At 44.4% G+C, this 144179-nt stretch overlaps 2 protein-coding genes across 2 annotated transcripts; one reads left to right on the top strand and one right to left on the bottom strand.

Annotated features, from left to right (window-relative positions):
* Positions 1 to 25798: 25798 nt before the first annotated feature.
* LOC141058258 (sulfotransferase 1 family member D1-like) lies at positions 25799 to 80220 on the bottom strand. Its single transcript, XM_073554440.1, has 8 exons — positions 80101 to 80220; positions 50769 to 50908; positions 50347 to 50472; positions 30756 to 30853; positions 29972 to 30098; positions 29788 to 29882; positions 28391 to 28571; positions 25799 to 27153 (listed from the first exon to the last, which is right to left on the bottom strand). The coding sequence occupies exons 1-8, from the start codon at positions 80118 to 80120 to the stop codon at positions 27041 to 27043; spliced, it is 900 nt and encodes a 299-aa protein (XP_073410541.1). The 5' UTR covers positions 80121 to 80220; the 3' UTR covers positions 25799 to 27040.
* On the top strand, positions 71713 to 117874 carry SLC25A45 (solute carrier family 25 member 45). The gene is made up of 7 exons (XM_073554441.1): positions 71713 to 80795; positions 84123 to 84191; positions 95050 to 95093; positions 95944 to 96015; positions 96678 to 96860; positions 101768 to 102032; positions 117579 to 117874. The coding sequence occupies exons 2-7, from the start codon at positions 84155 to 84157 to the stop codon at positions 117845 to 117847; spliced, it is 870 nt and encodes a 289-aa protein (XP_073410542.1). The 5' UTR covers positions 71713 to 80795; positions 84123 to 84154; the 3' UTR covers positions 117848 to 117874.
* The last annotated feature ends 26305 nt before the right edge of the window (positions 117875 to 144179 follow it).

The raw sequence follows: 144179 nt of genomic DNA, 5'->3' as shown, positions 1-144179 counted from the left end.
CACCAACCCTTGACGAATGAGCCCAAGAGAGGACCTCCGGTCGCAGATGGACAGGAACCAAAGTCTTGCCCGGAGGTACAGACTCGAGAGCAACCGGAGCCACGGTCCTCAGGCTCTCTGATTGGACTATCAGCCGAGGCTCCTTCTCCGATGACACCACGGAGCGAGAAAGAGCATCGGCCCGGACGTTCTTCTCCCTGGAGAGAAAATGCAGTGTGAAATGAAATCGGGAGAACAAGGACCATCTGGCCTGGCGAGAGTTCAGCCGCTGGGCTGTCTGTAAATAGACCAAATTTTTGTGGTTGGTGAACACCTGGAATGGGTGGCGAGCCCCCTCCAGGAGGTGTCTCCACTCTGAGAAGGCCAGCTTCATTGCTAGCAACTCCCTGTCCCCGATGGAATAATTCCTCTCCACCGGTGTGAAAGTCTTAGAGAAGAAGAAGCATGGGTGCTTCCGACCATGCGAGTCCTTCTGAAAAAGGACCGCTCCAGCACCTCCAGGATGAAGGGCTTATCTACATCAGGACGATGTAGAATGGTAGCGCTTGCGAAGTGGGACTTAATGGAGGCGAAGGCCTTGGACCACAGTTTGGGATTTGAACCCTTCTTGGTGAGGGCTACCAAGGGCGCTACCAAAGTTGAGAAATGGGGAATGAATTGGCGATAGTAATTTATGAACCCCATAAAGTGTTGCACCGCTTTGAGAGAATGGGGTTCCTGCCAATCCATCACTGCCTGTAGCTTAAGGGATCCATGGCCAAACCCTGGGCTGAGATGATGTAGCCCAGGAAAGGCAAGGACTCCTGCTCAAACACACATTTCTCCAATTTGGCATAAAGAGAGTTGGCCCGCAGGAGATCGAACACTTTGCGAACATCTCTCCGGTGGGAGTCAATGTCTGGAGAGTAAATGAGAATATCGTCCAGATAGACTACTACCGAGGTGGTAAGCATATTCCGGAAGATGTCGTTCACAAAGTCTTGGAAGACAGCTGGAGCGTTACATAGCCCGAAGGACATCACCAGGTATTCATAGTGCCCGTCTCTGGTGTTAAAAGCCGTCTTCCATTCGTCCCCCTCACGGATGCGAATCAGGTTATAGGCTCCCCGCAGATCGAGCTTAGTAAACACTCTCGCTCCCCGTAGCCTATCAAACAGTTCCGATATCAGGGGCAGAGGATACTTGTGCTTAACGGTTATAGCGTTAAGGCCCCTGTAATCGATGCATGGACGTAATTCTCCATTCTTCTTTTGGACAAAGAAGAATCCCGCTCCCGCCGGAGACACCGACTTCCTAATGAATCCTCTTGCCAGATTCTCCCTGATATACTGAGACATGGCCTCTGTCTCTGGGAGAGATAGGGGATATACTCGACCCTGGGGAGGCTCAGCACCGGGCAAGAGGTCAATAGGACAGTCATAAGAGCGGTGCGGCGGAAGGGTCTCTGCCGCCTTCTTGGAGAACATGTCTGCATACTGCTGATATGGCTTGGGAAGCGAGGAGAGATCTGCAGGAACCTCAGAAGTAGCGACCTGTACGCAGTCCCTCAGACACCTACCTTCGCAGGACTTGCTCCAACTGAGGATTTTTCCCGAAGACCACTCTATGTGGGGAGAATGAGATTGTAGCCAGGGAACCCCTAGGAGGACCTGGTCGATCCCTTCAGGCATAACAAGGAGAGACAGCATCTCCTGGTAAGGAGACAAAGCGAGTCTCACTGGAGCCGTCTGGTGGGTGATTTGGGACGGGAGTGTCGCTTCATTTACCACTCTGATGGTGACTGGTTGAGGTAATAAGACCAGGGGGATTGCGTGTTGTTGAGCGAAGGCAGATGACATGAAATTGCCCTCTGCCCCAGAGTCCACGCAAACCTCCACAATCAGAGTGGAAGAATTAAACTCTAATGCCCCTTTTATCAGGAGCTTGGAGGAGAAAGTCGCGGTGTCTAGTAGGCTCCCTCCAATAACCACTAGACGGGGGTGTTTCCTGAGCGCTGTGGGCACTGGTTAGCAAGGTGCCCAGTCTGCTGACAGCGGACGCAGACTGGGGGTACTCGCGCGGACCGGGTCCTGGACGCCGTGCGGGACACCTCCATGGCCTCTGGAGGCTCGGGGGGCTGACCGGGAGGTTCCAGTGGTCTAGCAAAATTTGGAGCCAACTTATATCGTTGGCGGGACTTGGAGCGCTCCAGCCCTCGCTCAGTGAAGCGAATGTCAATTCGGGTAGAGACCGTAATGAGCTCCTCTAAAGTGGTGGGCACCTCACCTGGTGGCCAGGGCGTCTTTGACATGATCAGCCAGGCCTCTCTAGAATACAGGTATGAGAACCTTATCGGGCCACTCCAGCTCCAAGGCAAGAGTTCTGAAGAGGATGGCATCATGGCTGACTAGAGACGCACCCTGGGTAAGAGCCAGCAACTGAAGTGCGGTATCGTGCGTGACCCTAGGACCCAGGAACACCTGCTTCAGAGTGACCAGGAAATGGGTGGCACTCTGTACCAGGGGATCCCACCCTCCCACAGCGGGGTGGCCCACTCCAGGGCCCTGCCCGACAGGAGGGAGATGATAAACCCCTCCTTGGCCCGCTCGGAGGGAAATCTGTTGTGAGTTCATTTTCCCCTTCACCGTCGATGTCTGATGAACTCCCTCTTCTGGTGAAGGAAGGTAGTGAGGCTGATTACCAAACACCTGATCTGGTAGATGATGACTGGGTAACAGGAAATTCTGACTGGATATAAGGCAGCTGACGCCCTTCTGAGTCACTGGTGATTTCTCTGCTGGATTCTTGGAGACCAGTCTGATTCCTGCTTCCCAAAGATAAGTTTTTGCTCTGCTATTGAACTTATTAGTTTTGTTTTGTTTACCTTGTTTTTTGGAGTTCAGCCATCCCCGGTCGGGGGTGTGCTGAGTTCCATTTTTGTCTCTGATCAGTTTGTCTCTTTGCTCTGTCTTCAGAATTTACCTGAGTGCTGATATAGTTTTTTTTTAAGTCCTAGCGACTTCAGGGCCTGTTTTTCCTATCAGTCGGTTGGGACATTTTTTGGTAGGGTTTTTTACGGATTGCAGACAGCAGCTTTTCTATCCTGTCCTTTTTAGTTAGCTTGGGCCCCATCGTTTGCTCAACCTATCTTTCTATCTGTGTTAGTGTTTTCATCTTGCTTCACCGTCATTATATGTTGGGGGCTGCCTATTGCTTTGGGGTCTGCTCTGGGGCAGTTTAGATTTCCCCTTTCTTTCTTTAGGCCTATTTAGTTCTCCGGCTGTGATCGAGGGGTCTAGGGCATCGTAGGAACCCCCCACGGCTACTGTTAGTTGTTGTGGATAGGATCAGGGGTCTGCAATCCGATAGCTACCAACCTCTCCGGTTTTCTTTACTTAGCTTGTATTTTTGTTTTTTCCTCCTTCGGTGACTCATTCATAACAGAAATCGTGTGTCCAGCAACTCCAGGTGAATGGAGCACTGACTCAGGAAACCCCTGCAAAAAGCACTATCACCCGAGAACTTCTCGGGCAGCGGGAGGCGGGACAAGGTCGGGGCAGGATTGGCTGTGGAGACACGGGCGACAGCCTCTGTAGCTGCTTGGACGGCGACCGAGGTAACATCCGCAGCTGAGGTGGAATGCTCTAGCGCTGCCAACCTACCCTCCAGCTGCTGGATGCACCTATGCAGTCGCTGTTCGTCCGCCATTACTAGCTAGACCCTGGTGCTAGGATAATGTTAGGGCTGGTGGAACGCACTAAATTATAAAGTAATAGTAGGTGCGTTCGCAGCCCGGGGTCCACAGTGCAGAGGTGGTACACTGCTGCTAGACAATGGCGGAAGAATAGAGCTGCGTGAAAACAGTCAGACATGAGTTACATCACCCAGTGTGAACAGGAGCGGACTCTGTTAATTCACAGAGCCGCACAACCGCTGAACGTGGATGCCGGAGCCTGTTTAGCTCACAGAACTCGGCCAAAGAGCGCACAGCAAACGGCCACAGAACTCTACCCCAAGGACATGGGGTTAGAGTCCCTCTAGGCCCACTGAACGCGCGGCGTCGCTGCCACGAATGCCGCTATAGACGCTGGCTATTGAGTGTGGAGCACTTGCACTGAGGCGTGCCGAGTCACTAATGAAGACTATGCCTGACTCAGACTCTGACCTACCTACGCCTAAGCCTGGGCGCTAGCAGGCTAGGCTGCACAACACATGCGTACCAAGGGTAGGGGTTTCATAATGAGTCAGTCACCAGAGACATTCATACGTGCATACATCACTCACTCCTTATAGTCTGAAAATAGTCTATCCTAGCGCATGGCCGAGCAGCCATGCGACCCTTTTATAGCCGCGAGCGTCCGGGACCTTCCTGGCTTCTCTGATGGGCCAATCCGAACAGGAGCAGGACCCGAGCATGTGACCTTTGATCTCCAATGGGAGATCACTCCACAGGCATGCTCAGTGGCCTGACATGGGGACTTAGCCCCTGGAGAATCTCGCTGCTGCAGCAGCATGTATTGCCATAGCTGAGCCAGCGGTGGCAGCAGCAAGCAAACCCATGGAGCTGTTCTGGGCAGAGCTCTGGGACCAACGAGTTTGCTGAGCAACCTCCTCTGTGGCTGGAGAAGAATGGGAGACCGCCGGAAGTAAGGCTCGGGATTCCTGCTGTGCAGCGACAGGAACCCGATGCCTAACAGTAGCAGAGTATGACAGTGAAGTAGCAGAGGCCAGTGATGTAGCAGAGTAGAGTATGACATTGTAGCAGAGTAAAGTATGTCATATGACATTGTTGAAGTAGCAGAGCCCAGCGATGTAGCAGAGAGATGGCTACATTAATTATTTTCCTGTGCTATAACTGTGTCCAGCAATGTAGCAGAGTAGAGTATGTCATATGACATTATTGAAGTTGCAGAGAGTTGATTATGTAAATTAACTCCCTGTGCTGTAACCGTGCCCAGCAGCAGAGCAGAGTATGTCATATGATGTTGAAGTAGCCGAGTTGATTATGTCAGTTAACTTCCTTTAATGTAACTTTGTCAAGCAACATAGCAGAGTATGTTATATGACATTGTTGAAGTAGCAGAGTTGATTACGTCAATTAGCAGACAGTTGGCTATGTTAATTATCTCCCTGTGCTGTAACTGTGTCCAGCAATGTAGCAGAGTATGTCATATGACTTTGAAGTAGCAGAGCCCAGCAATGTAGCAGAGTATGTCATATGATGTTGAAGTAGCAGAGCCCAGCGACCTGGCAGAGTTGGCCACATCAATTAACTATCTGTGATGTAACTTTGCCCAGCAAGGTATCAGAGTAGAGTATGTCATATGATGTTGAAGTGGCAGAGCCCAGCGATGTAGCAGAGTTGATTACATCAATTAACTCCCTGTGATGTAACTTTGTCCAGGAATGTAGCACAGTAGATATGCCATATGACATTGTAGAAGTAGCAGAGCCCAGCGATGTAGCAGAGAGTTGACTACGTTAATCAACTCCCTGTGCTCCTACTGTGTCCAGCAACGTACAGAGTAGAGAATGTCATATGACGATGTTGAAGTAGCAGAGCCCAGCAATGTTGCAATGTTGATTACGTCAATTAACTTCCTTTTGATGGAAGTTTGTCAACCAATGTAGCAGAGTAGAGTATGCCATATGAAGTTGAAGCAGCAGCAGAGCACAGCGATGTAGCAGAGTTGATTACGTTAATTAACTCCCAGTGATGTAACTTTGTCCAGCAATGTAGCAGAGTAGAGTATGTCATATGACATTGTTGAAGTAGCAGAGCTCAGCGATGTAGCAATGTTGCAGAGAGTTGACTACGTTAATTAACTCCCTGTGCTGTAGTTGTGTCCAGCAACGTAGCAGAGTAGAGTATGTCATATGACGATGTTGAAGTAGCAGAGCCCAGCAATGTAGCAGAGTTGATTACGTTAATTAACTTCCTTTGATGTAATTTTATCCACCGATGTAGCAGAGTAGAGTATGCCATGATGTTGAAGCAGCAGAGCCCAGCGATGTAGCAGAGTTGATTAAGTCAATGAACTCTGTGATGTAACTTTGTCTAGCAATGTAGCAGAGTAGAGTATGTCATATGACGTCACAGTAGCAGTGTTGAGTATGTCAAGAGACACCTTACAACAACAGAGTGTATGGTGCAAAATAGTGTGAGAGAGAATAATGCACAAAATTTCCCAAAATACAAACTGGAGTTTTCTCTTTAATAGAATTTTCAACTAAAAATGAGAAAAATCCTGAACAGATGTTTTGTTTTCCGAGTGTAAATCAATAAAGGGATTACACCTTTTTTTTTCTGCTGTGAGTAAAATCGGTAAATAAAACGAATGTTTAACGTGAATCAAACTGACGTTCTGCAGAGTTCAGAAACGCACCGCGGGTCAGGTTGTGCAGCCTGAAAAAATCAGCATTGTGGCCGTGAGATTAAAGGGGGTTTTACACATAGCGATGTCGCTAGCAATATCGCTAAAGCATCACCGATTTGGTGATGCAGCAGTGATATCGCTAGCGATATCGCTATGTGTGATACCTCCAACCGGCTCCCCCGCTGTCTGTCGTTAATCGTGCGAGATCGTGCGCTTCCTGCTGGGCTTCCTGCTGGTGCCGACGAGCGACGCGTGGACGCGGACGGGAGGACGTCAGGATCGCCGCGTCTGAAAGGTAAGTAACGACCGCTGTACCGCTGCTGCATCGCTGTGAGATCTGCCTGTGTGGCAGCTCACTAGCGACCATTTAGCGATGCACCAGCGATCCTGACAGGGTCGTATCGTTGTCGGGATCGCTGATGCATTGCTAAATGTAAAGGGGCCTTTACATAGATCTCATCCACCTTGCTGGAACTGTAGTGAGTGTGAACATAGCCATGCAGGTTAAAAAAAGCGACAAATACTCCTCGTCCCATGGATAGGTCATGAAATTAAAAGTTGTGTATAATGCCTTTAGGATCTCAAACTCTTAGGCTGTGTGCACACGCTGTGGATTCCGCTGCGTTTCCGCAGCGGTTTTGGCCGCTGCGGACACGCAGCAGTTTTAGCTGCGGTGTACAGTACCATTCATTTGAATGGAAAAAAAAAAACGCTGTGCCGACGCTGCGGAAAAAAACGCGCGGATTTGCTGCGGTTTTGAATCCGCAGAAAGAAATGCATGTCAATTCTTTCTGCGGAAACCGCTGCGGGTTCCTATCTCCACCATTGTGGAGATAGTGAATCCGCAGGACCAAACCGCAGGCAAAACCGCAGATAATCCGCAGGTCTTTGGACCTGCGGATTATCTGCGGTTTTTGCAAAATCCGTGCGGATTAATCCGCAGCGGATTCCGCAGCGTGTGCACACAGCCTTAGTGTTTCAGTTGTAGATAAATTCTCTGTTATCTCATATGTAATTTGGGCTCATTGGAGCATCTTTGCCGTGGCCAAAAGCTCAGTGCTCTGTTGTGCCCTCTAATTTGCAAATCTAGCACTTTCTTTTATCTTGATTGACAGAACTCGCTTGCCAAAAGCAAAGCAAAGCGCTGCCTTAACTCGAATCCCTATTCCTGAGCGGGCTCACTGACACTGGAGGAGCCCTGCAGTTTCCTCACAGCACATTGTGGGTGCGGAGGGCTCTAGTTCCAGGGAGAAAAAGCCGTATTCTCCTTGCAGAGCCGCTGATTGGTGCAGTGCAGAGGGGCAGATACATTTAAGACATAGTGAATCCTTCCCTACACTTTGATTGACAGCCGACTCTGCTGTGTATGTGTTTACAACAGAGACACGGTTGAGTTCAGAAAACGCCCAATAAATAAGAACTACATTGTTCAATATGAAATACACACAGAATAATATCTTGTGCAAAAAGTATAAATATTTTATTAAGCTATTAAATCTCTTAAAATATCAGTAATTACAAAATACGAGTCGGTACTGTTTGGCGTCGGATTCCTGGCACTGCACAGCGGGAATCCAGAGCCAGACATCCTGCGGTCTCCCATTCTTCCTCGACCACTCCGGGTGTTGCTCAGCAAACACAGCAAGGCAGGCTTGCTGCTCAGACTCGCTCTGATAGCCTGGATGTTGCTGCCACCTCTGGTGCAGCAATGGCAGCGCAACCTACTTTGCAGGGAACCGCTCCTGAGGCTAAGTCCTCATGCCGTGCTACTGGGCATGCCCGCAACTTGACCTCTCACTAGAGAGCAGGGGTCACACGCTCAGGTCCTGCGTCGGATCTGATTGGTCCTTCCCAAGCTAATGGAAGGTTCCGGAAGCGCATCGCTATAAAAAGCCCGCAGGGCGGCTCGGCGATGCGCTAGTGTAGACTTATCTTGCTATATGTGTGTATGGTGACGGATGCAGGGACTGGTGGCTGACTCATTATGAAACCCCTTCCCTCGGATAATACGATTGGTGACAGAGTGTTTTCTTAGGTCAGCACCAGGTAGTGGCAAGCTTCGCCACAGTGCTCCCTCGCCTACCCTAGCGTCCGTCAGTGCCCGGTTCTCGGCGCCGACGCTTGCGGCTATAGTTGCCGTTGCGCTGCATTAACAGCAGCTGTTGGTGTTCGCGGCTCCGACGCCACACGCCGGCTCCTGTGACGTTAACAAGGCCAGCGCCTTTGCATATATTTCTGGCAAGCGACTCTGTGTCTGAACAGAGCCGCTCCTAGCTTTCGGGTGACGTTAACCCGTGCGCACTACGTCACCTTCTGGTGCATCTGCATTACCCAGCAGCGGTCTTACCAACTACCGCACGGTGGACCCCGGGCGGCGAACGCACCTCTTATTATTTTATATCTGGTGCGTTCCGCCGACCATAACAAGTACATGGTGAAGGACAACATGGCCGGAACACCCAGTAAGATTATTATAATCAGGTGAATATGGGCTAACAGGAAAGGATTATAGGAAGAATGGGTATCCCCAGGTTCCTAATTAGGCACATAGTTGGCGGGACCCCTGGTATTACCACTATGGGTAAGAAACAAATTTCTACATGATTTATATTGATGTCTGAATATTAGGAGCTCAGGATTACTTTGTGGGATATATAGGTTGGCCACTGAGCCGTGTGATGGCACATAGAGGTATTTTCCCCAGTTAGGGCATTACATATATCCATATAGATATATAGCTTTTGACTATGTGCCTAATTAGGAACCTGGGGATACCCATTCTTCCTATAATCCTTTCCTGTTAGCCCATATTCACCTGATTATAATAATCTTACTGGGTGTTCCGGCCATGTTGTCTTTCACCATGTACTGACTCATATTTTGTAATTACTGATATTTTAAGAGATTTAATAGCTTAATAAAATATTTATACTTTTTGCACAAGATATTATTCTGTGTGTATTTCATATTGATCAATGTAGTTCTTATTTATTGGGCGTTTTCTGAACTCAACTGTGTCTCTGTTGTGTGCTTTAGTACTGAGTTGCCCACCCCTTTCTTTGGACTTAAGTCCATTTTTGATCAAACATAGGCATGATATTCTATATTAAATTCTGTGTATGTGTTTAGCATGTGTTTGCCGAGCAAACTGTCAATCAACATGCAAGGGATTAATCACGGCCACGACCACTGCACTGACTGGAAGCAATCAGCATTGCTGAGAATAAAACTTTACTTTCTGCTTGTAGCCGCTGCTCCTTTTAGCCGGTTCCAAAAATTTAAATGCTATTTTCCTGCAGATTACCCCAGTAAATAGCGATTCTAGAGGTAACAGTTTCCCTTTAAACAAGATATATTTTGCAATTCCTTGTAAAGTTCTAAGAATGTACGGAATTCACTGCACTGAGCAGACCGTACATCTGTGGACTGTCTACAAATAAATTACTTGGCATGTATCAACAAACCAGATAATAAAGTGCGTTTTCTAAGCTGTGAGAAGTTTGAGATATTTCCACATATCTGTCATCTATACTTTTTGGGGGTTGTATTTGGTAATGGAGCATGACTACCAATATGGAATATTTTAAGAAAGTTGTAAATAATGATAGTTATGAAATAGTTGTTACTTCTCATGCCTTAAAGGGGTTGTCCACTACTAGGATAATAACCCCGTCTCAATCTGAATGTTTGCTCCCGTGAAAATAAAATCACTTATAATCACCTCCTGTGCCTGCACCGTTCCAGCAAATTCGGCACTCGTGTTCCCGGGGCTCACGTACGTTTGTTATGACGTGGCCCTGTGCAGACTCAGAGCTGTCTCCTCCTTTGAACGTATTTGTAATCAAGAGGTAATGAGAGCTGCAGCTGGCCTCTCAGTTCTTCTTGGTTACTAATACTTCCGAAGATGGGGACAGTGACGCCAGCGCATTAAGAATGAATGGAAACGGCATTGCGCATGATCAAGCACTGCTCCATTTACATAGGCGCTCCGATTCTCGGTATCGGTGGGGGTCCCAGTCCCCAGAACCCATCTGTTGGGAAGTTATCTCCTATCCTGTGTGTGTAGGATCACTTTCAAACTTGAGAATACTTTTAAACTTGGCTCATATGGGTCGCCCTCTGTCCCAGGGCTGTGGGGTACTCGGTACCGGGTCGGTATCAGGGGGAAAGTATCACGGCAGCTGTGACCCGGTCCGTGACCCTGGGCGCCCAATGTCAATGGTGGTGTATGGTTAAGTTAATTGAATAGTTCGTGACGCCACCTGTGGTGTTTGGCAAGCAAGATGTTAAGCCAACGCTGCGTGCAGATCCTCTGGGGCTGATGGTGTGTTGCAGCATAGATGGTATAGCTCCCAACAGGTGAAGCTGTAGCCCCAGGGCAGTGTGTAGGTGCAGGTAGTGTAAAGGATGATACCCAGATGTAGCGGTGCTGACGGGTTGGCGCATAATGACTGGAAGACACCAGGGCTTGTAGTTCCAAAGCTTTACTCACAGTTCTTGGTAACCACTGGTGCCCGCTTCCATGCCGTGTCCTCCGGTGCAGAGACTCAACCAACCTCCCGGGCAAGTCAGGTTTCTCCTCTCCAACACTCGCCAACATGTACCTGTCCTGAACGACTCCGCTATTGCGCCTATTAGTGTGAAGAGCTCCAGTACCGTGGTTACTCTGAAGTTCCTCCTGTCAGATGTTCCTAACAACTCTACTTGTATGACAGACAGCTGTAGCCTGATCAGGGACCTCCTGGATCCCGGCTCTCTATCCGTGTTGCTGTTGTGTCCCAAGTCTTGGATGGGAGTAATGCATTTACAGCCAACTACTCCACCGGTGTCTGCTGCAGAACCATAAGTGTCCATACAACCTTAGGGACCGGACCCCGGCCTTGCGCTGAGAACCTATAGGCAGGGTTCCTCTTCCAAACCACAACTCCTCTCTGTTCTCCTACTCCTTCGTTCCGCGCTGTTCCTTCTCTCTCTTATGGAAGCTTAGGTTGCAGTTCTACGTCTTTCTCCTTCTGTTCCTTTCCCGTGCCAGCTGGCTCAGGTCACTGAGGCAGCTGCAGCACTCCTTCCTCCATCCCTCTTGCAGGGATCCCCACTCAGACTGATCTCCAATTCTAAACTTTCCCACTCTTTTATATCTAACTCCACCCACCTCCCAGCACATCTCGTGTTACGAAGCAAGGACCCACGAAATGTGCTCTGCTATCCTCAAAGCATGAAGCAGCAATCTGGTCCATTGCTGAACTATCCTGTGTGTGGGTGCAGGTGTTGGAGTGTGGAAAGGAGTTCCCAACATACCTAGGCGGTGGGGCACCACACCTTAGGAGAAGGTGCAGTACTTCTGTGGCGACTGAGCCTCAGGGGCGCCACACATACAGTATATAGGAGGCTATGTGGGGGCTCAGAATCTATATAGGAGGCTATAGAGAAGCTCATACTATATATAGGAGGCTATGTCTGTGGGGGTTCATACTCTATATAGGATGCTATATGGGAGCTTATACTATATATAGGAGGCTATGTGGGGGCTCACACACTATATAGGAGGATATGTGCGGGCTCAGACTCTATATAGAAGGCTATGTTGGAGCTCATACCATATATAGGAGGCTATGTGAGGCTCATATTTAGAGATGAGTGAATTTGTTCGTCTCTCTCCTTATTCAGCAAGCTATAGCGCTAACCAAATAAGCTGCAGAGGGAACCCGGCTATATGGATTGCTCCTGCTGTTCAGCTGTCCAGCGCCACAGCTGCATGTATCGCAGCTGTTTCACTGTCACCACACATGCATGGAGAGCCTGTTGGGCTATCCATGTATGTGTTGTGACAGTGAAACAGCCGCGACACATGAAGCCTCGGCGCCGGACAGCTGATCAGCAGGAGCGATCCTGGTAGTCGGGTTCCCTCTGCAGCTTATTCGGTAAGCGCTATAGGTTGCAGGATATGTAGGGGCATATACTTTATATAAAACTGAATATAAATGGCTATGTGGGGTGCATACTGTATATAGGAGGCTTTGCGAGAGCTCATACTCTACTCTATATAGGAAGCTATGTGGGGACTCATACTCAGTATAGGAGGATATGTGTGGGCTCATACTCTATTTAGGAGGCTATGTTGGAGCTCAGGCTATATATAGGAGACTATGTGAGGGTTCACATTCTATATATCAGGATATGTGTGGACTCATACTCTATATAAAACTGAATATTAGTGGCTATGTGGGGCTTATACTGTATGTATGGAGGCTATGTGGGGCTCATATTGTATATAGGAGGCTATGTGGGGGCTCATACTGTGTATATGAGGCAATGTGAAGGCTCATTCTGTATATAGTGGTATTGTTAATGTCTGTTGTGTTTGTGCTCTTTTTAGAGATGCGAGTAGCTAAACTTAGAGTAAACATAAATGTAACAAACATATTGAAAGAAATAACTCAAAATAGAAAACATATTGGTGCAATGAAGCACTAATTCTGAACAGAAACAAAACATAATAAATGTAACAAAAGAGTTCTAAGAGAATGACTACTGTAGACTATGGGCGGACCGGACATATTGTACCAAACTTTGACCACAGATCAGACATTCAGCAGATTGAGTTCGTAGCAACCAATATTAACATGCTGCTGAATGAGGAGGTGGTTACAGATGACTGTGTGAACAGCTGCTGGAATAACACACACTAAAAATGACTTAGTCCTGACGTCAGCACGACTATTTATGCTTACGATAACTAAAGAAGCGAGGTTGGAAAATAACCTGTAAATTCTAACAATGTAAGAACTTTCCTCTGTTACGTTCAACATGTTTCACTGTTGATTAAGGTTGCTTAACTTAAAGTGTAACGTACATAGTTACCATTTAAAAGGAAGATATAATTACTGTTTAAACAATGATTTTATGTAAATATTTTTGTTTTTAAATAGTTAGTCATTTTTTTTTCCATATCATGATTTTGTATTAAATAAAAAAAAAAAATCACGTAATTTTCTCATTAGGGCTATTTTAGACTCCTACTTGTTCTTTCAGTAAATGCACATGTACAATAGCAGCAATAGACTTACTATCTTTTGTATTGAAACATTTGATGAACGTGTTCAAAGGTCACTGTGTTTGGAGGGGAAGCAGGTTAGATGTGACGTTACCCAACAGGTGAACGCTGTGTTGTCAACTTTGTGTAGAGATGTTACCTATCATGGTAATTCTGCCTGTGATAATAATGAGATTTATGTAACTAACAGAAAGTTGTAGTCTGAAGTAGCACTGGTCTCCTTTGAGAAAAGCAAGATTTGTAATTTTTTTTTTAATACAGATTCTGATGTGAAAAAAAAAAAAACATTGACCACCCCCCCCACATGTAACACAAAATTTGATATAAATAATAGGTAATTTTTTATTATACATTTTAAGGTAGTGCCTCACTACAAAGGTAAATGTGTGAGAAAGGCTTGTTCTGACTCATGGATATGTAGAACGTATGGTACCTGGATAGACCTCTCTTTCTGGGCCCCTTCCTTATCGACCTGTACTCACGTTCATACCGATTAATCAGACAGCTTAACTCAGCCACGATCTCATGTAAGAAGACTCCAGGAAAAGAGGGATGCTTTAACTGAAATTCTTGTATTATGATGAAAGCAGCAGGTAAAAAGGAATATTCTTCAGAGGACATGTAACAGGAAGCATACAGAAGGAGGGACGATCACAAAATGGAGAATAAAGGAGGGAACAAACATACATCACAGGACTACAGGGAGAGAGTTGGAACAAAATACAAGGAAAGGCAAACGTCTGCCTAGCAACAGAGATGCCACACAAACAATGCAAATATTAAATGATTTCCCAAGTCGTGGGACATGACAAGGCTGTTTAAACCAAAATGTCAGTCAACCAAAATTAAGGTGCATTTAGATTGGTCGATCTCGGCCTGTTAACGGTTTTTTATATAGAAACCAATAGTCGCTCGTTTACTGGTCTATTTACATGGGCCAAAAAATACTGATGGGAAAATAAAGTTATTGATATTATCGTTCTGTCCCCATTCAGCACCATGTTATTGGTTGTACATCCCCTGTTGACATGTGGTCACGTGCTGCCAATTAAAATTCTTTTTTATGCAGACGTAAATAATCGGTGGTCGGACCAATTATTGGAAACGTCCTTTGTAAATGCACCTCAAATTCCATAAAATTATAATAATACAAATCATTGGGATGTTAGTGCTGCCTTTTACTTGCTTTGGATCTATATTATATAGAGGGTCAATAAGGCCTCATTCTGATGTCTGTTTTTCAAGTACATGACCTTTCCATATTTTTCACGAATGTAACACATACTCATTATAGTCCATGGGGCTATTCACATATTTTTGTTGATTAACCCTTCACCTTCTGTAAGCATAACAAACTGTTCTCTCCACTTGTTTAAACTTCAAATGTGCCTTCATCAGAGGTTATCTTTTCTGTAACCAAGTTTCATCTCTGCTGACAGAAGCTATGCCTTTGTTTGCTAATTAACCCTTCATCTGCTCTAAGCATAATAAACTTTCCTGTGGTCTTTACATTAGAGATGAGCGACTTTGCCTTTTTTAGGGTCGAGTCTGGTTTCATGAAACCCGACTTTCTCAGAAGTCGAGTCGAACGAAATCGGCCGACTATCGTTAAAAGTCGAAGGTCCGACTGAAACACAAAACCCAATGCAAGTCAATGGGGAAGCAAAGTCGGCAGGGAGTGGAGGACAGGAAACACACCTACATGCCGGACCGCTTTTTTAAAGTGCGTGAAAACTCTCTCTCGACGCTGCACGTGTCATCTTGTTGAACACAGTGACCGTCCTTGCTCAGTTGCTGAAAAAAGTCACGTGCAAGCATTCTGGGAAATCCGACTTTGGCGCTCGTTTTGCCGACCGCATGGCCGACTTCACGCTGTGGTCGGGTTTCGGTCGGCAAAACCCGACATTGCCATAAGTCAGCGACTTATGAATCTGGCCGACCTGTTTCTCTCAACTCTACTTCACATTACAAATACTGCTCCAATTCCTGGACATCTTCAGCTTCTGTGTTTGTCTACTCCCCTGGCTCTGTGTCTTCTGTTGTGTCCTGCTTCTTTTGTCTGCCTGTTCAAGGTGCCATCTGGCAAGTCCTGCCTACTGAGCCATCATCTTTGGTCCGAGTGTTCACCCTGAACTGCTAAGTGAATCCAAACACTAAAGACGCTGTGCCAATTTTTATTGCAAAAGAGAATATCACTGATGAAATACTGATGTTAAAAACCGAAACACTGACCAAACACTCATGAAAAGTGGACCTTTTTTGGTTTGTTTTTTACATCTGAATGATGACTAAGACCGAGCTCTTTCTCAAGACTTGATGCTATCTATTTCCTTATTTCTACCACATAGGAAGAAATTTTGATTTGATGTAAGTAAAGTATTAGCAAACTGTACATCTGCACGCAGGAGATAACTGGTTAATTAGATGGAGATAGACAATCAACAGCCTTAATGTTGAATGTCCTTTTATGAAGTCAATATCTTAAATTACAATATTGAGTAATAATTGCAAGTTTTACACAGTACATTATAGAATTCCCCTGCTGGTCAGGAATTGATAGTATATTCTAGTACACACCACTTCTTCTATGGTCACACACCATATTTTTGATCCAAGTGCTGTCTGTTGAAAAATGGACAGCACTCAGACCAATGCTAACCAGTGGGGCAGTGCAGATGAACAATTTTTTTGACTGACCAAATCTGTGTGTAAAAAAAATTGCAGCATGCACAAGTTTCTTCCGTAAGTCATTTGGGTGCGTAAAAAAAAAATCTGATGCCATACGGAGCCACAGTGCAGCATCCAATTTTTACGGATACATAGCAATTCTGTAAAATATGAAATTGTATATAGTCTTGTAAATGATTAATAGCTGCTGCTGTAACAAATGGTTTGCATTCGGATTAGAAGTGAGAAAAAAAATCCCACTCTTCTGGATAAGACACTGAATGATTTTTTTATACGCTCGTGTGAACCAACATTAATAATGGGAAAACCCCTTGAAGATAGATTTCTGTCCATCTATCAAATCAGAATGTTATTAGGGTGCTTGAATCAAAGTATCTTATTTAAATAATAAAATATGATACAGGAAAAAAATATCTGTGTACCATGTTAGCTTGTAGATAGAAAAATAAAAGGTTGATACCTTGTAATGTCTAAGTGAAAGGTGATGACAAATAGTTAGCTTTCAAGACTTCTTAGGTCTCTTTATCAGGCATTATATAACAATATTACAATATCTGAAAAGTCACATAAATATACACAAAGGACATAGGAGTAGTGCAATAAATAAGAATAGGAATTTGAAGTAAATAGGAATTTGAGCTTAGTGGGGCCACTTCATAAAGTGAGCATGACATTAAACCATTTGCAGGCATCATAGCCATGGACCAGACCTCAATCAGTGGGTATAGAACATTTACAGTGGGTACGGAAAGTATTCAGCCCCCTTTACATTTTTCACTCTTTGTTCCATTGCATCCATTTGGTAAATTCAGAAAAGTTTATTTTTTTTCTCATTAATGTACACTCTGCACCCCATCTTGACTGAAAATAAAGAGAAATGTAGAAATTTTTGCAAATTTATTAAAAAAGAAAAACTGAAATATCACATGGTCATAAGTATTAAGACCCTGTGCTCAGTATTGAGTAGAGGCACTTTTTGAGCTAGTACAGCCATGAGTCTCCTTGGGAATGATGCAACAAGTTTTTCACACCTGGATTTGAGGATCCTCTGCCATTCTTCCTTGCAGATCCTCTCCAGTTTCGTCAAGTTGGAAGGTGAACGTAGGTGGACAGCCATTTTCAGGTCTCTCCAGAGAAGCTGAATTGGGTTTAGGTCAGGGCTCTGGCTGGGCCAGTCAAGAATGGTCACAGAGTTGTTCTGAAGCCACTCCTTTGTTATTTTAGCCTTGTGCTTAGGGTCATTGTCTTGTTGGAAGGTGAACCTTCAGCCAAATCTGAGGTCCAGAGCACTCTGGAAAAGGTTTTCATCCTGGATATATCTGTACTTGGCCGCATTCATGTTTCCTTCAATTGCAACCAGTCGTCATGTCCCTACAGCTGAAAAACACCCCTATAGCATGATGCTGCCACCACCACGTTTCACTGTTGGGATTGTATTGGGCAGGTGATGAGCAGTGCCTGGTTTTCTCCACACATAGCACTTAGAATTATCACCAAAATGTTCTATCTTCGTCTCATCAGACCTGAGACTCTTATTTCTCATAATCTGGGAGTCCTTCATGTGTTTTTTAGCAAACTCTATGCGGATTTTCATATGTCTGGCACTGAGAGGCTTCCGTTGGGTCATTCTGCCATAAAGGCCCAACTGGTGGAGGGCTGCAGTGATAGTTGACTTTGTGGAACTTTCTCCCATCTCCATACTGCATCTGTGGAGCTCAGCCACAGTGATCTTGGGGTTCTTCTTTACCTCTCTTAACAAGGCTCTTCTCCCACGATTGCTTAGTTTGGCTGGATGGCCAGGTCTAGGAAGACTTCTGGTGGTCCCAAACTTCTTCCATTTAAGGATTATGGAGGCCACTGTGCTCTTAGGAACCTTGAGTACTGCAGAAATTCTTTTAACCTTGGCCAGATGTGTGCCTTGCCACAATTCTGTCTCTGAGCTCCTTGGCCAGTTCCTTTGACCTCATGATTCTCATTTGGTCTGACATGCACTGTGTGCTGTGAGGTCTTATATAGATTTCACGTGGACCCGTCCTGTGTGACGTGACCAGCAGGCCGGTAACAGGACGCGGCACGTGATATTGTCCTTTGTGACACAGCTCGCAGGCTGGTAACTAAAACAGAAAGACAAGGGGTAGGGAAACAGTTACAACAGTGGGCCCTGCGATAGGGACAGGGGACGTGGAGACCTCCTGCACTCCCCTGAGTCAGTGTCCCTAACGCTCCTAACGTTCCCTATGCCAGTTCCGCACCGGGCGCCGATCATGAACCTTGCTAGGGAGCTGTGTGGCGCAGGCACTGGCCCCACCGCTACACTAATACACACGAAGGAAAAACACAAACAGGGAAACACCACTTATCTTTAATCTGTTGCACTTGCTCCTGGCAACAGAGTCCACCACCAGCAGGCAGCCCTCCTCCTGAATCGCTGCAACCAAGCTTTGTCAGAGCTAAGGAAATCCTTTATGACTCCTTTCACACCAGGCTCTGTCAGAGCTGCTCTCCAGCTCCTTCCTCCACCAAGGATGGTTGAAATGAACACTATCACCAACGCTGATTGCAAAACCTGAGACTCTTTTATAGCAGAGCCAGCAATCACACCTGTATTCTAATCATGTGCACTAAACTAAAGAAATAGAGTGCAATGATGCTCACCACCACCGGGGGGGCAAATTTAGAACAAAACACACCACAGTGCAATAATCCTAATGGCCACCGGGGGCAAAAACCAAACCTAAGCAGAGAAAAAAAAGGTTACCTGTGCTTTATCTCTGTCATATCCAACCTGGATCATGACAATAGACAGGTGTGTGCCTTTACATATCAAGTCCTATCAGTTTAATTAAACACAGCTGGACTGCAATGAAGGAGTAGAACCATCTCAAGGAGGATCACAAGGAAATGGACAGCATGTGACTTAAATATGAGTGTCTGAGCAAAGGGTCTGAATACTTATGATGATGTGATATTTCAGTTTTTCTTTTTTTATAAATTTGCAAAAGTTTCAACATTTCTTGTTTTTTTAGTCAATATGGGGTGCAGAGTGTACATTAATGAGAAAAAATAAACTTTTTTGAACTTACCAAATGGCTGCAATGAAACAAAGAGTGAAAAATTTTAAGGGGTCTGAATACTTCCGTACCCACTGTAAACCTTGTGGAGGCATCACAGCCATAGACCAAACCTCAATCACTGGCCAATAAATCTTTCCACCTCCTTATTTATGAACTGCTCCAATATTTAGTGTTACAACTGTTAAATTTACTCCTCATATTTATAGTTCACATAACTTATGCATTATCTTCTGCACTGTTCCCTTGTCTTATTGAGTATAAATATTTTACTTTTCAGATATAATGGTAAGCTATGCCTGAAGAAGAAACCTTAGTAGTCATTAAACTTTATCAACCACTGATGACTCTCAGTTCTTAATACATTAGGTTACAGAAAAAATATTATGTATATTTGAAATGGAAAATAATTGCAGAAGTCCATAAATTTGATTAATATCAACTTCCAAATGTACTGTTTTAATTGAAAATGAGAGCAATGTAAAAAATGTCAGAACCAGTTTAGGGAAAACTTAACTAATCTTTCTGGAGGGCCTGTCCTTAAATCCCTTGTTTTTCAGTTTCCTTTTTTTCATCTTGCCGTAGGTCAGTCTGAAAGTAGACATATTTTTAAGTACAAGAATGAAAAAAAATTAATAACAACCAGTGGCGCTGCATAGGGGTATAACAGCCGCAAATTAGCAGACAATACCACCTTTTTGTCTGAATGTTAAAACAATTAAAAAATAAAAAAGGAAATTGCGCTAATGATACCCACATAAATGAATGTTCTCACCTCTTAAAACAGACAAATGTAAATGGTCGCTCTCCCTAAGGAAAGCAAAGTGATTGCCAAAGAATTAAATATACATCCGTATAAAACAATAGTATTAACACCCCTAAGTGTCTGTGAGGGTGTGTTAAAATTATATATACCTCACTCCAAAAAGTGAGTAACCATCTAAAAGGTACAATACTTTTAGGAGAGAGATTGGTTGTACCTTTTAGATGGTTACTCACTTTTTGGAGTGATGTATATATAATTTTAACACACCCTCACAGACACTTAGGGGTGTTAATACTATTGTTTTATACGGATGTATATTTAATTCTTTGGCAATCACTTTGCTTTCCTTAGGGAGAGCGACCATTTACATTTGTCTGTTTTAAGAGGTGAGAACATTCATTTATGTGGGTATCATTAGCATAATTTCCTTTTTTATATTTTTAAGTACCAATCAAGAGCAGAAAGAGAATGAAAACTTCAGTGAGAACCTTGAGGTGCAAGCACTACTCCTACATAAACATATAACTTAACTTTTGATTACAGAAACTTCAACAGAACAAACACTGAAATGTAACAGTTATAAATGCAATAAAACAAACTGCCATACCTTTTCCCTTTTCTAGTTTAGTATATTGAAAAATGTGGTCTACCAGCCTGATAGCAAAACATTTCTGTGCATGTAGAATGAACAAATAAGCATAAACTATCATCCTATCTGGTACAGAAACTAAGAAAATAATTGTTTAAAGTGCAAAGTTTATTGTCACGGGAGGGGGAGCAGGGGCTTCAGCTGTGACATTATCTGTTGTGATTGGAGGATCCTGTCATTGCAATCCTGCCTCTAATGATAGTGAGACTGCTGGAAACTCTTCCTGATAGGATAGGAAATATGAGTCTAAAAAGATCCCCAGTTGCCAGTGTGAAGATTGCAAGATTACTAATTTTGTTTTGTAATCAAGATTGTGATATGTAAAAGAAAAACACTGCTAATATTCCCTCTAAAGGGATTGGATACATTTTTAATTGTTAGCACAGCCTTCCTCACAGAGTGCAGAGAGCTGCTGTTCTCTGAATGGCAGCTGGTGGAAGAGCTTGAGGCCAACCATCCCATATGCTTTCTCATGTGTTTTTCAATTGGAGGAGGCTGGTGGATGCGCTTGATATGTGGGCAGCTATGGAAGAACAGGGATGCAGGAAGTGCCACTGGCGGACACAGACAAAAAAGAGCCCCTGTGTAAGAACAATATATGGGCCCTTAACAGTCCAATAACTCATCATAATGCACAATTCCACTTACTTTGCTTACTTTGGAGATGGCAGTGGACCCTGATTACCTAATAGACTCCTGTGTGGCTGTACAGGTTGCACCAATGATAAGTCCGCCACTGGTAAGTACTACCAAATCATGCCACCAACACATATTTTTTTAAAACAAAGATAAAATGACCAATTCCTTTAATGTGAATGTGTATCATATCATCACTTTTACATCACAAACAATATATAAGCCAATTCAGACTTACATTTCTAGTTATGTTGCTGATAGAGGAGATCCATACATGAGTTAAAAGGTAAAAAATTGTTTATTAGTGAGCTAAAAAAAATACATGTAAAAAAAACAACATATAAATAAATACTGTATACAGTGCCCAGTAGGGGGAACCCAAATCCAATCCAGAACTAATATACTATCATAAAGTTCCAATAAATGGCCTTAAATATAACAAAATTAAAAATATAAGTTTAATGTATAACAATATAATATAATGTATATATTGTTGTATTGTTGTGTGGACCATTAGGTTTTGTTCATTGAATTTGTTCCACATGTCTTATATTTAGGTCACTGTACCATATTATTATAATAAACCTATTCTTTACTTAAGGCCATTTATTGGCACTTTACGATAGTATATTAGTTCTCGATTGGTTTTGGGTTCCCCCTACTGAGCACCGTATCTTTATCTGTTGTTTTTTTTACTTTTTTTTAGCTCATTAATAATAAAATTTTAATCTTTTATCTCATGTATGGATCTCTTTCATTGGCAAAATAACTAGAAATGTAAGTCCTAATTGGGTTATATGTTATTTGAAGTGCCTATGTACTTAATAGCTCTGGACACCATTGGATAAAATGAATCACAAACAATATGGCAAATTTTTATGACATTTTTTGAAACAGCAATGAACAGCAATGGAGGAATCATAACGCTGGAACAATTAAAATGTATCCTAATACATGTAAAGTTATTTAATAACACTTTTAGATTTTTCATATGAGGAATAACAACATTTCAATTTAAACAAAATGCATGTTGGAGCTGAACATAGATTACTTGTGCATGAATTTAAGAAATAGAATTAAAACATTCTGTAGGTTATTATACTGATTGGTGATGTATTGATAGAAGGTAAAACCATTAGCAAAATCTCAGTGCAAGTTCAGTGCAAAATGCACTTTATTACGGGCAGATCTCAGTTAATCATTATAATGCATGATATTAGGAGCTTGTGAAGAGTCAACGTTTTCCAAAGAAATTGCATCTCAATAAAACAGCCTCCAGTAGATGACTTAAAAGGGTTTTTTAGTTCTTTAAAATATCATGGCCTATGTTTAGGATAGACCATAAATTTTAGATTGGAGAGGGTCTGACTGTCAGTAAGGGTCCCGTTTCACATAGCGATGCACCAGTGATCCCAACGAAGATACGACATGGTAGGGATCGCTGGTGCGTTGTCACAGAGCAGCTATTCTTAACGATTCCAGCCTGCGTCTCGGAGTTCTGCGTCGCCAACAAGGTCGCTCGTCGGAGTCAAACACAGCGATGCATGCTGGCCAGCGGGATGCCAGCGATGAAAAAATGGCCCAGGACATTCAAGCACGATCAGCGATGTCCAGCGGGGGGTGGGGCGGTCGCCGCTATGTGTCACATGTAGTGAGATCGCTGGCGAGATTGCTGTTGCGTCACAAAATCGGTAATTACTCCCACTGATTAGCTGCTGGAAGAGGCTGCAGTGCTCCAGTGGGCATCACATCCACTTCATTATCTATTGTGTCATTGCTCCGTATGTTTAGTAGTGGCTGTGCTTGCTTTTGCAGCTTAGTTCAAGCTGTACTACAAATCTGTAGTACAAGTTGCAGCCAAAACTTAAAGTACATATCTGTGCCTGGAAAACAGTTAAAGAAGATGTCCAGTCCAAATCGATAAGTCAGCAGTCACGCTGTGTGACTGCTGACTTATGAATCCCCCCAGTGTGTGCACTCGGTGCTGCGGGGATTCGCCGTTTTCTGACCCGGAGGGTACGTATGCTTTATACATACTCCTGGCCAGGGTCCATCTAGTGGGCATGGTTTTGCTCTATAAATTTGTTTTGAGTGAGGTCGCCCCCATCTAGTGATGTGGACAAGCAGTGGGCATAGCATCGCTCCATACAAATGTATGGAAGCAAGTCCCGGTCCCACTGATTGGGAGTATATAAAACTCATACATACCCTCCGGTCCCGACTCAGAAAGTGGTGAGTGCAGGGGGGGATTCATAAGTCTGCAGTCACACAGATTGACTGAAAATGTATCGATTTGGACTGGACAACCCCTTTAATACGATGTCCCCTCTAAAACCGTATTAAATGGGATTGGGTGCCAACAGTTGAACTCTCACAGATCTAATATTAATGACCTCTCCTAAGGAGCTGGAACAAAACTCTTTTAATACCATTCTTTCCCAGCCTGACTCTACTGTAACTGCAATTTTGACACTGTTGCGGGATGTGCACAAGAAGTGTGTTTCATTCAGATTCTGAGCGATAAGTGTATTGATTCTAAACTAACCAAATCTTACGATTTACGTTATTGATGTACTAGATTTCTACCTACCTGCACCCGCAACTGATGTCCTTGACAAGGAATGCTACCGGTTGAAACGTTGGACCGTATCTGTTTTTGACTCCTTGCTAGATCAAAATAAATTTACACTGCAGCAAGACCTACAGTTTTGTTTTCTTTTGTGGTGCTGAGGTTCCTACCTCAATGATGTCATGTCATAACGCGCATCGAGGCTAGTCGGTGCCAGAAGCACTGATGCAGTGGAGACTAGATCCGGAGCTGGTGCTTTAGGGAGAGGAGCTGTCATTTTTTTTATGGCAGTCAGGGCACATTTGATTTATTTTGAATCATTTTGATGCATATTGATTTTTTGGGCTGAAATCTAGTGAATCTGATTAACTTATATTTTGGTAGATTCACTTCTCCTTAGCATTAGTTAGCAGTCAAGCGAGCAGTCCTAATCGATGATTGACAGCCATCCATGTGTAAATGTGCATACAGACATAGCAGTCAGTCACGGACTCGGATCGCCCTACAACTGCTAAAGCCAGAATCAGCAAAGGAATTCAAAGAATAACATTTAAGGTATACTAAATCTTTCCCCACAAACTATATATTACATTTATTAAACTGTTCATCTTCCCCTATTCTGTAACATTATGCCCGTAGACTGCACAGTATTTCCAAGCTGTCAGGTTCTCTTTAAAAGTGGGTGCCTATTTCAATGTTATTTAGATTTCAGATCATTTACAACATTAAGGCCGGTGTCACACACAACGTATAAAAATACGGACCGTATTGTACGGCCATAATACGCATAAATGGTCCCTAAATAGTGATCCATATGTCATCCGTTATCAGGGTATGGCCACGTATTTTTCCCATGTAAGCATCCGTATGCCGAGATTTTCTCGCAGGTTCGCAAAATGGACATATAATGGAGCCCTAGGACAAGTTAAAACCAAAACGAAAGAATAGATATATACACATAGAATACATACAGTTAGGTCCATATATATTTGGACAGAGACAGGTGAATATTTGCAGGTGAAACAAGCCATCCTTAAGCTGCAAAAACAGAAAAAACCCATCAGAGAAATTGCTACAACATTAGGAGTGGCAAAATCTACAGTTTGGTACATCCTGAGAAAGAAAAAAGCACTGGTGAACTCATCAATGCAAAAAGACCTGGGCGCCCACGGATGACAACCGTGGTGGATGATCGCAGAATAGTCTCCATGGTGAAGAGAAACCCCTTCACAACAGCCAACCAAGAGAACAACACTCTCCAGGAGGTAGGCGTATCAATATCCAAAGCTACCATAAAGAGAAGACTGCATGAAAGTAAATACAGAGGGTTCACTGCATGGTGCAAGACACTCCTAAGAATCAAGAATAAAAAGGCTAGACTGGACTTTGCTAAAAAAAAACTAAAAAAGCCAGCACAGTTCTGGAACAACATTCTTTGGACAGATGAAATCAAGATCAACCTCTACCAGAATGATGGAAAGAGAAAAGTATGGCGAAGGCGTGGTACAGCTCATGATCCAAAGCATACCACATCATCTGTAAAACACGGCGGTGGCAGTGTGATGGCTTGGGCATGCATGGCTGCCAGTGGCACTGGGTCACTAGTGTTTATTGATGATGTGACACAAGACAGAAGCAGCCGAATGAATTCTGAGGTATTCAGAGCCATACTGTGTGCTTAGATCTTCAAAAAAACATAAAAAATCAACAATATCCTTACCTCTCTGCCGTTCAGTCATGTCCCACACTGTAATCCTTCACAAAGGGTTAAATAGTTTACAATAAGGACCGGTGCAAATACGACCAGCCGCACTATAAACTACTTCAAAATGAATTAGTTCAGCTCTGCGCAGCTTCACTGGCTGCCTGGAGATGAACTAATAAGCGTGGGAAAGTTTCTGCATTTTTTCCCACACTCATTAGTTCACCTCAGGTCAGCCAGGGCACTCTCCACAGACTTAGTGACGTCAGAGGGAGTCCCCGGCTGACCTGAGGTGAACTGATGAGCGTGGGAAAAAATGCAGAAACTTTCCCATGCTAATTAGTTCATCTCCAGTCAGCGAGGGAGGCTGCGCAAAGCATGGTTTAATTTTGGAATAGCAGAGTAATAAAAATTTGTCAAAAACTTGGTGTCTTTATTTCATTAAAAGACTTTTTAATTAATATCTGTGTGTGGTTTTTAACCCTTTCATAGTCTAAGGTTAATAATGGATCGGTGTCTTATTGACTCCTCGCCATTATTAATTAGCTTAGTGTCACCTTACAATCGAATGGTGACATTAACCCTTTGTTATTAACCCATTCGCCACCGCTACAGGGGAATGGGAATTAGGATAAGTGCCAGAAAAGGGGCATCGTATAGATGTGCCTTTTCTGGGGTGTCTGGGGACAGATTTTTGTACCCGGGGGGAGGGGGTGCAAAAACAATGGTCCCTCTCAAGGCTATTAAAATTTGCCCTCACTCACCTGCTTTATCTCTCTGGCTGACAAATTACCACGGGAGCCCACGCAATTTTTGACAACGAATTAGCTCCTTAAATTAACACCTACACCTCCCAAATTTTACACACAAACCCTCATCTAATTACTAGTGAAAGACATAAAAAAAAACATGAAATTAAATGGTTTACTGTATGTAAACCATGTGTCATTTCATGTCGGGTTGGGGGAATGACTTTACAGAAACCAGCAATTGAATTAGCGGCTATTCTGCTATGAAGAACTCTATGAAATATAAATATATATATATATATGTGTCTCAATGACATGTGTATATATATATATATATATATATATACACGTATATATCTATTCTTTTGTTTCTTTACCTGTCAGTGTGATTTTACAGTATAGCGCACTAAATTGCCGGCTTTTCTAAAGGACACTGGGTGCGTATTTCTCGCAAGTCACACGTGTGGTCTGTGTGTAATACGTATTTTTTGCGCACCCATAGACTTGCATTGGTGTACTATGGGCGTAGTACGCTGACAATCGCAGCACGCTGCGATTGGCACGGACCGTAAAATACGCAAGTAAAATACGGCTAATGGGAGTTGCCCCATAGAGAATCATTGGTCCGTGTGCAATGCGTGTTTTTAACGACTCTCACTCGTCCGTGTTTCTCTCTAGTGTGACGCCGACCTTATACCTATTATACCTATTATTAGTAATTATTGTAAGTTATAACTGTTATTTGTATGTATAGATATATTTTTTTTTCAAACCATGAAAAAGGAGCTGTAAACTAGTCTTTAAATCTCATCTCTGAAGTGAAGTCCCGTGCCTGTCATCTTCCTCTTGTAGTCTTCATCAAATATTTCATTCTGAGCAACAGTGAAATGGTTCTTCCAGTCCCCGGCAATTCCTTATTTAGAGAAAAATATATTTCATCATTTTATTTTCCTTATTTTAAGGAGAAACAGTCCATAGATTCATACAATCCTAACCAAAGCAGATTCAAATAGAGGCAGCCCCCCTTACTATAACAGTGAACTATGTTTTACTCTTTATCTCTTTGTCCTTCTATATGTTCTGGCGGGCTCTGCGCAAATTCATCAAAATAGATATACAGTGTTTGAGGGTAAGATATGTCACTTTAATTTTTTTGTGCATTTTTAAAGGTAAAAGTCATATGCTGTCAATCAGGGTACAAGAGTACAATTGCACAAAAAGTTTGTGACATTTTGAAAAGTTGTAAAAAAATTATGAATTGGCCAAAAAACTCTTCCCTAAAAGCAATGTTTTTAAAGGAGCATACATAAATAATCTGATGGGGATGCAATCGGTTCACACTAGATGTAAAATAAAGAAAGATTCTACTAAAATGTACTCATAGCCAAAAAATTACCCTAAAAACCTGTTTGTTTCGCCTGAGTTAAATGGAATTTGTCAACCAGTTTTTGCTACCCTATCTTAAAGCGGTATGATGCAGTAGAAGAGACGACCCTGATTCTAGTGATATGTCATTTACTTTGATGGTTGCTTGAGTTTTGATTAAAAACTATTTTCTCTGCTGTAGATCTAGCAGGTCTCTGAATGCTAAGCTTTGTATAGCCCCGCCCACAACACTGAATGGCAGCCTTCTTTGTACACTTTGCATAGACAGGAAGCTGCCAATCAGTAGCGGGGGCGGGGTTGGACTAGCTCGCAGAAGGCCATGTAGTCCTATAGTCATAATCTCCTGCTGATAAAACACTGATTTTCTGAAAACTACACTAAGCAGCCCTGTAAATGACACATCGCTGGTATCAGGTATCTGTTTCTATATTATGGTGCTCTCAGATTACGTAACAAATACGTGGGCACAGATTCAATCCCTGACTTGGTCATCAATGTCTGATTGGTTGGGGTGTGAGACACACATGCCCAGGAAACCCCTATTCTGCTGATACATGGCATCCTAGAAATGACCACACACTTAGTACCCATCCTTACTCACCTCACATGCCACTCCTCTTCTCTCTGACATGGCTAATAAGGCCACGCAAAATGACATTGTGGGACCCAACTGGTAGTACAACCTTGCCTTGCCAGCCAGGCACAAAAACTTCTTTATAGTTATAATTACTGTGTTGTGTCATATATTTGATGTCAATTTTTACCTTTTCTCATGAAGGGAGTCGTAGACTGGTCTAGAAGATCATTAGGTATGGTTTTGTAATTGGCCATGTCATTGGTTTTCATGATGTCAAAGGATGTGTGGTAAACAATCTTCTCCAGAGTTTCATCGCTCATCTCTTTTTCCAAGAAATGCAGCATCTTCTTAATTTCTCTCTTTGGATCCTATAAAATACATCACATTCAACTGACATATTGTGTCCATCATTAAAATTTTGATTAATCGGTAAGTAGTCATCAGTTGGGTTTCCCAAAAATATTTAACACTTAGCATGCTTCCAAAATGATTCTTTTTAGCATATCGACATCCTAGCTCTCCATTTGAATGTCACCATGTAATGCCGGCTAGCGATAACAGCCAATTGTTAGTAAAGCCTGACATCAGGCACTACACTGCTTGTCAGGCAGGTTTCTGTCTAAAATGAGATTGAAACAGCCCTTATAACTTGTTCCTGACATCGGCGGTGCATTTACAGCGAATGTCGGGTGAAGGTGTATGGAGCAGGCTGAGGAGCTGAGCCTGCTCCACACTCTGCGGGTGGCTGCTGCGACCTGAAGTAGCTCCAATTGTTGCTGTTTAACCCCTTAAATGCTTCTGAGAAACTAAAAGGGAATCTGTAACCAGATTTTTACTTCCCCATCTAAGAGCAGCATTTTCTAAAGGCAGAGACCCTGATTCCAGTGATGTATTACTTACTTTGTCGGGTGCTGAGGCTTTAATAAATTTCCTGTTTCATCTTCTGAGTTCTCTGAATGCTGAGTTCTGCACCCACACCACTGATTGACAGCTTTCTGTGTACACCGTGTATAGACAGGAAGCTGCCAATCAGTGGCGGGGGCATGGTTGGACTGCCTGGCAGCAGGTTTACTAGTCTTGCAGCAATAATCTCCTGCTGATAAAACTGTGATTTTATAAGAACTGCAGCAAGCAGACCAGTAAGTGACAAATTACTGGAATCAGGGTCTCTAGCCCTACATTATGTGAATTCAGATTAGGTAGCAAAAACCTAGGGTCAGATTCCTGTTAATATGTTTTACAATTGGCCATTATACCATGCTGCCCTGTCTAAGGGTTGTGCATTAAAATGACAGGTCCAACAAGTTACTACTGCAAAAAAATAAAAAATTAAATATTACATGGTTCGGTTAACAACTCTGGACAAAGAGCATACTACAGCCCCAGTATGTTCGCCCCTATCTGACCTCATGAGGGGCTGCAGATGGGCTCATACAGCAGGTGCAATCATTCAGATATTAGAAATGCTGGGAAAGGCAGGAGTATTTTACTCACCTCATTAATACTTAAACTGTAATTTATAACAATTGCATCTAGAATGATAACAATCCAATTGCATGTATTATTTTATGCTTTTTCAGTTACCTCTTTCATGTCTTCATAGAATAAATAAAGGATATTGTAATCGTGCCTCTTTTCCCACCAGCCTTTAACATGGTCGTGCCATGAACTGTAGCCCACTAAGGAAAAGTAACAGCTGTCAGACTGGATAAACTAATGCATTTTATGAAGTCAATTTGCTGTTTTTCAATCAGTCTCTTTATCTTACCATTTCCTTTCATGTAGTTATCTAAGAATGTACTCCAGGGTCCTGGATCAGGCAACGCTTTAACTATTTTATGGAAGAAAAAGTATGATACTGCCACATCTTTTGCATTTCTTGCAACGTAAATGATCTGTTTGGAACAAAAATAAAAAAAAATAGATTTAGATCGATCATCTAGTATGAAATCTCTTTCTGAATACTGACACTCTGCTTTAAAGGTTTTTATTTTTTTTTTAAGATTATCCATATGAAAAGATTTTGAGAAATTCCAATTTTCACATTATTTAAGGAGTTAGTGCCGCATTCTCGTATTTGGTAGGTCAGATGGATGAGCATGTGCATGCAATGAGAAAAATTTGTGAAGCTAAATTTGTGAAAAAGGAAATGGTCCTTTAGGTCTTGCACCATATTTATTTATTTTTCTGCACCTTAAACAAGGGGTGTACCTTCACAGAAAGCGGTTGTGGTTTAAAGGGCGTAGACTATCTAACATGCGAAACTGTGCACCCCAAAAAATGCGCCAACATTTTGCTGAAAATTTCAACCACATAGTAAGCCAATAGTTAGTTGGTGTAACTTACGGTTTATTAGAGAATGTAGAGACATCCCAAGCTTCAAAGAGCATGATCCGCCATACTTAATTAAACCACCTATGACTTCCTTGAAAGCATATTTTTGGAATTATTCTTACATCCATACACAGTGTAGTCCTAAATTATTAGTTACAGTATCAATTGATCATCATCAGTCTTACAACACTATGAGTCATCTTAAAAAATGTATCTACCTTTGATTTTTTTTTCCAAAAAGAATCTGGCATCAGCTGAATGGGAAGATGTGTTTTCACTAGTCTTGGGGATGGTGCACCATCAAGTTGTTCTACACCTATTAAAGTAAAAAAAAAAATTACAATACAGATTTATGCATTCTGATGTACAGTAGCCTAATGATACAGGCAGTTGAATATATAATTTTAAGCCTAGCACAAAATTGTAGGACCGTTAGGTGTATTTTCCTGTGTTAAAAAACTGTTCACATTAGCGCTTTTAGGAATGTATCATAGGTTTAAGTATTTTTGATGGCAAACAAAGCATTACTAAGTGTCGCCATTCTTCTCCATTAAAATTGCTGATGTCCAACACCAATAAATATGTCATAGGTGTCATGGGCATGTCAAGAATAGAAGCCATGACAGTCTTGAGAACTGAGCCTTCTTGGTTACTTTTCTTTGTACCAGTGGAAATCTCTGCAAACTTTTTTTTTTAAATAAATAAATCTGTCCGTTATATTTACTTTGAGCACCAAGAATCATGTGTCTTGCTGTTAATAAAACAGTATATACAGTTGAGGCCAAAAGTATTGACACCCCTGCAATTCTGTCAGATAATACTCAGTTTCTTCCTGAAAATGATTGCAAACACAAATTCTTTGGTATTAGTATCTTCATTTAATTCGTCTTAAATGAACAAACACAAAAAGAATTGTCCTAAAGCCAAATTGGATATAATTCCACACCAAACATAAAAAAGAGGGTGGACAAAAGTATTGGCACTGTTCGAAAAATCATGTGATGCTTCTCTAATTTGTGTAATTAACAGCACCTGTAACTTACCTGTGGCACCTAACAGGTGTTGGCAATAACTAAATCACACTTGCAGCCAGTTGACATGGAATAAAGTTGGCTCAACCTCTGTCCTGTGTCCTTGTGTGTACCACATTGAGCATGGAGAAAAGAAAGAAGACCAAAGAACTGTCTGAGGACTTGAGAAACCAAATTGTGAGGAAGCATGAGCAATCTCAAGGCTACAAGTCCATCTCCAAAGACCTGAATGTTCCTGTGTCTACCGTGCGCAGTGTCATCAAGAAGTTTAAAGCCCATGGCACTGTGGCTAACCTCCCAAGATGTTGACGGAAAATAAAAATTGACAAGAGATTTCAACGCAAGATTGTGCGGATGTTGGATAAAGAACCTCGACTAACATCCAAACAAGTTCAAGCTGCCCTGCAGTCCGAGGGTACAACAGTGTCAACCCGTACTATCCGTCGGCATCTGAATGAAAAGGGACTGTATGGTAGGAGACCCAGGAAGACCCCACTTCTTACCCCGAGACATAAAAAAGCCAGGCTGGAGTTTGCCAAAACGTACCTGAAAAAGCCTAAAACGTTTTGGAAGAATGTTCTCTGGTCAGATGAGACAAAAGTAGAGTTTTTTGGGCAAAGGCATCAACATAGAGTTTACAGTAGAAAAAAAGAGGCATTCAAAGAAAAGAACACGGTCCCTACAGTCAAACATGGCGGAGGTTCCCTGATGTTTTGGGGTTGCTTTGCTGCCTCTGGCACTGGACTGCTTGACCGTGTGCATGGCATTATGAAGTCTGAAGACTACCAACAAATTTTGCAGCATAATGTAGGGCCCAGTCTGAGAAAGCTGGGTCTCCCTCAGAGGTCATGGGTCTTCCAGCAGGACAATGACCCAAAACACACTTCAAAAGGCACTAGAAAATGGTTTGAGAGAAAGCACTGGAGACTTCTAAGGTGGCCAGCAATGAGTCCAGACCTGAATCCCATAGAACACCTGTGGAGAGATCTAAAAATGGCAGTTTGGAGAAGGCACCTTTCAAATTTCAGGGACCTGGAGCAGTTTGCCAAAGAAGAATGGTCTAAAATTCCAGCAGAGCATTGTAAGAAACTCATTGATGCTTACCAGAAGCGGTTGGTCACAGTTATTTTGGCTAAAGGATGTGCAACCAAGTATTAGGCTGAGGGTGCCAATACTTTTGTCTGGCCCATTTTTGGAGTTTTGTGTGAAATGATCAATGTTTTGCTTTTTGCTTCATTCTCTTTTGTGTTTTTTCATTTAAGACAAATTAAATGAAGATAATAATACCAAAGAATTTGTGTTTGCAATCATTTTCAGGAAGAAACTGAGTATTATCTGACAGAATTGCAGGGGTGTCAATACTTTTGGCCACAACTGTACATATACAGTACTGTGCAAAATTTTTAGGCAGGTGCGGAAAAAATGCTGCAACGTTAGTGTAACGCTGGTGGGTGTGGATACTCTGCACCATGGGCCAGGCTTACCCTGGAGGGGCATGACTAAGTGTCTACCGCGTCTTCACTAGGGCCTCTGATGATGAGGATAGGCAGGGCTGCCAGTAGACACCAGGCACCACTCCAGGGCAGTCCCTGGGACTTCAGCAGTTATCGTGAGTGTCAGAGAAGCGAATACAAGGTACAGGATGGAAAAACTGAGGCAGTAGTCAGACGGTAGGGGCAGGCAGCACGGGTTCACTATTCAATGCTGACGTCTGAAATTCTGATATCAAAAAAGGCGAGTAAACAGGCCGGGTCGATAACGTGAGACAGAATACATAGGTACGCATTAACTAGGTACTAGCAAGTTAAGAATCAACGTACGGGTAAGGAATGGAGGGTGGAGTCATCTGATATATCACCTGTTAGCAGATGATACGCTTGGGAAGTAAATCTCTGGATGACAAAATGGATACAAATTCCTGCAGAGTTCGGCCCCCTTATGACTCACAGCCAGCACAAGACAACTTAGAGCGATAGTCAGGTACTGGGTGGAGCAGAGCGAAACACACGGTGAGGCCGGCGTAACAGTAAGAAAGCTTTAAAAAATAGAAGTGTTAATAGTTTATTTTTATCAAACAACAAACTTCAAAATGAATGATCAAAAAAGGAGGGTTGTTCCAAACATCTTGGAGAACTAACCACAGATCTTCAGTGGATTTTGCTTGCACAAATCCTTCTGTCTCTTCATGCAATCAGACGACAGGATTGATTATATTGAGATCAGGGCTCTGTGGCAGCCATATTATTACTTCTATGACTCCTTGTTCTTCTTTATACTGAAGACAATTTATAATGACATTGGCTGTATTTTGGGGGTCGTCCTGCAGTACGATAGGTTTAAAGCCAATTAGATGCCTCTCTGATGGTATTACGTGATGTGTAAGTATTTGCCTGTATGTATTATCATTAAAGGGAATCTGTCGGTAGGATCAACCCTCCTGATCTGTCTATATGGGCATGTAGGTCATGGAAAGTTTCATAAAATGATATCTTGATATCTGCGATCCAATGTCATATTTAAGAGAAATCCACATTTTTCTTAATAGATAAATGAGCTGTTAACAACTATGGGCCGGGCATAGATCTCCCCAAGAATCTGCCTCCTGACTCTATTTTAAATATTAAGAAAAACGTGGATTTTTCTGGCATAAAACAGTGGATTGCAGCTATCAATATATAATTTTATTCAACTTCCTATGACCTGCGTGCCCATATAGATGGCTTAAAAGGGTTGACACTACTGACAGATTTCCTTTAACCCCTTCACGACCTTTGACGCCACGTAGGCGTCATGAAAAGTCGAGCCAGAACGACCCATGACGCCCATGTGGCGTCATGACTTTAAAGCCCCCCTGCGGGTCGGGTGACCTAGGTCACTGAAAGGTCACCCGACCCGCAGATTCAGGGGACTTTGTTCCTCACCACAGGGGCGTGGCTTCGCCCCCACGTGGCTACGATCGCTCTGATTGGCTGTTAAAAGTGAAACAGCCAATCAGAGCGATAGTAATATTTCATCAATAAAAATTGATGAAATATTACAATCCAGCCATGGCCGATGCTGCAGTAGCATCGGACATGGCTGGAGACCGTGATCCGACCCCCCCCACCGGCTCATGGGGCCGATCGGCCCCCGATACCGACTGACGGCGGCAATGTGCCGCCGCCGTCATCATCGGCTCCCCTCCCCCTCCTCTGTGCTCCCCCCACCTTCCGACCCCCCTGGTACCTCCGATGTCCCCGTCCGCCTCCCGGTGTCCCGCGGTCCCGGACCATGGGCGCCGCCATCTTGAAAATGGCGGACGCATGCGCAGTCCGCCCGCCGGCTGCAATTTCCCTTCATTCTATTATGATCACTGTGATAAACTCTCACAGTGATCAAAATAGAATGAAAAGTAAATAAACCCCCCGTTTATCACCCCCATAGGCAGGATCAACTAATAAAGAAATTATTTTTATTTTTCCATTAGGGTTAGGGTTAGGGTTGGAAAGAGGGTTAGGGTTGGAAAGAGGGTTAGGGTTGGAAAGAGGGTTAGGGTTGGAAATAGGGTTATGGTTGGAAATAGGGTTAGGGTTGGAAATAGGGTTAGGGTTGGAATTAGGGTTGGGGATGGAATTAGGGTTAGGGTTGGAATTAGGGTTAGGGTTAGAACTAGGGTTAGGGTTGGAATTAGGGTTAGGGTTGGAATTAGGGTTACGGATAGGGTTAGGGGTGTGTTGGGGTTAGGGTTATGGTTAGGGTTACGGATAGGGTTAGGGGTGTGTTGGGGTTAGGGTTATGGTTAGGGTTGGATTAGGGTTAGGGCTGTGGTTAGGGGTGTGTTGGGGTTAGGGTTGAAGTTAGAATTATGGGGTTTCCACTGTTTAGGCACATCAGGGGGTCTCTAAACGCGACATGGTGCAACCATTGATACCAGCCAATTTTGCGTTCAAAAAGTCAAACGGTGCTCCCTCCTTTCCAAGCCCCGACATGTGCCCAAACAGTGGTTTACCCCAACATATGGGGTATCGGTGTACTCATAACACATTTCACAACAACTTTGGTAGTCTAATTTCTCCTGTTACCCTTGGGAAAATAAAAAATTGGGGGCTAAAAAATTATTTTTTTGGAAAAGAAATGATTTTTTTTATTTTCACGTCTCTGCGTTATAAACGTCTGTGAAGCACTTGGGGGTTCCAAGTGCTCACCAGACATCTAGATAAGTTCCTTGGAAGGTCTAGTTTCCAAAATGGGGTCACTTGTGGGGGTTTCTACTGTTTAGGCACATCAGGGGCTCTGCAAACGTAACGACGACCGCAGACCTTTCCATCAAAGTCTGCATTTCAAAATGTGACTACTTCCATTCTCAGCCCTTACGTGCGCCCAAACAATGGTTCCTCCCCACATATGGGTTATCAGCGTACTCAGGACAAACTGGACAACAACTTTTGGGGTCCAATTTCTCCTGTTACCCTTGGGAAAATAAAAATTTGCGAGCTAAAAAAATCATTTTTTGAGGAAAAAGAATGATTTTTTATTTTCACAGCTTTGCGTTATAAACTTCTGTGAAGCACTTGGGGGTTCAAAGTGCTCACCACACATGTAGATAAGTTCCTTGGGGGGTCTAGTTTCCAAAATGGGGTCACTTGTGGGGGGTTTCCACAGTTTAGGCACACCAGGGGCTCTGCAAATGTAATATGACGCCCGCAGACCATTCCATCAAAGTCAGCATTTCATAATGCCACTACTTCCCTTCCGAGCCACGACGTGTGCCCAAACAGTGGTCCCCACCCACATATGGGGTATCAGCGTACTCAGGACAAACTGGACAACAACTTTTGGGGTCCAATTTATCCTGTTACCCTTGTGGAAAAAAATTGCTGGCTAAAAATCATTTTTCTTAGCAAAAAAAAAATGATTTTTTGTTTTCACGGCTCTGTGTTATAAACTTCTGTGAAGCACTTGGGGGTTCAAAGTGCTCACCACACATCTAGATAAGATCCTTGGGGAGTCTAGTTTCCAAAATGGGGTCATTTGTGGGGAGTTTCCACAGTTTAGGTACATCAGGGGCTCTGCAAATGTAACATGATGCCTGCAGACCATTCCATCAAAGTCTGCATTCCAAAACGTCACTACTTCCCTTCCGAGCCCGACGTGTGCCCAAACAGTGGCCGCCACCCACATATGGGGTACCAGCATACTCGGGACAAACTGGACAACAACTTTTGGGGTCCAGTTTCTCCTGGTACCCTTGTGAAAATAAAAAATTGTGCACTAAAAAATAATTTTTTGAGTTACAAAAAATATTTTTTATTTTCACGGCACTGCGTTATAAACTTTTGTGAAGCACTTGGGGGTTCTAAGTGCTCACTATGCATCTAGAAAAGTTCCTTAGGGGGTCTAGTTTCCAAAATGGGGTCACTTGTGGGGGGTTTCCACAGTTTAGGCACACCAGGGGCTCTGCAAATGTAATATGACGCCCGAAGACCATTCCATCAAAGTCAGCATTTCATAATGCCACTACTTCCCTTCCGAGCCACGACGTGCGCCCAAACAGTGGTCCCTACCCACATATGGGGTATCAGCGTACTCAGGACAAACTGGACAACAACTTTTGGTGTCCAATTTATCCTGTTACCCTTGTGGAAAAAAAATTGCTGGCTAAAAATCATTTTTTTTAGCAAAAAAATGATTTTTTGTTTTCACGGCTCTGCGTTATAAACTTCTGTGAAGCACTTGGGGGTTCAAAGTGCTCACCACACATCTAGATAAGTTCCTTGGGGGGTCTAGTTTCCAAAATGGGGTCATTTGTGGGGAGTTTCCACAGTTTAGGTACATCAGGGGCTCTGCAAATGTAACATGATGCCTGCAGACCATTCCATCAAAGTCTGCATTCCAAAACGTCACTACTTCCCTTCCGAGCCCGACGTGTGCCCAAACAGTGGCCCCCACCCACATATGGGGTACCAGCGTACTCAGGACAAACTGGACAACAACTTTTGGGGTCCAGTTTCTCCTGGTACCCTTGTGAAAATAAAAAATTGTGCACTAAAATATAATTTTATGAGTTAAAAAAATATTTTTTATTTTCACGGCACTGCGTTATAAACTTTTGTGAAGCACTTGGGGGTTCTAAGTGCTCACTATGCATCTAGAAAAGTTCCTTAGGGGGTCTAGTTTCCAAAATAGGGTTATTTGTGGGGGAGCTCCAATGTTTAGGCACACAGGGGCTCTCCAAACACGACATGGTGTCCGCTAACGATTAGAGGTAATTTTAATTTCAAAAAGTCAAATGGCGCTCCTTCCCTTCTGAGCCCTGCCATGTGCCCAAACAGTGGTTTCCCCCCACATATGGGGTATCGGTGTACTCATAACACATTGCACAACAATTTTTGTGGTCCAATTTCTCCGGTTACCCTTGCGAAAATAAAAAATAGCGTGCTAAAAAATCATTTTTGAGGAAAAAAAATGATTTTTTATTTTCACTGCTCTGCGTTATAAACTTCTGTGAAGCACCTGGAAGTTCAAAGTGCTCACTACACATCTAGGTAAGATCCATAAGGGGTCTAGTTTCCAAAATGGGGTCACTTGTGGGGGTTTTCACTGTTTAGGCACACAGGGGCTCTCCAAACGCGACATGGTGTCCGATAACGATTGGAGCTAATTTTCCATTCAAAAAGTCAAATAGCGCTTCTTCACTTACGGACCCTGTCGTGCGCTCAAACAGTGGTTTATGATGACATATGAGGTATCGATGTATTCAGGAGAAATTGCCCAACAAATTTTAGGATCCTTTTTATCCTGTTGCCCATGTGAAAATAAAAAACTGAGGCTAAAAGAAAATTTTTGGGAAAAAAAAGTACTTTTTTTTTTACCGATCAATTTGTGAAGCACCTGGGGGTTCAAAGTGATCACTATGCATGTAGATAAGTTCCTTGGGGTATTCTAGTTTCCAAAATGGGGTCACTTGTGGGGGAGCTCCAATGTTTAGGCACACAGGGGCTCTCCAAATGCGACATGGTGTCCGCTAATTATTCCAGCATGTTTTCCATTCAAAAGTCAAATGGCGCTCCTTCCCTTCTGAGCCCTGCCGTGTGCCCAAACAGTGGTTTATGACCACATATGAGGTATCGGTGTACTCAGGAGAAATTGCCCAACAAATTTTAGGATCCATTTTATCCTGTTGCCCATGTGAAAATGAAAAAATTGATGCCAAAAGAAAATTTTTGTTGTAAAAATTAAAATGTCCATTTTTTCTTTCCATGTTGCTTTAGTTCCTGCGAAACACCTGAAGGGTTAATAATCTTCTTCAATGTAGTTTTGAGTAGCTTGAGGGGTGCAGTTTTTAGAATGGTGTCACTTTTGGGTATTTTGAGTACGCTGATACCCCATATGTGGGGAGGAACCATTGTTTGGGCGCACGTAAGGGCTGAGAATGGAAGTAGTCACATTTTGAAATGCAGACTTTGATGGAAAGGTCTGCGGTCGTCGTTATGTTTGCAGAGCCCCTGATGTGCCTAAACAGTAGAAACCCCCACAAGTGACCCCATTTTGGAAACTAGACCTTCCAAGGAACTTATCTAGATGTCTGGTGAGCACTTGGAACCCCCAAGTGCTTCACAGACGTTTATAACGCAGAGACGTGAAAATAAAAAAAATCATTTCTTTTCCAAAAAAATAATTTTTTAGCCCCCAATTTTTTATTTTCCCAAGGGTAAGAGGAGAAATTAGACTACCAAAGTTGTTGTGCAATGTGTTATGAGTACACCGATACCCCATATGTTGGGGTAAACCACTGTTTGGGCACATGTCGGGGCTTGGAAAGGAGGGAGCACCGTTTGACTTTTTGAACGCAAAATTGGCTGGTATCAATGGTTGCACCATGTTGCGTTTAGAGACCCCCTGATGTGCCTAAACAGTGGAAACCCCATAATTCTAACTCCAACCCTAACCCCAACACACCCCTAACCACAGCCCTAACCCTAATCCAACCCTAACCATAACCCTAACCCCAACACACCCCTAACCCTATCCGTAACCCTAACCATAACCCTAACCCCAACACACCCCTAACCCTATCCGTAACCCTAATTCCAACCCTAACCCTAATTCCAACCCTAACCCTAGTTCTAACCCTAACCCTAATTCCAACCCTAACCCTAATTCCATCCCCAACCCTAATTCCAACCCTAACCCTAATTCCAACCCTAACCCTAATTCCAACCCTGACCCTATTTCCAACCCTAACCCTCTTTCCAACCCTAACCCTCTTTCCAACCCTAACCCTCTTTCCAACCCTAACCCTAACCCTAATGGAAAAATAAAAATAATTTCTTTATTAGTTGATCCTGCCTATGGCGGTGATAAACGGGGGGTTTATTTACTTTTCATTCTATTTTGATCACTGTGAGAGTTTATCACAGTGATCATAATAGAATGAAGGGAAATTGCAGCCGGCGGGCGGACTGCGCATGCGTCCTCCATTTTCAAGATGGCGGCGCCCATGGTCCGGGACCGCGGGACACCGGGAGGCGGATTATTTGTGAAAAAATCAGAAATTTGGTAAAAATTTAAAAAATTTCGCAATTTTCACATTTTGAATTTTTATTCTGTTAAACCAGAGAGTTATGTGACACAAAGTGGTTACTAAATAACATTTCCCATATGTCTACTTTACATCAGCACAATTTTGGAAACAATTTTTTTTTTGTTAGGAAGTTATAAGGGTTAAAAGTTGACCAGCGATTTCTCATTTTTACAACAAAATTTACAAAACCATTTTTTTTTAGGGACCACCTCACATTTGAAGTCACTTTGAGGGGTCTATATGGCAGAAAATACCCAAAAGTGACAAATTTCTGATTTTTTCACAAATAAACGCAAAAATTATCAACCTAAATTTACCACTAACATGAAGCCCAATATGTCACGAAAAAACAATCTCAGAATCGCTAGGATCCGTTGAAGTGTTCCTGAGTTATTACCTCATAAAGGGACACTGGTCAGAATTGCAAAAAATGGCCAGGTCATTAAGGTCAAAATAGGCTGGGTCATGAAGGGGTTAACCCCTTAACAAACACAGGTATTTTTGGTTTTGCATTTTCATTTTTTGCTCCCCTTCTTCCCAGAGCCATGATTTTTTTATTTTTTGGTCAAAATGGCCATGTAAGGGCTTGTTTTTTGTGGAACGAGTTGTACTTTTGAACGACACCATTGGTTTACCATGTCGTGTACTCGAAAATGGGAAAAAAATTCCAAGTGCAGTGAAATTGCAAAAAAAGTGCAATCCGACACTTGTTTTTTGGGTTTTTTTTTCACCATGTTCACTAAATGCTAAAGCTGATCTGCCATTATGATTCTACAGGTCATTACAAGTTCATAGACATCAAACATGTCTAGGTTCTTTTTTTTTATCTAAGTGGTGAAAAAAAATTCCAAAGTTTGTTAAAAAAAATGCGCTATTTTCACCATTTTTCATGATCTCAGGTTGGGTGAGGGCTTATTTTTTGTGTGCCAAGCAGATGTTTTTAATGATACCATTTAGGGGCAGAAACGTTCTTTTGATCATGGAATCATAGAATCATAGAATCGTAGAGTTGGAAGGGACCTCCTGGGCCATCTACTCCAACCCCCTGCTCAAAGCAGGATTCGCTAAATCTTCCCAGACAGATGTCTGTCCAGCCTCTGTTTGAAGACTTCTATTGAAGGAGAACTCACCACCTCTTGTGGCAGCCTGTTCCACTCATTGATTACTCTAACTGTCAAAAAGTTTTTTCTAATATCTAATCTGTGTCTCCTCCAATTCAGTTTCATTCCATTGCTTCTAGTCTTTCCTTGTGCAAATGAGAATAAAGATGATCCTTCTACAATGTGACAGCCCTTGAGATATTTGTAGACAGCTACAGTATTAAGTCTCCTCTCAGTCTTCTCTTCTGCAAGCTAAACATTCCCAAATCCTGCAACCTTTCCTCATAAGACAGGGTTTGCAGACCAGTCACCATTCTGGTCGCTCTTTTCTGAACTTGCTCCAGTTTGTTGATGTCTTTTTTAAAATGTGGCACCCAAAACTGGACAAAGTATTCTAGATGAGGTCTGACCAAAGAGGAGTAGAGGGCAATAATGACTTCACGTGATCTAGACTGTATGCTTCTGCTAATACATCCTAGAATTGCATTTGCCTTTTTTGCTGCTGCATCACACTGTTGACTCATATTCAGTCTGTGATATATTAGTATGCCCAAGTCTTTTTCACATGAGCTGTTGCTTAGCCTTATTCCTCCCATTCTGTATATGCTTTTTTCATTTTTATTGCCCAGCTGTAGTACTTTGCATTTTTCCCTGTTAAAAACCATTCTGTTAGTTGCTGCCCACTGCTCCAATTTATTTATATATTTTTGAATCCTCTCTCTCTCTTCTCTAGTAATAGCTATCCCTCCTAGCTTTGTGTCATTAGCAAATTTAATCAGTTTACCCTCAATGCCTTCATCTAAATCGTTGATAAAGATGTTGAACAATACAGGGCCAAGGACAGAGCCCTGTGGTACCCCACTTGAGACATTCTTCCAACTGGATGTGCAGCCGTTTACGACCACTCTTTGGGTCCGATTACTAAGCCAGTTATGAATCCACCTAACAGTTGTCTTGTCCATTCCATACTTAGTCATTTTTTCAATAAGGATTGTGTGAGATACTTTGTCAAATGCTTTGCTGAAGTCAAGATATACTATATCTACAGCATTTCCCTGATCCACCCAATCAGTGATTCTGTCATAGAAGGACATTAAGTTAGTCTGACATGACTTATTAGTTACAAACCCATGCTGACTCTGTTTAATCACTTCATTCTTATCCAGGTACTTACATACATGTTGTTTAATAATTTGTTCAAAGATCTTTCCTGGTATAGAAGTCAGACTCACTGGCCTATAGTTGCCTGGGTCCACCTTCTTCCCCTTTTTGAAGCTAGGAACAACATTTGCTCTTCTCCAATATTCTGGGACTTCTCCTGTTATCCAAGAATTTTCAAAGATTATGGAGAGGGGTTCAAAAATTTCTTCTGCTATCTCCTTCAGTACTCTGGGGTGTAATTCATCTGGACATGGAGACTTGAATTCATTTAGTTTAGCTAAGTGTTTCCTCACTATCTTTCTGTCTATAGATATCCTGGATTCTTCTATTCCCTTAATAGGACAGTAAAGAACAGTTGATGTTACATTTCCTTTCTGAGAGAAAACAGATGCAAAATAGGAATTTAAAAGTTCGGCCTTCTCAACATCCTGTCTTAACATTTCATCATTTTCATCCTGTAAAAATCCTGTAGCATCTTTGACTTTTCTTTTACTTTTGACATATCCCCAAAATCCTTTATTATTGCTTTTGACGTCTCTTGCAAGCCTCAATTCATTGTCGGCTTTAGATAATCTGATTTGTGCCCTGCAGGTTCTGCAGACAGCATTATATTCTTCTTTAGATATGCCTCCCTCTTTCCAGTATATAAACATTTCTTTCTTCCTTTTTAGCATGTGCTTAAGTTCTGTGTTCATCCATCCTGGTTTCCTTAAATGGTTCCTATTCTTCCCTCTTTTCGGAATTGTTAACAATTGTGCTTTGAGAATTTCATTTTTCAAGATTTCCCATCCTTCCTGGACATTTTTGTCCTTAAGGATATCCAGCCATTGTATCCCTCCAATTCTCTTTCTGAGTCCCTTAAAATCTGCCTTTCTGAAATCTAACCTTGATGTCTGAGTCTTCACAGGTCTTCCTCCTCTAGTTATCCAAAATTCTAAAATAGCATGGTCGCTACCTCCTAGGGTCCCAGCCACTTTTACCTCCTCAACCATTTCCTCCCTGTTTATGAGGATTAGATCCAAGGTTGCAGATCCTCTTGTTTTTTCCCCTACCTTTTGGAAGATAAAGTTGTCAGCAAGAGAGGATAAGAATTTCCTTGACCTGATAGTTTTGCCTGAAATAATCCTTTTTTTATTGATAGAGTGGGCGATTCTGAACGCAGCTATACCAAACATGTGTATAGGTTTTTTTTTTATTGTTTTATTTTGAATGAGGCGAAAGGGAGGTGATTTGAACTTTTATTTTTTCAATTTTTTTAAATTTTTAAAAACTTTCTGTTTTAACTTTTGGCTTGTTTCAATAGTCTCCATGGGAGGATAGAAGCTGCCATAATCCGATCGGCTCTGCTACATACAGGCGATGATCAGATCACCTGTATGTAGCAGATTTGCTTGCTTGCAATGAGTAACCGGGTGGCGCTCATAGAAATCAGGCAGTGACAACCATAGAGGTCTCCAGGAGACCTCTGGTTGTGGTGCCAACCTATCGTTGACCCGCGATCACGTGACGAGGTCGCCGATAGGTGGATTTCTGGCCTGATGGCCGGAAGCGTGTGTCAAATACCACTGTGACAGTTTGGCAGAGGCATTTAACTAGTTAATAGCCATGGGTGGATCGCGATTCGATCCGCAGCTGTTCCGGGCGCATGTCAGTTGTTCAAAACAGCTGACATGTGTAGGGAAAGATGTGGGCTCACTGCCGAAGCCCACATCAAAGGGAAGGAGTCCGACATCAGCGTAAATGTACGCCCGATGTCGGAAAAGGGGTTAAGGACACCAAAGAAAGATCAACCGCGTCATTGAGGACTGTAGACGAAGTGGTCAGCTAACAAAACTTAGTGCAGCAGATGGAGGATAGATATTGCTTACTTCCATTTGAAAACAAAATATGTACAGCAGTGTCATCAGCTCAGAACTGCCAGCAACCAGTGAGACCCAGATGCACCCATCTACTGTTCAGAAATCTAGATCTTTCCCAGTGTTTTTCCTTTTCTTAAGTTCCACACCAGGGCACACCTCGGAAGCACAGCAGCTGACCTCCAAATGACAGGTGGCTGGAATGGCCCGGAAAGAGAGTACAGTTGGTAGCGACAGGTACAACTGGTACGTAGAAGGGCACATACAGGTGCAGGTACAGCTGGTATACAGGTAAGCACAGGCAGTTGCAGACTGATTCAGCTGATATACAGATAGGCACTAGAAGGTGCAGGCTGGTACGGCTGGTATACAGATAGGTACAGGCAGTTGCAGACTGATACGGGTTTTATACAGATAGGCACAGGCAGGTGCAGGCTGATACAGCTGGTATACAGAAGAGCAAAGTATGATATGGCTGGTATGGCTAGTATACAGATAGGCACAGGAAAGTGCAGGCTGGTACGTCTGGTATACAGATAAGTGACCGCAATACTGACAAAAAGCAAGTATAGACTGACATGTACGGAATAGGTAACTTACTGGCAGGTACTGAAGACTTGACAAGTGACTAACTAACCACATTGCTCAGGCACTTCCATGCAGGAGGAGGTGCCTTAAATAGTAAGTGTCCCCCAGCTATTGGCTGGGGACACTTTAACACGATATGTGCACGCTCCCTCCTTTAAGAAGGAGGGAGTGTGCACTAAGCTCAGATCTGCGTGCCCTGTTCGTACCCCGTGCAGCCGCCAACAAGGAAGGATTAGAAAGTGCGGGACGGAGACCGCGGCACTGAGGAGTCGACATCCCTACCAGGGAAGAGAAGCAGCATGCAGGGGATGCCGGCGCTATTAACACTTCAGTTTTTTAAAGTATTCTTATTTTGCAGGATTTTTTACTTAACTGCCTGAAATTTTTGCACAGTACTGTAGGTCACAAGGATGAAGCGGGCACATGTACTGTGTCCGTGAAATCTGCATCAGGAACTGGCTGTAATAATCAGCTGAGCTCCCACTGATTCTGCTGGGACCAGAGTGACCTTCAGCTGCAGCAGTTTCATCCTATAAATGCCATGGTCAATACGGCAATAGCAGGATGCATGGTCTATGAGATTGCCTCTCAGTATAACATAGGTAGTGTAGCGTATTAGGTAAGTGTAATGTCATTGCCGGTGTCCCATAGTGTCCCCTTCCCCCTTCATGCAAGGCCACCAGCATACTCACTGCCCCGGTCTGTAGGTATATTACTAGTGAGTTGTGGGGCCCCCTGGTCCCAGTGCGGTCAGTGTCCTAAACCTGTACCCCTTATCCCGGTGTGGCCATTCCTGTATCTGAAGTCCCCAGGTTCTGGTGTGGCCAGTCCCGGATCCAAAGTGTCCTGGTCTCGGTGTGGCCAGTCCTGAATCCGATGTCACTTGGTCCCAGAGTGACCAGTCCTGCTCCCGGAGTCCCTTGGTCCAGGAGCGGCAAGTGCCTGCACCTCTTCCCATGGTCCGCGAGCAGCCAGTGTCTCAACATTGTCCTCAGGTCCATGTGTGGCCAAATCCTGACCCAGAATCCATGTCTGAACCAAGCCCGAACATGTCAGTAACTATTTTGTAGAGGTTCGAGAACTTACTAGTCTGAACGGATACCTAGCCCTAATCACTGTCAGCGTACCTGACTCCTGGGATAAGGAGGTGTGGTATGCCCAGGAGAGGTACCTGGTGGCTATCTGCAGCCCAGTCTGTCTCCACTGTCAAGAGCTCCAGTGAACATCAGGTAGCCGCTTAGCTATGCCCCTTCCTGGGCAGGCCCAGCCCTGTGGCACAGTGGGTCCACAAATCTACTTACGCCACCTGTGAGCTTAACAGTAAGCAACTCACTAAAAAATAACACCAAATTCACAACACATCACTTTAACCCCTTTCTGACATCAGATATACTATTCCGTCCATGGGACCCGGGCCCATATGCCCATGGACGGGATAGTACGTCTAGCGCGATCAGCGGCGCCCACGTGGTGAGCGACACATCGCGGCCGGGTGTCAGCTGATTATCACAGCTGACACCCAGCACTATGTGTCAGGGGCGGTCACGGACCGCCCCCGACACGTTAACCCCTTGCACACCGCGATCAAACACGATCGCGGTGTACCGGGGGTTAAAGGGAAGCATCGGCAGGGAGGGGGCTCCCTCCGTGCTTCCCTGAGCCCCCCACGGCAGCGCAATGTGCAGCGCTGCTGCAGGGGTCTCCTTTCCTGCAGGCCCCCGAATCCAAGATGGCGACGGGGGCCTTCAGGGGCCTGTAGGGAGCTGGCTTCCTCAGTGCCTGCAAAGCGCAGGCAAGGAGGAAACCTGCACACTGCCTGTGACAGATCGCTGATCTGTCACAGTGATCTGTGATGTGACAGATCAGCGATCTGTCACAGGACAATGATGTCCCCCCTGGGACAATCTAATAAAGTTAAAAAAAAGGGTAAAAATAATTTTAAAAAAATCGCTAAATAAATTAAAAAAAAATATTCCCTAATAAATTCATTTTTTGGAAATAAAAAAAAAACGCAATAAAAGTACACATATTTGGTATCGCTGCATCCGTAACAACCTGCCCTATAAAACTGTCCCATTAGTTAACCCCTTTAGCGAACCCCTTAAAAAATAAAAATGAAAAACGAAGCAAAAAATAATTTATTATCATACCGCAGAACAAAAAGTGCAATAACGCGCGATCAAAAAGACGCATATAAATATCCATGGTACCGCTGAAAACGTCATCTTGTCCCGCAAAAAACAAGCTGCCATACAGCATCATCAGAGAAAAAATAAAAAGTTATAGCTCGCAGAATAAAGCGATGCAAAAATAATTATTTTTTATATAAAATTGTTTTTATTGCATAAAAGCGCCAAAACATAAAAAAATGACATAAAAGAGGTATCGCTGTAACCGTACTGACCCGAAGAATAAAACCGCTTTATCAATTTTACTGCACGCGGAATGGTGTAAACGCACCCCCCAAAAGAAATTCATGAAACGCTGGTTTTTGTTCATTCTGCGTCCCAAAAATCGGAATAAAAAGCGATCAGAAAAGTCACGTGCCCGAACATGATATCAATAAAAACGTCAACTCTCCCCGCAAAAAATAAGATCTCACATGACTCAGTGGGTCAAAATACAGAAAAATTATAGCTCTCAATATGTGGTGATGCAAAAACTATTTTTACAATAAAAAGCGTCTTTTAGCATGTGACAGCTGCCAAAAATAAAACCCGCCATAAATAGTAAATCAAACCCCCTGTTATTACCCCCTTAGTTAGGGAAAAATAATGAAATTAAAAAAATGTATTTATTTCCATTTTCCCATTAGGGTTAGGGCTAGGGTTAGGGCTAGGGTTGAGATTAGGGTTAGGGGTGTGTTGGGGTTAGGGTTGGAGTTATAATTGGGGGGTTTCCACTGTTTGGGCACATCAGGTGCTCTCCAAGCGCAACATGGCATCTGATCTCAATTACAGCCAATTCTGCGTTCTGCTCTGCCATGCGCCCAAACAGTGTCTTACCCCCACATATCGGGTATCAGCCTACTCAGGACAAATTGCAAAACAACTTTTGGGGTCCAATTTCTCCTGTTGCCCTTAGGAAAATAAAAAATTGGGGGCAAAAATATCATTTTTGTGGGAAAAAAATATGATTTTTTTATTTTCATGCCCGGGCGTTATAATCTTCTGTGAAGCCCTTGGGGGTTCAAAGTTCTCACCACATATCTAGATAAGGTCCTTGGGGGGTCTAGTTTCCAAAATGGTGTCACTTGTGGGGGTTTCCACTGTTTAGGTACATCAGGGGCTCTCCAAACGTGACATGGCGTCCGATCAGAATTCCAGCCAATTTTGCATTGAAAAAGTCAAACGGCACTCCTTCCCTTCTGAGCTCTGCCATGCGCCGAAACAGTGGTTCCCCCCACATGTCAGGTATCAGTGTACTCAGGAGAAATTGCACAATATCTTTTCCAGTCCAATTTCTCCTTTTACCCTTGGTAAAATAAAAAAAATTGAACCTGAATTATTTATTTTGTGTAAAAAAGTTAAATGTTCATTTTTTTTAATTATTCAAAAAATTCCTGTGAAGCACCTGAAGAGTTAATGTGGTTTTGAGCACCTTAAGGGGTGCAGTTTTTAGAATGGTGTCACTTTTGGGTATTTTCTATCATATAGACCCCTCAAAGTGGCTTTAAATGTGATGTGATGTGGTCCATAAAAATAAAATGGTGTTGTAAAAATGAGAAATCGCTGGTCAACTTTTAACCCTTATAACTTACTAACAAAAAGAAATTTTGGTTCCAAAATTGTGCTGATGTAAAGTAAACATGTGGGAAATGTTAGTTATCAAGTTTTTTGTGTGCCGTATCTCTGTGATTTAAGGGCATAAAAATTCAAAGTTGGAAAATTGCAAAATTTTCAAAATTTTCGCCAAATTTCTGTTTTTTTCACAAATAAACGTAAGTTATATGAGTGAAATTTTACCACTAACATGAAGTACAATATGAGAAAATGATGGGAGTAACACAAGTGTAAAATGTTGATGAACATCCACTCACACATCTATCATGATGATTAGTGATCTAAATGCACAGGGAAAAGGCTTCTATAAGCTTTCAGCAGAATTGTCAGCACTGTGAGAAAATTACCGTAAGTGTTTTACTTGGGGCATACAGCAACTATTATCTACATCATCACAAAGTGGAGGATTACAGTAGAACAGTGCCATCTGCTATATTGCTAATATAAGCAATCACAGGATAGCATGGTCAAGTCTTCGTGAAACTAAGGGTGTGTGCACACGCTGCGGATTCTGCTGCAGATCCGCAGCGGATTTGGCCCTGCGGATCCGCAGCAGAATTAGCTGCGGTGTACAGTAACATTATTCCCTATGGGAATTAAAAACCGCTGTGCAGACGCTGCGGAATTTTCCGCGCAGATTTTACTGCGGTTTCAAATCCGCAGAAACAATTGCATCATGTCAATTCTTTCTGCTGATTCCGCAGCAGTTTACCTTCTCCTCCATTGTGGAGATGATAAACCGCAGGGCAAAACCGCAGGCTAATCCGCAGATAAACCGCAGGTCTTTTGACCTGCGGATTTATCTGCGGATTTTGCAAAATCCACGCAGATGAATCCGCAGCAGATTACGCAGCGTGTGCACACACCCTAAGGCTATGTGCACACGGTGCGGATTCTGCTGCGGATCCGCAGTGTTTCTGGCCCTGCGGGTCCGCAGCAGTTTCTGCTGTGTTGTACAGTACCATTGTTTGCAATGGTAAAACCAAAAACGCTGTGCACATGCTGCGGATTTTTCTGCGCGGATTTGCTGCAGGTTACAATCCGCAGTATGTCAATTCTTTGTGCGTAATCCGCAGCGGTTTCACACCTTAACCATTGTGAGGTGCTAAACCGCAGGTAAACTGCAGGTCTTTTGACCTGAGAATTTTCCTGTGGATTTTTACAAATCCGCTCGGAAAAATCTGCAGGACAAAAATCTACGTGTGCACATAGCCTAACAAACACTGCAAAAATATAAAAGTAAAAAATGTTTCAAAGTGTTAAATAATCAAATGAAAAGGAAAAAAAGATAATTGTTTTACAATCAAAATTCTTAATTAAAGTAAAACCAATAAATGTTGTGCCTGAATTGCTGTTTTGTTCATCCACTCCCTCAATTTTTTTCATAGTGATCAACTTTCTATTAATCTCTGTATAATTAATTTATAATTATGTAATTAGTGATATTATTGCCTGCCTAATGAGTATCCCTTGCTTATACGCTCTAAAATTTGTACCTCTTTTTTTCCTTTAAATATTGTTATTACCTGTTTTTTTTATCTTTTGTCATGCTTTAATAAAATGTCTTATATGGCTATGTCAACTGGAAAAAAAAAAGTTACGACTCTTGGTAAACCAAGAGAATAAAAAAGAAAAAAAATAAATATGGTACTTAATTCTAAAGACCCAAAATATGTCAGTAGTTCTATAGGGGCTGTGCTCCATATAGATTAAGATAGACTTTGTTACCTGAAGGCATATTTGGAATTCGAAATTCTAGATAAGGTACACGATTATATATAGCATCCCGACGACATTTTTCATGGTCTCCGTCAGCATAAATCATGTCAACAATTTCACTTGCCCATGTAGTTCCTAGAAAAAAAAAAGACCTACATCGTAATCTATGTAAATAAATTCTAGATAACTTCCACAAAAAAAATAATGATATTCCTAAATCAGGAATTTGCAAATATTCTATACTAGAAAGTAGAGCAGAAATATAAAAAAATAGAGTGGTACAGGAAAATGTGACCAAAGGGCATGGCACTTACTTCTGCACAGTTTGCATGTATGTTATGTGTATTGGTTAAAAAACAGTGAAAGCAGTGGTTTATTTGAACATGTGCCTTAATAAATAACGTCAGTTATGGTTTGGTCAATTATATTACCAGCTTTTGGATAAGTTGCAATAAGCAAATCATCAGATCGAGCTTCAAATTGTTCAACACGTTCCCAGTTTTCAGCAAGATCTCTACCCATTAGAACTCCATGTATAGGAACCAGTGCAGAGAAGTCCACTGTTTTCATTCTAAGGAAACAAAAATGGATTTTTTGCATTCAGCAGTCAAGACAAATATGCTTTAGGAGAATCATAGAATATTGGAATCATAGAATCGTAGAGTTGGAAGGGACCTCCTGGGCCATCTGGTCCAACCCCCTGCTCAAAGCAGGATTCGCTAAATCATCCCAGCAGATATCTGTCCAGCCTCTGTTTGAAGACTTCTATTGAAGGAGAGCTCACCACCTCTCGTGGCAGCCTGTTCCACTCATTGATCACTCTAACTGTCAAAAAGTTTTTTCTAATATCTAATCTGTGTCTCCTCCCATTCAGTTTCATCCCATTGCTTCTAGTCTTTCCTTGAGCAAATGAGAATAAAGATGATCCTTCTGCAATGTGACAGCCCTTGAGATATTTGTAGACAGTTATTAAGTCTCCTCTCAGTCTTCTCTTTTGCAGGCTAAACATTCCCAAATCCTGCAACCTTTCCTCATAAGACAGGGTTTGCAGACCTGTCACCATTCTGGTCGCTCTTTTCTGAATTTGCTCCAGTTTGTTGATGTCTTTTTTAAAATGTGGTGCCCAAAACTGGACACAATATTCCAGATGAGGTCTGACCAAAGAGTAGTAGAGGGCAATAATGACTTCACGTGATCTAGACTGTATGCTTCTGCTAATACATCCTAGAATTGCATTTGCCTTTTTTGCTGCTGCATCACACTGTTGACTCATATTCAGTCTGTGATCTATTAGTATACCCAAGTCTTTTTCACATGAGCTGTTGCTTAGCCCTGATCCTCCCATTCTGTATACGCTTTTTCATTTTAATTGCCCAGAGGTAGTACTTTGCATTTTTCCCTGTTAAAAACCATTCTGTTAGTTGCTGCCCACTGCTCAAGTTTATTTATATCTTTTTGAATCCTCTCTCTCTCTTCTCTACTATTAGCTATCCCTCCTAGCTTTGTGTCATTAGCAAATTTAATCAGTTTACCCTCAATTCCTTCATCTAAATTGTTGATAAAGATGTTGAACAATACAGGACCCAGGAGACAGCCCTGTGGTACCCCACTTGAGACATTCTTCCAACTGGATGTGCAGCCATTTACGACCACTCTTTGAGTCCGATCACTAAGCCAGTTATGAATCCACCTAACAGTTGCCTTGTCCATTCCATACTTAGTCATTTTTTCAATAAGGATTGTATGAGAGACTTTGTCAAATGCTTTGCTGAAGTCAAAATATTCTATATCTACAGCATTTCCCTGATCCACCAAATCAGTGATTCTGTCATAGAAGGAAATTAAGTTAGTCTGACATGACTTATTAGTTACAAACCCATGCTGACTCTGTTTAATCACTTCATTCTTATCCAGGTACTTACATACATGTTGTTTAATAATTTGTTCAAAGATCTTTCCTGGTATAGAAGTCAGACTCACCGGCCTATAGTTGCCTGGGTCCACCTTCTTCCCCTTTTTGAAGATAGGAACAACAGAGCCAGGTAAGAGTCGGTTAAAAGTCTCCATCAACCCCATCTTTACCACCCACTGGCTAGATACACCATATCTTATTACTTCAAGCCATATTAGTAAAAGCAAAAAAAAAAACCTTTAGTAGACATAGCAAAATATTGTCAGCGGCACAAATCAATTCAACAATCGGATCAGTTCACGCTTAATTTACAAAGCAACCAGGAAAATCTGCATATCATCAAGGTTCTTTTATGCAGACTTGAAAATTTACTGTAAGGGTACCGTTACACTAAGCGACGCACCAGCGATCCGGACAACGATACGACCTGGTAAGGATCGCTGGTGTGCCGCTAAATGGTCGCTAGTAAGCTGCCAAACAGACAGATCTACTCACCGATGCAGCAGTGATCCAGCGATCCATATAACGACCTTGGCGGTCATTGGTATCTTGTCACACAGCAGCTATTCTGACGACTCATGCCTGCGTCCTTGAGTTCTGCGTCGCAAATGAGGTCGCTCGTTGGCGTCAAACACTGCGATGCATGCTGGCCAGCGGGACACCAACAATGAAAAATTTGCCCAGGCCATTCGAGCACAATCAGCGAGATCACAGCGGGGGCCCGGTTGCTGCTGCGTGTCACATGTAGCGAGATCGCTAGCGAGATCGCTGTTGTGTCACAAAATCGGTGACGCTTCAGCAATCTCGCTAGCGATCTTACTATGTGAGACGTGGCCTTAAGGCACCACTGAAGACTTTTTCAAGATGCTTTTTTTGCACCCTCCTTCCTCCAAACCATTTAATTGCAAATACCCATTGTAGGAATAGGTAAAACACACTCTCTTGTTGGGAGAAACTACAGCATCTCATTCTAGTGAAGGAACTGTTCCTTCTCTTTCTGGAATATGGAACACTTACAGGTGCATCTCACAAAATTAGAATATCATCAAAAAGTTCATTTATTTCAGTTCTTCAATGCAAAAAGTGAAACTCGTATATTATATAGAGTCATTACAAACAGAGTGATGTGATCTGTTGTGAATTCCCTTGCTCGGACTTCTGAGCTGGAGCTCCCTCTGGTGGTTACTGGGAGTAGTGGAGCTGGCCAGGTTGATGGAAGTTTGCCACCTGACGACGATAATTGGGAATCTGGGATTACTGGCTGAGAGCATATAAGTGAGCAGGCTTCCCTTAGTGGTTGCTGGTGATTTCCTCCTTATGCATTTGGACTTCTTTTGGCTCCTGCCTGATCTGCATGGTTCAGTTAAGTGATTCTTTTGCTAATCCTTTGCATCTAATCTAGTTGTGCCTTTTTTTTGCTTTCTGCTTTGTTGCGAGGGTTCGGCATACTCCCTGCTGGGGGCAGCGCTGGGCCCCTCTCCATATGTTACAGCTTGTGTCAGTTTGTTCAGTCCCCTGTTATGTTAGTATCTTTTGCCTTGCTTCCAGCTCACACCATAGTGCTGATCTAGCGGGGGTGAGGTCGTGTGGCCTCAGGTTTTTTGTATATCAGATGTGTTGGATTTTTTAGGGTTTTTGCGTGATTGCAGACAGTATCTTTTCTGTCCTGTCCTATCTAGACAGCTTGGGCCCCAACATTTGCTCAGTCTATTTTCTGCCTATGTTTGTGTTTCATCTGGTCTCACCGACAATATATGTTTGGGGGCTGTCTATTCCTTTGGGGATCTGCTCCGGGGCAGTTTAGATTTCACCTTTCTGGCTTTAGGCTTAGTTAGTTCTCCGGCTGTGCTGAGGCATCTAGGGCATCGTAGGAATGCTCCACGGCTACTGCTAGTTGTGTTGATAGAATCATGGGTCTGCAATCCGCTTAGTTACCAACCTCTCTGGTTTCCTGGTGGCTTAGCCTGGTCCTGCCATCCTCCTTGGTGACCCATTCATAACAGTGATCTATGTCACATGTTTATTTCTGTTAATGACGATAATTATGGCTTACAACCAATGAAAACCCAAAAGTTTTTAACTCAGTAAATTAGAATACTTTATAACACCAGCTTGAAAAATGATTTTAAAATCTGAATTGTTGGCCTACTGAAATGTATGTTCAGTAAATGCACTCAATACTTGGTCGGGGCTCCTTTTGCATCAATTACTGCATCAATGTGGCGTGGAAACTTCACACTAGACCTTGGAAATCAAGGTCCCAGAGTCTGGAGGAAGAGTGGAGGGGCAACAATCCAAGCTACTTAAGGTCTAGTGTGAAGTTTCCACAATCAGTGATGGTTTGGGGAGCCATGTCATCTGCTGGTGTAGGTTCACTGTGTTTTATCAAGACCAAAATCAGTGCAGCCATCTACCAGGAAATTTTAGAGCACTTCATGCTTCCCACTGCTAACAAGCTTTTTGGAGATGGAAATGTCATTCTCCATCAGGACTTGGCACCTGTCCACACTGCCAAAAGTACCAATACCTGGTTTACAAACAACAGTATCACTCTGTGTGATTAACCGGCAAACTCGCCTGACCTTAACCCCATAGAGAATCTATGGGGTATTGTCAAGAGGAAGATGAGAGACACAGACCCAACAATGCAGACCAGCTGAAGGCTGCTATCAAAGCAACCTGGTCATCCATAACACCTCAGCAGTGCCACAGGCTCCATAATGACCAAGGAAAAAGAAAAAAGGTCCAGCTTTGCAAATTCAAGTCCAATTTATTGTTAAAAACAAATCCAAAACAGAGCAAAAAATAGTGTGTTCACATGAGTAACAAGTAGTAGATTACGCATTTCGAACAATAGCTTGTTCTTTCTCAAAAGAAAGAACAAGCTATTGTTCGAAACACGTAATCTACTACTTGTTACTCATGTGAACACACTATTTTTTGCTCTGTTTTGGACTTGTTTTTAACAATAAATTGGACTTGAATTTGCAAAGCTGGACCTTTTTTCTTTTTCCTTGGTTACTGCGTGAAGACTGCACGTGGTCTGGGCTATCTACTACACATGCCTTCAGGTGAGCTGGCTTCTTTTTCTCTTTTCCATAATGACCAGTTGGGTGTGGGTGCAGAGTCTCTCTATAGTAGGTCTTCCAACTACATAACACATGCACCAAAAATAAATTGTGGTAGCAGGCCACAGTATGGGTTCGGTGTGTAAACTTGTCAAATTGGGGTAACGTCTCATATGCCTGTAATGCCAATGTGAGGAGTCTTATACACCATACAATGCTACTCTAGGAAATTAAATATGAAAATGAGCGAGGTTTAAAAGGAAGGGGCACGGCCTCCCGCAGACCAACAAATATATTATAATCTATGCTAGCTGATAGCTGACGGAAATTTCTATTTCTGATGCATGAACAGCATGCTGAGCATATTGAATTTGGCTCCGTGACCACTAGCAGGATTTGGATGAAATTGTCAGTCTTGATACATTCACTCCATTGTATGTAACAATAAAGCACAATCTGGCGCAAAAGAAATAGCAAAAATCACTTAAATAGCTTAAAAAAAATTATTGCCGTATAACCGACATGTGACTAAAATTTCTAAAAATCATCTGGTCAAACCTTCTCAAAATACGCACAGTATTTGATATGTTTCATGGGTCAAAAATTTGCAGTCCGAGTACAGACTGCAAAATCTGGATTGGCCCCCCGAATTCAGCCGTCTCATAAATGCCTATGAGGCTGTTGAGTTCAGGTCAGGAGACCCACGGCTGCTGCGGACATTGTGGTGCGTGCTCCGATTGTGAATGTTGAAGATTCAGCTTTCAGATAGTGTACAAGTTTAATAATTGGGAAAGTGGAATTTAGATGTCAATTGGATATTGCGGCTAATGTAATTTTAACTTTAACATCTAGAGTCATTTTTTATGCGAATGTTACTAAAATATCACCCATACATTATGTTTTAAAAACTCGCCATTATAAAGGTTTGCTGCAGGTTGTAAAAAAATGCAGAATGTTCTAATGGTCTACATTATCTTTATGCACTTCAATGAAAGGAAAAATCACATCGAATGACTTTGTTTTGATATTTGGCACCATCGTTGCAGTTTTATGTAGAAGACATTCTGACAAAGTGTTGCTAGTTCATGAAAAGCAAGTTATTTTATCCATTTGCATTTCTGATTTTCCTTAATGTGAGTTTGTACAAATTCTAATAGTTTTTGTACATGTAAATGTTTTTTTTTTAGATTTAATATTTATTTAGTGTGTTGTACCTTTAACCTCATGATAACTGTACAGTGACAGAAGTAATGACACCCTCCCTGTACAAACACTGACCAGCATGGAATGTGTGCAGAGTTTATCTTTGAAGCAAAGCTTGCAGAATGTACTGTAGCTGTGATTATAGTACATGTTGTAATTCAGAATAAATACAAGTAATGTAATGTTTTTGTAAAGACCCATTTTTGGATATGGATTTATTACAAGCATTCACTTTAAAGGGGACCTGTCCAAAAAAATGAATGTTCTCTTGCCAAAATCCCTATGTTCCTCTTATTCTGCCACTGCTCTCTGTTTCTCATTTGTCCCCCAGTTACGGAGATAAACCCTTTTTCTTTTTTGGCGCCAAGTAAACTTGTGGTCCAAGAGAGTGTTTCATAAAATTTTTCACTTGGGGCGTGTACTACTTCCCCTCTATGATGCTGCCCAATCACTAATCAACAGCTGCCTGGTTGAACAGAGTGATCTTACAAGTTTAAGCTGTTCAACCAGATTCAGAAACTGCTGAGCAGTGATTGGGCATAGGGGGGAAGAACTACAGCGTGAGTTCATGCTTTTAATACTGCTGCGTGATGATTGGTCAGCATCATAGAGGGGGATGACTACGCACCCTGAGAAGAAACTTTTGTGAAGTGTCCGCTTGGGCCAAAAGCATACTTGGCACCAAAAAAGGAAAAAGGGCATATCTCCACAAATGGAAAATAGCAGGAGGTTTAGGGGAACACAGGGATTCTAGTAAGGTAACAAACTCATTTTTTTGGCCCCTTGGCAGGACCTCTTTAAGGTTGGGCTGAGACGTTGCTGCCAAAGTTTAATGTTTTGCCGAAACCATGGAATTTTTTTTTTACTATTTAGCAATTTCAAAAACTGAAGCACAACATTGCCATTTTGCTACAATTGCGTCATGAACACGCTGCACGGCCACAACATGGAAATGCTGCCAAAAGTAGTGGTCAGAGTTCAGAACAAAAATTATGTATTGTTTTTGAGTTGTAAAATCAAGGAAGTCACTAATATACTTTATTTTTCAAGAGTGTGTTGATCATTCTATTTCAGACCCAAAAAGTTTCTGACCCTTCTATGTGTCTCGGTGACATGTTTGAAGGGTGTTTTCTGGTTCAGTATCAATTGCCTCAGATCTTTTGGGACCACAAAATGGACAATGACCTAATACGATTATTAGCGAGCCTGACGCTAATTTATTTATTGGCAAATCTAAACAAGAAATCTATGTGGAATACATTAATGTCATAAGAGGGAACACTCACCGACATGAAGCGTTCACTTCTTCGCTTCTTCGTCTGATCTGGATGTAAGGAAAAAATGTGCTTGCCTTCGTTATTTACACGGATTAAATGTAATCTTAAGCTTTGTTTGTTGTATTTTTTATTGAAGTTTTTATTTTATTGTAGGCAGTTGCGTGCTTCAGATTTGTAACCGAAGGAAAACTGGTTCTTCTGTATAGAAATATGTAGGTACTAGCTGAAGAGCCCGGCGCTGCCCGGGCATAGTAACTAACTGTGGTTAGTTATAGAAAATTATAATTATCCTCCATCCCATAATCCCGTGCCCATATACCCATCATACATATCCACGATCCCATAGGCCTGTGCCCATATACCCATCATACATATCCTCCATCCCATAGTCGCGTTCCCATATACCCATCGCACATCCTCCATCCCATAGTCCCATGCCCATATACCCATCACACATCCTCCATTCCATAGTCCCATGCCCATATACCCATCACACATCCTGCATCCCATAGTCCCGTGCCCATATACATATCCGCCATCCCATAGTCCTGTGCCCATATACCCGTCAAACATATGCTCCATCCCATAGTCCAGTGCCCATATACCCATCACACATCCTCCATCCCATAGTCCTGTGCCCATATACATATCCGCCATCCCATAGTCCCGTGCCCATATACCCGTCATACATATCCTCTATCCCATAGTCCAGTGCCCATATACCCATCACACATCCTCCATCCTATAGTCCCGTGCCCATATACATATCCGCCATCCCATAGTCCCGTGCCCATATACCCATCATACATATCCTCCATCCCATAGTCCCGTGACCATATACATATCCTCCATCCCATAGTCCCGTGCCCATATACCCATCACACATCCTCCATCCCATAGTCCCATGCCCATATACCCATCATACATATCCTCCATCCCATAGTCAAGTGCCCATATACCCATCACACATCCTCCATCCCATAGGCCAGTGCCCATATACCCATCACACATCCTCCATCCCATAGGCCAGTGCCCATATACCCATCATACATATCCTCCATCCCATAGTCAAGTGCCCATATACCCATCACACATTCTCCATCCCATAGTCCCATGCCCATATACCCATCACACATCCTCCATCCCATAGTCCCATGCCCATATACCCATCATACATATCCGCCATTCCATAGTCGAGTGCCCATATACCCATCATACATATCGGCCATCCCATAGTCCTGTGCCCATATACCCATCATTCATATCCGCCATTCCATAGTCCCATGCCCATATACCCATCATACATATCCGCCATCCCATAGTCCTGTGCCCATATACCCGTCATACACATCCTCCATCCCATAGACCAGTGCCCATATACCCAACACACATCCTCCATCCCATAGTCCCGTGCCCATATACCCGTCATACATATCGTCCATCCCATAGTCCCGTGCACATATACCTGTCATACATATCCTCCATCCCATAGTCCCGTGCCCATATACTCATCACACATCCTCCATCCCATAGTCAACCATTATGACATCATAATGAGCGGCGGCGGGGCTTACAACCTATGATGACATCAGTGTCGCCATGGCAACCATTGTGACATCATAATGAGGGGCGGGGCTTGAAGCGCACACACTGCTTCCCCAGTATGCAAATAGGGGCATTGTGACATCACAATGAGGGGCGGGGCTTGACGCACACACACTTTTTCCCCAGTATGTAGATAGGGGCAAAATTGTTTGGTGAATTGGAACTCGCGCGGTTAAAATTTTGCCTCACAACATAGCTTAGGACGCTCTCGGGGTCCAGACGTGCGACTGTGCCAAATTTTGTGGCTGTAGCTGCGACGGTGCGGATGCCTATCCCGGACATACACACACACACACACACACACACACACACACACACACACACACACACACACACACACACACACATACATACATACAGACATACATACACACTTTGAGCTTTATATATTAGATATTATGAGCAGGGAAACCAAATATGAGTTTCATGCAAACAAACAAAAAGTGTTCGGTACATGTAAAGTAGGGTTGTGGGAGATTAGCGCTTACCTTTTTACACCCATTATGGATTGGCAGATTCCTAGTTTATTCTGGTGTTTCAGACCCAAACTAGGATGCAGTGTAGCTACATTACAGTACATGACTGAGCTAACAAATATGCCCATTTAAAGGGAATCTGTCACCTACTTTTGGCGGGCTATTTAAATGAGGTCTATCCGGTCCGATGAGCGGTGTTTCTGATCTTCGCTGCCTCCCCATGCTTGGCCGCCGTCCGCAGTTTTTTCATGAATAGGAGCAGGTGTCCACCATCTTTCACGCGTGCGCTAAGCATTTGTTATGAACGGCGGAACGCACTAAATAAAAATAAATAATAAAGTGCGTTCGCCGCTCAGGGTCCACCATGCAGTAGATGTTACACAGCTGCTAGGTAATGACAGACAGGCAATATGGCGGTATAATGCGCACGGGTTCAACTTCACCCGAAGTGCGCAGAGCGGGCTCTGTTCACACACAGAGGCACCGCAACATAAACATAAGAAAACGCTGAGCCTGTTAGTGTCACAGACCACAGGGAAATGCACACATGGTATCTGGTCGCAGGAGCAGGACCCAAGGCAGAGGAGCTGTGTCTGTCTAGACCTACCGTGTGTGTGGCGTCGCAACTGTGGACGCCAAGGAGGGCTGCAAATGCAGCGCGGCATAGGGCACAGCCGCTAGTCGACAAAGCTAGGAAGCAGGCGCAATGTCGGACGCTAGAGTTGAGGTGCGGTGTGCACAGTGGCCTAAGGCTTGCCACTGACTGGCGCTGACTGCTGCACTAATTCCCTATCCACATGCATAATATCAGAGGGAAGGGGTTTCAAATGAGTCAGTCACCAGATTCATACATACGTCACCATACACACATAGCTTGAAAAGTCTACACTAGCGCATGGTCGAACAGTCATGCGCGCTTTTTATAGCCGTGCGGGACCTTCCAGATCTCCGAGATGGACCAATGAGATCTGGAGCAGGACCTGGGCACATGACTCCCGATCTCCAATGGGAGATCGCCTCGTGAGCATGCCCAGTAGGAGCACAGAGGAACTTAGTCTCTGGAGCGGTCTGCTGCAAAGTAATCTTCTCTGCAGTAGATAGACAGCAGGAGACCGCAGAATACGAGGATCTGGATTCCTGCAGAGCAGAAGCAGAGCCCAGACGCCTAATAGCATTCTTGGCTCACGCACGCGCAGTATGCTTTGCCCAACTGCGGGCAAAGCCGAAAAGCCTGACTGCGCATGCGCCAGTTAACTAGGCCCCGGAACACAGCAAAATACTTCCGGGGCTTAGTTAACCGGCGCATGCGCAGTCAGGCTTTTCGGCACCTACTCCTATTCATGAAAACCTGCGGACGGCGGCAAAGGATGGGGAGGCAGCAAAGATTGGAAACACCGCCCATCGGACCAGACAGACCTCATTTAAATAGCCCACCAAAAGTTGGTGACAGATTCCCTTTAAAGAAGCAGTAATGTATGGCAATTGTCATACTATATAGCACTGTGTACTTACAATTGCTCATTTTACCTTTCTACCCAGTTAATTCTTCCTTTTTATCTGCTTTAAGTAGAAACAGGAAGTCTCTTTTTCATGCATGAATCATTCCCCTCTTCAATTCCTGACCTAGCTGCTCCCCCTTCCCCCCAGTCAGGGTCTTTTGTAATGACTCTTGACTCATGCAGGGAAAATTGAAATCCTGTTTCTACATAGAGCTTAGAAGGATTCAGCTAGTCAGTCGCTAATCATGTGATGTCATAAACCTAATGGAAAAGAGAAGAATTAACTGGGTAGAAAGGCAAAATGAGCAATTGTAAGGGGCTCATTCTTCATAGAATCTTAGAATGGTAGAGTTGGAAGGGACCTCCAGGGTTATCGTGCCCAACCCCTTGCTCAATTCAGGATTCCCTAAACCATCTCAGACAGATGTCTGTCCAACCTCTGTTTGAAGACTTCCATTGAAGGAGATTAGAGTCTACTATGTGAGGCTCTATTCACACTTTTCAAAATGAGCAATTGGAAGGGGCTCAGTCTTAGTATGTAAGGCTCTATTCACACTTTTCTTCACATGAAATTAACTTTGGGTACCAACAATACAATACTTTGATTCAAGAGGATACCGATTAAAGGGAATCTGGCAGTAAGGTCAACCCCCCTAAGCTGTCTATAGGGGTATGTAGGTGATAGGAGCTGAATAAAATTTTACCTTGATATCTGCGATCAGATGTCTTATTCCAGAGAAATCCATGTTTTTCTTATATGTAAATGAGCTGTTAAGATCTATGGGCCGGACATAGATGTCCCGAGAATCCGCGTTCAAATCCTTTTTTAAATAAAAGGGAATGTTACCAGTATAAGACATGCAATGACTGACAGTCTGCTCTCTTGATCTCAGTGCAGAGCTGTGTGTGATTATATCTGACACATCTGCAGGTCTTCTCTCAGCTCCAGTTTCCATCTCACAGGCAGCCAGTGTTGCAATACAGCAAAGCTATGAGTGGTGCAGCAAATGTGTTTGCAAGAAGGCAAAGTTCAGTTCTCCTGTTCTTTGTTACTTACATGTCCCACACTGGTAACTTCCCCATTCATTTAAATTAAGCTCTGGAGGCAGATTCTCAGGGAGATCTATGTCCGGTCCATAGATCTTAACATCTCATGTACATGTAAGAAAAAAGTGTATTTCTCTGGAATAAGACATCAGATCGCAGATATCAAGTTAACATTTTATTCTGCATCCTATGACCTACATGCCCATATAGATGGCTTAGGAGGGTAGATCCTACTGACAGATTCCCTTTAGGCGTGGGAATGACTAGAGTATTAAAATAGTTAAAAAACAAATCTGAACTGAGAAAAGTAAGTTAATGTGTATGCACAATGTAAGTGCATATTAACACATGACCATTAACCAGAGAAAACAAAAAGCAAAAAACACAAATATCCTGAACTAAAAAGTAAAAAATATACTGCAAATAATGCATAAAGGTAATAATAATAATAATAATAATAATAATAATAATAATAATAATAAGGGTATTTAGTAAACATAATTTTGATCAAAATAATGTACAAGCCATCCCGCCACATCACGGCAACCCTTGTGGGACAGTACCTACTCTAGTATTTAAAACCTTTTCACTTGCCAAGTGGCGTGAATGTGAATAAGGGTCGAGCGGCTGAACCACTAGTAACAGCTTAGGCCAGACTGGATGGCTTTCCCAGCTCAGAAAGAGGGCGGTCACACCCATATATGCACTGAATGCACAATGAAATGAATAAAAAACAAATCTGAACTGAGAAAAGTAAGTTAATGTGTCCCACAAGGGTTGCTGTGACGTGGCGGGATGGCTTGCACATTATTTTGATCAAAATTATGTTTACTAAATACCCTTATTATTATTATTACCTTTATGCATTATTTGCAGTATATTTTTTACTTTTTAGTTCAGGATATTTGTGTTTTTTGCTTTTTGTTTTCTCTGGTTAATGGTCATGTGTTAATATGCACTTACATTGTGCATACACATTAACTTACTTTTCTCAGTTCAGATTTGTTTTTTATTCATTTCATTGTGCATTCAGTGCATATAGGGGTGTGACCGCCCTCTTTCTGAGCTGGGAAAGCCATCCAGTCTGGCCTAAGCTGTTACTAGTGGTTCAGCCGCTCGACCCTTATAACCTGTGTACTTTTAAAGGGGTAGTCTGAAACACAAATTAATTTTCATTCTAAATGCCTACCTATTTAATGTCATAATCTAATCTATTTTCTAATATATTTTAATTATAAAGTCCCTATCCTAACTACACTAACTTTCGTTTCTTTTTACCACAGGGGGACACAGGCTGCGGCAGTGATCTCCCATTTCCGGGGTTGGGCTAGTTGGTTGTCAATTCTGATGGATGCTCAGTAGATTCTTGTCATATGCATAATGACAGTGCGCTCTCTCACCGGCTCTGATCATAAGCAACGAGCCAGCCACAGAGCACACTGCCAGTGCTCATTGCAAGATGAATACCTGGCTTGCAAATTCCAGCAACACCACTGCAGATTAGCTTATGGCATTACATAGATTTCAGAATGATATTTAATTTGCATTTCGGAACATCCCTTCAATAATTTTCCATATTCTTTTGTCTAGCCATGTTTTTATCAACATTATGAGTGTGAAATAAAACTATATTGCTTGTGTCCAAAGTTCATTTAATGTGCTGAATGTGAAGGAAAGTGTTAATAGAGCCTTATATTGTAAGAGCTCATTCAGATATCATTTTTTTTTTAACATACAAAAAAAACGATCCAAGTTTCATTTTTGTATTTGATCAGAGTTTTTTCAGTGTGTCATCAGAGTTTGGACAGAGTTTCATCAGTTTTTCTCTGATGGGAAAACAAAAGTTTCTCTAGCTTCTCCTATCAAACATTCCCTGAAAGAACCCATAAACTTTCAGTGGTGAGTTTGATCAGTGCCTCTGATCAATATCAGACAGGTCTTTGTGCGGATTATTCAGTCTGATGAAAAAAGTGGACATGTGAATAGCCCCATAAACTATGAAATATAAGAATATAACATGAATAGCAATGGTATGAAAAAAAACTGAAGTCTAAATGAGACCTAAGACTGAAAAATAACATACATCCATGTAGTAAAACTTGTCAAAAAGTGAAATGCAAAACTAGTGTCAAGAGGTAGTTGGCAACTGTCCTCAGTTTAGGTGGAAAAATTATTTTGTGATGTTAGCTATACATGAATCCTATTCAGCTGTCTCCGTCTATTTCATAGACAATGAATGGAATGACAAGGTGCGTGTGCAATGCCACTCCTTCCAAAGAGACGAAGTGACCCCGGATTTATTGATGAGCTCCTCTTAGCTAATTTATGACCGCAAAGTTCAATTCAACTTTCATGTGGTGATTTATCAGCATGGAGAATTCAGAAAAAGGCAGTCGAAACTTACCGATCAATTTTCAGTAACGTGTTATGCAGCCATGTCCAATTGATAGAAAAAAAGGTCGCACTCATCGTTCCTTAAAAAAAACCCCTTTATTGTGTAACATTGTCAAACATGGATGCGGGAGAAGGATATGTACACCTGTTAGACAAAGGTTGTTTTGCGCTTCCTGCGCTTCAACGGGTCCTTAGGAGCGCAGGAGGTGCGAAACAGCAGTCATTCACCAGGAGTACACAACATTCTCCCACATCCATGTTTTAAAATTTACACAATAAAGATCTTTTTTAGGCGACGATGAGTGGCACCTTTTTTCTATTCCTTGGACATATTTGTTCAGAATTTTTCATTGGTGAGCACCCGAGATCCCAAGGATTTGGTGAGGAAAATCCTCCTATGGATCATTATTGTCCTAGTGAAGTTTGGATGTTGGTAGAGATGAGCGACTTTGCCTTTTTTTGGGTCGAGTCGGGTTTCGTGAAACCCGACTTTCGCAAAAGTCGGGTCGAACGAAATCGGCCGACTATAGGGAAAAGTCGGGGGTCCGACTGAAACACGAAACCCGATGTAAGTCAATGGGGAATAAAAGTCGGCTGTGAGTGGAGGACAGGAAACACACCTACAGTGCCCATTTTAATGCCAAAAGCATCAATTCTTATTACTTAAGCTTGGCAACCTTAATTTACTTCCTAATAATAGTTAGGTATTGAAAACTGGGGGTTATTTGGCTAAAGTTGTGGGGGGGGGTAGGGCTGGCTCCAGATTTTCGTGGGCCCTGGGCCAAAGAGTGTCAATGGGCTCCTTCAACACATGCCACAATTCATGATCCTCTGATACGGCATAAAATTAGCGGTATAGTACAATGAAAAATGCTTCACTTCTTACATCTCATGACTGATATCCATTTTATATTCTCAAATAGCTCCAAAAACAGACAGTATATTCCTCCATACAGTATTATGGGCACCGCATAGTGCGCCATACAGAGTAATGAGGCCCATATATTTCTGCATACAGATTCATTGGTCTCATATAATGTGCAATACAGTATATGATGAGCTTCACATAATGCTACAGTATAAGATGGTCCCCATGGATGAAGCTCCACTGTCTTATGGGCCTAAATAATGCTCCATATATAATGGGCCCCATATCTAATGCTCCAATGTATAATGGGCCCTGTAAATGCTGCTCCAGTGACTGATGTCCACCTTTGGAATGCTCCAGTGTATGTTGGGCCCCAGATATCATTCTCCAGAGTATCATGCTCCCCAAAAATTGCTCCCAACCTTTAAAACAATAAAATAAGTCTCCTCACTAGGGAATCCCTGTACTAGTCTGGACTCCTCGTCGTCCCCATCTGCACTTGGACTGTTTAGGCAGAGGGCGTACAGACGTGATGTCATCACGCTCTTTGACCAGAATGTCACTGTCAGGAAACGCGCAAGACGTCACAGTGGAGGAGCAAGGAGAGGTAAGTATTTCAACTTTGTAAGTCCTGTGATGCTTACCAAGCAGGGGGGCCCACTCATTGGCGACGGCACTGGCACAGGGCCCCTCATAGTACGGTGGTGTGTTTGATGGCGGGTGGGCCGAACCTGCACTTTCATCTGCACCTTCCTCTTTGTCACCGTGTAAGGTGGTATAGTATGTGGGAAGGGTAACCTGAGTTTCATCAGGGTCAGATTCTGGCGAGGGGAATGTAGTGGTCTGGGTCAATGTTCCAGCAGAATCATCTAGCATTGGCTGGGCATCTGTGCACTTGTGGCGCCCCAAGGAGTACGTTCGCCACAGTGGCATTAGCTTCCTCCTAGGGAGTGTGATGTCATGCTTGTGAGCAACGAAGGATCTCTCTAGCAGGTAAACCGATTGGACTGCGTTATTCCCACGAGTCACGACCCTCGAAACAGCATCCATGAAGGCAAAGTGGTTGTTTTCCGGGGGGCAGTATGGTTGCAAAGCTGAACTTTAAAGGAATGTCCAGAAGGGCACCACCAGGAGTGGAGCCTACGGCTTAATTTGACTCAACACGGGCAACTTCAACCATCCAGCCACAGAAAAGATGCCCACATTGCAAGCTTAATTCCGTTAACGAACGAGACTCCGTCATGCCCCCGCGGTCCGCGTCCAGCTTACTAGAGGGACACGCGAGACTCTGGCACGCGAGATCGGCCAATAACAGGTCTGTCATGCCCTTACCTGTCCGTGGCTGCATGTGCGCTACACTGAAAGGACCAGCGTGTGTCACTTACAGGTGCAGATAACCCGCTGAACACCGTTAGTGATGGGGATCTGTGATTACAATTCTTCTCCACGAATGAGGATTTCCCAGTAAGTGCAGGTCAACCGGAATTCCAGAAAAAAGGAAAAAATTAAGTGTCCAAACCAGAGGTGCTGTAGCTTGCTTAACAGCTGGGCTCTTCTGCTGAGTAGCACACAGTTCTTACCTAAACAGACAGCATAGCTTTGTGGCCAACTCTGCTGAGTAGCATACACAGTTACTAGGCCCAAAGTATTAAGTGGTGTAAATGCAGTAAAAAACTGGTTCTTTTATAAACAGGCGGTATATCACGGTTCACAGGTGGGCTCCTCTGCTGAGTAGCAGACACAGTTACTAGGCCAAAAAGGATTTTCATCACAATATGCACTATAAAATTATTAGGAGCACACACGGTGTAGCTCCTTCACAGGTCTACTACACCGCTAGCTACCAGACACCGCTACTATGGCCTGAAACTGTCTATTATCTTTGAAAACCATTATTAATGTGAAAATATAGTTAGGCGTTTGTTTGATGAAACTTTCTGGAAAGGAAACTCAAACAGCCGAATTGTAATCAAAGTTTTGTTGTTCGACGAACGGATCTAACACCGCCCAAAACAGCTAGAATTTGAACTTGGCTAACAGTTCCACTCAAACACCACTCAGCTGTAATCAAGAGGCAGACTCAGATGGTCTCAGGCACAGTATGGATCCGACAAGATTGCAGAAAGTAGAGAAAGGGTACATTATCACTGGATAACATATATATGTAGCATAGTTTAAACATTTAAAATCTCCGTGTTCTCAGTATGGATTAGACAACAATCTAAAAAGTAGGAGAAAGGAAATGTATTTGAAGCGTACACCAGTATACACTTTTAGTGGTATTTTTAAATCTTCAGAAATATTTCTGTCTCAGTAAGACAGTCCAGACTCTCCGCAATAGGAAAATGAGATGCATATAAGTACTGACATAAAGTCTAGTGATTGCAGAAATGTAGGAATTACTAATCACTGGAAAAACTTCCGGGAGAATTCTCAGAGGCGATGCTGACCCTCAATTACTTTTTGTGTGTGGAGACAGCGAAAACAGTTCTTTGTGAAGAAAGGGTTGCTGTATCGCAGTACCGTTGATCCCATCACTGTTACTCATCTCCATCAAATTTTGATCACAGGGAGAGATGTAGACATGGTGCTCACTGCCTATCATGATCTGTCACGTAACTTTGGAGTGCAAAAGACAGAAGCCACAGGCCGTAGGCGACTCTAATGGATTGGCATGAGAGGGCACATTTAAAAATGTGCGCAGGAATGTCACACGTCTGTGAGTAGGAAAACTGTGAAAGCTGATGATAAACCACCACTGCATCTCCTTGTGAGTCGACGTCCATAAGAAATGGAAGACATTGATCATCTGAAGCTAGAGCCCGGCCAGCAGGACAGGGCATAGCTACATCTTAACCATCATCTATCAGTTCACCAAATTTGTAGTGGCAGTTCCAGTGAAGGATTTGACAGGCCAGACTACACAGCGGAGGAGCAGGGAGAGGTAAACATTGCAAATGCTGGGACCCTGCCCAAGCAAGGGGGGCCCACTCGTGGGCGTCAGTACTGGCACTGGGCCCCTCATAGTACGGCGGTGTGTCTGACGGCTGGTGTGCACCCCCACCGTCAGAGACACTTGATTGCACTATGAGGGACCCTGTGCCAGTGCCCGCCCAAGAGTCGGCCCACCCACCTGTCCAGGGCGACAGCACTCGCACGGTTGGGTGCGCTAGGTGGTGACCCCGGCCATGGGGGGAGGCAGCCCTGTTAGGGAAGTTTACAAAACTGGCATATGTTGATGTTGGACATGCAGCTGCTGCAAAAGGCGAAATTGGGAAAGTCCGAGGAAGAGGAGGACCAAAGCAAGCCGTTTTTCTGGCAACCTATGTGTCATCAGGGGAAGGTGGAACAAAATCCTTGGAAAACCATGCATGGTTCATTTTAATGAAGGTTAGATCATCCACATTTTGGGGCGACAGACGGGTCCTTTTTTCTGTCAGGATCGATCCAGCAGCACTAAAGACTCTTTCCGATAGCACACTAGCAGCTGGGCAAGCAAGCTCCTGTAAGGCATATTGTGCCAATTCAGGCCAGGTGTCCAGTTTAGCGGCCCAATAGTCAAATGGGAATGACATGTGAGGGAGAACATTGATATGGGACGAGAAGTAGTTTGTAGCATAGTTGACAACGGCTGTCTCCTGTCACTTTCAATCGATGCAGTATTACCAGTCGTGTGAGCGGGACTTGAAAAATCAGTCCACAACATGATCATGAAACCCCTGTCTCCAACGCCACTTCTAATGTGTGCACCACGAACACCTCTTCCAAGTTGCCCCCGGCCCCTACGGCTCGTGTGAGAACCATCACCGCTGCTGTGTGCTGGGAGTGCGTCAACCAACCGGTTCACCAGAGTTGCTTGTTTGTTAGCCAATATTAGATCAAGGTTCTCCTGTGGCATGATGTTTTGGAATTTGCCTTTATAGCGTGGATCCAGGATGCTGGCCAACCAGTAGTCGTCATCGTTCATCATTTTGGCAATGCGGGGGTCCCTTTTTAGGATCTGCAAGGCATAATCTGACATGTGGGCCAATGTTCCCATTGTCAATGATGCACTGCGAGTGCTGGGTGGAGGAGCACTTTCTGGCAAATCCACATCCTTCCAGTCACGCACAGACCCTGTACCAGACCTTGCCACGCCAACATTTTCTCTTTCCCCACGAGAAGCATCCTCCTCCCCAAAATAATCATCCCCATCATCATCCTCCTCCTCTTCCTCTTCTTCCTCCACCTCATCCAGGAGAGTTCCTGGAGCAGACAATGGCTGACTGTCATCAAGGCTTCAATCCTCCTCTTCCTCATCATCCTTGGATGCAGACACCTGCTCCTTAATGTGCATCAAAGTTTGCATGAGCAGATGCATAAGTGGGATGCTCCTGCTTAGGATGGCGTCGTCTGCGCATACCAGCCGTGTGCATTCCTCAAAACACTGAATGACTTTACAGAGGTCTTTCAGCTTCGACCACTGCACACCTGACAACTCCATGTCTGCTGTTATGATGAGTCACCGAAGGAGGAAAAAACAAAATACTAGCTAAGTCCAGAAAAACCAGAGAGGTTGGCAGCTATCGGATTGCAGACCCCTGAACCTATCCACAACAACTAGCAGTAGCCGTGGGGGGTTCCTACGGTGCCCTAGACCCCTCGACCACAGCCGGAGAACTACATAGCCTAAAGACAGAAAGGGGAAAAACTAAACTGCCCCAGAGCAGACCCCAAAGCAATAGGCAGCCCCCAACATATAATGATGGTGAAGCAAGATGAAAACACTAACACAGATAGAAAGATAGGTTGAGCAAATGATGGGGCCCAAGCTAACTAAATAGGACAGGATAAGAAAGCTGCTGTCTGCCATCCGCAAAAACCCTATCCAAAATGAGCCAACCGACTGATAGGAAAAACAGGCCCTGAAGTCGCTAGGCTTCAAAAGACTATATCAGCACTCAGGTATATTCTGAAGACAGAGCAAAAGATCAACAGATCAGAGACAAAAATGGAATTCAGCTCACCCCCGGCCGGGGATGGCAGAACTCCCAAAAAACAAGGCAAAACAAAAACAAAACTGAAGAGTACAAAGCAGAGCAGAAAAACTTAGCTTTGAGACGCAGGAATCAGACTGGTCTCCAAGAATCCAGCAGGATCACAAGCAAGGCAGAAAGGTGTCGGTTGCCTTATATCCAGTCCTCAATTCCAGCCACCCAGTCATCATCTAGCTGCCCAGGTGTTTGGTAATCAGCCTCACTACCTTCCTTCACCAGAGGAGGGAGTTCATCAGACCTCAATGGTGAAGGGAAAAATGAACTCACAACAGTCTGCCATCAAAGTGGCTGCCCGTGTATCCTCCCACAAATGCATTACAACCTGCCTCTGTTCGCACAGCCGCTCAACCATGTGCAGGGTGGAGTTCCACCTTGTTGCAACATCGATAAATAGGCGGTGCTTGGGAAGGTGGAGCAATCGCTGCAGCTTCTGCATACGACTGGAGTGTACAGGCGACCAGCGGATGTGCGAGCACAGTCTTTGAATCTTATGGAGCAGGCCTGTTAACTCTGGATAATTATTGAGGAAGCACTGCACCACCAGGTTCAAGGTGTGAGCCAAGCAAGGTATGTGTCTGAGTTTTGAAAGGGCTATGGCAGCCACAAAATTCTTGCCGTTATCACTAACTACCTTGCCTGCCTCAAGATGTAGACTGCCCAGCCATGACTCAGTTTGCCGCTGAAAGTTGGCCAGTACCTCCGCGGTGTGTCTGTCGCCCAAACACATCATCTTCAACACAGCCTGCTGACGCTTTGCACTAGCTGATCGATAGTGGGACACCTCGTGTGCAACACTGGCAGCTGCGGATGGAGTGCTCGTGCGACAGCGCTCTGTGGACGAGCTTTCGCTTCTGGAGGAGGAGGAGGAGGGTCGAACGCCTACAGCCAACTGTTTCCTATACCGTGGGCTAGGCAGCACTGTCCCACCACCGCTGTCCCCTGTGGACCCTGCATCCACCACATTAACCCAGTGCGCAGTGATGGACACGTAACGGCCCTGGCCATGCCTACTGGACCATGCATCTGTGGTGAGGTGCACCTTTCCACTCACTGATTGCTTGAGTGCATGGACAATGCGGTCTTTCACATGAAGGTGGAAGGCTGGGATGGCTTTGCGAGAAAATAAGTGCCGACTGGGTAGGTCATAGCATGGTACTGCATAGGCCATGAGTTCGCGGAAAGCTGCGCTTTCAGCCAACCGGTAGGGCATCATCTCTAACGAGATTAGTTTGGCAATGTGGGCATTCAAACCCAGTGTACGCGGATGAGAGGATGAGTACTTTCTTGTCCTACTCATAGTCTCTGGTAGGGTGAGCTGGACTTGAGAGCTGCATATGGTGGAACTAGCGGTGGACATGGCGGACTGAGAGAGGGTTGATGATGGTGATGGAGTTGGTGTTCTTTCTGATGGCCTAGATTCAGTCTTTCGTAGCAATAACATTGTGATACCCTGACTGCTTTGGCCTTGCGACGACACCTCAACATTTGCTGCTGGTGGTGTGCTAACTGGTGGGCTTACAGTGGGGGAAACAATGTAGCGTTGCTGACTACCTTCATTGGGAGCAGTTGCACATGTGGTACGTGAGGTTTGGTAGTCCATCCACGCTTGCAAGTGCATGGTGGTTAAATGTCTAAGCATGCAACTGGTATTCAAATTTCTCAGATTTTTCCCTCGGCTAAAGGTTTTTGCGCACTTCTTACAGATAACCTTTGCCTGATCATTAGGATTTTGTTCAAAAAAGTGCCACACTGCACTCTTCCTACTAGGGAAGACATTTTGAGGCCTTGCACGCTGTGCTAATTTGACTGTCTGGCCAAGCTGTCCTGCAACTCTCTTGGTTTTTGTAATCCGTTTTTGGACTGCTCCGGGCCTGCCAGATAACAGCTGTTGCGATGTCGATGCCTGCTGCGGATGCTCCTCCTCCTCTTCTGAGCTATTGGCAGCGGCAGCCACTTCCCCCAATGGATGCCAATCTGGGTCAACAACTGGGTCATCCATCACCTCCTCTTCAATGTCATGTGCACTTTCCTCTGTGTCACCGTGTATGGTGGTATAGTATGCGGGAAGGGGCACCTGAGTTTCTTTTGAGTCAGATTCTGGCTCAGTACACTGCGAGGACAATGTAGTGCTCTGAGTGAATGTACCAGGAGAATCATCTAGCAGTGGCTGTGCATCAGTGCACTCCATGTCAGATTCATCTTGGCCTGGGTAATTCACGATTTGACTTGATAACCCAGGCATGGTATGTGAAAACAGCTCCATGGAGTAATCTGTAGTGTGGCCTGCCGCATCCTTCAATTTTAGTACGGGTGATGGACACAAGGAAAGGTGTGGTTCATGACCATGAGCCTCCAATGATGACTCAGTGCTTTTATTTTTTAAAACTTCAGAAGAGGAGGCGATAGAGCTGGAGGCTGAGTCAGCAATGTAAGCCAAAACTTGTTCCTGAAGCTCCGGCTTTAAAAGCGGTTTACCTACTTCCAGTAAAGGGAGCCTTCGAGGCCTTGTGGAGCCAGATGATGACGCAGGCTCAACACCTCCTGCATTAGGTGTTATTTTGCTTTTGCCATTACCAGCAGATCGACCACCACCAACACCATCATTACCAGCTGGCAACCTCCGCCCTCTTCCACTGCCTCTTCCACCACACTTCCTCATTTTTGGGGAAAATGTACCCAAAATTCCACCAACTATATGGTACTGTAAAACAAGGTACAAGGTGTATATAGTAGTGGGAAGAATTTGAATCTCCTTACACACTTCTGGATACTGAAGTATTCTCTCAGGCCCTGTGTATGTTACACCTCAATGTAAAAGGCTGATTTTGGATAGTGTAAAAAATGTGTATAGCGGACTGGGGAGAATTTGAATCTCTCTACAGACTTGAGGACACTGAAGGATTCTCTCAGGCCCAGTGTATATTACACCGCAATATAACAGGCTGATTTTGGATGGTGTAAAAAATGTGTATAGAGGACTGGGGAGAATTGGACTCTCTCTAGAGACTTGAGGACACTGAAGGATTCTCTCAGGCCCAGTGTATATTACACCACAATGTAACAGGCTGATTTTGGACGGTGTAAAAAATGTGTATAGAGGACTGGGGAGAATTTGAATCTCCTTACACACTTCTGGATGCTCAAGTATTCTCTCAGGCCCTGTGTATGTTACATCTCAATGTAACAGGCTGATTTTGGATGGTGTAAAAAATGTGTATAGAGGACTGGGGAGAATTTGAATCTCCTTACACACTTCTGGACACAGTTGGATTCTGTCAGGCCCTGTGTATATTACACCTCAAAGTAACAGGCTGATTCTGGATGGTGTAAAAGAGGTGTATAGAGGACTGGGGAGAAATGGAATCTCTCTACACACTTCTGGATACTGAAGTATTCTCTCAGGCCCTGTGTATGTTACACCTCAATGTAACAGGCTGATTTTGGATGGTGTAAAAAATGTGTATAGAGGACTGGGGAGAATTTGAATCTCCTTACACACTTCTGGACACAGTTGGATTCTGTCAGGCCCTGGGTATATTACACCTCAAAGTAACAGGCTGATTCTGGATGGTGTAAAAGAGGTGTATAGAGAACTGGGGAGAAATGGAATCTCTCTACAGACTTCAGGACACAGTTGGATTCTGTCAGGCCCTGTGTATATTACACCGCAATGTAACAGGCAGAAATTGCCTAGTGTATGACAAACTACAAGGTGTATATAGAATTAGGCAGAATTGGAATCTCCCTAGAGTGTAGGTCTGTAAGAACGGACAAACTCCTCGGCTTTTTCTTACAGAGTCACACCCAGATAGCTTCAATTTGGCCGTGATACCAGCCGGTACACGGTACTGTGTGAGGAGCGTACACGTACACCGCTGTACGGTGTCTGTATGTAAATTTGTCAAGCTCCGTGTTTTTGTATACGGACTGACACACGCTCTCTCTAGTTTTGAACGTAATCAAAGAGCAGATATACGAAAGTGTTTGAAAATCGGACAAAACTCTAAGGTGTAGGTCTGTAAGAACGGACAAACTCCTTGGCTTTTCCTTACAGAGTCACACACAGATTGTCAAGCTCTGTGTTTTTGTATACGGACTGACACGCTGTCTCTCTCTAGTTTTGAATGTAATCAAACAGCAGATATACGAAACTGTTTGAAAAACGGACAAAACTCTAAGGTGTAGGTCTGTAAGAACGGACAAACTCCTCGGCTTTTCCTTACAGAGTCACACACAGATAGCTTCAATTTGGCCGTGATAACAGCCGGTACACGGTACTGTGTGAGGAGCGTACACGTACACCGCTGTACGGTGTGTGTATGTAAAATTGTCAAGCTCCGTGTTTTTGTATACAGATTGACACACGCTCTCTCTAGTTTTGAATGTAATCAACCAGCAAATATATGAAACTGTTTGAAAAACGGACAAAACTCTAAGGTGTAGGTCTGTAAGAACGAACAAACTCCTCGGCTTTTCCTTACAGACTCACACACAGATAGCTTCAATTTGGCCATGATAACAGCCGGTACACGGTACTGTGTGAGGAGCATACACCGTTGTACGGTGTGTGAAAAAATGAACACTCAGTACCTCACCAGGACAAAACAATAACATTTGGATTGCTTTTAAAAAAGCAGTATGAACACCAGTGTGCACACAGCAATGCAGGTAGCCTTAAAAGGCAGCCTAATCACCACCAGCGCTGCTGCACAAAAGCAAAAATCTTCACCTTTCACTGCACACTAACTACAGTGAAAAGCGCTATCAGCAGAAGCATTTTTATTTTTCTTTTGGCCTTCCTAACGCTCTCCCTACAGAATGAGCAGGCAGCAGCTCTCCCTATTGTGAGATCAGCATAAGTAACATGGCGGTCGGCGTGCATGCCCTTTTATACCCCCTTTGACACCACACAAAGCAAGCCAATCACTTGCATGCCCTTCTCAAAGATGGTGGTGACCCCTGCCTATGTCATCACGTTGCCCACAGTGTCCGTTCTTCCTGATTGGCTGAAAAAGGGCGCTAAAGCTTCTTTTGAAGCGCGACTTTGGCGCGATGGTCGCCGACCTCGTGGCCGACCTCACGCTAAGGTCGGGTTTCATTTCATGAAACCCAACTTTGGCGAAAGTCGGCGACTTTTGAATTTTTTCGACCTGTTTCGCTCAACTCTAGATGTTGGTGCTGCTTTTTTCTTCTTTTCCTGACAAATGCGTATAATGCAGCCAGCAACAGACTGTGCAATATAAAGGCTATAGAAAGCAAACAGTGCAAAATTTTTGATGAGACCCAACTGAAAAAAAAAAAATTTTTAGAAATAAAGTCCTGTATATAAGTAAAGAAAATTTGCTGTGAAGAAATCCAAATACCTTAAGAGATACAACATTTAATTACCACTTATTATCAGTCACTGGCTTCCGAAATCTTTATGGGTGTTACATGGGAACTTTAGAGTTTACAATTACGGTACATGCTAGAACAAATTTAAAATGCAAATTAGATGGTACTGCAGTTCAGTAGGAAAAGTACAGCCAACTAGGTCTTATCTGTTTTGTACATGAAAAAATAGACTTTGTGTCTCCACGTTCCTGGTGTTCTGATAGAATTAAGATTCCATATTGCCCCTCCCTGCTCTTTGTATGGCGGACAAGCATGTGAGCAGATTTTCAGTAGAGGTTTTAAGACTTCTTTTCCTCTTCAACCTTATCCTTTGGCTTTCTTTCAACTTTATTTGTATGTGAAGAGTTCCTCTCTTTCTATTTTGTATTGTTTATTTTCTTGTATCTGGTTGGTATTCAGGGACACTATATATCCCCCGTCACACATAGCGATGCACCAGCGATCCCGACAACGATATCACCTTGTCAGGATCGCAGGTGTGTCGCTAAATGATTACTGTTGGGCTGCCAAACAGGCAGATCTCAGCAGCGATCAGGACAGCGACGACGCGGGTAACAATCGCGCACGTCGCTTAGTTACCCGCTGTGTACCTTAGATACCAGCGTGCTTGGGCAGGGAGCTGGTAACCAAGGTAAACAACGGGTTTCTAAGCGCCGCGTGACGCTTAGAAACCCGACGTTTACCTTGGTTACCAGTTCCAGCTCGCTGATCACTGGTCTCCCGCCTGTCACACGCAGCGATGCGTGCTGGCCAGCGGGAGACCAACGATCAAAAAATGTCCAGGGCTTTCCAGAACGATCAGCGATACCTGGCAGGGGGTGCGGTCGCTGATACCTGTCACACACAGCGAGATCGCTGGTGAGATCGTTGTTGCTAGCTTCTTGATCTTGCTAGCGATCTCGCTGTGTGTGACGGGGGCTTATGGCACGCAGAGGCAGCAGTTACATCTATTAATTGATGCCTGGGTGTGCATAATGCCTCCTTGTGACATTAGAAGATACCAGTGTTTTATTTGGCACATGGTAGGTGGGTTCCCCTGTAACTGAATTTGCACAGTGAAGTCTGCTGTACTATTAGTCAAACTGGCACAAAAAATATTGTGCCATTTGACTAGTAACACCTAAAAAAAATACAATGATCACACGTATGAATCCATTGCATTAATGAGGGGAGCGCTAACCTTGTCTGTCTCTGTTCCACCATTGACTAATGGCTTCTGTGAATCTACCTCTATGAATGGTGACCATTAGTCAATGGCTAGGAGTTTGTTGCTGAGCTCCTTCTATGAATACAATGTATTTAATATCTATAACATCGGTGCTGATTTGTATCACCTTTATTTTCGCTTTGACCACTGGGCAACAGTGCGCCTTTGTTGCGTGTAATGCGTGACAGCGACAGTCCTGTTTTTTGCCTGGGACTTTTGTTGCTACTATATAAGGGAGCTATGGGGATAGTGTTGGTGTAGGTTTTGATCACTCCTTCCTGAGACTTGGCGGGTCAGTCTGCTATTTAAACCCCTGAAGCGCTGACTCCACTGCCAGTCAATAACATTGCTGTCCTGTTGCATACTGCTGTGGTCCTATTTGTTGTTCTGATTATTACTAATTTTTGACCTCGGCTTGACTTTTCACTACCTGCTTGCTTTACGATTTTGTCCCTGGCATGACCTCTTGGCTTTGACTCTGCTTGGCAACCATTCCTGCCTCTGGTTCGCTCCTCTGGAAAGCAGCCCTTCTGTGGAATCAATTCACTGTACACGTTGTAAGACCAGATCCCTGAACAGGGGTTAAAGGGTGGTGGGGATTCCTCTGGAATCTGCCAAACACAGTGGCTTCTGCCAAGTCTATTCGAGATAGCCTTTTTGTACCCTAGCCTGAGAGAGTAGTGAAAATATCTATGAATCCATTGTATTCTTTGATCGGTGTTATTATACAAGGGGCACAATATTATTTGGGGGGCTTCTTGAGAAGACAGTACACTGTATCTGTCTTTATAGTATGCCGCACCTGAATAAGGCAGCATATTATGATTATCCTGCATTAAAAAGACTGGCAGCACAGAGAATTTTATGTGTGGTTGAGACTTAAGCTTTCTGTTTTAAAAGGGCTGTCCATGATTGAACAACTGATGACTTATCCCTCAGATGGGTCATCAATTTGAGATTTGAGAGGAGAGGAATTCCAGGGTCAGAATCTTCAATAAAGCCAGACGTTTATTCAAAGTGTTAGGGTGTGTGCACACGCTGCGGATTCTGCCACGGATCCGCAGCGGATTTGACTGCTGCGGATCCGCAGCAGTTTTTGCTGCGGTGTACAGTAGCATTCTAACCTATGGAAAAAAAACCGCTGTGCAGACGCTGTGGAATTTTCCACACGGATTTGCAGCGGTTTCAAAACCGCAGAAAGAATTGACATGTCAATTCTTTCTGTGGATTCCGCTGCGGTTTGCCATCTCCTCCATTGTGGAGATGAAAAACCGCAGGCCAATCCGCAGGTAAAACTGCAGGTCTTTTGACCTGCAGATTTACCTGCGGATTTTACAAAATCTGCGCTGCCAAATCTGCAGAGGATTCCGCAGCGTGTGCACATAGCCTTAAAAAGTCACAAAACCAAAACATGAGGATAATCAGCAAACGGGTTTCAGTCAAATGTCTTTAGTACGTTTGTCTGAAACTCGTTTGCAGATTATACTGATAGTTTGGTATTGCGACTTTTTAACATTTTGAATTCCTCTCCTTTCATGTTTCTCCCTTGTGGCACTACAAGTTTCAGATGAGATGACTTCCTTTTACTATTATTTCTTTTCTATGAATTTGAGACTCGGCAACAATCAGTTGAAATCTTCCCCTGCAGAGGCAGAACACAGCAGCCCCATAGATTGCTGAGTGGTACGCTTTATTTCCCATTGAACTTAATAGGATATAAAGTGCGGTACCACTAAGCAATGTATCAGTTGCTGTGTTATACTTCATACGTTACCAGATTTCAGCTGATTTGTTGGTGTGCATGTGTTGGACACACACGAATTTCCTACTCAAGTGAATGGGAGATAAACATCAATACCTGGCAGCGGCCACTAAGCAATGTAGGAGACGGTGTGTTCTGCCCGTATACTGCTTATATCTACCTGCTGGCAGATTAGATTTCAGTCGATCAGTAGGGGTTTTAGGTGTCGGACCCCTCCATCAACCCTAGACAACACCTTTAATAATGTAACTTTCCTATTGTGTTTTTAATATATTTCTCCTCTATTTACTTTAATGAATAGAACAGCCTAAAACAAGATCAAAAGCCATTGCAAATGACTGCAGTCTAATTTCCTCAAGAGCCAGCTCTGGAAATGTTTCTTTAAATTGTCTCTTTTCCACAAAAACATTTTTGCAATTTTTATTAACCGATGGTTTGCTATATTGTTTGTTTTTTGCTCTGCATTTGTGACGTGCAAATAAAAAAAGTTTAAAATTCAATGATATATTTATGCCTTTTGCTGCTCTAGCATTTATTTTACTGATTGATTTAGTTTCTTTAATTTCAGCTTACAAGTTACAAGGAAACACAATGATGTATGTACAGATAAAGAAGAAAATATGTGCAAAATGAGTTGGAAACAATTATTTTCTTATGAAAAGTCCAAGAGTTCTCTGGAGAATAAATTATCTGCATGCTAAAGGAGAGCATTGTTTTTACATTTGTACAACATACTTAGTTATACGGAAAACTTAAATCAAGTATCTATCATTCTTTTTTTTTTTACAGGTTGACTTTTTCAAAAAGCAAAGAAACAAACAAAAAAAAAGCAAACACTTGTAATTGTTTTGCCAGCGTAACGCTAATCATTACATAAATGCGCCTTATTATAGGGAATATGAAACTTGTTTTCAAACTTGTAAATCCATGTTATTCATACTATGCAGTCATCAGTATATTAGTTAATAATTAGTTGTTTTAGTTCAGAACCACAATGAATGTTGAGCTTACTTACTTATCGTCTTCAAAATTCATCTTGTTATGTGTTTCTGTTTCTTTAAATGATCTTTGTACGAGATTTTTGCAAAGTTTAGGAGTAAAATATTCCACCGTTGTCGCTTACTGTGGACGCTAGAAATTATACTTTGTTATTCATTACACAATTTAGGTACATATTAACTATTAAAACATAGGAGTGTCTATAAAGTTCATGCTAGGTGATCAAGCTCAGCTACAGTATGACATTGGTAATATGAGCCAAATATAGGCCAAAAGTACTAAAAGTAGGGAGTTAGAAACTAGGCAAGTGAGTGATCATCAGCTGCATTCCCCTATACCTCCATGTACAATTCTTATGCAGGACCGAAACGCGCGTCGGGGAGGACGTGCAATCTCTGGAGACACCTGCATAAGAATTGTGTCCAGGTACTTTGTAATAATTGTGCACCTGCTTAATGTGCACTACTGTGTCGGTGCATACTGATCATCTTTATCTATAGATATACCTTGGCCTGTGATATTGTGATTTTATATTACAATTATTCCATGTCATGGTTATTTCATATATAGTCATTGCTATCATTGTTTCTATGTCTGGTATTATGTGATATATATACATTTTATGGTATATTGCAGGTGTCCCTATGTTGTGCTCCCCTTTTTGTCACAGCTTCCCGCTACATGTGTATCATGTCCCTTTCCCCTTGCCCTGTAAGTGTAATTTTATTAATATAATAAAATGTATTATCTGTTTAATTTGATCTGGACTATTAATCGATTTGTTCCACTGTGCATGTTTTATACTCTGTAGATGTAATCATAACATAAAATATTTGAATACAATTTTAACAGGTAGAAAAATATATTATTATTATGCATTTATATAGCGCCATTTATTCCACGGCGCTTTACATGTGAAAAGGGGAAATATAGACAGGTACAATAAACATGCGTAAGACAAGGGACACACAAGTACAGAAGGAGAGGGGACCCTGCCCGCGAGGGCTCACAGTCTACATATATTGATATGTTTTTTTACACTCTTTTTGACCTTTGATCTGTTGTTAGTTTCAAGAGTTATAAACAACAAAAATTTACTTTAATCTAGAGTACATTGAAGGCTGGTTATTGATTTTCAGTAGCTTATCAAATGTACATTCTGTTAGGATTAAAGATGCTGTTTCAGCAGGACAGCTTGTGAGAAGGGAGGAACAGAGTAAGAGAGTGGTGGACAGACAGAGGGTCCTGCTGCTTTCTTGTAAGAGTTGTGTCTCACCCCAGTGCTGGATTCACATCTACAATGCTCAGTAATGTTGTATAATTCCCTCCATACTTTTGCTACTGAGCATGTGCTACGTAGAAACAGAAGAGCCAGAAACCCTAGCAGCTGATGAGATGAGGCAGAGCTTCTGTCTGTCTTTGGCATCTGAGCTGTCGCTCCAAAAACCTTCCAAGGCTATGTTCACATGTTGCATTTTTTGCAGCTTTTTCTAATGCAAATTAAAAGCTACTTTTTACAGTATCAGCAAAAGCTATGACATTTCATAAATCTCATGCACACAATTGTTTTTTTTTTCCCTGACTGAATTGGAAAACTAGTGTGCTTTTGAAAACTGCAGTATGTCAATTCGTTTTTTCAGCAATTTTTCACCATAGAAAGCAAACAGACAGTGTAAAAATGCTGCAACCCAAAAATAAAAAAAAGCAGCAAAAATACATAAAAAAGCAGCAAAACCTGCTTTTTGTAAGCAGCTTCTCTACTGCCAAGGTTTTACCTGCAGAAAAAAAGTGCAGAAAAAATGCAACATGTGAACATAGCGTAAAACTGCATTCAATAAGTGATAGGAATATAAAAAAGGACAGGAAATGGGCCCAACTAAGGACTAAATCTAATAGTAAATCGGGTTGATATCCAGAATACTGTAGCAGTCCTGACTGGTGAATATGGCCAAGCACAAATCAACATATTGTAATAATCAAGAACATTCATACCCCCCAATTATTGATCAATATCTTATCACCACTTTTACAACACAAAAGAGATCTCAACTCATCCTTTGAAAAATTCTCACCTCCTCCATATAGGCTTGCAAGACCACGTAGTGCTGTCCATATCCATCACTGGAGGTGGTTTTGTGATTTGGAGTATACAGTACATAAATAAACCTGACCCTACATCTTCTTGCCTTTTTTTCTACAACTTTGTCAAAAAGGCACAGATTAGGAATACTCTTCTACAATTTCCAGTTCAGTATATCGCAATGTGTCATGTATTTTTGTGAATTTTATCCATTTTATTTTCTGGGAAAAATATATATCCTTAAACTTGAAGAACTTGTTATTAAAAAAAATCAGTTTTTATCATATTATGGCACTTTTTCAGCTACTTTTCAAATAAATCCTTCAATATAATGCTAAACAAGCTAGTAGAGAATCAAATTATTTAAAAATTTTAACTAAATTACAAGTAAAAAAAAACAGCTGGCATTTAAAAAAAAACAAAACAAAAACAAACAAACAACATGCATTTTATCCTTGACAGTACCTTAACTCTGAAAAGAAATGTCTCATCTTTTTTGGCTGGTCTTCAAAGCAGTTGCTGAGCCTGTTACTGTGGAAGTCCCATTGATGTACCCAACATTAATAGCTGTTTTGAATGTATATAACATTTACCGTATGTTAAAATGCAACCCTAACTAGTATTTAGATTTTTGCTGTTTTTCTAATTTTTTTTTTCTTTTTACTACTTCCAGGAGGGCTGGTTTTCTTTTCTCAAGTTTACAGTTTTCTTTCCATTTAATGTAATTAATAGTTATTCATGTTTATAGGGGTTGTACACTACTTGGACAACCCCTTCTCAATCAGCATGTTTGCCCTCAGTAAAATAATAAACAATTATACTCACTTCCGGTGCTGGCGCTGTTCCAGCAGTGTCAGCACGCGCTCTCCCCGGGATCGCACCACATTGTTATGTCACACGAATTAGACTGGCCGCTCACATCCCCTTGATGTTTGATTCATCCGAAACAGAGGAGAGTGAAGCCAGTGCTAATTGGGTGCAGGGATTGCATGACATAGTAATGTCATGCGATCCCTGGGAGAGCCAGACACCACTGGAACAGCGCTGGCACCGGAGGTAAGTATAAGTGTTGTTATTTTACTGGGGGCAAAAATGCTGATTGATAAGGGGTTTTCAATAAAATCTGAGCCACTCTGTGACAAAAAGGTTGGTCTCCGTCATTGTCTCTCTGCTCTGCTTACCTTGACGGGCAGGTCTCTCTCCCTACACACACACATATAGAGAGAGACCTGTCAGTCTAGAGTAATGAGGTAGGGAATAGTCTTCGAGGACATGCCTCTTGGAATAGTTGCATGGCTCCTTTGTTAAAGGGAATCTGTCACCTCATTTTCGTGCTGTATGTAAATTAGTTGGGTAGGGTCTGATGGGCAGTGTTTTTGCTCCTTCCCTCCACCCCTCCTTGGCCACTGTACACAATATTTCAGGTAATTTCCGTAGTTCTCATCCAAAGCCGAAAAGCATTCGTGCGCATGCGCCGGTGAACTACAGTATGTCCCGGAACACAGAAATGGCAGCAAAATACTTCTGGGACATAGTACTTCCGGCGCATGCAAACTACTTTTTTACTGGCTTTGCCTGCAGTTGAGCAAAGCATACTGCATACGCGTGAGTGGAGATTGCACTGCGCACTCTCAAAATATGGACGAGAACTACCGAAGTTGCCAGAAATATTGCAAACAGCGGCCAAGGAGGGGTGGAGGGAAGGAGCAAAAACACCGCCCATCAGACCGGACCCAACTAATTTACATACAGCGTGAAAATGAGGTAACAGATTCCCTTTAAGTATGTTTACTCTGAAACACCTCAGGTTTCAGAATGAGACAGATGGCTGAAATTACAGAGCAGGACTCGCATTCATGTTGACAGTTTCCCTTTAAGTGGCCACCTACTAGTTAAGCTTTACATATATTGCTGACAACTCAAAGTTCGAGCCAGTCCATTTTTTATCTGTCTTCTAGGGTGAAATCCACGTGTGTCTTGCGAGTCTGCAATGCCTTCTGCTGAATTTATTGCGGGGTGGATTTCAGGTAATGTAGAAATACATAACAGCATACTGTAATTGTGCATAGTATATGTGCTATAAGCTTCATTTGGAGTATATAAATCCCAGCAGTGTGCACATTACTAAAAAAAATAACCTTTGTACCTGTTTTAGAGGCTATTCTGTGTATTAAGATAAGATATTTCCTGCAATGTTACATGAAATCTATGTTTGGAGATATGGAAACTATGTATAAAAGTGATAGTAGTCAGAGAGTGTGGTGGTAAGGGACAGTGACATGCTGCGAAAGGGGAACATTATGTATATACACTCACTGGCCACTTTATTAGGTACACCTGTCCAACTGTGTGTTAAGACTTAATTTCTAATCAGCCAATCACATGGCGGCAACTCAGTGCATTTAGGCATGTAGACATGGTCAAGACAATCTCCTGCAGTTCAAACCGAGCATCAGTATGGGGAAGAAAGGTGATTTGAGTGCCTTTGAACGTGGCATGATTGTTGGTGCCAGAAGGGCTGGTCTGAGAATTTCAGAAACTGCTGATCTACTGGGATTTTCACGCACAACCATCTCTAGGGTTTACAGAGAATGGTCCGAAAAAGAAAAAAAATCCAGTGAGCGGCAGTTCTGTGGCCGGAAATGCCATGTTGATGCCAGAGGTCAGAGGAGAATGGGCAGACTGGTTCGAGCTGATAGAAAGGCAACAGTGACTCAAATTGCCACCCGTTACAACCAAGGTAGGCAGAAGAGCATCTCTGAACGCACAGTGCGTCGAACTTTGAGGCAGATGGGCTACAGCAGCAGAAGACCACACTGGGTACCACTCCTCTCAGCTAAGAACAGGAAACTGAGGCTACAATTTGCACAAGCTCATCGAAATTGGACAGTAGAAGATTGGAAAAACGTTGCCTGGTCTGATGAGTCTCGATTTCTGCTGCGACATTCGGATGGTAGGGTCAGAATTTGGCGTAAACAACATGAAAGCATGGATCCATCCTGCCTTGTATCAACGGTTCAGGCTGGTGGTGGTGGTGTCATGGTGTGGGGAATTTTTTCTGGGCATTCTTTGGGCCCCTTGGTACCAATTGAGCATCGTTGCAACGCCACAGCCTACCTGAGTATTGTTGCTGACCATGTCCATCCCTTTATGACCACAATGTACCCAACATCTGATGGCTACTTTCAGCAGGATAATGCGCCATGTCATAAAGCTCGAATCATCTCAGATTGGTTTCTTGAACATGACAATGAGTTTACTGTACTCAAATGGCCTCCTCAGTCACCAGATCTCAATCCAATAGAGCATCTTTGGGATGTGGTGGAACGGGAGATTCGCATCAGGGATGTGCAGCCGACAAATCTGCGCCAACTGTGTGATGCCATCATGTCAATATGGTCCAAAATCTCTGAGGAATGCTTCCAGCACCTTGTTGAATCTCTGCCACGAAGAATTGAGGCAGTTCTGAAGGCAAAAGGGGGTCCAACCCCTTACTAGCATGGTGTACCTAATAAAGTGGCCAGTGAGTGTATATTGCAATGGGGATTACTGACATGTTTAAAAATCAAAACTTAAAAATGTAAAGGCCTATTTTCATCAAAGACATTTATGGCACATCCATGGGATATTTATCCTCATTTAAACATTTAAATGTCTGTGACTGATAGGAAAAGTGGGCACCAGCATTCTCAGCTGCTTCCATGACTCCCGTAGAAGTGAATGGAGATTGTGTAGACATGTACAGAAACTTCTCCATTCAAACTTCTGGATATGTAAGACTTTTAAGTTCATAATACAGGTCTGTACACGCAGGACAGAATGGTTAGGCAGGGTGGGTGCATTTAAATATGGAGTATGGATCTGGTCTAATGGCTTAATATTTCCATACACATTGGACAGCTATCTTCCCTGACTCCCCTTGTCATGGTTCCTTCCCCGATACCACACAATCAACAGAGCGCGGGAAGTGTGAACAATCCCAAAAACTTTTTTTTTAGGCAAAACTAAAAGGTCCATAAACAATCCACCACACTGAGGATACAATAGTCCAGAACACAAATGCAGTTCAGTAACAGGATCGATGTCCAAGGAGATGAGTCCAATAATCCAGCAGACAGAGCATAAAATGGGTCCATATGCTTCCCCTTCTCTCTGACGTGCCGTCTTCACACGATCATCACCACACAGCGTCTGACTTGACCAGCTACTGTCCTCCTCAGCCCCCTCCTTATGTCCAGGGGTAGTCAGACAGGTTGGGGCGGTGTACAGGCCTCCCAGACCTGACAAAGGTGCCTTGGGGATTAAGGCACTACAGGGGGTTCAACAAGAGGCATACTGTAGATACAGTCAGGCTGCAGACAGTAAAGGCCCTGTCACACACAGCGACATCGCTGATTTTGTGATGCCACAGCGATCACACTGTGTGTGACAGGCATCAGCGACCAGCCCCCCCGCAGGGTATTGCTGATCGTGCAGCAATGTCCTGGGCCATTTTTTGATTGTTGGTCTCTCGCTGGCCAGCGCGCATCGCTGCGTGTGGCAGTGGGAGACCAACGATCAGCGAGCTCCCAGTGCTGTAAGCAGACGCTGGGAGCTGGTATCTAAGGTAAATATCGGGTAACTAAGCGCGCACGTCACTTAGTTACCCGCTGTGTATCTTGGATACCTGCGTACTCATGCAAGCACGCTGGTATCCAAGATACACAACGGGTAACTAAGTGATGCGCTCACTTAGTTACCCGATATTTACCTTAGATACCAGCGTCCTCGCTGGTCCTGATCGCTGGTGTGTTTGCCTGTTTGACAGCTCACCAGCGATCATGTAGCGAGGCACCAGTGATCCTGACAAGGTCATATCATTGTCGGGATCGCTGGTGCATCATTTAGTGTGACGGGGCCTTTAGTGAGCTAATTCAATTGTCAAACTTTTGGAAGGTAATTGAGAATCTAGACAATATGGGGAATACACGGAATGATACAGGGCAACAAGAGAACACTATGGAAATCCGTAAAATGTAAATAGACACAAAATAATACACACATAACATATCACACTATCACAACCTCTCACCCCTCATAATAAGTGAGCATGCCATGAGGTCTACACAGACCTCTGGCCTGCTCACTTTAGTCTTTAGTCCACATTGCTCAATCGTTTATAGTTCCTTGTACAGTGGCAGGGGTGAATCGGCCTGGGGAGCCTATGGTTCTTTTTGTCGAGACAGTCCATCGGCGTTCTGGAGTTGGCTTCCCCGCTTGTATTGGATGGAGAAGCTGTAGGGTTGTAAGGATGAGCTCCACCGCAGCAATCTTCCATTGTCCCCCGATACGCGGTTCAGCCATGTGAGGGGGTTGTGGTCTGTAACAATTGTAAAGTCTCTGCCATACAAGTATGGCTATAATTTTTTTAGCGCCCATACGATGGCAAGGCACTCCTTTTCAGTAGTGGCATAGGCATCTTCTCGATCCAGTAGTTTCCAACTGGCAAAAGCAACAGGATGTTCTTCTCCGGTGGTGTTCACTTGGCTAAGTACTGCCCCAATCCCAAAGGTGGATGCATCTGTCTGCACAAGGAACCTGAACTTGTAATCAGGGGCAGCCAAGACAGGAGCAGTGATGAGGGCGGTCTTTAATGCTGATAAGGCATCATCGCATGCAGTCATCCACGTCACATTCCAAGGCATGTTCTTACGGGTCAGGCCGGTTAAGGACTTGGCCAAGGTGCTGAAATTAGAAACGAATTTTCGATAGTAACCAGCAGTTGCTAAAAATGCAAGTACCTGCTATTTAGTCTGGGGTCTACACCAGTTGCTAATGGCTTCCACCTTGGCAGGCTCAGGCCTTAGGGTCCCACCCCCTACTCTATGCACGAGGTACTGCACCTCACCCATCCCTATTTGGCATTTATCAGGGTGAATGGTCATCCCTGCAGTAAGGATACAGTCTAGCACTATGCCCAAGTGTTTATGATGTTCCTCCCAGGTTGTGCTAAAAATGGCAATGTCATCCAAGTAAGCACAGGCAAAGTCCTGACATTGATCTAACAGTCGATCTACCAGTCTCTGGAAAGTAGTGGGGGCAGTTTTCATCCCAAAGGGCATTCCCAGGAACTCAAAAAGCCCAAAAGGACTAATGAAGGCCGAGCGCTCCCGAGCGTCCTCCGTTAGGGGTATCTGCCAGTACCCCTTGCTCAAGTCTAATGTGGTCACAAATTGGGCACTGGCTAGACGATCCAATAGATCATCAATCCTGGACATGGGGTAAGTATCACTCTTGATGGCATCATTTAATCGTCTGTAATCAATGCAGAATCGTGTTGTACCATCCTTCTTGGGGACCAGGACGACAGGAGAGGCCCAAGAACTGTGAGATGGCTGAACAACTCCCAGTTGTTTCATCTCCTCCAGTTTGTCCTTTATCATGCCTTGAACAGCCTCTGGAACCCGGTAGGCAACCTGCTGAATGGGGTGTTGTCCGGGGGTTTCCACATGGTGGCTGGTGAGAGTACTCTTCCCCAGCTTTGAGGAGAAAGCAGCAGCTCTCGGCCTTAGTACAGCGAAGATATCGTCCTTTTGTATATCCGATAAATGGGAGCCCAGGGGCACTTGTTCCAGTGATCCTCCTGCTTGGGCGGCCTGGAGAAGATCGGGGAGACACTCGTCGTCGTCGGTATCACTAGGGAGGTGGCAGACGGCTAGAACAGGCAGAGATTAGTCGTGGTATTCTTTCAGCATGTTAATGTGGATGATATTTTGTTGTCGACCACTAGAGTCCAGGGCAATAATGTTGTTAGTGTCATTAATTTTCTTGACAACCTGATAAGGGCCTTCCCACACTGCTTGAAGCTTGTTGGCAGGGGAAGCAGTAATCATGAGCATTTGTTGTCCTTCCATAAATTCCCGGGTCCTGGCATTACGGTCATACCAGGTTTTTTGTCTGGACTGGGCCATTCGCTGATGTTCTTTATTCAAGGTAGCTAGCTTGGCGAGACAATCTCTGAACTCTAGAACATAGGGAACGATGGGCATTCCGGTATCTGAGATGTCTCCCTCCAAATGTTCTTTCAGAAGAGTGAGAGGCCCACGGACCTTCCGGCTAAACAGTAGTTCGAAGGGAGGGACCCCTGTGGACTATTGGGGAACCTCCTGATAGGCGAATAGGAGATGTGGCAGGTATTTTTCCCAGTCTTTTTCAACATCAACAATAGCCCTCAGCATATATTTTAAGGTTCCATTATAGTGTTCACATAGTCCGTTGGTCTGCGGGTGGTATGGGGTGGTGCGAATGGCTCGAACACCACAGGTATGCCATAGGGACTGGACCAGATCTGACATGAACTGAGTGTCTTGATCCAATAATATTTCACTAGGAAACCCTACCCGGGTAAAGATGGTAACAAGGGCCTCGGCTACCTTTACTGCTGTAATACTGGACAGGGCCACAGCTTCAGGATACCGAGTGGCATAGTCCACCACTGTCAGGATATATTTTTTCCCCGACCGGCTGGGGTGGGCCAGAGGACCTATGATGTCAACAGCTACACGTTGAAATGGTTCTTCAATTATGGGCAGGGATTGCAGGGGTACCTTATGTCGAGCTCCTGGATGCCACATTCGCTGGCACACATCGCAGGTGCGGCAATAATGGGCTACTGACTGCGAGATGCCAGGCCAGTAAAAACTTTGGGTGAGTGTCTTTTCAGTCCTTTTCCTCCCTTGATGTCAAGCCAAGGGGATGTCATACGCGAGTTGGACTAGCTGTGCCCTGTACTTCTGAGGGACAATGAGTTGCCTGGTCATTGCGTCAGGATTGCCCTTGTCACTGACCTTTGTTACACGATAATACAGTCCGTTTTCTCGAGTGAAGCCATCTCCATTATCTCCCATGCGACCGGTTTCTGCCCTTCGCCTAAGGGTTGCTGAGGTTGTGTCACCCTCTATTTCTCTCCTAAACTCCTCTCTGTCCCAAGAATCTCCCAATGTAGTAGCAGCGAACGTATTGCTTACCAGCTCTGATGCGGTTCGTGGTGGTTGCTCCCCGGTGAGGTCCGGATGACATAGTGCATGAAGGGCGTGTAGTCGGGTGACTGCTCCCACAAATTGGCACTGTAACACCCCAATGTCGTTCCCAAGGAGGATATCTGCAGGAAGTCCTCCCATAACTCCAATCCAACACAGTTTTTCTCCACAACCATAATCCAAACGCACAGAAGCTCGCTGTATATACAGTGGGGAAAAAAAGTATTTAGTCAGTCAGCAATAGTGCAAGTTCCACCACTTAAAAAGATGAGAGGCGTCTGTAATTTACATCATAGGTAGACCTCAACTATGGGAGACAAACTGAGAAAAAAAAATCCAGAAAATCACATTGTCTGTTTTTTTTTTCATTTTATTTGCATATTATGGTGGAAAATAAGTATTTGGTCAGAAACAAAATTTCATCTCAATACTTTGTGATATATCCTTTGTTGGCAATGACAGAGGTCAAACGTTTTCTGTAAGTCTTCACAAGGTTGCCACACACTGTTGTTGGTATGTTGGCCCATTCCTCCATGCAGATCTCCTCTAGAGCAGTGATGTTTTTGGCTTTTCGCTTGGCAACATGGACTTTCAACTCCCTCCAAAGGTTTTCTATAGGGTTGAGATCTGGAGACTGGCTAGGCCACTCCAGGACCTTGAAATGCTTCTTACGAAGCCACTCCTTCGTTGCCCTGGCGGTGTGCTTTGGATCATTGTCATGTTGAAAGACCCAGCCACGTTTCATCTTCAATGCCCTTGCTGATGGAAGGAGGTTTGCACTCAAAATCTCACGATACATGGCCCCATTCATTCTTTCATGTACCCGGATCAGTCGTCCTGGCCTCTTTGCAGAGAAACAGCCCCAAAGCATGATGTTTCCACCACCATGCTTTACAGTAGGTATGGTGTTTGATGGATGCAACTCAGTATTCTTTTTCCTCCAAACACGACAAGTTGTGTTTCTACCAAACAGTTCCAGTTTGGTTTCATCAGACCATAGGACATTCTCCCAAAACTCCTCTGGATCATCCAAATGCTCTCTAGCAAACTTCAGACGGGCCCGGACATGTACAGGCTTAAGCAGTGGGACACGTCTGGCACTGCAGGATCTGAGTCCATGGTGGCGTAGCGTGTTACTTATGGTAGGCCTTGTTACATTGGTCCCAGCTCTCTGCAGTTCATTCACTAGGTCCCCCCGCGTGGTTCTGGGATTTTTGCTCACCGTTCTTGTGATCATTCTGACCCCACGGGGTGGGATTTTGCGTGGAGCACCAGATCGAGGGAGATTATCAGTGGTCTTGTATGTCTTCCATTTTCTAATTATTGCTCCCACAGTTGATTTCTTCACTCCAAGCTGGTTGGCTATTGCAGATTCAGTCTTCCCAGCCTGGTGCAGGGCTACAATTTTGTTTCTGGTGTCCTTTGACAGCTCTTTGGTCTTCACCATAGTGGAGTTTGGAGTCAGACTGTTTGAGGGTGTGCACAGGTGTCTTTTTATACTGATAACAAGTTTAAACAGGTGCCATTACTACAGGTAATGAGTGGAGGAAAGAGGAGACTCTTAAAGAAGAAGTTACAGGTCTGTGAGAGCCAGAAATCTTGATTGCTTGTTTCTGACCAAATACTTATTTTCCACCATAATATGCAAATAAAATGAAAAAAAAACAGACAATGTGATTTTCTGGATTTTTTTTTCTCAGTTTGTCTCCCATAGTTGAGGTCTACCTATGATGTAAATTACAGACGCCTCTCATCTTTTTAAGTGGTGGAACTTGCACTATTGCTGACTGACTAAATACTTTTTTTCCCCACTGTATTTGCGCGCACCCCCCGCCAGGACAATGGGAATTCACAGACCCTGGTGAATTGCCTCGGGTCGAACCACACGGGGGTCAGGACTAAGGCTGGAGTCCATACACTCCAAGAGGGGTATCTATGGTGCTGTGGTCGGTGGTCCACTCTGGTGGGGGTGGTGGTAGCTCTTCCTCAGGCAGGAAGGAGTGCACAAGATGCACTGGACGAGGTGGGGCTCCCTCTGAATCCTTGACGGACAGCCAAACTGCAAATCTCCAGTTGCCCACACCCATAAAATCTCCTCTCTGTGATACCCCCAGTTTGTGGTCGGAACTGTTGGGGCCAAGGATTGTGAGGCGTGATTGTCATCGGCTTGCGACTAGGAGGAAGGGCAGATATAATCAGAGGGGGACAGAAGCCTCCTCCATTGCGGTCGGATAGTAAGGGCTTCATCTGCAGGGCTGCAGCTCTATCCACGGTACACAGCGTGTGCTCCCGGACCCATTCCTGTACCTCTGCCGGGCACTTGGCAAGAAATTGTTCTATAAGGAACGCCTGTATAACATCTTCCACAGTAAAGGCGTTTTCTGCTTCCAACCATCTCCAACATGCCTGGGACATCTTATGTACAAACATCCTAAACAACCCCCCCGTGGTGCATGGGAGGTCTCGGAACTTGGCCCTATATGAGTCTTGGGTGATAGCATGGTAATCTAGGATAGTCCGCTTTATAGTGTTATAATTCCGATTCCGCTGTGAGTCAATGGTTCGGTAAACCTCCGCTATGCTTCCGTTCAGGAGTCCCACTAACAAATGCATCCAGCCAGAGTGGGGCACCTCCATTACAGCACACTGCTGTTCAAAGTCCTTGAAGAACCCCTCCACATTTCCGGAAGCTTCATCAAATGGCTTAATCTCTGTGCGGGTGATCCGTACAGGCTCCCGGATCATTGGGTTTATACTCCGCATTACATTACTCCCTCTTTCAAGCTCCATTGCTTCTTGTCTCCGCTGTGCCCAGTGGGCAGCCTCTTCCTTATACTCCTGAGAGACGCCGGGGCCCAGAACCGCCATTTCTTCTTCGCACCACACCAACCACTGGCTTTTTGGGGTGGGGATCCCTGTCTCCAGTGCTTGTCCTTCAGACTTCTGGGTGGAGGTGGCCAGGCTAGCACCCACCAGTAGGTCAATTAAGGCTTCTTTAGTCAATCCCTGGTAGTTCAGGCCCATGCCTCTGGCTCTCTCCTGTAAACTGGATACAGTCCAATTTCTGTACTCACTCTGTGGGTGGTTCTCCATTGGGTTACACTCTGTTGATCCCACTGTTGCCACCAGTTGTCACGGGTCCTTCTCCGATACCACACAATCAACAGAGCGCAGGAAGTGTGAGCAATCCCAAGACCTTTATTTTAGGCAGAACTAAAAGGTCCATAAACAATCCACCACACTGAGCATACAATAGTCCAGAACACGTATGCAGTTCAGTAACAGGATGAATATCCAAGGAGATGAGAGTTCAATAATCCAGCAGACAAAGGATAAAATGGGTCCATATGCTTCCCCTTCTCTCTGGTGTGCCGTCTTCACACGATCATCACCACACTGCATCTGACTTGACCAGCTAATGTCCTCCCCAGCCCCCTCCTTATGTCCAGGGTAGTCAGGCAGGTTGGGGTAATTTTCAGGCCTCCCAGACCTGACAAAGGTGCCTTGGGGATTAAGGTACTACAGGGGGTTCAACAAGAAGCATAGATACAGTCAGACTGCAGACAGTAAGTGAGCTAATTCAATTATCAGATTTTTGGAAGGTAATTGAGACTCTAGACAATATGGTGAATACACGGAATGATACAGGGCAGCAAAAGAACACTATGGAAATCCGTAAAATATAAATAGACACAAAATGATACTCACATAACATATCACACCATCACACCCCCGTTAAACAGGAATGCTTGGCTAATGGCTCCTTTGTTATGTGAAAGCCACTGCCAGATGTTTCTTATCTCCTGGAATAAAATTCAATCTACCAGTTACGTCTGGATTTAGGCGACTATGATCTAATTTTTATGCACCTGTCAAAGATTCTAGGTTGGGCTCAGCTTCATACCCCTATGGACGCTGCTCATTACTGTGCTCCACATCGGTCTTTACAAGTTGCCAGGCATGTCTCAATGACATCATCATCACACACCTCAGATATCTGAGTATTCAGTCAGTATAGTGTGTTTGGTTGCCGTGCATTTTTGACTAGTCATCATTCAGTTTATTCAGCTGCATCTTTGCTGCACACTGCTTCTGAGACCTGCTAGTTAACCTATCGTTCACTGTTAGCATTACGAACTGTTATTAGAGTCTGATCTAATTACACTTCATATTGCTGTGCTGTTGATTCTGCAAACTGCATCTACTGCTTCTAAGACCTGCTAGTTAACCCATTGTTCACTGTTAGCATTACGAACTGTTATTAAAGTCTGATTTAATTATGCTGCATATACAGTAGCTGTGCTGTTGATTCTGTAAGCTGCATCTACTGCTTCTGAGACCTGCTAGTTAACCTATTGTTCACTGTTAGCATTACAAACTATTAGTGTCTCATTTCATTACGCTGCATATTGCCTTGCTGTTGATTCTGTAAACTGCCTGTACTGCTTCTGAGAAATGCTGGGTAAGCCACAGATTGCTATAAACATTGAGAAATGTTACTAAAGGCTGTTTATATTACAATGCAATCTACTGTGGATTCCACAACCAGAATCGACTGCTTCTCAGATGTCCTTATTTACACTTTTTGCTGTAGCTTAACAAGTTGCTCTTTGGAGAGTGTTCACATCACGCTGCAACCACCACTGCAGACTCCTGTGATTTCTATAACCTACGTCTAAGTTCTTCTTCAGACCTGCAATTTTGCTCTGTATTTTCTCTTCTCTATTCATCTGCCTTCTGGTCTCCATTTAAAAAACTGTCACTAGTTGTAACAGAACAGAACTCATTCATGCTCGGCCAGCATGAGTCTCAAAGTAAGAGAACTTTGATAGTTGTGACCCCCCTGTACCAACTTTCTATTTTTCAGGAGCTCTTGGGCTTGTGGTCGGGCATCCTATAGACACAGTTAAGGTGAATAACATATGTTACTAATAAAGCATACGGTAATTAAAATACAGTGAAATCTTTGAAACAACTATCCAAAATTGCATTTAATTTTTTTTTTTTTCGGGTTGGGTGTGCGTCTTCTTCAAGAAGATGGCTATTATGCATTATCATTTATGGTGGTACAGAAAGTCTGGCAAAATAAATCTTCATAACATTACCTATTTTTTAAATTGTACTTTTTTTTTTTACTTTTTAGCCCTTTTTTCCTATAACCTTTTTCTGTATTAAAAATAAAAAATGGAAATCTTGCAATTTTCACATTAGCCACTAGGTTTTTTTTTTTTTTTTAAAGATTTTAGCTTCATCTTTTTTTTTTTTTTCTGGAAAATCACATGCACGTTAGCCACAATGAACACACTCTGACCCTATCTTTTGGACTGAATCGTAGTGAGTGTGTACAAATATCATTATGAAGTGAAGAGAAGCAGGGTCAGCTGTGACATCACCTATTGTGACTGGTGAATCCTGTTTTATCAGCTGTGTATAGAGGTGTCACCAGCATTGTAATCCTGCCTCTGCTGATAAGGAAACTGCTGAAAACTCTTCCTGAATAGCACTGGAAATGCGAGTCTAAAAACACACTACTGTTTATTTAAAAAGATTTTATTATGAAAGAAAAATGAAACACATAATTAAAAAAAATTACATGTAACACAAAAACTTGATTTAAAAAATGGGAGATTTTGTGATGACAGCTTCCCTTTAAAAGGTGATCTGTTGAAAGAGGTGGCCTTTTAGAGAAATTTCACTGCACTTTTTATCAGTATCTTGCTGTGATTGACTTGGGGTTGAGATCTCGATTACTTTGTTGCAGGTACGTCTGCAGACACAATCTAGGTACCGTGGAATCCTCGACTGCATACTGAAGACTTACAAGAAAGAAACAGTAAGTGCTTACTTTCTTAAGCCCCCGTTATACACTGCGATATCGCTAGCAATATCGCTGTAAAGTCACCGATTTTGTGACGTTGCAGCGATATTGCTAGCGATATCGCTGCATGTGATACTTACCTCCGACCGGCTCCCCCGCTGGTTATCGCTGATCGCGCGAGATGCTCCTGGACAATTCCTCGTCGGTCACTTCCTGCTGCGCTTCCTGTGGGGCCGACGAGCGACGCGTGGAGCCGGGCGGGAGGACGCAGGATCGCCGCGTCACATCGCTGGTTGGGATCGCTGGTGCATCGCTAGGTGTAACGGTACCCTTACACTGTATCCTGCAGTTGGAGAGATCAGATACTAGGTCATGCTACATAAAACATGAAAAATCTACAAATTACTGGAAATTAATGCATTGGATTATTTATAAGTAACTATCAAAACTCGTAGTTCTATGCATATTATTTGTTACTTGTGGGCTAATGAGCTTGTCTTTAGGATTGAAAAAAAATTAAGGGTTAAACTGATAGCTTGAGGTTTCCTTGATAGACCCAGGTTATGATAATACATTTGTAACCAAGAACTTACAGTATAAAAAAGCAAGAAATGTATTTTATGAAAGCAACAACATTCTTTTATGTTTCTATTCGTTTTTTGTTTTGATTTTCATAGATTTTGGGATTCTTTAAAGGAATGAGTTTTCCTGTTGGCAGTGTGGCTGTCAGTAATTCTTTAATGTTTGGATCATATAGTAATGCATTACTCTATATAACCGGTACAGAGTGTAAAGACTGGAGAAATCCACCGGAAAACCATCATGTTTTTCTAGCTGGTTCTTTTGCAGGACTGGTACAGGTAAGTTTTTCATGCCTATTTGAAAAGAATTTGTCAAAGTGGTATAGATATAATCAATATCATCCGAACCTTAAACATAAGTCAATGGTTTCTACCATGGCCAAACACCTAGAATAGATGGCCAAAATCAATAGTCCACATGGACACTGCTAAACAGTTAATTCCAACAATGAGCATGAAGCTAATGTCCACAAAATTAATATCTCACAATTTTTTTTAATTAATTTACAAAAGACAGGCTGATATACAGAATATGACATTTAAAATAAGTCTACAGTAAAAAACACAGGTGTTCGTGGCAGCAGGTCCTCTCCATATAACAGGATAGGGTACACAGAGTCTCATAACTGTGAACAGCAGGTGATATGTAGTAAGAAAATCACCCACACACACCTAGTACCTAATATCCAAGCCATGGATATATCAATAAAAATATAAAGTGCTAGTGCATATACATATACATACATTGTGAAAGAAACATTTGTGAAGATATGCACTCGCTATCTACTGTATATACAGGTGCTTCTCACAAAATTAGAATATCATCAAAAGGTTAATTTCTTTCAGTTCTTCAATAAAAAAAGGTGAAAATCGTATATTATACAGAGTCATTACACACAGAGTGATCTATTTCAAGTGTTTATTTCTGTTAATGTTGATGATTATGGCTTACAGCCAATGAAAACCCAAAAGTCATTATCTCTGTAAATTAGAATAATTAACAAAAAACACCAGCAAAGGCTTCCTAAATGTTCAAAAGGTCCCTTAGTCTGTTTCAGTAGGCTCCACAATCATGGGGAAGACTGCTGACTTGACAGATGTCCAGAAGGTAGTCATTGACACATTCCACAAGGAGGGGAAGCCACAAAAGGTCACTGCTAAAGAAGCTGGCTGTTCACAGAGTGCGTTATCCAAACATATTAATGGAAAGATGAGTGGAAGGAAAAAGTGTGATAGAAAAAGGTGCACAAGCAACCGGGATAACCGAAGCCTTGAAAGGCCATTCAAAAATTTGGGGGAGATTCACAAGAAGTGGACTGCTGCTGGAGTCATTGCATCAAGAGCCACCACACACAGACGTATCCAGGACATGGGCTACAAGTGTCGTATTCCTTGTGTCAAGCCACTCATGACCAATAGACAATGCCAGAAGCTTCTTACCTGGGCCAAGGGGGAAAAGAGCTGGACTGTTGCTCAGTGGTCCAAGGTGTTGTTTTCAGATGAAAGTAAATTTTGCATTTCATTTGGAAATCAAAGTCCCAGAGTCTGGAGGAAGAGTGGAGAGGCCACAATCCAAGCTGCTTGAGGTCTAGTGTGAAGTTTCCACAATCAGTGATGGTTTGGGGAGCCATGTCATCTTCTGGTGCAGGTCCACTTTGTTTTATCAAGACCAAAGTCAGCGCAGCCATCTACCAGGAAATTCTAGAGCACCTCATGCTTCCCTCTGCGGACAACCTTTTTGGAGATGGAAATGTCTTTCTCCAGCAGGACTTGGCACCTGTCCACACTGCCAAAAGTACCAATACCTGGTTTACAAACAACAGTATCACTCTGCTTGATTGGCCAGCAAACTCCCCTGACCTTAACCCCGTATAGAATCTATGGGGTATTTTCAGGAGGAAGATGAGAGACACCAGACCCAACAATGCAGATGAGCTGAAGGCTGCTATCAAAGCAACCTGGGCTTCCATAACACCTCAGCAGTGCCACAGACTGATCGCCACCATGCCACACCGCATTGATGCAGTAATTGATGCAAATGGAGCCCCGACCAAGTACTGAGTGCATTTACTGAACATACATTTCAGTAGGCCAATATTTCGGATTTTAAAATCATTTTTCAAGCTGGTGTTATAAAGTATTCTAATTTACTGAGATACTTACTTTGGGTTTTCATTGGCTGTAAGCCGTAATCATCAACATTAACAGAAATAAACACTTGAAATAGATCACTCTGTAATGACTCTATATAATATGAGTTTCACTTTTTGGATTGAAGAACTGAAATAAATTAACTTTTTGATGATATTCTAATTTTGTGAGAAGCACCTGTAGTTCCCACCAAGTTACTGTTAAGTAAAAGACTGTTTATTTTTGACTGGTGGCCTACCTCATTAAATTGTTCAACATCTTCCTGATCAGCCGAAGGCAGCGTTATGTGGTCTTGCAAGGGTGTAGCCCCTCCATAGTCAAAGCCCACACACCCAGCCAAGACCCCCACCTTCATGTAATGTGCCAGGGCATAAGAGATGAGTACCTTGCCCATGGCTGCTACGCCGTGCCACGTAACACCAGTCTGGAGGTAGGACTGTAATCATTAAAGTGTATGATAAGTAAAGGAGTCACTCTACTTTTCCAAACTGACAATCGAACCACCCTCGATGGAAAGTGGTTGATATCCATTGCTAAAGTAGATCAGCCTTTATATTAATGAAGAAAGAGGTAAGACTCTGGGTAACAGACAAAGGCGTAAATAGAAATCATGAGGCCCTATAGCAGAAGCTTTAATTGCCACTCCCCCACAAAAAAAAAATATACATATTTCTTGTGGTCACAGAAGAGCATATCTCACAACTTTGCAGCCTTTACAAAGTAATTTCCTCCTGCTGAAGTCCTAGATTTCCCCTTCATTGCCCCCATGAAGTATGATGCCAACAAAAGTGCCCCCCAAACACAGTGTGATACCCCAATGGTGAATTTCTCCACATTAGCCTCCATATCCATAGTTTAATGAACCTATTGTACCTCACCTCAACTCCCAAGGCAAAGTATGATGACCCCAATACAGTATGATCCCCCAAATGTGACCTTACACAGCGCTCCATGCAGTATAATTGGCCTACATATGGTATAATGGCCCCACGCCTCCCCGCACTGTATAATGGCCCCCACTAAACCTCCATATAATATAATGAATACACACAGCATGATTGACCCCACACAAGCCTTCATACTGTATAATTGCTTGCATAGAGTATAATGGCCCCCACATAGCCCTCCAAATATTATAATGGCCCCCACATATCCCTCCAAATATTATATTGCGCCCCAAATAGCCTTCCATATAGTATAATGGGGCCCATATAGTCCTCCATATAGTATAATGTGCCCCTCATAATCCTTCATATTGTATAATGCTCTCCCTATAGTCTTCTATATAGTATAATGCACTCCCCATGGTCCTCCATACAAAATAATGCACCCCCATGATCCTCCGGTCCTCCTTACAATATAATGCACCCCCATGGTCCTCCATAAAATATAAAGTTCTCTCCATGATCTTCCATAAAATATGATGCACTCTCCATGGTCCCCTATAGATTGTAATGCACTCCCCATGGCTCTCTATATAATATAATACACTCTCCATGATCCTACATATACAGTGCTGTGCAAATTAATTGGGACAAAGCATTTTTTTAAGTAAAATAGTAAGTTGGTTACCAGTCAGTGATTCAAACCAGTTTTAACTGCTTGAACAGGTGTGAGTGCCTGTTCAAAGCAATTAAAACTGGTTTGAATCACTGACTGCTAACCAACTTACTATTTTACTTAAAAAAATGCTTTGTCCCAATTAATTTGCACAGCACTGTAATATATTGCACTCCCCATGGTCGTCCATAGAATACAATGCACTCTCTATGGTCTTCCATAGATTATTATACACGCTCCATGGTCCTTTAAAGATTATAATGCACTCCCCATGGTCCTCCATAGATTATAACGCACACTCCATGCCCACCATAGTATATAATGCACCCCCATGGTCCTCCATAGATTAGAATGCACTCCCCATGGTCCTCCATAGATTAGAATGCACTCCCCATGGTCCTCCATAGATTATAATGCACTCCCCATTTTCCTCCATATACTGTAACATAATGCACTCCCATGGTCCTCCATACAATATAATGCACCCCCATGGTCCTCCATAGATTATAATGCACTTCCCATGGTCCTCCATATAATTTAATGCACTCCTCATGGTCCTCCATATAATATAATGCACTCCCCATGGTCCTCTATAGATTATAATGTACTCCCCATGGTCCTCCGGGACTTTGTGTCTTCTTTGTGACTGCAGACTTGTGAATCCTCATATCGAGCACAGCATGTGCTGTCAGGATTCTCCGGTGCCAGCGGCGAGACCGGGCAGTCATGTGAAGTGCACAGACTCGCTAACTTGTATTAAGCAAGGCCGAGCACGTCTAGTCAAAATGTGGCCGGGGAGTATGTATATTGCTCCCAGCGCTGAAGAATCCTGACAGCTAATGCTGTGCGTGGGGATTCACAAGTCTTCAGTCACATACCCTAAAAGACTTGTAGCAGTAATTGCAGCGAAAGATGCTCCTACATAGCATTGACTTAAGGGGGCTGAGTACAATTGCATGTCACAATTTTCAGACATATGTTTCCATTTTTTTTTTTTTTAGAAAACTCTGCATCATTTCCTTTTACACTTCCCACACAGAAATAGTTCCTACTTTTTTTTGCTGTATCACATGAAATCCCAATAAAATACACTTAAATTTGTGGGTGTATCGTGAAAAAAAGTGAAAAGTTCACGGGGTATGAATACTTTTTCAAGGCACTGTATGTGAATACAGACTTTTGTGTTAAACTTGGACAACTCTTCAAGATTGTCATCAACGTTAAATGAATTTCAGACAGACCGCGTAGTTCTGTGAGATCGTCCGACCTTCTATTTTGTGTCATGGCTTTCTGTTGACGGGAGATGTCAGGGGAAAGAAGAATCAGGCATATTGAATTTCATCATGCCCAATCCATTTGATCTTTAAGAATAATTCTTCACTTCAGCAGTGACTCCTTGAATTCCTATAAAGCTATATAAAAAAAAGGAGCTGTCAAAATCGGAAACAAAGCCATGTACGCTCTTATGTCTGCAGGTATATTTTACAGCTCCGGTTGACCTGATAAAAGTGAGGTTACAGAACCAAACGGAGTCGTTCAAACAAGGGAAGCCGGACAGTCTGCAGGCTCGGTATCGTGGTCCCGTTCACTGTGCTGTGAGCATATTCAAAGAAGAAGGAATTAGGGGTCTCTATAGGGGGTGCAATGCACTGATTGTACGTGACGTGCCCACTCTTGGGTTATATTTCTTAACTTATGAAGTCCTTTGCAAATGGATGACAAGTGATGGTGAAATACCAGGTAAGACTTACAAGGGGGAAAATAATTATTTGGCATATAATTGTTAGTCTGTCGCGCTATTGGCTATGCAGGTAACTGATAAGTAAGTATAAAAGTGTCGAGACCCTTTAAGGAGAGTCACAATCAATCCTGCAAGGGTCTCACTTTCTTCGGTATCCAAACTGTACAAAAACATTGGAGAGGTGGAAATTATATGGAACAGATGCCACGAGTAGAATCAAAGTAGATCTTCCTATTAAACAGTTTGGCCCCAAAAGGCCTTCATTTTGATAAAGAACAACATGCCTTTTAAACACTGTTTAAAAAATATCCCTTCTGTTTTTAGTTTTAAATTTTTCCATTTTCTTTAACTCCTTACCTACAATGGACGTAATATTCCGTCGATGTGACCCTGGACCTAATTCCCATGGATGGAATATTACGTCATGCCCTTTAATGCAACATCGCGACTTAAGTCGCGGTGATCGCATTAAAATGCCAACGCCATCTTACCTCAGGATAGATGGCCTCGGCATCCCGGGCAGTCTCCGCCCTGGCCCGCCCCTCTCTGAGCTGTGATTGGCTGTTCAATTCAGAACAGCCAATCACAGCGCTTCTCTTTGTTTCAGCCAATCAGATTGGCTGAAACAACAGGATCCTAGGCTAGGATCGAGTACTGATGTACTTGATCCTAGGACCGGTGCCTGGCAACGCCAGGCACCGGAGAAAAGCCCCCAGATTGGCGCGATCGCCGATCTAATCGATCGCGCCAATCGCAGCGCACAGCGGTGCAGTATCGCCGCTGTGCCCTGCCAGTACCGGCCCGGATCGGTGCTGTAATAGCACCAATCCTAGGCCAGAGCCTAGGACAGGCCCAGCAGGGCCTGCAGGAAGTGGTTGGCGCGATCGATTAGATCGACGATCGTGCCAGCCACAGGGCACAGCTGCGGTCACGCTGTGACCGCTCTGTGCCCTGCTGATGACCTGGCCATGACCTGCCTAGGAATCGGAGCTGTGAGCTCCGATCCTAGGCAGTTACCATGGTCACCAGGCAGAGCAGGGATTGGTGGGATCAATGTAATCATTCGATCCCACCAATGACAGGTCACAGCAGCGATGGGACCGCTCTGTGACCTGCCCCTGACCTGCCTCTGACCTGTCTGGCTTGTCTGCAGGGGTCCCCACTCTAGCTGAGGATTCCTGCAGAGAGGTCGGACGCAGCAAGAGCTCCTGTGCTGGGTATTGTGGTGCCACAGCTTGTAGCATCAGAATTCCTGCAGAATTAAGAAAAAAAAAGAAAGAAAAAACCGCCAACTGTAAGTGTTCCTGATCCCCTGCCCAATCTATCTTCACCCCCATCTATCTTCATCCCCCATCCCCCCTCCACCCCCCTTTTACCCCCTTCACCCCCCTTTACCCCCCTCCACCCCCCCTTTTGCGCCACCTCTGTGCGCAGCCGCTGAGCGTTGATCGGTGACGCAGTTCACCGATCAACACTCGTGCTCGCTTTTTTTTCCTTAGCCCCCTTTGCGCCACCTCCGCACACACATCACGTTTTTCATTGTTTTCACCCCCCTTTGTGCCACCTAACTACAGCCCTAACTGATCCCTGCCCAATCTCTCTTCATCCACCCCAATCCCCCATCCCCCTTCCCCCTTTTTTTACCCCCCTCCACCCCACTTTTGCGCCACCACCGTGCGCAGCCGCCGAGCGCTGATCGGTGACGCAGTTCACCGATCAACACTCATACTCGCTTTTTTTCCTTAGCCCCCTTTGCGCCACCTCCGCACACACATCCCATTTTTCATTTTTTTCACCCCCCTTTGTGCCACCTAACTACAACCCTAACTGATCCCTGCCCAATCTCTCTTCATCCACACCAATCCCCCCATCCCCTTCCCCCTATTTTTACCCCCCTCCACCCCACTTTTGCGCCACCTCCGTGCGCAGCCGCCGAGCGTTGATCGGTGACGCAGTGGTGGACCACCTGCTGGTGGTTAAGTTCAAGGACAAGAGGGATGTCTTTCTCTTGACCACCATACACGGTGATGGCAGCACTGTACGGGGTACCTCTGCACAGGTCAGCAAACCTGAATGTGTGCTGGGGTACAATAAAAACATGGGGGGCGTTGATCGCTCCGATCAACTCCTCCAACCGTACAATGCTTTGAGAAAGGCCAAGGTGTGGTACAAAAAGCTGGCCGTGCACATCGTCCAATTGGCAATGCTCAACGCATTCCTGCTGTCACAATGTGCACACCACACCGATACGTCGTACCTTGAGTTCCAGGAGGTAGTGGTTAAGGCCCTGATGTTTGGCACTCTGGAAGGAGCGGGCCCCAGAACATCCGGAACTGAAGGTGCTCGTATTGTACCAGGTCAGCATTTCCCGGGGGGAGGTCCCGCAAACTGGAAAAAAAGGTAAATCGCAAAAAAGGTGCCGAGTGTGTTACAAAAACGGAATACGCAAGGACACTATTTATCAATGCGACACCTGCCCCGAAAAACCTTGCCTGTGTATGAAGGATTGCTTCAAATTGTACCACACCTCAATGCACTACTAAATTTCTTTACCGGAAACATTAGATTAGTTGGGGCACATCTAGATAAGTTCCTTGGGGGTCTAGTTTCCAAATCAATGTCACTTGTGTTTTTTTTTTACTGTTTAGGCACATCAGTGGCTCTGCAAATGGAAAATGACGCCCGCAGACCATTCCATCTATGTCTGCATTTCAAAACGTTACTCCCTTCCGACCCCGACATGTGCCTAAACAGTTTTTTCCCACATATGGGGTACCAGCGTACTCAGGACAAATTGGACAACAACTTTTGGAGTCCAATTTCTCCTGTTACCCTTGGGAAAATTTAAAATTGGGGACTAAACGATCATTTTTGTGGGCACAAAATAGGATTTCTTATTGTCACGCCTGGGCAGTATAAACTTTAGTGAAACACTTGGGGGTTCAAAGTTCTCACCACATATCTAGATAAGTTCCTTAGGGGGTCTAGTTTCCAAAATGGGGTCACTTGTGGGAGGTTTCTACTGTTTAACCACATCAGGGCCTCTGCAAACGGAACATGACGCCCGCAGACCATTCCATCAAAGTCTGCATTCCAAATCGTCACTTCTTCCCTTCTGAGCCCCGACGTGTGCCCAAAGAGTGGTTTTCTCCCACATATGGGGTACCAGCGTACTCAGGACAAATTGGAAAACAACTTTTGGGGTCCAATTTCTCCTGTTACGCTTGGGAAAATTAAAAATTGGGGACTAAACGATCATTTTTGTGGGCAGAAAATACGATTTTTTTTCACGCCAGGGCAGTATAAACTTTAGTGAAACACTTGGGGGTTCAAAGTTCTCACCACATATCTAGATAAGTTCCTTAGGGGGTCTAGTTTCCAAAATGGGGTCACTTGTGGGGGGTTTCCACTATTTGGGCACATTGGGGGCTCATCAAATGCAACATGGCGTCCAATCTCGATTCCAGCCAATTTTAGGTTGAAAAAGTCAAACTGCACTGCTTCTCTTCCAAGCCCTGCCGTGCGCCCAAACTGTGGTCCCCTACACATATAGGGTATCAGCGTACTCAGGACAAATTGGACAGCAACTTTTGGGGTCCAATTTATCCACCACACATCTAGATAAGTTCCTTAGGGGGTCTAGTTTCCAAAATGGGGTCACTTGTGGGGGGTTTTCACTGTTTGGGCACATTGGCGGCTCGTCAAACGCAACATGGCGTCCAATCTCAATTCCAGCCAATTTTAGGTTGAAAAAGTCTAACGGCACTGCTTCCCTTCCGAGCCCAGCCGTGCGCCCAAACAGTGATCCCCCCTAAATATAGGGTATCAGCGTACTCAGGACAAATTGGAGAACAACTTTTGGGGTCCAATTTCTCCTGTTACCCTTGGGAAAATTAAAAAATTGTAGCTAACAGATCATTTTTGTGACTAAAAAGTTAAATGTTAATTTTTTCCTTCCATGTTGCTTCTGCTCCTGTGAAGCGCCTGAATGGTTAATAATCTTCTTGAATGTAGTTTTGAGTTGCTTGAGGGGTGCAGTTTTTAGAATGGTGTCACTTTTGGGTATTTTCTGCCATATAGACCCCTCAAAGTGACTTCAAATGTGAGGTGGTCCCTAAAAAAATGGTTTTGTAAATTTTGTTGTAAAAATGAGAAATCGCTGGTCAGCTTTTAACCCTTACAACTTCCTAACAAAAAAAATTTTGGGGTCCAATTTCTCCTGTTACGCTTGGGAAAATTAAAAATTGGGGACTAAACGATCATTTTTGTGGGCACAAAATAGGATTTTTTTTTTCACGCCTGGGCAGTATAAACTTTAGTGAAACACTTGGGGGTTCAAAGTTCTCACCACATATCTAGATAAGTTCCTTAGGGCGTCTAGTTTCCAAAATGGGGTCACTTGTGGGGGTTTCTACTGTTTAACCACATCAGGGGCTCTGCAAACGGAGCATAACGCCCGCAGACCATTACATCAAAGTCTGCATTCCAAAGCGTCACTTCTTCCCTTCTGAGCCCCGACGTGTGCCCAAACAGTAGTTTTCTCCCACATATGGGGTACCAGCATACTCAGGACAAATTGGAAAACAACTTTTGGGGTCCAATTTCTCCTGTTACCCTTGAGAAAATTAAAAATTGGGGACTAAACAATCATTTTTGTGGGCACAAAATAGGATTTTTTTTTTCACGCCTGGGCAGTATAAACTTTAGTGAAACACTTGGGGGTTCAAAGTTCTCACCACATATCTAGATAAGTTCCTTAGGGGGTCTAGTTTCCAAAATGGGGTCACTTGTGGGGGGTTTCCACTGTTTGGGCACATTGGGGGCTCATCAAACGCAACATGGCGTCCAATCTCAATTCCAGCCAATTTTAGGTTGAAAAAGTCAAACGGCACTGCTTCCCTTCCGAGCCCAGCCGTGCGCCCAAACAGTGATCCCCCCACATATAGGGTATCAGCGTACTCAGGACAAATTGGAGAACAACTTTTGGGGTCCAATTTCTCCTGTTACCCTTGGGAAAATTAAAAAAATTGTTGCTAACAGATCATTTTTGTGACTAAAAAGTTAAATGTTAATTTTTTCCTTCCATGTTGCTTCTGCTCCTGTGAAGCGCCTGAATGGTTAATAATCTTCTTGAATGTAGTTTTGAGTTGCTTGAGGGGTGCAGTTTTTAGAATGGTGTCACTTTTGGGTATTTTCTGCCATATAGACCCCTCAAAGTGACTTCAAATGTGAGGTGGTCCCTAAAAAAATGGTTTTGTAAATTTTGTTGTAAAAATGAGAAATCGCTGATCAGCTTTTAACCCTTATAACTTCCTAACAAAAAAAATTTTTTGTTTCCAAAATTGTGCTGATGTAAAGTAGACATGTGGGAAATGTTATTTATTAACTATTTTGTGTCACGTAGCTCTCTGGTTTAACCCCTTACCTACAATTGACGTAATATTCCGTCCATGTGACCATGGACCTAATTACCATGGACGGAATATTACGTCATCGCGATCAGCGGCGCCCACGTGGTGAGCGCCGCTGATCGCGGCCGAGTGTCAGCTAATTATCATAGCTGACACCCGGCACAATGTGTCAGGGGCGGTCACGGACCGCCCCCGACACGTTAACCCCTTGCACACCGCGATCAAACGCGATCGCGGTGTACCGGGGGTTAAAGGGAAGCATCGGCAGGGAGGGGGCTCCCTCCTTGCTTCCCTGAGCCCCCCACGGCAGCGCAATGTGCAGCGCTGCTGCGGGGGACTCCCTTCCTCCAGGCCCCCGAATCCAAGATGGCGACGGGGGCCTTCGGGGGCCTGAGGAAGCTGGCTTCCTCAGTGCCTGCAAAGCGCAGGCATGAGGAAGTCTGCAGCAGTGCCTGTGACAGATCGCTGATCTGTCACAGTGATCTGTGATGTGACAGATCAGCGATCTGTCACAGGACAGTGATGTCCCACCTGGGACAAGGTAATAAAGTAAAAAAAAAAAAAAAAAAAGTGTTAAAAATAATTTAAAAAAAATCGCTAAATAAATTAGTTAAAAAAAAAAAAAATATTCCCCAATAAATCCATTTTTTGAAAATAAAAAAAAAACAAAACAATAAAAGTACACATATTTGGTATCGCCACGTCCGTAATGACCTGCCCTATAAAACTGTCCCATTAGTTAACCCCTTTAGCGAACCCCTTAAAAAATAAAAATAAAAAACGAAGCAAAAAATAATGATTTATTATCATACCACCGAACAAAAAGTGTAATAACGCGCGATCAAAAAGACGCATATAAATATCCATGGTACCGCTGAAAACGTCATCTTGTCCCGCAAAAAACGAGCCACCATACAGCATCATCCGCAAAAAAATAAAAAAGTTATAGCTCGCAGAATAAAGCGATACAAAAATAATTATTTTTTATATAAAATTGTTTTCATTGCAAAAAACCGACAAAACATAAAAAAACGACCTAAATGAGGTATCGCTGTAACCGTACTGACCCGAAGAATAAAAACGCGTTATCAATTTTACCGCACGCGGAACGGTGTAAACGCACCCCCCAAAAGAAATTCATGAAAAGCTGGTTTTTGTTCATTCTGCATCCCAAAAATCGGAATAAAAAGCGATCAAAAAATGTCACGTGCCCGAAAATGGTACCAATAAAAACGACAACTCGTCCCGCAAAAAATAAGACCTCACATGACTCGGTGGGTCAAAATACGGAAAAATTATAGCTCACAATATGTGGTGATGCAAAAACTATTTTTACAATAAAAAGTGTCTTTTAGCGTGCGACAGCCGCCAAACATAAAAACCGCCATAAATAGTAAATCAAACCCCCCGATATCACCCCCTTAGTTAGGGAAAAATAATAAAACTAAAAGAAAATGTATTTATTTCCATTTTCCCGCTAGGGTTAGGGTAGGGTTAGGGCTAGGGTTAGGGCTAGGGTTAGGGCTAGGGTTAGGGCTAGGGTTAAGGCTAGGGTTAGGGTTAGGGCTAGGGTTAGGGCTAGGGTTAGGGTTAGGGTTAGGGCTAGGGCTCAGATTAGGGTTAGGGGTGTGTTGAGGTTAGGGTTGGAGTTATAATTGGGGGTTTCCACTGTTTGGGCACATCAGGTGCTCTCCAAAGGCAACATGGCGTCTGATCTCAATTCCAGCCAATTCTGCGTTGAAAAAGTCAAATGGTGCTCCTTCCCTTCCAAGCTCTGCCATGTGCCCAAACAGTGTTTTACCCCCACATGTAGGGTATCAGCCTACTCAGGACAAATTACAAAACAACTTTTGGGGTCCAATTTCTCCTGTTACCCTTAGGAAAATAAAAAATTGGGGGCAAAAATATAATTTTGCGGAAAAAAATGTTTTTTTTATTTTCACGCCCAGGCGTTATAAACTTCTGTGAAGCACTTGGGGGTTCAAAGTGCTCTCCACACATCTAGATAAGCTCCGTGGGGGGTCTAGTTTCCAAAATGGGGTCACTTGTGGGGAGTTTCAATAGTTTAGGTACATCAGGGGCTCTCCAAATGCACATGACACCCGCATACCAATCCATCAAAGTCTGCATTCCAAAACGTCACTACTTCCCTTCCGAGCCCCGACGTGTGCCCATACAGTAGTTTTCTCCCACATATGAGATATCAGCGTACTCAGGACAAATTGGACAACAACTTTTGGGGTCCAATTTCTCCTGTTACCCTTAGGAAAATAAAAAATTGGGGGCAAAAATATAATTTTGCGGAAAAAAATGTTTTTTTTATTTTCACGCCCAGGCGTTATAAACTTCTGTGAAGCACTTGGGGGTTCAAAGTGCTCTCCACACATCTAGATAAGCTCCGTGGGGGGTCTAGTTTCCAAAATGGGGTCACTTGTGGGGAGTTTCAATAGTTTAGGTACATCAGGGGCTCTCCAAATGCACATGACACCCGCATACCAATCCATCAAAGTCTGCATTCCAAAACGTCACTACTTCCCTTCCGAGCCCCGACGTGTGCCCATACAGTAGTTTTCTCCCACATATGAGATATCAGCGTACTCAGGACAAATTGGACAACAACTTTTGGGGTCCAATTTCTCCTGTTACCCTTGGGAAAATAAAAAAAAATGGGGACTAAAAGATGATGTTTGTTGAAAAAATACGATATTTTTATTTTCACGCCCGGTCGTTATAAACTTCTGTGAAGCACTGGGGGGTTCAAAGTGCTCACCACACATCTAGATAAGTTCATTAGGGGGTCTAGTTTCCAAAATGGGGTCACTTGTGGGGGGTTTCCACTGTTTAGGTACATCAGGGGCTCTCCAAACGCAACATGACACCCGCAGACCATTCCATCAAAGTCTGCATTCCAAAACGTCACTACTTCCCTTCCGAGCCCCGACGTGTGCCCATACAGTAGTTTTCTCCCACATATGAGGTATCAGCGTACTCAGGACAAATTGGACAACAACTTTTGGGGTCCAATTTCTCCTGTTACCCTTGGGAAAATAAAAAAATGGGGACTAAAAGATCATGTTTGTGGAAAAAATACGATTTTTTTATTTTCACGCCCGGTCGTTATAAACTTCTGTGAAGCACTGGGGGGTTCAAAGTGCTCACCACACATCTAGATAAGTTCATTAGGGGGTCTAGTTTCCAAAATGGGGTCACTTGTGGGGGGTTTCCACTGTTTAGGTACATCAGGGGCTCTCCAAACGCAACATGACACCCGCAGATCATTCCATCAAAGTCTGCATTCCAAAACGTCACTACTTCCCTTCCGAGCCCTGACGTGTGCCCATACAGTAGTTTTCTCCCACATATGAGGTATCAGCGTACTCAGCACAAATTGGACAACAACTTTTGGGGTCCAATTTCTCCTGTTACCCTTGGGAAAATAAAAAAATGGGGACTAAAAGATCATGTTTGTGGAAAAAATACGATTTTTTTTATTTTCACGCCCGGACGTTATAAACTTCAGTGAAGCACTGGGGGGTTCAAAGTGCTCACCACACATCTAGATAAGTTCCTTGAGGGGTCTAGTTTCCAAAATGGTGTCATTTGTGGGGGGTTTCTACTGTTTTGGTACATCAGGGGCTTTCCTAATGCGACATGGTGTCCGATCTCAATTCCAGCCAAAAACGTCAAATGGCGCTGCTTCCCTTCCGAGCTCTGCCATACGCCCAAATAGTGGTTTACACCCACATGTGGGGTATCAGCGTACTCAGGATAAATTGCACAATATCTTTTAGGGTCCTGTTACTTTTGGAAAAATAAGAATTGAGGGTGAAAAGATCATTTTTGTGGAAAAAATATGATTTTTTAATTGTACTGCTGTACGTTATAAACTTCTGTGAAGCCCTTGGGGGTTCAAAGTTCTCACCACACATCTAGATAAGTTCCTTGGGGGGTCTAGATTCCAAAATGGTGTCATTTGTGGGGGGTTTCCACTGTTTTGGTACATCAGGGGTTTTCCAATCGCGACATGGTGTCCGATCTCAATTCTAGCCAAAAACGTCAAATGGCGCTGCTTCCCTTCCGAGCTCTGCTATGCGCCCAAATAGTCATTTACACCCACATATGGGGTATCAGCGTACTCAGGACAAATTGCACAATAACTTTTAGGGTCCTGTTACCCTTGGAAAAATAAAAATTGTGGGTGAAAAGATCATTTTTGTGGAAAAAATATGATTTTTTAATTGTACCGCTGTACGTTATAAACTTCTGTGAAGCCCTTGTGGGTTCAAAGTTCTCACCACATATCTAGATAAGTTCCTTGGGGGGTCTAGTTTCCAAAATGGGGTCACTTGGGGGGGTTTCCACTGTTTAGGTACATCAGGGGCTCGCCAAACGTGACATGGCGTCCGATCTGAATTCCAGCCAATTTTGCATTGAAAAAGTCAAACGGCGCTCCTTCCATTCTGAGCTCTGCCATGCGCCGAAACAGTGGTTCCCCCCCACATATCAGGTATCAGCGTAGTCAGGACAAATTGCACAATAACTTTTGCAGTCCAATTTCTCCTGTTACCCTTGGTAAAATAAAGAAAATTGAACCTGAAGTATTTTTTTTGTGAAAAAAAGTTAAATGTTCATTTTTTTTTTAATATTCAAAAAATTCCTGTGACGCACCTAAAGGGTTAATAAACTTCTTGAATGTGGTTTTAAGCACCTTGAGGGGTGCAGTTTTTAGAATGGTGTCACTTTTGGGTATTTTCTATCATATAGACCCCTCAAAGTGGCTTCAAATGTGAAGTGGTCCCTAAAAATAAAATGGTGTTGCAAAAATGAGAAATCGCTGGTCAATTTTTAACCCTTATAACTTCCTAGCAAAAAAAAATTTTGGTTGCAAAATTGTGCTGATGTAAAGTAAACATGTGGGAAATGTTATGTATTAAGTTTTTTGTGTGCCGTATCGCTGTGATTTAAGGGCATAAAAATTCAAAGTTGGAAAATTGCGAAATTTTCAAAATTTTCGCCAAATTTCCGTTTTTTTCACAAATAAACGCAAGTTATTTGAATGCAATTTTACCACTAACATGAAGTACAATGTGTCACGAGAAAACAATGTCAGAATCACCAGGATCCATGAAAGCGTTCCAGAGTTATGACCTCATAAAGGTACAGTGGTCAGAATTGTAAAAATTGGCCCGGTAGTTAACGTGCAAACCACCCTTGGTAGTGAAGGGGTTAAGGACATAAAGATTCAAAGTTTGAAAATCGCAAAATTTTCTAAATTTTTGCCATATTTCTGTTTTTTTTTCATAAATAAACGCAAGTCATAGTGAAGAATTGTTATCACTAAAGTGAAGTACAATATGTCACGAGAAAACAATGTCAGAATCGCCTAGATCCGTTGAAGCGTTCCAGAGTTATTACCTCATAAAGGGACAGTGGTCAGAATTGTAAAAATTGGCCCGGGAGTTAACGTGCAAACCACCCTTGGTAGTGAAAGGGTTAAACTTTATTTTTTAACTACCTCCCCTCCCTGCGCCCTCATTCTATTGAGTGATCCTATAGTAAAACTTAATAAAATAATTTTTTTTTATAATTTTGCTTTTTTTTAGCTTTTTGGTTCTTCGGAGACTCCGTACTATTGTGACATCACAAGCCGTCTCTAGCGTTGTCGGCCATTTTTTTGGGGCCAGGTTTCCAGTGATACTACCGGCCAGAGCGCTTCTGGCTTCACAGGTGCAGTTCCCGCACCACAGAGAGATTCATTGATCTATAAAGCACACTCTGCTTCTATATATGAGCCGGGTATTCTCAGCAGTAGCACTGTTATTCCGATGGTGCGACTACATGGTATGTAACCCTTTCCTTGGACTTCAACCAACCTGTACCGTTATATACATTGTATGTTAACCATCACTCACAGTCTAACGCCACTCAGTGGGCATTTAGCAGTTTTTATATTTATCAATTACCTGCATAGGCAATAGTGCGACAGACTAATAATTATATTTCATTTTTTCCTTTGGTCCACAATTTGGGTTTATTACACAGAATCTAAGGTCTGTCTGCAGCATATTACTTCCCCACTCCACTATCTCTATTTCCATTGTGTAGTCACCGGTGTTCTTCGTATTTCATTTGAAAATAAGTATTTGACACTGCCAATTTTGCAAGTTTTCCCACCTACAAAGAATGGAGAAGTCTGCAATTGTTTTTGTAGGTACACTTCACCTGTGAGAGACAGAATCTAAAATACAATCCAGAAAATCGAATTGTGTGATTTTTACATAATAAATTTGCATTTTATTGCATGAAATAAGTATTTGATACAATAGAAAAACAGAACTTAATATTTGGTACAGAAATCTTTGTTTGCAATTACAGAGGTCAGATGTCTCCTGTAGTTCTTGACCAAGTCTGCACACACTGTAGCAGGGATTTTGGCCCACTCCTCCATACAGATCTTCTCCAGATCTTTCAGGTTTCGGGAGTTGTTGACTAAAATCCCGCAATACATGACTCCATCCCTCCTCCCTTCAATATGGTACAGTCGTGTTGTACCCTTTGCAGAACAGCACCCCCAAAGTATGATGTTTCCACCACTATACTTTACTATGCTGATTCTTGACCTTTCCCAGAATCATCCTAACCCCATGATGCGAGATCCTGCATGGAGCCCCAGACCAAGTAAGATTGACAGTCATCTTGTGTTCCTTCCATTTTCTAATAATCGCGCCACCAGTTGTTGCCTTCCCACCAAGCTGCTTGCCTAATGTACTGTAGCCCATCCCAGCCTTGTGCAAGTCCACAATTTTGTCACTGATGTCCTTAGACAGCTCTTTGGTCTTAAGGTACTGTCACACTTAGCGATGCACCAGCGATCCCGACCAGCGATATGACGCGGTCAGGATTGCTGGTGCATCGCTAAGTGGTCACTAGTGAGCTGCCACACAGGCAGATCTCACCAGCGACATCGCTGGGGAGGGGGTTGCTACTTACCCGTCAGACGAGGCGATCCTGACGTCCTCCCGCCCGCGTCCACACGTCGCTCGTCGGCGCCACAGGAAGCACAGCAGGAAGCTGACAACGAGAAACGGCCCAGGACGTTCTCGCGCGATCAGCGATAATCAGCGGGGGAGCGGGTCGGAGGTAAGTATCAGACTTAGCGATATCGCAAGCAATATCGCTATAACGTCACAAAAACCAGTGACGTTATAGCGATATTGCTAGCGATATCGCTTAGTGTGACAGGCCTTTTAGCCATGGTGGAGAGGGTGAAGTCATGTATTGCGAGATTTTAGTCAACAACCGCCTTCTCCCAGTAAGAGCATTAAAGATGGGTCATGGCTGGGTCTTCCAGCATGAGAATGACTCAAAACACCTAGCCAGGGCAACTAAGGAGTGGCTCCGTAAGAAGCATTTTGAGGTCCTGGAATGGCCTGGGAAGCCGAAACTCAATGTTGCCACCGACAGCCCCGAAACATGAAAGATCTGAAGAAGATCTGTATGGAGGAGTGAGCCCAAATCCCTGCTGCAGTGTGTGCAAACATGGTGAAGAACTACAGGAAATGTCTGACCTCTGTAATTACAAAGAATTCTGTACCAAGTATTAAAGTTCTGTTTTTCTATTGCATCAAATACTTATTTCATGCAATAAAATGCCAATTAATTATGTAAAATTCATACAATGTTATTTTCTGGATTTTTTTACATTCTGTCTCTCACAGTTGAAGTGTACCTACAATAAAAATTACAGACCTCTCCATTCTTTGTAGGCAGTCGGCAATGTTTCGAATACTTATTTTCCCCACTGTATGTAGTAAAGAAAGTAAAGCAAAACTTGGTGACAAAGTCTACATCAGGGCCATATACACGTCTTGTGTTTGCAATTATTATAGCCATTATGCCTGAGGGCAAAGTCTAGTCCTTTTTTTTCTTTTTTCAGATTTTATTTAAATCTAGTAAATGTATTAACTGAGACACATAAACATGCAGATCCCATCTGACACCCATCTGCAGATTACAAGATGCCTCACTAGTTTTTAAAGTAAAGGCCCCTTTACACGTATCAATGTTCCAGCGATCCCACCAACGATCCGACGTGGATGGGATCGCTGGGACATAGCTGATCGCTGGTGAGCTGTCACATAGACAGCCCCACCAGCGATCAGGACCAGCGAGCAAGCTGGTATCCATGGTGAACAGCGGGTATCTAAGAGCTGCGCGGCTCTTAGATACCTGCTGTTTACATTGGAAGCCAGCGTCCAGCATCGCTGATCGTTGGTTTCTCGCTGCCACATGCGCGCTGACCAACGATCAAAAAATGGCCCAGGACGTTTGAGCGCGATCAGTGATACCCGGCAGGGGGGCCGGTCGCTGATACATGTCACACACAGAGATATCGCTGGCAAGATCCCTGTGGCGTCCCAAAATCAGTGATCTCGCTGGCGATATCGCTGTGTGTGACGGGGCCTTTAGTCTACATGAACTCTCCTACAGAGATGTGTCCATGGGCATTTGATAATGTAAGGGTGGTTTCACATTAGCACTTTTTAAGCGCACGCACGGCCGGGGGTAGCTCCGCCCCCGAGCCAGCTCTCTGCCCGGCGTGCCCGCCCCTTGCTTGTAGCGCCACCTCCTAGCGCACAGCGGCGCCTGCGATCGGCGCACCCTATCTTTAGCATAGGGTGCGCAGATCGTGCGCAGGCCGTGCGCTAGTTGCGCTTTGACCTGCGCTGCGCACTGTTGACGGTGCGCCGTGCGCGCCAAAATCCGAAAAGTTTGATTTTGGCGCGCACGGCGCACCGTCAAAAGTGCGCAGCGCAGGTCAAAGCGCAACTAGCGCACGGCCTGCGCATGATCTGCGCACCCTATGCTAAAGATAGGGTGCGCCGATCTCAGGCGCCGCTGTGCGCTAGGAGGCGGCGCTACAAGCAAGGGGCGGGCACGCCGGGCAGAGAGCCGGCTCGGGGGCGGAGCTACCCCCGGCCGTGCGTGCGCTTAAAAAGCGCTAATGTGAAACCACCCTAACTTGGTAAATGTCCAAAGCGAACCACTCTGCCATTGACGAAGTTATAATTCAGTCTACTGGCACTAATGCTATAGCAGAATTTGTGTCATTAAAAAAGTATGTCTACACTTAGCAGTGAAACCCCTAAGTTAAAGGGTTTTTGAATTCCAGAAAACTCTTGTCCACAGGCACAATTTGCTGAAAAAACAAACTGTGCTTACTCACCCTCCTTGGGTCCAGCTCTGAGTCTCCACCACTGCTCCCAGTATCTGTTATTGTCTGCAGATCTGACACCATATCAGCAGCGGAGGCAACCAATTCATGAGCTCATTGGCTCCGAGAGGCTCCACGCCTTAAGTAGGGCCAATGAGCTCACTGATTGGCTGCATTGTAGTAAACATAAAATGAATAACACAAAAATGAGCTTTACCCACCCTCCTCAGGTCCAATCTCCAACACTGCTCACAATGTTTGTTATTGGATACAAATCTGCTGCCACAGGGTCTCTCTTGCTTCCATAACCCTTTTAAAGAGCCTTTCCACAAGACTTAGAATTTACAGGCAAACCAGAATCGTTTCCAAAAGTAAAAGACCCTTTTGGAAAAGATTCTAGTTTGCCTTTATATTCTATGCCATGTGGTGAGGATCTTTAAAGGGTTAATATTGACTTGCAGTATACCTACAGGATAGGTGATAACTTGTTGATCAGTGAGGGACCCACTTTTGGAACCCACACCGATCGGCAGAATTGGGAACCTTTATCCTTGCCTGTTCTTCCATTCATTATATATGGGAATGCCAAAGCACTGCACTTGGCTTTTTCTGGCACCCCCCGTAAATAAAAAATAGAGTGGCTGTCGAGTATCCAAACTGCTGTGCCATTTTGTAATTGGGTTAAAGTTCCCCATCTGGGTTATAAGTTCCTTGATCTCCTGCTCGGTGCGGGTCCAGACAGTGGGACATCCGGTGATCACTAGTTTTCACTGGACAAGCCCTTTAATATACTGCCATGGGTGTTTCACAACACTGCCATAACTAGAGGAGCATTCTATATTATTATTAGAAGCATAATAACAATGTTTAGTTACATTTAGTAAAACAATTGTATGAAATCCTTATATTTTATACATTAGACTCCTGGACTATGCTCTTTGCCGGTGGTTGTGCCGGTACAGCAGGATGGGCAGCCGCAAACCCAATGGATGTAATAAAGAGCCGCTTGCAGATGGATGGGATGAAATGTGTCCAATATCGGGGTATACTTGACTGTACTTACAAGAGCATAAAACAAGAAGGGCTCCGAGTGCTGTGTAAAGGACTCACCGTAAACAGCCTTCGCGCCTTTCCTGTTAACGCAGTCACTTTTCTAAGTTATGAAAAGTTACTAGAGAACTTTCGATAAATTTGACGCCAACTATAGTTAGTTTAAGCCAATAGTTTTTGTCATCTGTTACGACACAAGCAAAATGACCTAAAATCCTCCAGGACTCAACCAGAGATCTTTAAAGGAAAACAACAAAACATACAAACAAAAAAAGATCAGAAAGAAATATGTAGAGTTGAATTACCTACAGTTTCACTGTCCAATATGCTTGTATATTACTGGAAAGCCTTGAAAGATCCAACACCCTTCCCCCCGAAAATATGGCAATTGGGACCAGCAAAATTTCCAATCATTTTGGGATTAGTGCACTAGAACAACTGGATCTATCAGGATTCCCTTTTTGTGATGATGTGCGTTCTAAAATAATTCCGACTTCTACAGAGAAATCAGAAAATACGACAGCCAATGTGCAACCAAACAGATGTTATCCCAGAGTTACAAAACCATGACTATAATTCTATCCAAACAATCCAACAAAGCAGATAACTTATGCCAGAAAGATCAGATTTTGGTCTTAAATGTTTATTCTTATGTTTGTCTTCGATAGCGTTTGAGTCTGTATCGCTCAAGGATGTTTACATGCAGAAATTAAGTCACAATTTCAACAATTCCGACCGTTCAGAAGGATGATCATAGCGCAAATGCAATTCATCAATTAATTATACCGCCTTTTCCTTCATTGCTGGTTATCTGTGTATTAAAATTATCACATTTTGAACTGTAACATATACAATCATGGCAGAAAGTGTTGGCGCCCTTGAAATTGTTCCAGAAAATGAAGTATTTCTCTCGAAAAATGGCCCACTCCTGTTACTTGCCACAGGTGAATTTGACGAGCATCGCATACTCGTTGTTGTGAGTTCATTTTATGGTCTACCAGTTGTGAGTTCTCCTTCCAGGCTCCCTCTGGTGGTAACAGGAGGTAGTGAGGCTGATTTAATCAGTGGAGATCTGCCACCTGATAAGGAGGATGACCATTGGACCTCAGGAATCTCAGACTGGATTTAAGACAGCCAACGCCCTATTCTGGTGCTGGTGATTCCTTCTGGCTTGTCGGGTCTTGGTTCTCAGCTCTGTTCCAGTCAGCTCAAGCTAAGTTTTTCTGCTAATGTTCACACTTGATTTTGTTGGTCTAATCAGTTTTTTGTGTGGTCAGCCAGACCCGGCTGGGGCTGTGCTGAATTTCCACTCTTATTTATCTGTATTTGCTGATTTTCTTTTTTGTCCCTTATTAGATTGGCCTCTTTTTGCTCTGTCTCAGAATATTTCAGAGTGCTGATATAGTGGGAGAAGTCTAGTGACTTCAGGGTTCATTTTGTTATCAGAAGTGTTGGACATTATTTTTGTAGGGTTTTGGGCAGATTGCAGGCAGTGTCTTTCTTTTCCTGTCCTTTCTAGTTAGTTTGGGCCCCATGGTTTGCTCAGCCTATTTTACTGCCTGTGTTTGTGTTTTCATCTTGTTTCTCCGTCAATACATGTGTGGGGGCTGTCTTTCCTTTGGTGTCTGCTCTGGGGCAGTTAGTTTTCCCCTTTTTTTGCTTTAGGCTTATTTAGTCCTCCAGCTGTGACGAAGCGTCTAGGTTCATCGTAGGAACGCTCCACGGCTGCTGCTAGTTGTGTGGTTAGGATCAGGGATCTGCAATCTGCATAGTTACCAACCTCTCTGGTTTTCTGTAACTTAGCTTGTTTTGTTTTTTTCCTCCTCGGTGACCCATTCATAACACTCGTTCAGCCATGACTGTAAAGGATTGTCTTCTGACTTGTCTGAAATATACGGAATTACTAGTTTAAATTCAATATGTGTGGGATATCCGTGCTTTTCATTACAGCTACCCCATGTGCTGCTGTGGTATACACAGATTAAGATGCCTTGTGTATGGAGTTCTCCCCTAGAAACTGTAGAATAGAAAAAAATCTGTTTCCATGAAAGTGAAGACATAAGGGTGCGAATTATAAATGGAGAGGACAAGGGCATAATATGGCCATGAGTTCTCACCCTCCTTACAGGATATATACTGTATATATGGTATATACAGTATATGTGTAACGTGTTAAACAGTAAATAGAAATATAGTCAAAATTGAGAGTACTCCATGGTTTATAAACTTTTAAAGGGAACCTGTTAAGGAATTCATGTTGCCCAAACTGCGAGCAGCATGAATCTTGGCCTGGCTATATAATTTGATGATCCATAGACAGAGACTAGATCGCCCCCAGTTGGTTTCTCTTAGTGCTAGTCCTGGCTATTGACAGGTCTCTCCCTATTTACACTCAAGCCCATCACTCAAGCCCTGCCCATCACTTGCAGTGGAGCTGGAAAAAGTCGACCCCAACCATAAGGCAGCATGAATCGCGGTCTGGCTGTATACTTTGATGATTGATAGGTGGAGACTAGACCTCCCCCGGTTGGTTCTCTATGTACACTCAAGGGAGAAACCTGTCAATCACTTGCAGTGGAGCTGGAAAGAGTCAACCCCAAACATAGGCAGCAGGAATTGCGGCCTGGCTGTATACTTTGACAATCTGTAGACAGACAATAGTCCGGCACCGTCCCTGGAAGGCTTCTCCAAGTGCCGCTCTTTGTGACCAACAGATCTCTCCCTATGATCACTCAAGGATGAGACCTATCAATCACATGTAGTGGTGCTGGGATGAGTCAGCCCAAACCATGAGCAGCATGAATTGCAGTCTGGCTGTATATTTCAAAACACAAGCCGCGGAGACACCATCACTTGTTTCTCAATGCAAGCAATGACTAGCCAGGTCTTTCCCCGGGAAGGAACCACGAGAAGGGCAGTCTCCAATGAACACTGCGGAGACACCATCACATGTTTCTCAACGCAGTGATTCTAGAGCAATGCCCCCATCCCTTGGGATGGGATGGGATGCCTCCATCCCTTGGTGTCTCCGCGGCTTGTGTTTTGCATGTTTTTACATATTTCCCATAAGGGATGGCGGCATTGCTCTAGAATTACTGTGTTGAGAAACATGTGATGGTGTCTCCGCAGTGTTGGATGTTGATCTCCAGGAGTTCATTCATCTTCATTTTTCACAGTCTTCTACTAGGCATTGCTCCTACTGGCCAGTTTCCTACTCCACACTGATGAGGGGCAATACCCCGAAACAGCTGTCTGTGGATGGATACCATGTTTTGGCATAGATGGTTTCCTTCTTTGGAGACTGCCCTTCCTGTGGTTGTTCCTTCCCGGGGAAAGACCTGGCTAGTCAATGCTTGCGTTGAGAAACATGTGATGGTGTCTCCGCGGCTTGTGGTTTGCATGTTTTTACATATTTCCCATAAGGGATGGGGGCAATTGCTCTAGAATCACTGCGTTGAGAAACATGTGATGGTGTCTCCGCAGTGTTGGATGTTGATCTCCATGAGTTCATTCATCCTCATTTTTCAGTCTTCTACTAGGCATTGCTCCTACTAGCCAGTTTCCTACTCCACACTGATGAGGGGCAATACCCCGAAACAGCTGTCTGTGGATGGATACCATGTTTTGGCATAGGTGGTTTCCTTCATTGGAGACTGCCCTTCCCGTGGTTGTTCCTTCCCGGGGAAAGACCTGGCTAGTCATTGCTTGTGTTGAGAAACATGTGATGGTGTCTCCGCAGTGTTGGATGTTGATCTCCATGAGTTCATTCATCCTCATTTTTCACTGGCTGTATATTTCGACATGCCATGGGCAAAGAATAGTCCGGCACCACCCCCAGCTGGCTTCTCCTGATGCTAATCCTTTAGGTTGCCAGGTCTCTCCCTATGTACATTCAAGGGGTAGACCTGTCAATCACCTGCAGTGGCGCAGGGAAGAGATGGCCGAGGGCAAAATCAGACTAGTCTGCTCTACAGCTAATGTCCACGGCTGGATCTTCAAAGAGTAATATGCCTGGCTCCAATCGTGCAGCCAGGCAGCGAATCATGCTTCCCGTGGTTTAGGCAGCATGTATCACCTATCAGGTTCCTTTTAAATGGTATCAACCACTCAGTACTCTCAATTTTGACTATCTTTCACCCTCCTTACGTGTTTTACGGAACATGGGAGTACCTTGAGCATTTCTAATCTGCATGAGATTTTCACGAGAATCCCATGAAAATAATCATATCATCTAAAGATAAGGAAAAACAGAAATATAGAATTAGGGGTGCACATAAAAGTCACAGTAGTTACACAGAAGTTCTCTTTATATATAAATACTCTCTGTTATTTCAGACTGTACCCACAAACATCTCAAAATCTTTCCAAGAGGCGTGCTTTTCTTTTGGCACCTCATCATTATTGTTATGCTTCTAGCGTATAATAGTAGACAGCTGAGAATTTCTTCCCTTGAGACTGAGTTTCCACATTCTGTGTAATGTTGTCTACAGATGGAACTATTTATGTAGGAAAATATTTCTAATCAGGAAAAAACAATGGGTGCCTTTGTTCCCGAAAACGATGCAACATTGGAAGCATTGTCAGATTATGACTAAATCTGTGAAGTTGGCTCCTGTTGTAATCAGGACTAATAGAGTTCAGCAAAATGTGAGATCAAATGATGTTTTTTTTTTCTTATTTTTCTGAAATGTTTTCAATATTGTGAAAAACAAGCAATAACCACTTAGTGTGAATACAGTCAAAAATGAAGAAAAACTGGCAAATTTTCCCTGGATTAATCTTTTGTAATATGAGGGAAAATGTCTACTGTGTTACTTGGTATTATAAAAGTAAATAAATAGACAAATGTGTGTGGTTTGAACCCATTGCAAGAGATTTAGTAATACCTACGCACAATTCTATGGTCTCTCCTCCACCATCTGACAGCTTCGTCAGCAGGGCTTTATTGATTTATCTACTGTAATCTTAAACACAACATCAATCTGATCTCTGAAGCCCCCCACTCATTAGATTTAGCTGACAGCTATCTCTCCCGAGACCCTGAGATCTTGGCCGAGCACTTGGATTTTCAGTTATAGGGCTGTTGACAGGCTCCTCGAGTGGCATCTTACCTCCCAAAGGAAAAAAAAGGATCGGAAGTTGAAATCTGACATGTTGGATCTTTCTCTCCCTTAATATCTGTTGGGGGACAGTTGGGAGTCCCAAAATACATTAGACTATTGGTCTATCCCTCCAATATCAATGGGTTCGCCATTTTAGTATGGGAGTCTTAAAAGGACAGTCCATTGAATATAAGGTTATCACCTATCTCATGAATAGGTGATAACTTATAGATTGATCAGGGTCCGACCGTTAGAATCCCTACCGATCAGAACGGGGCCAGTAGGGCACATATCGTGTCACGCAAATTATTTTCCCTTATTGCAGAGAAATACACAACATAGTGCTATACATAATCTAATAAAAAAAGCGCTATATATAACAAGAGGATAATATACAATATGGGACAGCGCTATACATAACAAAAAGGAATGTTATATAATAAGGGACAGCACTGTTATATATAGCAACAGGTGATGCCATATAACATGGCACAGATCGCTCAGTGCACATTGTTTAAAATGGTGATTTGAAAGTAAATGTTATTTTCATCCTAAACTCTATTTAATGTCATAATTACAATGTAGGATGAAAATAATATACTCTAATATAATTTAAAGAGATTGCAGCCTCTTCCCCCCTTGACGACGCTTTGTTTGAGTATCCCAGCATGCATTGGAATTTCTCAAAGGAAGCGTCATCAAAAAGGAAGTAGTAGAAAACCGGTGACTCTTCTGCATTCTAAACCCCCTACCACTGTGCACCTCCTGCTCCCCCCCAATTCATTATATTTCCTCTGTCCTACCCCCACCCTTAATTCATTATCATTTCCTCTTTCCCATCACCCAACCTTGATTTCTTCTCATTTCCTCTCTCCTGCCCCCCACCTTTAATTCACTATCTATTCTTCTCTCATAGCCCCACCCTTACTTCATTATCATTTCCTTTCTATCGTCCCCCACCTTTAATTGATTATAATTTCCTCTTTCTCACCCCCACCCTTACTTCACTATAATTTCCATTCTACCACCTTCATTTCAATAATTTTATAAAAAAAGGTTTTCATTCTTTCGTTTGTCCCAGTCCATACAACCTCCATGCTGACTGATGACATCATTGCACCACAAAGCAGGCGATAGGAGCTCCCTTGGAGCTGCTCTGACATTCCGTATTGATGGCAGGTAAGCTCCCTGCCTGGAGATGGGCACCACCGATGGTGGCATTATAATGAAGACAATCTGGCCATGGGTCCCCCCCCGGAGCCTCGGGCCCCATGCGGTAGCCCAGAGTGTCCGCATTATAATCCACCTATGGAAGAGACAGTGGGCATGCCGGAGCGCTGCTCAATTAAGGGGGTTGTCTCAAACTTTAACATTGTCTGATGTCTGAAATTGGCACGCCCACTGATTAGCAGTTCCCGGTGTTGGACAGAACTGCCCAGTTACAGAGGTGCACAGCACAGCTCCGTCGGTGGAATAGTAGCTGCGTTCGGCCGAGCACCGCACATCGACTCACTATTGATTTGAATAGGTGGTAGATGCACAGTACCCGGCTGCGGCCACTATACAGTCGAATGAACTGTGAAGTGTAGCTCTGTAACTGAGCAGTTCCGGCCTCCGACATGGGGAAAAGCTGATCGGCAGGTGTGCCGGTTGTCGGAGTCCCATCTATCAGACATTGATGACCTTTCCTAAGGAGCGAGCCGGAGATCACAACTCAATATATAAGTATGAGAGTCTCATTCCGGCTCTCACAAACTTGCACTGAGAGCTTGTGACCTAGCTCCTGATGTCTGTCCGGTCCCAGCTGTGGTCACAAGATGGCGCTGCGGCACTGGAAAAGAGGAGCTTAGGTTTAAAGCACCACTCCAGCGCTGAAAAAATGAAAATGCTAGAGTGGTGCTATAAAGGCAAGCCATCATTAGAAAATGATACACTGTTTAAATCAGCTTCTTGTGTACAAAATTAGTAATCTTTCAATTTTCATAACGACCTCTAAGGCTTTATTCTTAGACTCATATTTCTTGTCCTTTCAATAATATTTTACAGCAGGATCCTTATCATCAGAGGCAAGATTCCAATTACATGTATCACCTTTATATACAGCTTATAATTCAGGATGCACTGCCCATCAATCTGCTGTTGATGAGCTATCCTACAAAGGTCTTTAATCTAATATATAAAGCTCAAAGTGTGTATGTGTGTGTATGTATGTGTGTCCGGGATAGGCATCCGCACTGTCGCAACTACAGCCACAAAATTTGGCACAGTCACACGTCTGGACCCCAGAGAGCGTCCTAAGCTATGTTGTGAGGCGAAATTTTAACCCTGCGCGTTCCAATTCACCAAACAATGTTGCCCCTATCTACATACTGGGGGAAAAAGTGTGTGCGCGTCAAGCCCCGCCCCTCATTGTGATGTCACAATGCCCCTATTTGCATACTGGGGAAGCAGTGTGTGCGTATCAAGCCCCGCCCCTCATTATGATGTCACAATGGTTGCCATGGCGACGCTGATGTCATCAAAGGTTGCAAGCCCTGCCGCCGCTCATTATGATGTCATAATGGTTGACTATGGATTGGAGGATGTATAACGGGTATATGGGCACCGGACTATGGGATGGAGGATATGTATGACAGGTATATGGGCCCGGGACTATGGGATGGCGGATATGTATATGGGCACGGGACTATGGGATGGAGGATATGTATGACAGGTATATGGGCCCGGGACTATGGGATGGAGGATATGTATGACAGGTATATGGGCCCGGGACTATGGGATGGCGGATATGTATATGGGCACCGGACTATGGGATGGAGGATATGTATGACAGGTATATGGGCCCGGGACTATGGGATGGCGGATATGTATATGGGCACCGGACTATGGGATGGAGGATATGTATGACAGGTATATGGACCCGGGACTATGGGATGGCGGATATGTATATGGGCACGGGACTATGGGATGGAGGATGTGTGATGGGTATATGGGCACTGGACTATGGGATGGCGGATATGTATATGGGCACCGGACTATGGGATGGAGGATATGTATGACAGGTATATGGGCCCGGGACTATGGGATGGCGGATATGTATATGGGTATATGGGCACGGGACTATGGGATGGAGGATATGTATGATGGGTATATGGGCACTGGACTATGGGATGGAGCATATGTATGATGGGTATATGGGCACCGGACTATGGGATGGAGGATATGTATGACAGGTATATGGGCCCGGGACTATGGGATGGCGGATATGTATATGGGTATATGGGCACGGGACTATGGGATGGAGGATGTGTGATGGGTATATGGGCACTGGACTATGGGATGGAGAATATGTATGATGGGTATATGGGCACCGGACTATGGGATGGAGGATATGTATGACAGGTATATGGGCCCGGGACTATGGGATGGCGGATATGTATATGGGTATATGGGCACGGGACTATGGGATGGAGGATGTGTGATGGGTATATGGGCACTGGACTATGGGATGGAGCATATGTTTGACGGGTATATGGGCACGGGACTATGGGATGGAGGATATGTATGATGGGTATATGGGCACTGGACTATGGGATGGAGAATATGTATGATGGGTATATGGGCACCGGACTATGGGATGGAGGATATGTATGACAGGTATATGGGCCCGGGACTATGGGATGGCGGATATGTATATGGGTATATGGGCACGGGACTATGGGATGGAGGATGTGTGATGGGTATATGGGCACTGGACTATGGGATGGAGCATATGTTTGACGGGTATATGGGCACGGGACTATGGGATGGAGGATATGTATGATGGGTATATGGGCACTGGACTATGAGATGGCGGATATGTATGATGGGTATATGGGCACGGGACTATGGGATGGAGGATATGTGTGATGGGTATATGGGCACTGGACTATGAGATGGCGGATATGTATGATGGGTATATGGGCACGGGACTATGGGATGGAGGATATGTATGACGGGTATATGGGCATGGGACTATGGGATGGTGGATATGTATGATGGGTATATGGGCACGGGACTATGAGATGAAGGATGTGTGATGGGTATATGGGCACTCGACTATGGGATGGCAAATATGTATGATGGGTATATGAGCATGGGACTATGGGATGGAGAATATGTAAAATGGATATATGGGAATGGGACTATGGGATGGAGAATATGTATGATGGGTATATGGGCATGGGACTATGGGATGGAGGATGTGTGATGGGTATATGGGCACTCGACTATGGGATGGAGGATATGTATGATGGGTATATGAGCATGGGACTATGGGATGGAGAATATGTATGATGGATATATGGGCATGGGACTATGGGATGGAGAATATGTATGATGGGTATATGGGCATGGGACTATGGGATGGAGGATGTGTGATGGGTATATGGGCACTCGACTATGGGATGGAGGATATGTATGATGGGTATATGGGCACGGGCCTATGGGATCGTGGATATGTATGATGGGTATATGGGCACTGGACTATGGGATGGAGGATAATTATAATTTTCTATAACTAACCACAGTTAGCTACTATGCCAGGGCAGCGCCGGGCTCTTCAGCTAGTATGTTATAATTGTACAATGTGTGGCAGGGCTAAGGGTCGTGTAATCGATGGGCGATATGTGCCTCATAAATGGCTTGTCTCTATAATGTAAAGCCTACCAGATATTATTATTGTTGTTGTTTGAAGGACCTGTGGTGAGGTCACAGTCAGGTGACCAGTCAGCTGCTGGGTTCGTGGGTGTGGCTACAGCCTTATAATGTGGCCTGCTCCTGAACCAGGGAGTTGTAGGTGGGGAGGACTAAGCCTCCCATGTGTACTTAGACTCCTGCTCTGAGTCTACAACCAAGGACATTTTGTGTTATTTTGCCTGAGCTAAAGGCTACTTTTGGTGTTATGCTGCCTTGTGCGTTTATGACGTGAATAAACCGCAAGCACTGTTGAAGAACCTGTCTCATATTTGTCTCCCGCTGCACCTAAGCGAGTCACATCCCCACAATTGGTGGTACACGCGCGGGCAGCGGTCCCAGCAGAGACTTGAGACAGTTGCTGCATGTCCTGGGTGAAGTTTGCAGCGGGGCAACAAGCACTGCCGGGAATCATGGAGGACCTGATGAAACACCTGGTCCAGTCCCAGGCACTGCAGCAGGAAACCAACAAGCTGTTGTTACAGCAGATCCAGCAAGGCCAGCAGGAGCAGCAGCAGCAGTTCCAGCAGAGCCAGCAGGAACAACGGCAGCAGATGCAGCTTCTGGCAACCGCCATCCAGGAGGGCAGGACGAGCGCCCCAACCCCAGGTCGGGCTGATGCCACCGACGTCGAGAAGGCGGTAAGACGCGTATTACAAAAAATGACCCCTGAGGATGATGTTGAGGCCTTCCTGACGGTGTTTGAAAGGGTGGCTGAGAGGGAAAAACTTCAGCCAGAGCGGTGGGCGGAGGTACTGGCCCCATACCTAGCGGGAGAGCCCCAGAAGGCGTACTTTGACCTGACGGTACAAGATGCCAGAGAGTATCCCAAATTAAAAGCGGAAATTCTCGCCTGCTTGGGGGTAACTATGACTACCAGGGCACAGAGAGTTCATCGTTGGGCCTATCACCGGGACAAACCACCGCGCTCCCAAATGTTTGACCTGTTGCACCTGGTCCAGAAATGGCTGCAGCCAGAGTTGGCTTCCCCTGCACAGATGGTAGAGCGAGTTGTGATGGATCGGTTTGTGCATTCTCTGCCGAGACCTCTACAGACTTGGGTTGCCCAGGGTGATCCCCAAAATGCTGATGAACTGGTTGGGCTGGTCGAGAGATACCAGGGGATGGAAGGTTCCTTGGGGAAGCAGCCCATTCCATATTGGGGGTCCCAGCAGGGGGCGGAGTCACAAAAAGGGGTGGTGCGTCCAAGATCAATAGGGGCGGGGGAAGCGGTGCCCAAGGTCCCCTCGGGTGTTATTTGCTGGAAGTGTCATGAGCCAGGACATATAGCGGCCCGTTGTCCCCAGACCACCGAGCAGATGGACTGCAGCATGGGACGCCGTAGTTCATACTACGCATATCCAGCCTGCAGTGTGAACTCGCTACCTAACAAGGGGCCACAAGCGTGTCCCGTGAAGGTGAACGGTCGAGCAGTAGTGGCGCTTCTGGACTCCGGGAGGTTGGTGACCCTTGTGAGGGCCAGTTTTCCTCTAAACTTACTCCCGGGTAAAAAGATTGGTGTTCGGTGCATACATGGCGATGCAAAGGACTACCCTATGGCTAGGGTGAATATTGAAACGGCGCATGGCACCGAGTCGCATGAAGTTGGCGTTGTTCGAGACTTATTGCATCCCATAATTATTGGCCGGGATTTCTGTCTGTTTTGGGATCTGTGGGGGATGGGTTCTGAGTGTGCTAGCAAGAGCAGGGAACCAATCCACCCCACTGAGGTATCGCCACCACCAGAGGCAGACGAGTTTCCTTTATGTGTCCTTGTTGGGGATGAAGAGGAAGGGTCCCCTGTACCTGACATCCCGGAGTTAGGGGTGGCCGGGGAGAATTTTGGGACTGCCCAACATAGGGACCCCACACTAAGGGAAGCCTTTAACAATGTCACCGTCATTAATGGGGTTGCACAAGAGCCGGGGGCAGACACAAGGTTTCCCCATTTTATGTTGAGTGGGGAATTGTTGTACCGGGTCACGAAAATAAGGGAGGAGGTGGCAGAGCAGTTAATAGTACCAGCCCCTATAGACGAAAAGTGTTGGACATGGCCCATTCACACATCTTGGGGGGACACCTGGGGGTGGAAAAAATCCAGGAACGGATTGTACAGAGGTTCTATTGGCCTGGGTGTCACCGGGAAATAGTAAACTATTGCAGGTCCTGCCCGACATGTCAGTTAACTGCCCCCACATCTCATTTTCGGAACCCTCTTGTGCCACTGCCCATTATTGAGGTGCCATTTGAGAGAATTGCCATGGACTTGGTCGGTCCCTTAGTTAAATCAGCTCGGGGCCATCAGTATATATTAGTCATCCTGGACTATGCCACACGCTATCCTGAGGCCATTCCCCTGAGAAACTCCTCCGCGAAGAGTATAGCCCGCGAGCTGGTCCATGTGTTTTCCCGGACGGGTTTGCCAAAGGAGATCCTGACCGACCAGGGGACACCTTTTATGAGCAAGGTGATGAGAGAATTGTGCAGAGTCTTGCAAATTTCCCAGTTAAGGACTTCAGTGTACCATCCGCAGTCAGATGGCCTTGTTGAGAGGTTTAACAAGACACTGAAGAGCATGCTGAGAAAAGTCATAGAGGAAGATGGTAGAGACTGGGATTCTCTCTTACCATATTTACTGTTTTCTATCCGTGAAGTTCCCCAGGCTTCCACGGGGTTCTCCCCCTTTGAGCTTCTGTACGGCCGGCATCTGCGAGGTCTCCTAGATATAGCCAAGGAAACCTGGGAAGCCGAAGTCACGCCCCACAGAAGCGTCATTGAGCATGTGGCACTGATGCAGCAGAGGGTTGCGAAGGTGATGCCCATTGTTAAAGAACATCTCCGCCAGGCACAAGAGGCTCAGGTCAGGGTCTACAACCGGTCAGCCAGAGTGAGGCAGTTCAATCCGGGAGACCGAGTTCTCGTGCTAATCCCGACGGTGGAAAGTAAGTTCTTGGCCAAGTGGCAAGGGCCATATGAGGTGGTGGAGAAGCTGGGAGACGTAAACTACAAGATCCACCAACCCGGAAGACGGAAGCCATACCAGGTTTACCATGTTAACCTTATCAAGCCATGGCAAGATAGAGAGCCAGCGGTAACTCCGTGCTTGCTGGGCAACCTAGAAGGGGAGGTTGGAGCCGTTACCATAGCGGAGACTCTATCGAAGGCCCAGAAACAGCAGTGCCGGGAGTTACTCCAGAAAAACTGTGACCTGTTCTCAGAGTTGCCGGGATGCACGAAGGTGGTGGAGCACGAAATTCTGACCGAGCCACATGTACGGGTGAGCGTGAAACCCTATCGTATTCCTGAGACCCGGCGAGAGGTAATCTCCAAGGAGGTGCAGCGTATGTTGAAGCTCGGGGTCATTGAGGAATCCAAGAGCGGCTGGTCGAGCCCGATTGTCCTGGTCCCAAAACCTGATGGTGAATGGAGGTTCTGCAACGATTACCGAAAGCTGAATGAGGTCTCCAAGTTCGACGCTTATCCCATGCCACGCATTGATGAGCTCATCGACAGACTTGGACCGGCCAGATACATAACCACTTTGGATCTGACAAAGGGATATTGGCAGATTCCCATGGCACAGGAAGCCAAGGAGAAGACGGCATTCTCCACACCAGACGGGTGCTTCCAGTATGTCCGGATGCCGTTTGGCCTACAGGGAGCTCCAGCAACCTTCCAGAGGGCGATGGGTAGAATCCTTGCGCCTCATAAGCTATATGCTGCCGCATATCTAGATGATATCGTCATCTTTACCCCGGACTGGGAGACTCACCTGGAGAAGGTCCAAGCAGTGTTTGATGCTCTAAGAGAGGCGGGGTTTACAATAAACCCGAAGAAATGTGCCTTGGGGAGAGAGGAAGCCAAGTACCTCGGATATGTAGTGGGGCGTGGCGAGATCAAACCCCAAATCAATAAAGTGGAAGCAATTCAGACATGGCCGAGACCTCTGTCAAAGAAGCAAGTTAAAGCTTTCCTGGGGATTGTGGGATATTACAGGATGTTCATCCCAAACTTCGCCACAATGGCTGCACCTCTAACTGATCTGCTTAAGGGGACGAAGTCAGTGATGGTCAGCTGGTCCGAAGAAGCAGAGTCAGCCTTCCAAGAAATGAAGGGAGCTCTTTGTAAGCAACCCGTTTTGGTGGCCCCAGACTTTAAACGTGAATTTGTCCTCCAGACAGATGCCTCAGATGTCAGGGTAGGAGCAGTCCTCTCCCAAGAGATACGTGGGGAGGAGCATCCTGTTCTCTACTTGAGTAGGAAGTTGACTTCTTGTGAGAGAAATTACTCAGTTGTAGAGAAGGAGTGTTTGGCCATAAAATGGGCAGTGGACACATTACGGTACTACCTGGTGGGACGGAAGTTTAGGTTAATATCCGACCATGCCCCACTCAGGTGGATGAGGGAAACAAAGGGCAAGAATGCTAGGGTCACCCGCTGGTTCTTAGCCCTACAAGACTTCAGCTTCCATGTAGAGCATAGGACCGGGAAGCTACATGGGAATGTCGATGCCCTCTCCAGAATCCCTTGCCTGGTAGGTGAAAGTGCCAAGCCCTACGGCTTTAGGCAGAGGGGGAGGTATGTGGCAGGGCTAAGGGTCATGTAATCGATGGGCGATATGTGCCTCATAAATGGCTTGTCTCTATAATGTAAAGCCTACCAGATATTATTATTGTTGTTGTTTGAAGGACCTGTGGTGAGGTCACAGTCAGGTGACCAGTCAGCTGCTGGGTTCGTGGGTGTGGCTACAGCCTTATAATGTGGCCTGCTCCTGAACCAGGGAGTTGTAGGTGGGGAGGACTAAGCCTCCCATGTGTACTGAGACTCCTGCTCTGAGTCTACAACCAAGGACATTTTGTGTTATTTTGCCTGAGCTAAAGGCTACTTTTGGTGTTATGCTGCCTTGTGCGTTTATGACGTGAATAAACCGCAAGCACTGTTGAAGAACCTGTCTCATATTTGTCTCCCGCTGCACCTAAGCGAGTCAAGTCCCCACAAATGCCTTTAAGACAAAATCAAGAACATCTATGTGTTTATGGAGGTGCTCATGTGTGCACACTATGTGAGATTTTGCAAGTCTGCATTCATACAGAGTGACTGCAGATTTTTCATTTTAGCCCGCACAACCCCTTTAAGAATGGACAACCCCTTTAATAGGAAACCACTATTCACTATATACTGCAGTGGTACTACAGTATTTACAATATTTAGTGTCAGTGACCCTAAGGGACTAAAAGAAAAAATATAAGGAAAAAATAAGAATAAAAATTTCCCCACTTTTACCCTATTAACAGTAAAGAAATAAAAAAAAATATATTTTTTTTAAAACTTATTTGTAGTGTTGAGCGATACCGTTCGATACCCAAAAATATCATATCGGATGGTATCGCCCGATACGAAAAAAATATCGGGTATCGCCGATTCCGATACCGGAAGTCCCATTCAAGTCAATGGGACTTCCGGTATCGGAATTAAAAAAAGGCCTTTATTTCCTTGTTGGCTAATTCTACATATTTGAAAACAAATAAGAATCATGTAGAATGTATTGTGGGAGGTGGAGGAGACATTAAAAGCATAGTGGTTTATTCAAATCACATGGCATAGCATTAATTCCAATTTTTTTTTTCAAGACGTTCGGAGTTAAAAAGATATTGACTATATTAACCTTTTTTATATTTAGTCAGATATGTATGTTTCACAACTTCCATGCTCTTCACCTTCTTTTGTACTTCTCCCACACTTTCTCCTTCATGATCCGCAGCAGTAGCATTTTTTCATCAACTTTTTCTTCACCTTATTCATCTTCTTCTTCATCATCTTCTTCCCATTAATTTTTTTTTTCCATTCTTCATATTCTTCTTATTCAGCTATTATTAATTTTCATATGCTATTTCTTCATCTTCTTCCTATTCTTCTTTTTCTTCATTTTCTTATGGTGACAGGCATTCCAGTAGTACTTATCTATAAAAGTTATAAGATTACACCTTACGTTCTGCCTGTCACAAAAGATTTACAACAGGATTTGTCTGCGTTCAGTTTGGCCTGCAGCAGCAGGCATTTTCCAAGGGCACCACGAGGAGGAACGGACTCACCCCCATTTACTGCTTAGTCTTCTTCTGCTTATAATTTTGATTTCTTCTATGCTGATTTTTTGTCTTATGCTTAATGTTCTTCTGCTTTCTGTTCTTCTGCTTTTGCTTCTTCTGCTTCTTGTTCTTCTGTCTTTTGTTCTGTATCTTGGTGGTTGTCTTCATGTTCTTTGTCCTCTTGGTCTTATTATTTAGGGTCATATTTCTGGTCTTCTTTGGTGTGGTCTTCAGGGTCGTCATCATCAGGGTCATCGTCATGGAGATCAATAAGGATTACCAAAGACAATTTCAAAAAGCTTGATCTTGGAAATGTAGCAGAAGGTACAAGAAGGCTGAGAAACTGGCGAGAACCAGCAGACAGTGCTGGCACCCGGATGGGTAGCAGAAGGAACAAGAGCCAATGGCACTACCGAGGACCAACTGACGGTGCTGGACCACGGTTACTAAGCAGAAGGTACCTGTGCTAAAAAGCACTACCAAGGACCAGCTGACGGTGCTGGACCTCGGATACCGAGATGGAGGCACCTAGGCCAAAGGCTGTGGCGAGAACCAGCAGACAGTGCTGGCACCCGGATGGGTAGCAGAAGGAACAAGAGCCAATGGCACTACCGAGGACCAACTGACGGTGCTGGACCACGGTTACTAAGCAGAAGGTACCTGTGCTAAAAAGCACTACCAAGGACCAGCTGACGGTGCTGGACCTCGGATACCGAGATGGAGGCACCTAGGCCAAAGGCTGTGGCGAGAACCAGCAGACAGTGCTGGCACCCGGATGGGTAGCAGAAGGAACAAGAGCCAATGGCACTACCGAGGACCAACTGACGGTGCTGGACCACGGTTACTAAGCAGAAGGTACCTGTGCTAAAAAGCACTACCAAGGACCAGCTGACGTGCTGGACCTCGGATACCGAGATGGAGGCACCTAGGCCAAAGGCTGTGGCGAGAACCAGCAGACAGTGCTGGCACCCGGATGGGTAGCAGAAGGAACAAGAGCCAATGGCACTACCGAGGACCTACTGACGGTGCTGGACCACGGTTACTAAGCAGAAGGTACCTGTGCTAGAAAGCACTACCAAGGACCAGCTGACGGTGCTGGACCTCAGATACCGAGATGGAGGCACCTAGGCCAAAGGCTCTGGCGAGAACCAGCAGACAGTGCTGGAACCCGGGTGGGTAGCAGAAGGTACCCATTCAAAGCAAAGTAGCCAGGCCGCAAGCCGGCCGCAGTTACCGAAACCCACAGTCCTACAGGGGGTCCATGTCCCATTGGCACTACGGATCCAGCCTTCAGTGCCAGTTCCCGCAGCCCACATAGGAGTCACCTAAACTGCAGGCACCGTAGAGTCGGCTAACCCGGCCGCAAGACGACAGGACAACGGATTGGTGGCATAGTGACCTTGACACTACCCGGAAACAGCAGGCGTGCTGGAACCAGGCTGGGCAACAGGGAGTCCCCGTGCCAAAGACACTGCCGAGAACCAGCTGACGGTGCTGGAACCCAGATGGGTAGCAAAAGCTACAAGAGCCAATGGCACTACCGAGGAACAGCTGACGGTGCTGGACCACGGTTACTAGGCAGGAGGTACCTGTGCTAGAAAGCACTACCAAGGACCAGCTGACGGTGCTGGACCTCGGATACCGAGATGGAGGCACCTAGGCCAAAGGCTGTGGCGAGAACCAGCAGACAGTGCTGGCACCCGGATGGGTAGCAGAAGGAACAAGAGCAAATGGCACTACCGAGGACCTACTGACGGTGCTGGACCACGGTTACTAAGCAGAAGGTACCTGTGCTAGAAAGCACTACCAAGGACCAGCTGACGGTGCTGGACCTCGGATACCGAGATGGAGGTACCTAGGCCAAAGGCTCTGGCGAGAACCAGCAGACAGTGCTGGAACCCGGGTGGGTAGCAGAAGGTACCCATTCAAAGTAAAGTAGCCAGGCCGCAAGCCGGCCGCAGTTACCGAAACCCACAGTCCTACAGGGGGTCCATGTCCCATTGGCACTACGGATCCAGCCTTCAGTGCCAGTTCCCGCAGCCCACATAGGAGTCACCTAAACTGCAGGCACCGTAGAGTCGGCTAACCCGGCCGCAAGACGACAGGACAACGGATTGGTGGCATAGTGACCTTGACACTACCCGGAAACAGCAGGCGTGCTGGAACCAGGCTGGGCAACAGGGAGTCCCTGTGCCAAAGACACTGCCGAGCACCAACTGGCGTTGTTGGAGCCCAGGGACAATCATGGTGTAGGCCGAGGCCTACTTGGTGGTAGTTTTAGATTGTTTGTAGGCTACAACAGACTGTCAACGTGCTCCAATTAGGCATCTGTCTCCACTCTGTTTCCAGGATTTCACGTGACTACCAACACCGCCAGTTTATGCGTACAGTAGCCGTCTGCCCAATCCACACGTGTTCCTGTGTTACTGGTGTTCTGTAATGTCAGCAGATCCCCTGATGTTTGTCTGCCAATGTCTCCTGCTCTGTCCACATTCCCACCACTTGCAGTGGGAAGGTGGACAGCGCAGGAGACAGTGCCGGACACACATTGGGGGATCAGCTCACGTTACAGAACACCAGGAACACAGGAACAAGTGTGGAATGCGTGGACGGCAACTGTGAGCAGGAACTGGCAGTGTTGGAGGTCAGGGGAAATACTAGAGACAGAGTGGAGACAGAGGCCAAATCAGAGAATTTTTAAATCTGAAGTAGTTACAATTTGGAGGCAGCAGCAGTTTGCCCTCCACACAGCAGGGGATCAGCTGACGTTACCGAACCCCACTTTCACATGAACGAGTGTGTTTTTCTGTGTGGACAGCACTTCCGAGCACCAACTAGCGTTGTTGGAACCCAGGGACAATCATGGTGCAGGCCGAGGCCTACTAGGAGCCAGGTGTAAAGCTGAGGTATTTTGACTTTGGAGGGAGCAGGACACTTTGCCCTCCACACAGCAGGGGATCAGCTGACGTTACTGACCCCCACTTTCACATGAACGAGTGTGTTTTTCTGTGTGGACAGCACTTCCGAGCACCAACTAGCGTTGTTGGAACCCAGGGACAATCATGGTGCAGGCCGAGGCCTACTAGGAGCCAGGTGTAAAGCTGAGGTATTTTGACTTTGGAGGGAGCAGGACACTTTGCCCTCCACACAGCAGGGGATCAGCTGACGTTACTGACCCCCACTTTCACATGAACGAGTGTGTTGTTCTGTGTGGACAGCACTTCTGAGCACCAACTAGCGTTGTTGGAGCCCAGGGAGAACCAGGGTGCAGGCCGAGGCCTACTTGGTGGCAGTTTTAGATTGTTTGTAGGCTACAACAGACTGTCAACGTGCTCCAATTAGGCATCCGTCTCCACTCTGTTTCCAGGATTTCACGTGACTACCAACACCGCCAGTTTATGCGTACAGTAGCCGTCTGCCCAATCCACACGTGTTCCTGTGTTACTGGTGTTCTGTAAGGTCAGCAGATCCCCTGATGTTTGTCTGCCAATGTCTCCTGCTCTGTCCACATTCCCACCACTTGCAGTGGGAAGGTGGACAGCGCAGGAGACAGTGCCGGACACACATTGGGGGATCAGCTCACGTTACAGAACACCAGGAACACAGGAACAAGTGTGGAATGCGTGGACGGCAACTGTGAGCAGGAACTGGCGGTGTTGGAGGTCAGGGGAAATACTTGAGACAGAGTGGAGACAGAGGCCAAATCAGAGAATGTTTAAATCTGAAGTAGTTACAATTTGGAGGCAGCAGCAGTTTGCCCTCCACACAGCAGGGGATCAGCTGACGTTAGTGAACCCCACTTTCACATGAACGAGTGTGTTTTTCTGTGTGGACAGCACTTCCGAGCACCAACTGGCGTTGTTGGATCCCAGGGACAATCATGGTGCAGGTCGAGGCCTACTAGGAGCCAGGTGTAAAGCTGAGGTATTTTGACTTTGGAGGGAGCAGGACACTTTGCCCTCCACACAGCAGGGGATCAGCCGACGTTACCGAACCCCACTTTCACATGAACGAGTGTGTTTTTCTGTGTGGACAGCACTTCCGAGCACCAACTGGCGGTGTTGGAGCCCAGGGACAATCATGGTGCAGGCCGAGGCCTACTAGGAGCCAGGTGTAAAGCTGAGGTATTTTGACTTTGGAGGGAGCAGGACACTTTGCCCTCCACACAGCAGGGGATCAGCTGACGTTACTGAACCCCACTTTCACATGAACGAGTGTGTTTTTCTGTGTGGACAGCACTTCCGAGCACCAACTGGCATTGTCGGAGCCCAGGGAAAATGAGGTAGTAGGCCGAGGCCTACTTGGAGCCAGGTGTAAATCTGAGGTTGTTTGACTGTTGAGGGAGCAGGACACTTTGCCATACACACAGCAGGGGATCAGCTGACGTTACCGAACCCCACTTACACATGAGCGAGTGTTTTGTCTGTGCGGACAGCACTTCTGAGCACCAACTGGCGGTGTCGGAGCCCAGGGAAAATCAGGTAGTAGGCTGAGGCCTACTTGGTGGCAGTTTGCGATTGTTTCTAGACTACTACTAACTGTCGGCATACTCCAATTAGGCCTCTGTCTTCACTCTGTTTCGAGTATTTCCGCTGGCTTCCAACCACGCCAGTTGCTGCTCTGAAATGCCGTCTGCACAACCCACACTTGTTCCTGTGTTACTGGGGTTCTGTAACAGCAGCTTCTCCCTAGAGGTGAGTCAGGCAATGTCTCCTGCTCTGTCCACATTTCCACTACAAGTAGTGGGAATGTAGACAAAGCAGGAGACATTGCCGTGCTCAACTCTGAAGATGAGCAGATGTTACAGGACCCAGGTACCACAGGAACAAGTGTGGATTGTGCAGACGGCACTTGAGAGCAGAAACAGGCGGTGTTGTAGGCCGGAGGAAATACTCAAAACAGAGTGGAGACAGAGGGCAAATCAGAGAACATATTAAATCAGAGGTAGTCAGAAGTTGTAGGCAGCAGGAGAGTTTGCCGTACACACAGCAGGGGATCAGCTGACGTTACCGAACCCCACTTACACATGAGCGAGTGTTTTGTCTGTGCAGACAGCACTTCCGAGCACCAACTGGCGTTGTCGGAGCCCAGGGAAAATGAGGTAGTAGGCCGAGGCCTACTTGGAGCCAGGTGTAACTCGGAGGTTGTTTGACTGTGGAGGGAGCAGGACACTTTGCCGTACATACAGCAGGGGATCAGCTGACGTTACCGAACCCCACTTACACATGAGCGAGTGTTTTGTCTGTGCGGACAGCACTTCCGAGCACCAACTGGCGTTGTCGGAGCCCAGGGAAAATGAGGTAGTAGGCCGAGGCCTACTTGGAGCCAGGTGTAAATCTGAGGTTGTTTGACTGTGGAGGGAGCAGGACACTTTGCCATACACACAGCAGGGGATCAGCTGACGTTACCGAACCCCACTTACACATGAGCGAGTGTTTTGTCTGTGCGGACAGCACTTCTGAGCACCAACTGGCGGTGTCGGAGCCCAGGGAAAATCAGGTAGTAGGCCGAGGCCTACTTGGTGGCAGTTTGCGATTGTTTCTAGACTACTACTAACTGTCAACGTACTCCAATTAGGCCTCTGTCTTCACTCTGTTTCGAGTATTTCCGCTGGCTTCCAACCACGCCAGTTGCTGCTCTGAAATGCCGTCTGCACAACCCACACTTGTTCCTGTGTTACTGGGGTTCTGTAACAGAAGCTTCTCCCTAGAGGTGAGTCAGGCAATGTCTCCTGCTCTGTCCACATTTCCACTACAAGTAGTGGGAATGTAGACAAAGCAGGAGACATTGCCGTGCTCAACTCTGGAGATGAGCAGATGTTACAGGACCCAGGTACCACAGGAACAAGTGTGGATTGTGCAGACGGCACTTGACAGCAGAAACAGGCGGTGTTGTAGGCCGGAGGAAATACTCAAAACAGAGTGGAGACAGAGGGCAAATCAGAGAACATATTAAATCAGAGGTAGTCAGAAGTTGTAGGCAGCAGGAGAGTTTGCTGTACACACAGCAGGGGGATCAGCTGATGTTACCGAACCCCACTTACACATGAGCGAGTGTTTTGTCTGTGCGGACAGCACTTCTGAGCAACAACGGGCGTTGCTGTAGCCCAGGGAAAATGAGGTAGTAGGCCGTGACCTACTTGGAGCCAGGTGTAAATCTGAGGTTGTTTGACTGTGGAGGGAGCAGGACACTTTGCCATACACACAGCAGGGGATCAGCTGACGTTACCGAACCCCACTTACACATGAGCGAGTGTTTTGTCTGTGCGGACAGCACTTCTGAGCACCAACTGGCGGTGTCGGAGCCCAGGGAAAATCAGGTAGTAGGCCGAGGCCTACTTGGTGGCAGTTTGCGATTGTTTCTAGACTACTACTAACTGTCAACGTACTCCAATTAGGCCTCTGTCTTCACTCTGTTTCGAGTATTTCCTCTGGCTTCCAACCATGCTAGTTGCTGCTCTGAAATGCCGTCTGCACAACCCACACTTGTTCCTGTGTTACTGGGGTTCTGTAACAGCAGCTTCTCCCTAGAGGTGAGTCAGGCAATGTCTCCTGCTCTGTCCACATTTCCACTACAAGTAGTGGGAATGTAGACAAAGCAGGAGACATTGCCGTGCTCAACTCTGGAGATGAGCAGATGTTACAGGACCCAGGTACCACAGGAACAAGTGTGGATTGTGCAGACGGCACTTGAGAGCAGAAACAGGCGGTGTTGTAGGCCGGAGGAAATACTCAAAACAGAGTGGAGACAGAGGGCAAATCAGAGAACATATTAAATCAGAGGTAGTCAGAAGTTGTAGGCAGCAGGAGTTTGCCGTACACACAGCAGGGGATCAGCTGACGTTACCGAACCCCACTTACACATGAGCGAGTGTTTTGTCTGTGCGGACAGCACTTCCGAGCACCAACTGGCGTTGTCGGAGCCCAGGGAAAATGAGGTAGTAGGCCGAGGCCTACTTGGAGCCAGGTGTAACTCTGAGGTTGTTTGACTGTGGAGGGAGCAGGACACTTTGCCATACACACAGCAGGGGATCAGCTGACGTTACCGAACCCCACTTACACATGAGCGAGTGTTTTGTCTGTGCGGACAGCACTTCTGAGCACCAACTGGCGGTGTCGGAGCCCAGGGAAAATCAGGTAGTAGGCCGAGGCCTACTTGGTGGCAGTTTGCGATTGTTTCTAGACTACTACTAACTGTCAACGTACTCCAATTAGGCCTCTGTCTTCACTCTGTTTCGAGTATTTCCTCTGGCTTCCAACCATGCTAGTTGCTGCTCTGAAATGCCGTCTGCACAACCCACACTTGTTCCTGTGTTACTGGGGTTCTGTAACAGCAGCTTCTCCCTAGAGGTGAGTCAGGCAATGTCTCCTGCTCTGTCCACATTTCCACTACAAGTAGTGGGAATGTAGACAAAGCAGGAGACATTGCCGTGCTCAACTCTGGAGATGAGCAGATGTTACAGGACCCAGGTACCACAGAAACAAGTGTGGATTGTGCAGACGGCACTTGACAGCAGAAACAGGCGGTGTTGTAGGCCGGAGGAAATACTCAAAACAGAGTGGAGACAGAGGGCAAATCAGAGAACATATTAAATCAGAGGTAGTCAGAAGTTGTAGGCAGCAGGAGAGTTTGCCGTACACACAGCAGGGGATCAGCTGACGTTACCGAACCCCACTTACACATGAGCGAGTGTTTTGTCTGTGCGGACAGCTCTTCTGAGCACCAACTGGCGGTGTCGGAGCCCAGGGAAAATCAGGTAGTAGGCCGAGGCCTACTTGGTGGCAGTTTGCGATTGTTTCTAGACTACTACTAACTGTCAACGTCCTCCAATTAGGCCTCTGTCTTCACTCTGTTTCGAGTATTTCCTCTGGCTTCCAACCATGCTAGTTGCTGCTCTGAAATGCCGTCTGCACAACCCACACTTGTTCCTGTGTTACTGGGGTTCTGTAACAGCAGCTTCTCCCTAGAGGTGAGTCAGGCAATGTCTCCTGCTCTGTCCACATTTCCACTACAAGTAGTGGGAATGTAGACAAAGCAGGAGACATTGCCGTGCTCAACTCTGGAGATGAGCAGATGTTACAGGACCCAGGTACCACAGAAACAAGTGTGGATTGTGCAGACGGCACTTGACAGCAGAAACAGGCGGTGTTGTAGGCCGGAGGAAATACTCAAAACAGAGTGGAGACAGAGGGCAAATCAGAGAACATATTAAATCAGAGGTAGTCAGAAGTTGTAGGCAGCAGGAGAGTTTGCCGTACACACAGCAGGGGATCAGCTGACGTTACCGAACCCCACTTACACATGAGCGAGTGTTTTGTCTGTGCGGACAGCACTTCTGAGCAACAACGGGCGTTGCTGTAGCCCAGGAAATAAAGTTCAGGTCATAGAAACATGAACACAACAGGAGACCTGGATTCTGTTGCCAGCCAATTATTTATTCTGGAAGAGGACTGGCAAATTCAGGTGAGATCCAGGCCTTGTTCATTTTCACAAAAGTAAGCCGGTCAACATTATCGGCGGATAGTTGCGTGCGACGGTCTGTTACCACACCACCTGCAGCACTAAAGACACGTTCCGATAATACACTGGCAGCAGGGAAAGCCAGCACCTCCAATGCATACTGGCTAAGCTCTGGCCATGTATCCAGCTTAGAGACCCAATACTTGAACGGGGAAGAGCCGTCTGGGAGAACACTAACAGGGCACGACAAGTAGTCTGTCACCATCTGACGGAAACGTTGCCTCCTGCTGACTGGAGCCGTCTGTGATGGTGTAGCCGTTTGTGGCGGTCCTACAAAACTTTTCCACATTTGGGCCATACTGGCCTTGCCTTGTCCTGCGGCACTGCCTCTGCTACCTCTTTGTGCAGAGCTTCCTCCACTGCCTCTACCCACATGGCTGGTTTGAAAAGCACTACCAGCAACACTTGTGGGGGGAATGGAGAACATGATGGCCTGCACAAGTGTTTCTTGGTACTCCCGCATTTTTCGCTCCCGGTTCAACTGTGGTATGAGGCTTTGTAAGTTGTCCCGGTAGCGAGGATCTAGGAGGGTGTACACCCAATAATCAGCCGTGTGGAGAATGTTGGCGATGCGGCGGTCATTTAACAAGCACTGCAGCATGAAATCAACCATGTGCTGCAGACTGCCAACTGGACCGGAAACGCTGTCCCCAGCTTGAGGCAGCATCTCTGCCTGCTCAGCATCACCCCACCCTCGCTGTACACACTGACTACTAGAGCCTTGTGTACCTCCCTCCTCTGGAGAGATATGTTCCTCCTCCTCCATTGACTCCTCGTGATCCTCCTCACTAAGTGTCCCCTGCCTGGGCCTTTGTGTGGAAGCACGTTGCGCAGACTTGCCAGAAGCAGATGGCATTTCTGACTGCTCATCCTCGACCTCTTCAAAAACCTCCTCACTTAGTGCTTGTAAGGTTTTTTGAAGCAGACAGATGAGGGGGACAGTCATGCTGATTAGTGCATCATCTGCACTGGCCATCCGCGTGGAGTCATCGAAGGCACGCAAAACTTGGCAGATGTCCCTCATAGTGGCCCACTCAGTGGTGGTGAAGTGTGTCCGGCGCACAGTGCGACTTGTTTGCGCCTGATGCAGCTGGTACTCCATTACTGCTGCCTGCTGCTCACACAACCGCTCCAACATATGTAACGTTGAATTCCACCTGGTGGGGACGTCACATATGATGCGATGTTCTGGCAGGCGGAATCGGCGTTGCAGAGATGCAATGCGCGATCTTGCCATGCTGGAACGCCGCAAGTGAGCACACTCTAGTCTAGGCGAACCTTGTGCAGCAATGCATCAAGATCCGGATAGTCCCTCAGAAAGCTCTGCACGACCAAATTGAGCACGTGTGCCAGACATGGTATGTGAGTGAGGTTGCCTAGGCCCAGAGCTTCCACTAGATTTCGGCCATTGTCACTCACTACCAAACCTGGCTGGAGATTCGCTGGCACAAACCACACATCGCTCTCCTGCTTGATGGCATTCCAGAGCTCCTGTGCTGTGTGGCTCCGATTCCCCAAAGAAATTAACTTAAGGACGGCCTGTTGACGTATGGCCACACCTGTGTTCATATCTGGCCTAACAGGCTCACGCAGTGCTGATTCCGAGGAACTAGAGTAGGAGGAGGACTCAATATGTACAGACTGCATTCCTGCAATCCTTGGAGTTGGCAGAATACGTACAGAGCCACTCTCCAGATCTGTACCCGGCTCCACAACATTGACCCAATGGGCAGTGAGGGAAAGGTATCGTCCCTGTCCATGGCTACTGGTCCACGCATCGGTGGTCAGGTGGACCTTGCTACTGACGGCATTTAGTAGCGCATTTTTAATTTTTCCCTCCACATGCTTTTGCAGGGCAGGGACAGCTTGCCTGCTGAAATAAAAGTGGCTGGGCACATTGTATTGTGGAACTGCCAATGACATAAAGTTTCGGAAGGTGTCAGTCTCCACCAGCCTGAATGACAGCATCTCAAGGGCCAGTAGTTTGGCAATGCCGGCATTCAGAGCCAGTGCTCGGGGATGGTTTGCC

This window comes from Dendrobates tinctorius, unplaced genomic scaffold (genome assembly GCF_039654945.1).
Source record: "Dendrobates tinctorius isolate UK_male_01 unplaced genomic scaffold, ASM3965494v1 ptg000211l, whole genome shotgun sequence".
Classification (NCBI taxonomy): Eukaryota; Metazoa; Chordata; class Amphibia; order Anura; family Dendrobatidae; genus Dendrobates; species Dendrobates tinctorius.
This window is presented reverse-complemented; position numbering and strand designations above follow the sequence as displayed.

Coding starts and splice junctions, on each gene's coding strand:
- SLC25A45 (XM_073554441.1), top strand. CDS start 84,155: ATGCCTTCTGCTGAATTTATTGCGGGGTGGATTTCAG. Junction 96,016..96,677: donor AGACTTACAAGAAAGAAACA/GTAAGTGCTTAC, acceptor TGATTTTCATAG/ATTTTGGGATTCTTTAAAGG. Junction 96,861..101,767: donor CTTTTGCAGGACTGGTACAG/GTAAGTTTTTCA, acceptor TTATGTCTGCAG/GTATATTTTACAGCTCCGGT.
- LOC141058258 (XM_073554440.1), bottom strand. CDS start 80,120: ATGAATTTTGAAGACGATAA. Junction 50,473..50,768: donor TGCAACTTATCCAAAAGCTG/GTAATATAATTG, acceptor TTTTTTTTCTAG/GAACTACATGGGCAAGTGAA. Junction 27,154..28,390: donor GACTCCCTTCATGAGAAAAG/GTAAAAATTGAC, acceptor TCTCTAAATAAG/GAATTGCCGGGGACTGGAAG.